Source organism: Lagopus leucura, unplaced genomic scaffold (assembly GCF_019238085.1).
Source record: "Lagopus leucura isolate 7727_CA_CO unplaced genomic scaffold, USGS_WTPT01 Super-Scaffold_100016, whole genome shotgun sequence".
In the NCBI taxonomy this organism is placed as follows: Eukaryota; Metazoa; Chordata; class Aves; order Galliformes; family Phasianidae; genus Lagopus; species Lagopus leucura.
The window spans coordinates 1,533,488-1,674,373 of record NW_024962270.1 but is presented as its reverse complement, the minus strand read 5'-3'; the positions used below and the strand labels follow the sequence as shown (position 1 = coordinate 1,674,373).

The 140,886-nt window shown below is 48.3% G+C and overlaps 3 protein-coding genes across 12 annotated transcripts in view; all 3 read left to right on the top strand.

Moving 5' to 3' along the window:
- Positions 1-11,262, top strand: part of HS6ST2 (heparan sulfate 6-O-sulfotransferase 2) — a 102,288-nt gene extending 91,026 nt beyond the window's left edge. Inside the window, exon 2 of the mRNA XM_042876615.1 lies at positions 8,606-11,262. Coding sequence (XP_042732549.1) covers positions 8,606-9,305 — 700 coding nt within the window. The 3' untranslated portion in view covers positions 9,306-11,262. The remainder of the gene's footprint in view (positions 1-8,605) is intronic.
- A 13,373-nt stretch (positions 11,263-24,635) lies between these two features.
- On the top strand, positions 24,636-114,314 carry MBNL3 (muscleblind like splicing regulator 3). Of its 10 annotated transcripts, none has more exons than XM_042876839.1 (10): positions 29,571-29,791; positions 49,881-50,029; positions 54,492-55,468; positions 79,760-79,924; positions 88,279-88,479; positions 89,877-90,113; positions 97,777-97,927; positions 102,483-102,577; positions 103,982-104,055; positions 106,457-114,314. In XM_042876839.1, exons 3-9 carry the CDS (start codon positions 55,295-55,297, stop codon positions 104,036-104,038), a joined length of 1,080 nt encoding a protein of 359 aa, XP_042732773.1. In that variant the 5' UTR covers positions 29,571-29,791; positions 49,881-50,029; positions 54,492-55,294; the 3' UTR covers positions 104,039-104,055; positions 106,457-114,314. The 10 variants fall into 10 exon arrangements, 9 of the variants coding, with proteins under 9 accessions (XP_042732777.1, XP_042732782.1, XP_042732776.1 ...); XM_042876840.1 differs by lacking the exon at positions 29,571-29,791 and adding an exon at positions 46,277-46,357; XM_042876843.1 differs by lacking the exons at positions 29,571-29,791; positions 49,881-50,029 and adding an exon at positions 24,636-24,707.
- Positions 114,315-124,146: 9,832 nt separating this feature from the next.
- Positions 124,147-133,032, top strand: RAP2C (RAP2C, member of RAS oncogene family). Its single transcript, XM_042876677.1, has 3 exons — positions 124,147-124,434; positions 126,080-126,399; positions 130,508-133,032. The coding sequence occupies exons 1-2, from the start codon at positions 124,162-124,164 to the stop codon at positions 126,356-126,358; spliced, it is 552 nt and encodes a 183-aa protein (XP_042732611.1). The 5' UTR covers positions 124,147-124,161; the 3' UTR covers positions 126,359-126,399; positions 130,508-133,032.
- Positions 133,033-140,886: the final 7,854 nt, after the last annotated feature.

Sequence of the window (140,886 nt, the reverse complement as noted above, 5' to 3'; positions counted from 1 at the left end):
GCTGCCAGCTCAGTCCTGGCATGCTGGTCTCCTGTGAGCACGATGGACACATCCCAGTGTTGGGTCAGGGCTGTGGGAGAGGCAGAAGTGTGGCACTGCTCAGGCTGAGTGATGTGCTCTTCAGCTGAGTGTATGTGGTGCAACGAGTGGATGTGGGAAACGGGGTGCTCTGCTCTTCTTGTAATACCTGCAAAGCCTTGATTGCTGAGCTGAAATAAAACCCCTCCCAGCTGAGCTCTGGCACAACAAATGCATTGGCAGAGCTTTAATAGAAATGCATTCTGCTATCTCCCAAACATTTTAAATCCAGTTATGTGAACTGTGGGTGAGTGAGATTGTTAAAATCCGAGTGTGCTGGGAGGTACACAGAGCTCACAGCTTTACGGTGCAGCGAGTTACAATTAGAGATGAAGGCAGCAGAGGAGCTGCTGGGAATGCTTCAGCAGCAAGCGAGTAAGGGAGGTGCCTTCTGGGCTCTCCTGGCTTAAATCAAAGGAGCTGATGACGTGCTGGCATTTGTGCAGGCTTCCTGAGCCTCTGCACGTGTCCTTGCAGGGTCGGGTTCTGTGCTTTTGCCAGGAGACTGCATTGTAATGTGCGAGGGAAGGCTTAAAGCACTCTAATCATCTCCTACGAAATTACAGTTTTGTTCCCTGGAGTAGGAAAGTGAGTTTAAATCATTAACGCCACAAGTCTCGCTGATGAGTAAGGAAATGTTTGCAAGTGACTTAATCAGTATAGTTTGTCTGAGTGGCCCATTTTAATATTACTGCGCTGATTAAGTTTTCTTAGCTAATGTGTGTCTCATTTCCAATTCAATTAAAGGAGAATCCCCTTCCACTCCACGATATTGCTGGAGTGCCCTGGTGGGACAGGAGCACACTTGGTGCTTTCCATTGATACAGATTTCTTCATTATTTGGTCTCAGGGCGCTAAATGAAATCAATGAAAGCCGAAATGAAAACTGCAGCAAGCTGCAGCTGCAGGCACGTTGTCCGTCCTCATCCCTTCCAGCAGTAGGAAAGAGAATATATTAGTGCCAGCTCGTTAATTACATTTTAGATGCATTTTCAATAGATGCTTTCCTTGGACTGTATTTTAGAAAGGCTGAGAGAGGTTTTCCTTGGGTTCCATCTGTCTGATAGTTACAACAAGCAATGTGTGAGTTGCATCTGCGTGCCTTCACTGCGCTGTGCATGTCCTTGGTTCAGCTGTTAAAAGCACTCTGGTGTAACCTGTGTTAGCTGGAAGGTATCTGCAGATGGAATTAGCGGCAGCCGTGTGTTTCCTCACAGGAGCCAAACCTCGTTCCTGCATGGATTATTGAAGAGAATTGGTTGAGGTTCATGATGAATACCTGTCCGGAGTTCATTCCCTGCTGTGGGATAAGTGAAGTTCTGGAAGTTAACGTGGGTGATCTCGAAAGCTCTGGGATCCCTCCAGCGGGGGGGGAGTGGTGTGGTAAAGCAGAGACTGACAGAACCACCGAGGCTGGGAAAGACAGTGAGCTCACACAGGGCGACCATCAGCCCATCACTGCTCACATGGCGCCTGGCTTTGTACCTGGAGGAGCTGCGAGGAGTGTTACTGCCGTTAGGAAGTCACAGCGTGGCGTAGCACACTGAGGGTGTAGCAAAGGTGCATACAAATGCAAGGATAAAGCCTTTTTCATTAATACAAAGTGCATGCTTTTTATACACAAGAATCTGGATTTAAAAAATTTTTTTTTTTTAGAATATGATAAATATTTAGCATCATTATCCTGGCTCCGTAGGTGCAATGAAAATGTTGGCCTTGGCACATCAGTCGTGCTTTACAGATGGCTGTAATTTCCTGAATGTCAAAACTCCAAATTTTTCTGCTAAGCAAACTTTTCAGTAGCAAAATAGATTGCCTCCATAATATATCACTGTGTGCAGGAAAAAATGAAATCTTTATGTACTGCATTATGAATCAATGAGGCATTAAGATTTTTGGAAGGGTGAGTGGACTCTGGAAAATGAAAAACTGCCACTATTCCATCTCTGTAAACCACCGCTTATGGAGTGTCGGCTTTGCAAACCTCTGCCTGCCACGCCACAGGAATATCAGTTACAAGCAGAAACCAATTCCTGCGACGGCGTTTAGACAGGGTGAGGAGAGTAGTAAATACCGTGGTTGTTCACCAGCTCCTTTTGGGAGGGCTGCCATGCTTTGCAGCAACAAGCCCAAAGAGAGAGCAGGGAGTGCTGGTTGTGGAGGGAGATGGGTGTTTGTGGGCACGTCATCCCTTTTTCTATGGGGTGGAGCAGTGGGTTTGGGGCCAGGCGCACCGCCGAGTCACCTTGTGTTGGCCGAGTCCGAAAACAACCACTGAGATATGTATCTATAAGCACAAACAAGAGGGCTGCTGTTCTTGCTGAATCAGTTGCGTGCTCGGGTGTCCTGCAGAGATCTTAATAATATAGGTAATTAGGAAATTAATAGCGCTCTGGCAGATCTGCAGGGCAGCTCTCCCCTGCGCAGGCGGTGCTGTGGGCGATGGGTTGGTGCGTGAGGGTGCCTGGGGGCACGGGCCTGTGTGAGGCTGCATATTTCTCACTTATTTAAAGCCTGATTGTCAGCACATTAGCATGCAGGTTCCATGCCCACACATACATGAACGCGCGTCTTCAGCTGAAAGATATGAAGACGCAGGCTTCCTCTGCCCCTAAAATGCTGCAAATCTTCCCCATTTGATGAATGCTGGGAGCCTTTCCCATTTGATAATTTCACAGGCGATGGGTGAGCTGGTGTAATTGCCACTCTTGCAATTTGCAGCTCGTTTTTATGGGTTCCTTTGGCACTTTCCTCCCGCGGCAGTTACCGTGGGCAGGCTGCTGGCTTCCTACCCCCACCATTAGTGTTTCTAGACAAAACATCTCTGTGAGTCATTGGGTGCTGATAGAAGTGAAAACATAATGATTACTTAGAGGAAATGTAAATTTACATTTGCTAAAGGCTTTAATTCACAGCTCTGAAATACTTATCTCGTTTCCTCATAGGCCCTTGTTCTGAGCTAATGCATGCTATGATTCTCCAGCGCCATGCTGACACCAGAGCAAAGGGATAGAAATCCCGGTGTGTATAGGTCTGCTGCTGCAGGGAAAAGTGGGGTTTGTTCCTCCTTCCCTGCCATCTCTGGGAGCACAGGGAAGCACTGTGGGATGCTTTTTGGCTGCTGCTGTCATCCAGCTCGCTGATGTGAAGCATCTGGGGCCAATCTGGAGCCGACGCTCTGTTGAGAGTGAGCTTAGCAAATATTTTGGGCTCACTGCTGCAGGGCGTCCAGCCTGGGCACCTCCCAGCCTGAAGAGCTGCTCCCTTTGGCTGTTTACCAATGGTGGGGCTTCCCAAGCACACTCAGTTGCAGCTCTCCCCCTACCTTACAGTTGTGTCCATAGGTGGTAAAGCCTCTGTGCGAGTTGCAGTGTTATATATCAACATTCTGCTTCTCTCTGGGCGACCTCTGAACAGATGCCTGCCTCCCTCAAATTAGCAGTACTTCTCTTTGAGGAGCAGTTTGAGGTATTAGCAAATCGAATTCTCTGTGAGCAGCTCTTTATGGGAATTAACCTCACCTAGTGGGAGCCGGGAGCGCTGGGCACCCGGCCTGGTGTAATTGAGTTTGACTTCTTTGGGAGACGTGCTAGGGATGATGGATGGATGAGGGAGACCCACATCGGCCTCGTGCCCCATCTACTGAAAATTAAAACCCACCGATGCAGGGGTCAGGTGGCTTTGGAGCTGCTGTGAAGCTGTGCAGAGGAAGGGAGCTGTATGCCTCTCTTCCCATGTGCTGCAGGAGAGGAAAAAGAAACCCAAACTCTTCTGCTTCAAAAGACAAAAATAATGTGCTCTGATCAATGAGCTCTGTTCTTTAACTCAAGAGTATGAGCAGCATATGGGGATGGTGGGGAGGACACTGGCCATCTATGTGCTGTTGGTCACTTCTTCTGATTGCGTGCTTCTGGGGCCGGGTCACCAACCACGCAAGTACTTCTCTTTTTTGAGTATCTCAGTCCTTCACTGTTAGTACCATATGCAGCATCCCTGCTGCAGGGTTTGATTTCATTTTATTTGCTTTCTCACTGGACACAATGCAGATCTCATCTGTCCCTCTGCCCTATTCAAAGGGAACTTCAGTAGAGTCATTAAGGTTGAAGAACACCACTGAGATCACTGAGTCCAACCATCAGCCCATCCCTGCCGTGCCCAATAACCACGTCCCTCAGTGCCACATCTGAATGTCTTTCAGAACGTCCATCCTCACCTGCAGTGTAAATGAGTTGCACACTCTGCTGTTAGCCACACAGTCCCCAGATGGGCCCCTCTGGGGAAGCAATCTCCCAGAAGAGGAATGTTCTCAAGTTTCCCCTCCTCCCCCATCTCCAGCCAACACATTGGAGACACCCGTGTGGAATTGCCTCCCATTCACTGTACAAGCCCATCTGTGTGTCCGACCGCCCTTGCCACCTGGCCGAGCCTGACCTAGATGCAAACTGATGTGCTTGAGCAAATTTCTAGGGTAGCTTTAGATTTGTTGGGAGAGTGGGGCTGTCCCAGCATGTCCCCTGGAAGTCACAGCTCTGTTTCCTCGGCTTTGTGTCAAAATGGTGTTATCTTCCACCACAGCAGGAGATTGGGCTGTCCCCAGGTTGTTTGCTCCCTGTGTGTAGGCTGCAGGTTTCTCCCTCTCTGTAGCCCCTTTTGCTTCAGCCTCATTTCTTAAGAGAAATGGGAAAAGGTTGCTTAGTCCCTCCCCCCCGTGACCCATCTGCTAATGGATGTAATGTTGAGTGAATGCTTGGCTTTCAGCTTGCATTGCGAGTCCCCCAGCTCAGAGCTCTATCGGGCCAGGCTCAGGTTTCCAGGCTGAAGGCATGGCAGCTGCCAGCACTGACCTCCACTCTTCCTCTGCCTCCACCAGCAATTAAACAGCCTCAGTCCTCCAGTGGGGATCGATACCGTTCTGCTTGGCACCAGCGGAGCTGAAGCTTGGTGTAGTCCTTGTGGAGGTGCTGTCTGCTGGGATCAAGCTTTTCTGTTGGAGTTAAGTCATCATTTCCTTTCCCAGGAGCAAGTATAATAGGTAGAGCTGCTGTGCTCAGGCCATGGTGGTTTTGCCAGGGCTCTCGTGGCACAGCAAAGCAGTAGTGAGGGAGCTGTGAGTTCCCCAGGATCTCTGGCTTTGTCAGTGCTGTCATCCCCCCAGGCTGTCACACCTCCTCTGTTTGGCTTCAGTTTGTTGTTTTGTTTTTTATGTTGTTTTAAGAAGCTTTAAAAAAAAAAAAATCGTTAGATTGGGGGGAAAAAAATTGTTATTCAGTCCCTGTGCTGAGCAGAGGTGTGGGAGGGGTGGCACAGATGCACCGTTGTGAGCACAAAGCCATCTTCCTGAGGGAGCATACAGCTGAATGCACAGGGAGCTGGGAAACAGCTGTGTGCAGGGGGGTACCGGGAGCAAAGGGCTGTCACACACCTCGGATTCCTGATGGCCAGCCTGCTTTCTGAGTTGCCTGCCAGCTTTTGTTCTGTGCTGCGTGGGCACCCAGCTCAGCTCTGTTAGAAAGCTGCACTTGCAGTGAGCACAGCTCTGTAAGGCAGAGGAGCGATGTGCAGCGAAGGCTGAGCTCTACCTGCAGTCTGGGGCTCTGAAGCAAGAGCTTCAAGGAATGGGCAGGAACTCCACACCCCCTCGTTAAGGCAGCAGAGGGAACAAGCCGTTACGCACAGAGCTAAAAATAATTGCCAGGCTTTGAATCTGCCTCCCAGCTGCAGCAGGAGGATGCTCTGGGCGCTGATGGCCAAATCCAGCCCTGGCTTGGTGACACATTAAAGCTTTCAGGACTTTTTGAAGCTCAGTTCAGATAAGTTCACAGCGGTAGAGCTGCTTTTTGGGATCTGCTGTGATGTCAAACTTGGATGAGCGTGGCTTGGGGCTGACCCAAAAGCCGGTGTTCCCAAATGGGACGCTGCTTCTTCCAGTAGAACTTAAACGGCGAAACTGAAGAAGAGGAGAAATGCTCAAAACATCTGAGATTGACCCCGTGTCTCAAAAGGGGGATTCAGCTGGGGAAAGTGGGAGTGTGGCACAAGGAAAAAGTACAGCCCTGACCTTGAGGATGCTGTGCTCAGGCCAAGCAAGGCAGGAGCCCTGTGTAGGACATCCCATAAGCACATGGTGCTGCAGGGAGCCCAGCCACTGCCACCTCTCTGCAGAGCCAAGTGAGCAGCTCTGTGCAGCTGCCTTCAGCTGCTCTCCTCTGACTTCTCTGACAGCTCCTGATGGAGAGACTTGCCTGGCTGAGGCCGTCAGCCCCCCAGAGTGACGGTGCTCCATTACAGCACGGTTTTTTCCACCAACATACGCATTTTATTTTTACAGCAGCAGCCAAGTGGGGCACTTTGTCACTGCCTGTGACCAAAGAGCACAAAAGGAGAGAAGTTGAGGAATAGGAGCTATGATAAGATGCTCGGTACATCAATCTTGGCTCAGGATTTGTTTCTCCTTGTGCTTGAACTCTGCATCGATTGCTGTGATGACCTCAGAGCATGGGTTTGTGGCCACCTCACTCTGCCAGCAGCACCCCATGGCTCCATCCAGAAGCACGATCTTTGTACAGAGGAGTGAGCAGAGCTTTGCTGTGGCCTCTTTTTTTGCAGTTTGTTGCTGTGTGTTACACAAAGGGCATGCCTCAGCTATGGCACCAATTTATCCTTGCTTAAGAATCGAGGCATTATTTTAGTGCAGGGTCCAACAAACTGGGTCCAATGGTGAGAAGTCCTGGCAGGTGTTAAAGAAGGGGTTTGGGTTTGCCTTTCCTCTGTATCCCCACACTTTGTAATGGCACTTTTGGGCCAGAAGTACCTTTCCTCTGGGCCATGGGCCGAGGCTTTGGCTCATCTGGTGTGTTTACATCCCCAGTCAAAGCTCTAGGAGCCAGGTAAGCCCACAGGCACGTGGCTGTGCTGATGGCTGTGTCCTCGCCCTCCAGACAGCAGGTGCCACCATGACCGGCCACTGATGCCTTCCTGGGCTTCTCGGCTTTATTTGGTTTGATGAGTTTATTGTGCTTCCTCCTTTATTTGTAAGCTCAGCGCCCTAGATGGGAAGAGGAATGGTGACTCTCTGCTTTTCCTTTTCCCTCGTGCTATTGCATGCGTTCGGTGCCTGTGATTCACTTTCGAGTCCATCCAGAGGCAATTTTCTGTAAAACATTGACATCTAGTGGCTTTTCTGCTGAAGGAAACGGCGCGGATCAGAGGCTGAGCTGCAGGGTGGCCACTTGTGATGTCACTCAGGGAGCAAACCAACACTTCACGTTTCCGCAGCACCGAGGACACGGCCATCACTGTGTTTGGCATCCCTGTCCTGGAGGAGTGGGCTTCCCAGGCAGGGCAGTTGTTTATTGAGCCACTCTAATTCAGTTTAATTAAGCAAATTGCCTTTATCCTGGTAGGGTCTCCCATATCACAGCAATGCATACAAGTTCCCCGTGTGCCGCCGTGCACCAAACAAAAGCCACCACTTCCCTTGGGCATTTCTGTTACAAAATGCTGCAACATATTTAATTTCCTGTTATTCACTTATCTTTCCTCTCTTGTCTTTGTATCAGATGAAAGCAGGTGGATGCATTGGAATTTGCCTGGGTTTTTCTGCGTGTCAGTGTAAGGAGGTTGGGGTATCTGCAGACACATCATTTATCTGGCTTGAGAAAGGAAATGTCCTGTAGGAAATGCCCTCCTTGCTGGTGTAGCACTGCTGTTAAGGCTTGTGCAGCTGCTCAGCACAAACATCAAACAAGCATCATTTTGCAGACAACATAAACTGGTCATGAAACCACAGCTTGTTGTCACGTGAAGCTCCCATGTAACTGGGGGGCAGCCTGAGCTTGCTCTCCTGGAGATGTGAGTGGTGTGGAGTGGCCATGGAATGGCCAGAACCAGTGCCCTGCATGGCCTGGGGCTTGCAACACAGGAACTATATTGGCAGTGCTTCTGAGGTCATTGTATCATAGAATTGTTTGAAGGGACCCTGAAAGGCCATCTGGTCCAACTCCCTGCACTGAGCAGGGGCACCCATAGCTCCATCAGTGCTCAGAGCCTCATCCAGCCCGACCTTGGGTGTTCACAGGGATGGGGCTCCCACCAGTTCTCTGGGCAACCTGTGCCACTGCCTCATCGCCCACATTGTAAAAAACTTCTTCCTTATGTCCAGTCCAAGTCTCCCAACTTTTAGTTTGAAACCATTTCCGCTTCTCCTATCAAGAGGTCATCTCCTGAAGCACCCAACATGGGCCTGTTGCCACACGGGCAGCCTCACAGGGAAATCTGGGGTTCCCTTCACGTCTCTATTGGTCAGGTTGGAAAAGATCTCCAAGATCCCCAAGTCCAACCCCCAGCCCACCCCCACCATACCCACAACATCCCTCAGGGCCACATTTCCACTGTTCTTGACCACCTTCAGGAACGGTGACTCCATCACCTCCCCTGGGCAGATTGCCCCGAGTTTCTGTCGATTTTGGGTGTTCACTTGTGCTCGAGAAGCACAGAACTCACCGCTCTGCCTCTCTCCCCTCTGCAGGAATTTCTACTACATCACCATCCTGCGTGACCCCGTCTCGCGGTACCTGAGCGAATGGCGGCACGTGCAGCGAGGAGCCACGTGGAAGGCATCCCTGCATGTCTGTGACGGGCGTTCGCCGACCACCGAGGAGCTGCCCAGCTGCTACACGGGGGACGACTGGTCGGGCTGCTCCCTGCAGGAGTTCATGGACTGCCCCTACAACCTCGCCAACAACCGCCAGGTCCGCATGTTGTCCGACCTCAGCCTGGTGGGATGCTACAACCTGTCGGTCATGCCGGAGGAGCAGAGAAACAAGGTTCTGCTGGACAGTGCCAAGGAGAACCTGAAACGCATGGCCTTCTTCGGCCTTACCGAATTTCAAAGGAAGACTCAGTATCTCTTTGAGAAGACTTTTAACATGAACTTCATCTCGCCGTTCACGCAGTACAATAGCACAAGGGCCTCCAGCGTGGAGATAGACGAGCAGACTCAGCAGCGCATCGAGGCCCTCAATTTTTTAGACATGGAATTGTACGATTATGCAAAAGACCTCTTTTTGCAGCGCTACCAGTACATGAGGCAGAAGGAGCACCAGGAGGCGCGGCGGAAACGCCAGGAGCAGCGCAAGATCCTGCGGGCAAAGCAGGCGCACCTGCGGGAGCAGGGAGAGAACAGCTCCAGCACGGACTATCTGGGGAACGTGGAGCGGTGGCGGTAGGGGAACGCTCTCAGGACACCGAAAGCAAAGAGGAACCCAGCGCCCACGTGGGAGGCGGCAGTGGTCCAGATGGAAGATGCTTGTGGAAGCAAAAAGAAGTGAAAACGTTGCCTTTGCAGTTGCCTTTGCAGTAAATGTCGTACTGTACGTGGAACACTTAATCCTAGTGTGTAATTAAATTGTCCTTTTTAGGTTTGTTGGATTATTTATGGGATACGGGAGCCAAGGAAGCTCATCGGAAATGGTTGCTTGGACGTTCATTTAAAACAAACAAAATCCTTAAATTAGTTATGAATACAAAACGGGATGCTGGCATATGTTTATGATGCTCTGCTGAAATCCATCTGGGAAGCAATCTCATTTCCTAACAGTGGGCATTTCGCATACTCTCACAATGCAGTATACGAGCCAAACCTTTTCCTTTTGGTTTTATCTTAATTTTCTTTAATGGGCTTTCGAAGGGCACCGACTGATTATGGTATTTACTGAGTTAATGAGTGGACAATGAAGGGAACATTAAAGGTCTGGGAAAAGATACCGACCAGTTTTTTGAACAATATTAGCTTTCAAAAAGGTATAGAAGTAATTTCTCTCATTATATAAATATTAAAAATTCTAAACTTTTTCTACCTACCACTGTTCAGAGTCTTCAGCTCTGTCTGTCTCATACTTATAACCCAAATCACGCTGTTCTGAGCTCAGTGCCAACACTGAAGACACAGCTTCCAGAGCCTGCAGGGCGCTGTGATTTTAGCCATTCTGGAGGAGTTACATCCTCGTGTTTCGTAAAGCCTTTTCCAAATTACAATCTTGTGACAGTATCTGACTGTAAGTCCTTCTTACCCATTAGAGTACATAATGCTGAGCTTATCATTCTTTAATAATTGGTGATATAAACTAGATGAGATCGTGTTGCGGCTCTTTGTATGGCGCCTATAAGAAGTCATAAAGCTCTCTAATCCCAGCAATATTATAAAGAGAATCGCTCGACTGAAGAAGTAGATTTAAACTTGAATTAGGATTTACTTCCAGTAAATCTTTGCTACACAGTGTAAAAATAGGGCTTTTTTTTCTACGCTCTCGAGCCCTTCTTAGTGCCGACAGGTTAGTGATGACTGGAACGATGGGAAGAAGTATTCCACAGCCATAGCTGCACGGGATGGCAAGGCGGGACGCGGGCACTGCTGGAGCAGGAGGTGAGGGGCTCCTGTAATCTCTATGCAAAAAAAACAAGCCAACAAAACAAAAAAAGAAACCCACCTCTGTGAGACTTTGGTCCTGGAGTCAGCGCGGTCGCAGGCTCTGCACGTGGGCTGCGGCGCTCTCAAGCTTCGCACCATCTCAGCCCCGGTGCGCGCGGTGCTTCTCGGCTCTCTTGCACTTTCTCCTGTAATAGTAGGTAAGCAAAGAGGGGCACAGAGTGAGGACAGAGGCTGTAGGAACGTGGCCCAGCTCTGTGCTCCGTGCCATGCCACAGCCTGGGCACAACCCAACCCTGCAGCAGCAGCGGGGAAAAGAGCGCCACGTCGCATACAGCAGTTCTTTGTGTTTGGTTTTTAATTGTTATTGTTTTAATGAGAACCACGGTTGCCAGTATGAAGTCTCGGCTGGATTTTGGTTTTGGCAGGGGGGAAATAAGTCGCTCTTTAAAATGAAAGGCGCTGCTGTAAACGGGGCTGAACCGGGGGCGAGCTGAGGGCCCATTGCAGAAGGTGCATTTTGTTATCCTGCTGTGGTGTGCATGGTTTACAGCGACTAGTTGCATTTCCTTTGTGTATACTGTCAGTTGTATATAGAGGATGTACCAATATAAGGATACCGTTTTGTCATAATCATATCAAATTCTGCTGATTCCCACTGTAGATGCTGTCTTACCGTGTAGATTTACAATCCACTGACTTTGATTGTGTAATTTAACAATAGAACCGATAAATAAAACTTAACTGCAGTCTTCTGATTTCCCTGTGATTATTTCCTTATCTGAAGATGTGCTGGGAACAGTGCGGTTCACAGCGAACGCTGATCTTGACACAAATGCAATAGCTGTTGACAGGCAAATATGTGAATTTATAATCGTGGCTTTTCTGAAGTGTGTCTGAACTGCAGCCTCTGAGGGCTGAACTCTCTCTGCTTCAGTGATAGGTTCAGTTTTTACTGCTTTTCTGAGCTGCTCAGGAGAACAGGCGGTGCTTTCTGCTGATTTAAATACTTCTGCCACTGATCTGTGCGGGAGGAGTGGTGCTGCACCAGCACAGCTGCACGGGGAGCGGTGGGTGCACCGACCCTTCGAGTGTTCAGAGCCGTGGGCATCTGGGGGACGTGGTTATGGGCATGGTGGGGTGGGCTGGGGTTGGACTGGATGATCTTAGAGGTCTTCTCCAAACTTAATGACTCTGTGATTCAACACAGGGGTTGTTGGGCTCTGCTGATGGATGTCAGTGAACTTTGCAATCTTTTCATATGACATCGCTGTGTATTTTAGCACAGCATAACATGTACTTGATTCCAGTCTTTTCTGAGTAAAAGTGAACTGGTCTCCTATTTCATGTAACCCCTGAAATGTTCGGGTTACCAAAACTGATGGGACATGAACAGGACCTGAAGGATGCAGTGCAGCAGATCACGAAATCACCAAGAAAATGAGAAGAAAAGCAATGCATCCATCCAACTGCAGGCAGAACCATGCGGGAACTGCAGGAGCCTGGTTCAGCCATGCATGGACCCGAACTGCCAAGGACCACTTCCAAGTGGGTGATGGACTTAAACTTCTCCTTGCAGTCAGTGGCCCTTCTCTGCTGAGCTGTGAGCTCCTTGCTTTTCCTCCCTTGTGGCACAGCACCCAAACTGCCCTGTGGAACTCAGCTCTGTGTTTCCTGAAGTGCTTCCCCCCTTCCAGCAGCTTCATCAGGAGAGAGCATCGTCTCTCTTAATCCATTTCTTGAGTTCAGAATCAACCTCGTTGCCTCAATGCTAACACCACTGCTCAGCCATCTCCAGGGACCCGAGTGATGAGTTCAGACCAAATTTGGCTCAAAGCTTTGAGAGCTTTGACCTGTGGGCTCCTGGAGCTGGACCTGGAGCTTTGTGTGCAGCACAGCTCCGCACGGTGCTGTGGGACAGACAGGTGAAGTTTGATGTCTGTGCAATGAAATGCTGCAACAAAATGCATGCAAAGCAAAGCGTGTATGGTGTGGACTGAAATTTCTGAATTTCTGTGGACTGAGACTTTCAAAATATGAAAGCTCGGCTCTCTGAACTCACATTTCCCTCACAGGACTGCAAATAAAGTCTTGTGAGGATGTCTGTGAGCAGTGGTGAGCCCCACAGCACGGATTTGGGGACCAGCAGCACGAGATCCATTCTGTCAGTGAGTAACAAGATTTCTGGTAATGAAGTTTAGAATTGACGAGAGCTGCAGTAAGGATGCGTTCAAGGGATGTTTAGAGCAAACAAAAGGAGATTTCAGAATGGCTTTTCATTTCCTTTTGCTCTCCATCCTGTAACGTGATGCTGTGCCATAGCTGCACCCCTGTGCTGTTACTTGCACAGAAAGCAAGTATAGAATTCAAACATAGAATATCTGAATTGGGATCTTGGAGTCCAGCATTCAGGCGCTCTGAACAGGTAGGTGGATGGTCCTAAACCATGCAGGAGATGTGTGCTCTGTAGGGGAAAACTGGGAATTTCCCCTCTGGGCATGGCAAGCTGGGAAGCGTATTAATAGACATCATTACATTAGAATAATTGCCATGGAATCAGCAAGCGTGTACATAATCTTTAATGCCTGGGAAATCTCACGCAGTTTCAAAATAATTAAAAGTGGGATTAATCTCGAAGCCAGACAATGCCTGCCTAATTACTAAAGGATAAAGCAGCCGGAATGGTCGCAGCACCCTCAGCTCTCTGCGCCCTCTGAAGCCAAACCTCTTTGAAGCAGCACAGGGTGCAGACCAGATCCTGCACCCCGGGGAGGTGCAGCTCTGTGTTGTGCTGTGCACAGGGCTCTGAGGCTCAGCATGGGGCTCCAGGCTCATCTCAGCTCATCCTGACCTCCTGCATAGCCATCCTCTTGTATAAACACAACATCAACGCAGCTTTGCTGTTGCAGGGCTGTGCCAGCACAGGTCATGGCAGCAGGGGTTGCTCTGCTGCAGGAGGAGGCAACAACCCTGCAGAGCTGAGCACCACACCGTGTGCCCTGCCTGCTATGCACACCACCAGGTCACATCCCATAATGGGGCAGGGACAAACCTACATCACTGGTGTCTTTTTGCCTTTTCCTGAGATCTGTTTTGGGTTGAAGGCTGATGTCAGAATCTCCCTTTCCCCGTTCCCAGCACAGTTGGTGCAGTCACACCGTGAGGATGACCTGTGCTGCTGCTGCTGCTCTGGACAGTGTGTTTGCTGCTGGCATCGCCCCATTTGATGTCATCCTCAGAGGATTTTATGGACATATTATTTTCATTCAGTAGAAAAATGTCTGAAACACTGCCCGTTTTAGGCATAAGGAATGGCAACAGCAGTGAAGAATCATAAATCTCACTCAGACCTGTGCACACAGATGTGCCACGGGCAGCTCTGTAGCTCTATTTCCAACTTGGGGAGGTTGTTGTCCTCCCCAGGATGGGAACCAACCGGGGCACAGCACAGCTGTGTGGGACCACAGACAGATCCAGATGGGACTGTGATACGCAGCCAAAGTGCCCATCTCCCCATTCTCCGTGGAGCAGGGGAGCAGGAGGGGCTCTGGGCCCCTATTTAACTCCTTTGGCTCCTTTCAGGCAAATGGCTCAAGTCATCGCTGAGTCCTTTCCCAGAACGGTTGGATCTTCCTCAACTCAGATGAAGAGTTTTGAAGAGACTCAGTTTTGAAGAGATGAAGGTGGGCAGAGGGGCGGATGGCTGCAAGCCGTGGTGCTCAGGGAAACAGGCAGAGGCCCTCTTGGTGTTTGCTGCAGAAAAGACACAGGTGAGTGAGCTCAAACCTCACACTGACAAGAGCACCGATAGAGATGCACTCAGTGCTGCAGTGCACACTGCCCCGCACCAGCCGGACACAACATTGCAATGCACTTTTTATTTTCCCTTTCTTCTTCTTCTTCTTTTTTTTTCTTTATGGCTGAGAGAATGCTGCGTGGCTCCTGAGTGCACAGAGTGCTGCTGCTGAGCTGTGACTGCTCCCGGGCTCTTTGGGGATGTCGCTGCCCATCTGGAAGGAGTCGCGCCGGCTCTGTGTCAAGCATCACATTGATCTGAAAATTACTTTGATGTCTCTTTGAGGCAGCACAATTTGTGGCTCTCTGCGTTTGTCAAAGCTCATCTCTCTCTCTCTCTCTCTTTCCCATCTCAGGGTGGAGGGCTGGCATTATCTGGTATTGCCGCATTGATTTGCTATAAGCAGAGAATTGCGTTACGGATGGGGGGAGAGGAAACCCGTAATGGAAGCATCAAACTCCCAAGTTGCCCCAGAAAGGCTGGAACTGTGCCCTGATCCTAACCCCAAAGGAGCCTGTTTGACCCTGCTGCTGTTCTGTCCCAAAGCTGCAGAGGCAACATTAGAAGTGAAGATGTAAAGGTGACTCATCCTGTCACCTTTGCAGGCTGCAGAACAGCCTTTCCTCGAGGATAACTGCCATCTCTGTGTCTGTACACTCAGCTGTTAAAACTGTAAATGAAGAACAATGTTTTCCAGCTTCCTGAATCATTGCTGTCAGTAAAACAAGCAGCCCCAGCGAGCTGCCAAGGATAGAGATGAAAGAAATCATTAATTTTACATTGCTGATTTGCACAGAGGGGAAAGGTTCACACCTGAACCTTAATGGAGCTATAGAACAGATGGGTTGGAGGGGACCTCAAAGCCCACCAGTCCCACCCCTGCTATGGGCTGGCTGCCTCCACAGCTCAGGCTGCCCAGGTCCCATCTATGGCCTCGGGCACCTGCAGATATGGGGCACCCACAGCTCTGGGCAGCAGTGCTGGGCCTCTCTGCCCTCAGAGCCCCTCTCCGTCTCCATCCTTCAGCTGCCAGCACTGGGTGCAGACTGGGAGCTGCTCCTTGCTCTTCATTTACCCAAAGGCTCTCTCCAGTATAGTCACACCTTTGGCTTTAGAATATATGCAAAGATTAAAAAAAAAAATGACAGGGAAAAAAAGCCAACAACATTCGTTGAAGAGATTTATTGTATTTGCTGGCCAAGTTCTGCTTAGTATTCAGAACTGGAGGAAAGCAGGGACCTTAATGTTTACATCCGTACTAATTTAGGCTTTAATTTAGGCAACATAATGCAATCTATCTTCTTCTGGATTTTAATAGCTTTTGCATTATTTTGCTCCACGGCTTCTTGGAAATGTGAGCTGCTTTGCTGTGTGACTCCTTAGACCAACAAAGGAGCTATTTACTTAACACACAGGTTCCAGGCCCCTTCCCTGAGCTTGACGAGGCTGTGTGTGTATGTGTGTCACACAAACTGTCATTTGCCACCCGTACATTCCTGAGTGTCTCCACTCTCCTTGACCGAGAAATGCCGTCTCTCCGAGCTCTAATGGAAAGTTCAGCCTTTTTAATTTATTTTCTTAGATTAGACTCAGAAAATAACCTTATTATAATAGTACGCAGATTAGTCCCTGAGGAAGATAGGAATAAATGAAAAAGTGATAGGTGAAAATTAGGCCAGAGCTGCTGTTACAGAGGAATCTTTCTGACCTCTGAATTTTTGGTTCCCAGCTGCAGGATGGTGAACATGCAGCACACAGCCGTCAGTTGTTCCATTTTCCAGCTCAAAAAATGATGGATTTTCTCCCGGAGCAGCGTTTTCTCTGGAAATACAAGCAAAGTGCCCGGGTACGTGGATCTATTTCGAGTTGCAACAAATCCATCCTTTGGACGGGAGCATCTCGCCACGTTCCGGGCTGCGCACGCTAGAGGGAGCCCCGGCAAAGCCAATGCAGCAGCAGCGCGTCCTGCGCCCTGCTCTCCGCTCCTTTTGGCACGCCAGGAATGCGCCCAAGTAGAGTGGCATGGGACTCTGCGGCAGCAGTTCTGTTGGAAGGGGCTATAGGGATATTTGTCACTGTCGGATGGGAAAAAGCTTTCTGTTTCCAAAATGCTGCATTTTGAGCACATCCAAGCTCCCTGCTCCGAGTTGTCTGTGCTCATACGGCAGGGAATGCTTTGATACAGCCGAGCAGGACGGACTGGCCCTGCTGCATGGTGCCCAGCATGCACTTAAAACCTTTGGGTCTGATGATGAAGCACTGGGACTGATTTTTGCCTCCTCCCCCCCAGCCCGGTCCTGGGTTCTCTCAGCTGTGTGTCACAGCCAAAGGGCGATGGCAGAAACACACACAGCTCTCTGAAGGAACACACATGCCTCTCTCATTAAGAAGTGATGGTAACATCACCGCTGCAGCCTCATGGAGGTCAAAGCACCGCTGCACCATGTACCTGGGTTTTCTCTCTGCAGTGTCAGCTTGCAGCTGTGTGAGCAGCACCGAGGTGTAGGAACGCAGTCTGTGCTGGTTATCCACAGTCATCACAGTGCTGTGTATGTGAGGCCTGAATGACAGCACTCGCAGGCTGTTTGCTGAGCTGTGCTCCGGCACAAGGGCAGCTTTGTTGCAGTTTGATGAGTTGTCTGTGCTGCAGCGCGGGGAAGGGCTGCCTTTTTGTCTGCAAGGAAGCAGCACTTCTGGTAAGGCAGAAACATTTCCCTCTGAACAGCATGAGAAGAAAAGCCGAGCAGTGGTCTTGTCAAGGGCTGTTCCACTGATAAAACAGAGAACAGGACGGAAGTTTTCTCTTGTCTAACACGATTATTCTCAGCAAAGAGTAGACATCTCCCATTTATTTATTTCCTCCTGCCTCCCAGCTGTGGCAGGCAATGGCTCTAAGTTGTGTCAGAGGAGGTTCAGGTTGGATATTAGGTAAAATTTCATCTTTGTAGGAGTGGCGATGCAGTGGCACAGGGCTGCCCAGGAAGTGGTGGGGTCACCATCCCTGGAGGTGTTCCAGAACTGTGGGGATGTGGCACTGAAGGATGTGGTTATGGGCATGGTGAGGTGGGCTGGGGTTGGATTTGGGGATCTTAGAGGACTTTTCCAACCCTTTTTGGGTTGGATTTTGTGATTCTATGAGGTTAGGAGCTCCAGCAATTGCCTGGGATTGAAATGGTGTGCAGGGTGTCCAGCTGCACCATGGCACAGTGGCTGTTGCAGGGCTCACCCAGTTGGGTGAGCACAAGGCTGCATTTCAGGGACAGGGGGATTGGAGCAGGAATGTGTAGCATTTCACAACCCTTCCCACCCCTTCTGTTCTCCCACAGGGATTAGTGCACCTTTTGTGAATCAGGAAAAAGATATTAGCTGAGTAATGCTTCAACAAAGCATCTCTGTGTGTCAGTACAGTGGGGAGCACACAGGTTGCTTTGCCCAGCAAGGGGTGGTTTTAGGGCAGCCGTCTGCTTCTGAGGGAGCCCAACATGTGCTTGTATGTGGGCCAGTGATGCCAGAGGAAGAAATGGGGATCTCTTTGGAAAAAGGAAGATCTTCTTCAGCATCAGCCATACTCTGAGCCCATCATTAAGCCAGTCCGGTCCCGCTCAGAGGCAATGCTGCAATCCAGAGGGATGCTCCAGGGATGGTGCTCATTGGAGATTCCCTGCACTCTGGGTACCATTGAGAAACAATTTTTTCTCCTTCTTGGATGCATTTCAGGCTCTCCAAAGCCACAGCTCAGTGTTGAGAGCCAGAGCAGTTTTCTGTGTGTTGTTCCCCATTGCCACAGTGGGTTTAGTTATGAAAAAAGGCGTTGAGGCAGGAGCTGCTCTGCAGCACAATGCAGCAACTGAAAGTAGGAGCTCTGCTTTTATGGCTCTCATACTGACATTTCCTGCTCAGCCGAGGAGCAGCAGCTGTTCTCCCGGTTTACAACACACCAACAGAGCACATTGTTTTCGGATTTGCCTTTTTTATTACAGCAGCTATTGGATGAGGAGCTATGGAAAAACAGCAGGGGAAGAGCAGCCCGGCTGGTTCATCCTTGGGACTTGGGGCACTGCATCTGCACCGCTCTGTGGGGTGTGGAAGGGGCTGCAGCACAGAGCCTTGGGGGCAGAACAGCCTTGGGATGAGGCATACAGGTGTATGGCAGACTGTGGGTCTTTGGGGAGGCTCCACGAGCCGGGCAGGGGCTTGCTCTGTGCAGCCGATGGGAGTGCAGCCATTCAAAGGGACTTTTTTCAGTACATTAGTGTGAGGGAGCAGGCAGTGGCCATCTTAACCAAGTGGTAACGCCTTTGTCTCTCTCTCTTTATTTTTTTAGCATACCTGCAAACGGCTGAACTGATTTCTCCCCCTGTGTGGCAGGTGCTCAGGGGGCAATGGCTTCTTCAGCCAATCCTCCTGCAGCACACGGAGGACTGTGCAAGAGCCTCCTCAAGGTCACACATCCCACCCATGTGCTCTCATGGCGTAGCAGAGCACAGGGGCTGCTCCCCAGGGCTGCTGTCTGCATTCTGGTGATCGAGAGCTGGTGGATGCAAGGAGGTTCTCAGCCCTCGCTGGGCTGTGCCAACACACTGCTTCATTCAGCTCTGCTCACAGCTCAATCCAGCCCTATGACACTGCTATTCCCATCCCAATCTCCCCTGGCAGCAGGATGGAACAGCAGGAACTCTCAGGTGGAAATTAGTGTCACTGCAGAGCCAGGGTTGGGTCTCTGCCATGTGTGTGCCCAGGCTGGCTGCAGGCTCTGGCCGTAGGGAGCAGCAGTGCCAGCAGGCAGTGAGTCATCCCACAGCCGTGGTATTTGCCAGGCCTGGGTGGGGTTTCTTCAGAAATGCCACTTCATTTCCAGAGAGCCATAAATCACTGCCTTCCCACAAGTCTCCATTCCGCAGATCCCTGTTTGACAGTCATGATGGGGTTCACAGTTAATTAAAGGAAGAAAATAAAAAGCGAAGAGAGCATGTGAAAGCAAAACCCAAATGTCTGGAGCAATTAGCCAAAGAGCAACAACTTTCACTCATCCTTCAGACGCTGACATGCAGTGCGTGGCTGCGGACTCTTGCCCTGCTGCTGCCCACTCTGGGGCTCTGCTTCCCTCACCAGACAGCACAGCAATGAGCCTGGGGGCCAGTGTGTTCCTCATGCAGTGCTGCCCGGCTGCTTGCACAGCCATGCCTTCCCCTGAGGAGTAGCTGTGTAGGAGAGGGGCACAGGTACAATGCAGCTCATTGCAGAGCCTCAATATCCAATGTTTTGTGATCTTGTCTGCTGCTTGTGCCTGGTTACCCACCGCCCTTGTTGCCCTCTGGTGTTTTTGCCTTCAGTGTGACGTGACTTCTCTTGCAAGTCCAAACAACAAAGCTGCCTTCCCCATGCACTAAGGCATTTCTTCTTTTCCTAACTCAGTTCTGCAGTGCAGATTTATTAATAAAAAATCACAATGTCATGTGCAGCCCCGTGCCATTGCATCTGTCAGCGTCACCGTGACATGAGATGGCGTTTTCGTTCCACCTCTTGGCATCTCTTTGCTACAGCCATCACTGGAGAGGAGAGCTGAGGTCTGTGCCCAGCTGCCAGAAGGAGTTTTGTTCGAGGTGTGGCACTCTGATATCTATCACATGTAGGATTGATATCCAACAATGACCAATTCAAAGCAACTGCTGCCTGAGTGGGGTTGGGTTTTGCAGAGCTTTTGCTGTAGCACAGCCACAGGAATAAGGTGTAGGAGCCTGGCACAGCAAAGCTGAGTGCCATCACCACAGCTGTGAGAGTTGTGCAAGGTGAAAGTGCACCTGGAACCCCTGTCCCCCAGGAACAGCCTTCTGCAGGAAGTCTGCAGCAAGGAAATGCAACACCTTGTTAGAGAGCAGAAGGCAGGGCAGGAGAGCAGGCAGGGCTTTGTGGGGATGTGAGGGTGGATATTCTCCTCTACATGCTTTCTTTCCATGGTTTTCTTGTGGTTTGTCACAGCCGTGATGGAAGCTGCAGTGGGCTTCCTCCCAGATGCTCCTTGTAATTGTGTTTATATATACATATCATCACTGCGACGCAGCTCTGAAGCCTTCGTTCTGCTCAGCACATGGATTTGTTTCTATGGGGAGCCACATGCATGCCAGCAGTGCTTCTGCAGGAGGCAGTGGGCCCTGAAGGGACATTAGGGACAAACAGGAGTGACGCTGCGGGTGTCCTTGTGTGCAGCCTCTGCTGCTGGCAGCTGTGCTGTGGGCACGGGCTCACAGTGCTCCCAGAATGGGACCCAAATGGGTTTGCTGGGATTGAGCCAACACTGAATTTAGAGCATGGCTGCTGTGTCAATGGAGAGGGTAGTGACAGCCCTGGACCTGCTAACTGTGCAGGCAAACAGCCGTCCAGGAGGGTGCTGCTGGGGATGGGGTGGTGGAGAGGGGGCTGTGGGGGGACTGGGGTCTCCTTCCAGTCTTCCTTCACTGGTTCATGCGGCATCACTTGAAGGGGTTTAAAAACTGCTGCTGTATAGATGGAGCTTGAGGGAGAAAGGGGAAGCTGTGCAGTGTGTTTCTGCCTCTGTCATCACAACTGCCTGACACGGCGTGATGCCTTCTGCTGGTTTATTTAGTAGTAAGGAGCAAAAGGTCCCTTGCTCTCTTCAGCCTGACGGGGTGAGTGCAGTAGGAAGGACAAAAGATCTACCTGCTTCTGCACAAAAACTCATCAACACCCCTCCTCTCCAGACTCATGTCAGAGCCACCAACCTCTCCCTCTCTGCAATTCCTGCACAGGAGGTTTGGGAACACAGATAAGATGTAGGCTGGGGGGCTGCTTTATGGCCCTTTCTGCTCTCCTGCCCTTTTCAGAAGCACAGAGGCCCAGTACATTCCCATCCTTTCTATCTGCAGCAGGATTTAAGGTGCACCCTCACATGCTTTTCCTGTTCACAGCACACACCCCTGCTACAAACCCGGCCTCCTGTAGAACCAGGAGCTAAGCAGCCTGCTGTGGTGCCACTGCTTTGTGCAAATCCCAGAGCGAGTTAGCTAGGAGTGGGCACTGCCAGCTGCCAAAAGTGGGTGCTCAGAGCAGATCACAGCCAGGAGCCCGCCCCCCAGCCTGCCCATACCAAATACGGGCTGTGGCATGAGTCAAAACGAGGAGCACCAGAAAATAATAGACCTCGCCTGAAGAAGAGCAATAATAAGCAGCCGTAAATCGCCTTTCATCTGCAGATCAGAGGCGTCCCAAGCGCTCGTTAACACGGCCTTGCAGCATCCCTGCCCCGTAAGCAGCGCAGGGCGATGGTTATTCTATCCTTTGGCATGTGGCCACGTGTCTTTGCAGGCACCTGCAGAGGGAACTGGCAACTTGTGAGTCTGGTCCTGTTCCACCCCTTGTGGCTGTGCTGCAGGGCACGGTGTCACTGAGCTGTGCCAAGGCGCAGCCGTGTGTCCCCAGTGTCAGCAGAGCTCCAGCGTCTGCTTGTCCAGCAGGCAGGGGGAGGTGGGCCAGGATGATGGGAGCAGAACTCGCTCAGGATGCAATCCACTGATGCCTTGGGGTTTTCTTTTGTTATTTTCTATGAGCAAATTGTTATTTAGTTGGGGAAAAAAATGTTAGCCAGGGTGGTGACGCACTGGAACAAGTTGCCCAAAGCAGGTTGTGGATGCACCATCCCTGGGGGCATTCAAGGCCAGGCTGAATGTGGCTCTGGGCAGCCTGATCTGGTTGTTGGTGACTGCACAAAGCAGATGATCGTTATGGTCCTTTTCAACCCATGCCATTCTGTGATTCTATGATTCTATGATTCTAAGATAAACCCTTCCAGAAGCAACAGCAAAGTTGCAATAAAGTACGGCAGTAAAGTTTCAAATCTCACCAAGATTTCTTAAATGTATGTGTCAATGTATCCCTATATGACATATACCTCTTTATAAAGACAGAAGTAAATTCTTGAGAGAGAATGATAAGAAGTGGCATCATCAGGAAGTTTCCCATTGAGCTGTGTGTACCAGACTGCTCTCCTGCTGGGCTGGGTACCTACAGCACACACCCTGCAGCACTCTGAAGGATGTACCTCCAGATTCTGCACTACAGAACTGTGTTTTAAGCTTTTAGTGAGTGCAGTGAAAAACAAATTACTGGCTTCCATGTGGGAATTGCAACAGCCTGTGCAATATGGGGGGAGTCAGGCTGAATAGTCTTCTCTCCATTCAAAACATCTATGAAAATCAGTGCAATGCTGTGTGGCTGTGTGATTGTTTTGCATTGCTGAAAATAGCTCTGCAAGGTGCTGGGTGATAGCAAATGCCCCTGGCATTGCACTGCTGCACTGCACACTAGCAACTCTGTTGTGCAAAGAAAGCACCACTGGAGCATCCTGCTTTGTCTCTGCTACACGCAGGTGAATTAAGGGCTGGGGAGATTGTCATCTGCTTCAGGACATGGGGAGCGTTGGAGGAGGAGTGGGACCTGAGAGCTGCAGATGACAATCCCTCACTCCGACTTCTGCATGCCAGAGACATTTCCTTCGTTATAAATAACCTTGTTTATAACCTCGGTGTCATGATTCAGCTTTTCTGCAGTCAACAGCCGATGGCCATCAGAGCAGGGCAGCATCAGATTTCAGGAGGAAGATGCAGCAGGGTGGTGTGGCTCAGGGATGCTCCAAGCAAAGGACAGTTTGGTTCAGGAAACGACGGATGCCCTCCAACGCACCACTTTTTTTAGAGAGTTCTCATTTCTGAGATCCCAAACTGCCTGGAGCTCCCTCTGTGCAAATCCCTACCCACTGCATGCCCAGCCAGAAACACCGGTGCCTCATCACGGTGAACGTGGCCCCGTCCAGGCCCAAAGGTACAGGCAAGCTTGGTTTTCCCAGTTCCTCTCCTCCTTCTTGCCTGTAGGTCAGAACATCAGACATGCGCTGCTCCTGGAGCCCTCCCAGCAGCACAACTACTGGTTTTACATCTACGGTGAGACTCGCTGCCAAGAAAAATCTCCTAGAAAGTCCTGCGTGCCCAGTTTTGTCCCTCACACTACTGGGTGATGTGTCCCGTGAGCAGCACAGCTCTCCTTGCTTTCAATGGCTGTGCTGCCAGTTTAGCTCTCAGCTGTACTCTCTTTCTGGCAAAAATCAGGCAGAAGCTGAACCCCCAACATACAGCCCTGTGCTGCCAACCTGAGCTCATCCTGTTTTTAAGGAGCTAATCCTTTGTCCTTGCAGCAGGAGTTTTCTATAAGTGTGATTTTTTTACACGATATCGCGTGTTTAATGTTTAACAGTGGGATCATTATGGTTTTATTAGCAGTACGCAATGCTTTTTCATCTTCAACTGACTTTGCAAACATTAACTAATTGGTTTCAGCTCTGTGTCAGTGTGGTGGCAGCTATGGGTAGTGGTCTGCTCCTGGGTGCAGGGCTGGGGCTGCAAACACAACTGATCTGATTTTCCTCAGCGATCCAGTGTGGTTGTTTTCAGCTTATCCTAACAAAATGGGTAATGAAAACGCAAGCATTTGTGGGAATTTGATGCAGAAGTCAGAAATCAGCTGGGTTATGTGTACGTGATGCTTATAAGAGCTGCTTTGGAGCAGGTCGGCCTGCAGCATCCTGTGCATCAGGGAATGAGCTCCTGCCTGGCAGGACACAGGGCGTGCACACAGCTCCCGATCGACTCCCTCGTCTGCCTCATCGCACATCATCCCCACACCACTGTCCTGCAGACTCGGTTTGCTGATGCAAAATAGGAGTGAAACGTGGGCTGCTTTGTGGGAGAGCCTCGACACCCCCCAGGTAAGGGCCTGGTGGGGGGAGTGACAGCAGAGCTGGGGACAGAAGGCTCCTGGGTGAGAGATGGGACCGCGGCTCTGAGGACAGAGGAGACACAGTGGGGAGATGTGACTGAGGTCTGGGCACAAGGGGGTCCGGGTGGGAGATGTGACGGTGGTTTGGGGAGAGAAGGGTGTGAGATGTGACGGCGGCTCTGGGAACAGAGGTGATGCAGCCCCTCAGCGCCGGGGTTCTGGGGGCACCGCGGGGGACGGAGCGGAGCTGTCGCGGGGACGGAGCCCCTCCCTGCGGGCAGGCTGTACTGACTTCGGGGGCGGCGGTCGGGGACGCTGCCCCTCGGCGGCGCTTCGGGGACGGAGCCGGGGGGCGTGACGGCGGCTTCGGGCCGGGTCCCTCCGTCCGCCGCCGGCGGGGGGTGCGGCGCTCGGCGGGCCGGTTGCCATGGCAGCAGCCAGGCGGCGCGGCGGCGCGCACGGTCGGCGGGGCGCGGCGCGGCGCGGCCCCGGAGCGTACCATGTGCGCCCGGCGGCGGGAGGCGGCGGAGGGGCCACGACGACGACGACGGCGGCGGCCGCTGCTGCTGCCCTGCTAGCTCCGCCACGGCGGGCCCGGCGACCAGGAACCGCTGCGTCAATGTAACGGCGGCGACGGCGGGAGGGGTGCGGGGGGCGCGGGGAGGGGGCGCTTCTGAGCGACGTTCCCACGCCGCGCGTGGCAGCCCGCCGCAGGGAGGGCGGGCGGGAGGGAGGTGTTAAAATGGCGGCGCGCAGCCGGCCCCCGTGCTAACCCGGCCCCCGTGGCTCGCCCCGCGCCGCCGCGCGAGGCACGGAGCGGCCGCCCGCTGAGCGCCGAGGTAAGGCCGCGCTGCCCCCCTGCCCCCCTGCCCCGGGGATCTGCTCGGGGCGGTGCGGGGGGTTGGAGCGTTGCGCCTTTATGCGGGGTTGGGCAGCCGGGAGGAGCGCGGCTGTTGCTTTTAGTTTTGGTCTTTTTTAAAAACAGAAGGGGGGAAAAAAAAAAAGCTGAACTAATTGCTGCCGTCATCGCCACCGCCGAAAGTCGTGCCGCGCCGTGCCGGCAGCGCGGATCTGCGTGCGGAGCGGCCGGGGCAGTTTGAGCTCCGGGCGCTGCGGGGAAGGTTCGGTTCTCCTACAGGTGGAGGGGGGGAATTTCTGTTTCTTTTTGCTTTCTTTCTTTCTTTCTTTCTTTTTTTTTTTTTTTTTTTTTTTTTTTTGGACTCTTATTAAGACATGCGCATTTGTTCCTCCTTGCCACCGCACTGGAGTCTGCCTAGAAACAAAGAGCACAGCCTGGCGAAGTTGGGGCTGCCTCGGGAAGTGGCTGCTTTTTTTTTTTCGTTCCTCTTTTTTTCTTTCTTTCTTTTTTTTTTTCTTCTTTCTCCTTTGCTTCGTTTACCCGTGCGGTGGATATTTCCACGTGTTATTCCCGTGCGGCTCCAGGCAGAACCCCCCCCCCCGACCCACTCCCCCCCCCCCCCCCCCCCCCCGCCCGGCGGGGCGCGGTGGGGAAAGTGCAGCCATGATAGATGGAGAACTTCTCCCGCTCCCACCCAGCCCCGTGGTGACACTTGGCGGGAGGTGTTGCCTTCCCTGGAGCCACCCCCATGCTGAATCATTGCGGAGCGATGGCTGGGCAGCTCGGGGAGCCGCAGTCCCGTCCCCCCTCCCCCCCACCAACCCCCGTGCAGCGAGAGGTGCTGCGAGGTGAAGGGACGGTCAGGGACCTGTTGGCAGCGAGTAGCTCCGAGCTGGCAGTGTGACTGCTGCTCAGTGCTCAACGCTGCCTTTGGGGGGGCTGTGAGGGGCTGATCTTGCTGTGAGAGCTGTGGGTGAGCGACGATGCTGGGGTGTGTTTGATCAGCAGCATCGAGTCTGTGCTGTTTGCCTAACCCACTCGTTTACCCTGAGCTCGATGCCTGCGTTACTTAAGGACTTTGCCTTTTGGGGGGACTCGGGGGCATGCGTGTGGTGCATATGAAGGTGGCTTTATTCAAAGGGTGCCTGGAAGTTTGGAAGCGAGAGGTGGGATGAGCGATTTGGAGCTGGAGTGTGTGGGGCAGGAGTAAATTGCAGCGGTTGTTGGACATGCAACGTGATCCTGTAATTAGAGAGAGGTAATAGTCTGTATGCCATGCTGGAGCTATCAAGTGTCTGCGCTGAGCAGTTGGAGTCGAGCTGGTTCTGCTGGGATTATGCAGTTGCAGAAGTAATGCTGTTTAACTTATCGTACAGCAGCTCCAGTGGGGTTGCAGGGATGTGTTCCCCTGTGGGTCCTCCTTGTTGGGTATTTTGCTTCTAGGGTGGTACATAGAGCTGCAATGGTGCTGCTCTCCTGGTTGGAGGAATACCTGACGTGGCCCAGTCCTGCTCCTCAGAGCTTTATTTACAAATGAAGGCTCAGATCGCACATCTCGGTCCTAGGAGAAAAAAGAAAAGCCTCCCAAAGGAACTGCTTGTGGGTTCAGCTTTGCACAGTTCACGCAGCTGAAGGGTTTAAAAGGCTCCATAATTTGGTCCTGAAGCTTCCCTGCCCCCGCCACACTCTACCCTGTATACATATCCCTGTATTCCTGTTCCCAGGAGGTGTGTGCTGGGGCTGTGGCTCTCTCTGCAGTGGGGTGGGATCCTGGGGAGCTGCTGGGATCCGGGGCAGTGCAGCACATGTGAGCCCAGAGCGGAGCTGTGTGGGCACCAACCCTTTCTGCAAGTGCTAATTTCCCCTGGTGTGCGTGTATGTATATATAGAGAGACATGGTTCATATTTAAATTAAGTCATTTTAAAGTAATGATGGCCCAGAAAAGTTTGAGAGCTATTTTGGCATTTGAGTGCTTCTATTTGAGAGACAATGGACTATACAGAAGCTTCTAGATATTGTGGGATGCACCTACAGCAGGAGGAGATGTAGCCTGATCTCTGACACAGTCTTTCTTCTCAGAAGCAGCTGTGTTTTACACATGTACCTTTCAGTCTGGATGCTGCTGTGCATCTCTAATGGCTCTGCACTGTGTTTTGGGTCTGTGATGTATCCCAGGGGGTTCAGAGCAGCTCTGGCAGTCACGAAGGAAGCTCCCCATGGTTGCTGTAATGTCCAGCAGTGCCTGGACAGCAGAAGGTCGTGGTGACACCACCTCCTCTACACTGAGGGGGAGTGAGGGCTCTCCAAGGAGCACTAGGCATTGGATCTGGTGATGGTCCTCTTTTCTCCAGCTGCCATGGGAAGGTTACTGAAAAGTAGGGATGCTGCGGTGTTGACGCTGCTGGAATGGATACAGTTTTACAACCATGTAGGTGGTTTTCATGGCCAGTTCTGCTTCGTAACCAACAGCAGCTTTCTTGGCCTCCTCCTTCTTTGTTGAGGAGTAACTTGTAAGAAGTCTGAGAGTTTTTTATTTTCCAAATCTTGTTCTGTGCACGTAAGGGAATGTGTAAGTGGGATTTAAACTTGTGACTGCAAACAAGGGGAGCTTGGATTTCTTACCTCTTGCTGTATAGCTTGCAAGTCAATTTTGAAGCTTATAATGCTGCAGAGAAAGAAATGGTCTTGCTTCCAGCCCTTTGCACCAGTCCCTTTACCATCCTCACGGTTTAAAAATAATCTTGCGGAGTAACAAGGAAGAGTGAGACTCATTTTAACTTGCTGCTTTCCTGATTTGCTTTTCCGCATGGCCATGCAGTTGTGCTGGCACAGAGGTCTGGGGTACACAAGCAGGACAGAGTGAGGGTTTTGTTATCGTCACTGATTTGTGCTGAGCTAAAGTGATGGTAAAATGCAGCGTTTGTGTCTTGCAAATGGCTTCTTTAGCACAAGGCAAAGCATGGCTTTCCTAGGCAGCAATGCCTTGAAGCTTGGTCAGGTGCCCAAAAGCAAATTGAGATTTTCTTTTGGTGAATGCAGACACAGGTGATGATTATGTATCTACAGACAGGATTTGGTTGCTGGTGCTTGCAGCAGGACACCTGCCACAGCAGCAGTGGGAGCTTGGCTTTGGCAAGGGAGCAAATCTTAGTGTGACTCAGATATGTTGGGAAGGAGCATGCAGCTTTTATGGGAGCAGGCTTTTCTGTCCATGAGCTTACTGGAAGTCACGTGTGGAAACTAAACTGAGGGCTAGAAACATAGTGCTGGTCGATGAGAGGGAGGCTGTGTGCTGGAAAGCAGACTTTGCTTATGTCTGTTTCCAGATGTGGTTATAGGAGCTGTGGCTCTCAGACTGTGCTCTACAAATGAGACTCAGTGTCCAAGCGAAGGAGATCCGCCACCTCAGGCAGACCTGGCACCCCACCTCGGGGTTCCCCAGGTCCACCTCCTGGCATCCAACAGGACAAAACAGCCTTTGAAACTGGATAGAAACACTTGGCTGGACAGCAGTTGTGGCTTGGGAGGGGAGAGAAGAGGATGGCTGTCTGTATTGAGCAGTGTGTATTTGCTCTTAAAATCCCTTGAAAGCTCTGAAGCTCGAACTTGCAGATCACTCCATGTACTGTTTGCCACGTGTAATACTTCAGTGAGAAGTTTCAGTTCTGTATGGATGAGTTAATGCAGGAATTGTTCCATTTTAAGTGTCAGGGAACCAGTTACTTGTGTGATGCTTTGTGGTGTGCTGTTTGCCCAATTATATTATGAATTGGCATATTTCAGCCTCCTGCATCCTTTTCTGCAATGCTCAGGTTTTAACTTGGTGTGTGTTTTGGGCGCAGGCTGAACCGCGTTCAATGCTGGAGCCCTTATGATACCAAAATATTTCGTAATTCTCTGTTCACCTTTAAGCAGCATCGTGGGTATGCCAGACTTTGTTGGTTTTTTTTTGTTTGTTTTATTTTTTTCCCTTTCTGGAACTGAATTCTTTGTGCCTGCTAAATGTAGAAACGGCGTAAACAGATCCATTTTCTTTGCTTTCTCCTGGTTCACGTGTGCATGCAGATTGCTGCTTCTAGGTAGATTGTTTGCTTCCATTTGTGCTGGTGGCATTTTGCAGCTGCGTGCCTCTTGCCTGCTAAGCCCCGGCAGCGTTATTCCCCTAGCTGTGCACCCTCCCATTTTTCCGTGCCATCTTCCAACAAGGGTAGGCGATGTTATCGTCCCCCATTTGAAGCGGTGTCAGCAGATAGTTGTTATTTCCCTTTCTCCCATCTCGATGCTAAGCACCTCCAGCAGGGATGAGTCTAAGGCATGGAGCAGATCCACGCCTTGGCCTCCAAACTGTGTGGCCCTGTGTGGTAGGAGCGAGGTGCTCAGCTGCCCCTCGTGTGCTTTTTGTCACAGCACGTACAGGGGAGGGAGCTGAAAACGAGTGGCCTTCAGAGCTCGGTGTTCGGCGTCGGAGGGCTTCTGGATGCATAAAATCAGAGAGAATGTGTCTGTGTAATCCGATCTGTTCTTGAAAGCCTTGCGGAGGGCCGCATGCTGCAGACATAAGCTGTGTCAATAAGAACTCTATTCACTCTCGGAAAACAGCCTCGTGACCGGGTTTGACTGGCAGGCTTCCGAAGGGAGGGCCTTTTTGGAGAAGGAGCTCTGATTTTGGCGGCACTTCTGACCACCTTCTCGGACTCCCGCTTATTGTTGAAATCCTTTCTTGTTAACTTGGATTTTGCTGGGCTGGGATTTGGCAAGGCACGATAACGGGAGCGACCTTCCTCACCGTGCAGCCCCACGGCAGCGCTTAGGAACGGGAAGGTGACGGATGTAAGAGAATATGAGGTAGGGCTGGGAGCTGTTGTGGGTGGGAGGGCGCGCTCGCGTGCGTGCTCAGGGTGCCTTATTGCAAAACAGCGGCACACAACGCCGCGTCCTTGTGAAAGTTGCAGATTGCAATGGATCAGGTGTGCGTTTGTGCACCTTTGTGTCGCCTGCATCGTTTTGGCAGATGTCTGTAATACCCAGAAGTGTTGTAGGGTGAAATTCGGCTTTCACTTAGACTGGCACAAATCTGCTCGGAAGCCTGTGTCGTACTAATGGCTGTCATTTGGCTGCTTGTCGTTATTAGAGGAGGAAAGAAAATCCCACCAAACAATATCCTTGTTTTGCTTTATGAAGTATTCTAGACCTGGCATATGTAGCCTTTTAAATCCTTGTAGGAAAAACCTGCTTGAGTTGATAAAAACGATGGCTACAAGATTTCCTGAAAGCGGAATCGAAATCAAAATAGCAGACTGAGCTGCTGCTTCACGTGTTGTGTTTGTGTAAATGGCATTTGGTTGCGTTACATGCATGATATTCAACATTTCTTCTGCTGAAGTCTCCAAGCCAATCTCTGCCTTTCCCTTCCTGCTGCTGACAGAAGAGATGCCAGGCTGTCAGTTTTGCACTGGTTTTTCCTTATGGGTCCCTCAGTCTACCTGGGACCTTTTTGCGAAGCTCCTGGACACAAGTTGTGATTTGGAAATAAGCTCATCTGTATGCCTTGCTGCGTAATTTCTGTCACTGCATAGGAAAGCTTGTGAGTATAATTGGGATGTAATAAATGCAAGGCTAAAAAAAAAAAAAAGAAAAAAGAAAAAAGCGTGGCACAGAGCTGTTATTTAAAAGAAACTCAATTATGTTTTAAGCCAATTGAGGCTTGACTTAATTTCTTAGCGTTTGCTGGTGACAATGCAGTAAAACCAGAAAAAATGCCTGCTCTGAACTAGGAATGTGCCTGCTGAAAGCTGCGAGAGCTCCAGAACGTGGCCAGGCAGCTGAGTGCTGGCCTTCTGCAAAGGCCTGATCCTGTCTGAGAGCTGCAGTAAGAGATGGGTCCTGGGCTGGGTGGGGTGATGATTAGGCCTTGGGAGAGCAGCGTGCAGTGGAGGGCTGTGACACAGGGGCAGGAAATGCTGCTCGCTGCTGCTTGTAACTCAGGGAGGCTGCAGCTGGGTAATTTGTTTTTACTTCCTGTTCCCGGTATGTTTGGGTCAAAAGTAGCAGTGTTTTTCCATATTAAGATGTTTGGCTTCATTCTGCGAGGCAGCAATAAATCTCACACTGTGCACAACGTGTTTCTTGTATTTTGGGGGCTCTATATTGCTGCCTTTGACTTTTAATTTGGATGGTGAAACCTTTATTAGGACCTCTCCTGTCACATAGACCTGCTTTTCAGGGGAAACAGAAAGCTTTTTTTTTCCTTGCTCTGTTTTGGAAAGAGGCTTTGCCCTAACTCAGGACCCTGCTCTGCTTATATTACAGTTTTTACCTAAAAGGTTTTTTTGAGGTAGGAAAAAGAAACAGTAGCACAGAGCTGTTAATGGGGTTACGTGGTTACACGGTCTGTCCTGGTCCCTGAAGCCTGCAGATGCTGGAGGTGATCTTCAAGCACACAGCAGCTGGCTGAGCATCCGTCTGTGCTCCTCCTGGTTCTAAAGGGAGGAGCAGGGCTGGTTCTGCGTGAGGTTTGGTTGGCACTGCTGGAAGGAGAGGCCTGCTGGGCTGGTGACTGCAGTTCTGGGCCTGTGTCGTAATATAACACATCAGGCAGCTTATGCTCGGGTGCCAGGGTTGAATTGAGGATGCTTCTGCTGCTGCTGCTGAAAGGCAAATTTGTTTTGTGTCCCATGCTAGGTGGAAGGTTATACTTCTAAAAACACCCTGAGATCCAGACATGAGGTACAGGGAAGTTTCTGGAGTGTCTAACAGTAGATTTTCTTATATTCTGTATGGTGCCACCATCTTGTCCCTGTAGTGATGGGTAAATGCAGCCCAGCTGTGCAGGCTGGCCCAAGCTCCCCCAGCTGGGTGGCCGCACTGCTTTGCATGCCAGTTGATGTTAGGAGCAGTTTCCCCCCCCAGGTCTTGGAGCTTCTCCACCTGCTCAGCCAACCTGGGGGGCTCATCCTTATCTTAGGGTCCCCACCCAGTTCCTTCCGCATTTCAGATGTAAATGACTTTCTGTGCAGGTAAGGAGAGAAGCAAATTTGGGTGGAGCTTGCTTATTTGGGAAATGGAAGCTGATTGAGAGAGGCACTGCTACAAGGCAGAACCTTTGGATGCTCTGAGTGTCCTTGTGGCCTCTGTCATCTCCGCAGAGCCTGCTGCTTACTGCCCTTCAAATGGGTTTTGGCACTGGAAGGTGCAGTCTCTTTCCTCTGCTGTTCTCCTTGTTCTTGTGCTTGGTCTTGTAAATGTTTGGCCTGGCCAAGAGAGGGGGCAGAACCACCCAGGCTGAGGGCAGCCAGAGCTCAGGGCCTCTGGGAGTGTTGGTGCAATGGAGCTTGGAGGGTGCTCAGGCCTGCAGGAGAGCATCTGCACAGGTGGGGCTGGGCTGGTCAGCAGCAGCCTTCTGCAATGTGCTGGGGTTTTTAACTCAATGCTAACTGTTACAGTTGCATGCTGATTAATATTAGAGTAATGCTTAATGTAGCTGTTGCATAAGGCTGTGAGCAAAGGCAGGTGCTTTTTACCGGTAGTAACTCCCTTTTTGAAACAAATGGCTGGACAATTGAATTGAGCTGATTCTGTGCTTCTGGAATTGGCCACAAACTACATTTCAAACAACTGCACGCAGATGCGTGCGCTGTAGGCTTGGAAATGCATTGCCTTGCAGGGACCAGATGAGTAAATGCTGTTCCTGAATAGAATTCACACCTTCAAGAGAAGCCATTTAAGTTTAAAATCTCATGTTGGTCACTGCTGGCAGCTGATTTTTTTTATTTTTCAGTCCCCTTCACCTCTGATACATGGGGATGTTGCTGCTCCCACTCCCCAGCTGAGCCTGTGGGAAGGTGCTCTCCTCTCCTGCCTCAGTGGTGTGCACTGGTGGGGCTTTCCTATCTCCTGGTGGCAAGGAAGCCATTAGAACTGCAGAACTTGTTCACAGAGTTATGCAGCAGTTACCTAAAAAAGAGAAGATAGGATGCTTGTTAAGTTAACACTACAAATGCTTTTTTAAGGCACCTAGTACAACAGGACTGCTGAGGGGGAGAAGTCCATTATAGTGATTATAGTCCAAGTATAGTGTCTTTCGTGATGGGCAGGAAGCGAAGCTGACTACAAATGGGAGCTATACTGGAAGGTAAAAAACCTTCTATATATTTTGAAAGGTAAAAGAATGAATTTAAATTCACTTAATGTCTGTAATCTTTGTATTATTAGCTATGATCTGCTGAGAAGCACTCAGTCCTGACTTTTTTTTTCCCCTCCCCTTCCACAGAACAGCATTAATAAGAACTGAATGTTTTTCCTGACCTCTGCCTTTAGACTGTGAGCTCCCAAGAGCACAAATTACTCTTCTGTATTTTTGGACAGCATCTGCAGGTATTGAAACCTGCCACACAGAATAACAGTGCAGCTCAAGATGTGCTACTGCAGTCCTGGGTCACTTAGCAAGGATCCAATCCTGTGCACTGCTTACAGGAGGAAGGCAGTAGGGCTGCAGCTGGGTGTGAGGTGCAGGGCTGCTTTTAAGGCCCTCTTAAACCAGAATGTTTCCAACGTGGTTCTCAGCAAGGTGCTAAGCTTGGAGAGTGAGAGGGATAACACTGCAGGATTTGCTGATAAATGCCTTCCTGGAGATGTACCAAAGGGGAAATACAGATGTAACGCTGTAGATGTGCCTGATGCGGTACTGTTAGCTGGACTGTGGAGATAAAAGAGGTGAGGCTGGCTTCAGGATTGTTGTTTGCAAAGATTGAGCTTTTAGGGTGAGGAGAGCAGAGCAGCCACATCTGCCACCTTTGGGTGGGAGGTTTTTGTGCTTGACTGCCTTTTCTGAAGGAGAGAGCTGGTGGCTGTCCTTGTGCAGGCAAGTTTGCTTAGATTTCTGCAAGAATGTGATGTTGTTCATCTTGGAGACTCAGGCAACCAAGACAGAATTAAAGCATGAAATCTGCTTGCTCATGACCCGAATCCCCTAATCACAGCCTCGTGTAAGTGAAGGTCTTAGGCTGGGTTGAGTAAAGGGCATCTCCATGCAAGAAAACGTTCATCTGTCCTCAGCCTTCCAGAGTTAGAGAGCTTACTGGTGTTGAAATGTAGTTGAAGGGCGCCCTTGCTTTGAGCCAGAGCAGCTGTGTGTGTCCCTGCTTTCCCCTGTGTCAGGCACAGCACCAGAGCCATGGTGAGGGCAGGTGCCTGGCCCCTGGGGTGAGCCCGTGCCTTTTGGAACCCTGCCTTAATTTGGTTGGGTTACAGCCTTAATTTAACCTCTGTTCAGCCGGTTTTTCTTCTTTAGATCTGGGAAGGAGCATTAATGTGGTTCATGCAGTAGTGTGGCTACTTTCACTGACCCTGTGATTTGCTTCTGACTGTCTCTGTTTTCTGTGGATGTTTTTCATAGGGTGCCTCGCTAATGCCAAGCCAGTGGTAATCCCACACTTTGAACTTTGTGTTCGACTAATTCCGGATTGTGAGGCTGCAGCCAGAAATGTAAGATTAGCTGTTTTTTTTTTTTTTCAAGTAGGTGGCTGAACAGAAAAAGGAATTAAAAAAAAAAAGGAAAGGAATTTCGTCCACTTTGGATGAACCGGTAAAGAAAGAAAAAAGCATTTGGCTTCAGTGATCAACTGGAAAAATGATCCCATTTTTGGCATGGAAGTGGAGAGAAGAGCATTTCAGTTGAAAAATGTAGAGTTTGTTTATTTATTAGATGAGATGTAGAGGTCTTGGCCTTGAAGCACAGTTTCAGCTTAGAGGTAGAGAAGAAAAATGGGAGGAGAAATGCTGCTGCTCCACCACTGCTCCCTTCTTGTGAAGAAGTGCTCCAGTTTTTCTTTTGAAACAAGCTGAGAATTCAGGTTAGTCACTGTAGAACTGAATAAATAATTTCTCTGAAAAACACTGCCTAGCTTGTGATTGTAGCAGATGTAAAGGCAGATGAAAATGTTGCTGTGAGAGTACTTTAAAAGCACAGTTGGCTCAGGCTGTTGTGTAAACCAGGGGAACATCTCTGATTTTCCTTACCTGAGGATCTGGCCTGCATCTTGTTTTTCATCTCCTTTCCTATCCCACCCCCGCCGCCTCCCATGATACAAAAGGTGAGTGTGTGCAGAGGATTTCTTGCAGCATGCATTCAAGGACGGTTTTAGAGCTCTGAATTTGATCAGGAGGCTCCTCCTGGCCTCACAGGGGTGTTGTTTGCAGCTCCTGTGCATCTCATGTGAGGCTGTGCTGCTGAGTGCTGAGAAAATAGCAGCTCAGCATCACGTTGGGTACAGATCTTTGGGTTTTTGCTAAAAATGGCAGAGATGTTCAGACACCGTGCAAATGCCCTTGAGAACCAAGGAACACCTGTGTTGTCACCTGAAGGTTGAATTTATAGCAAGCTGCCTTCTCAAATAAGCTGATAATGGGTTGGTTGCTGATATCTGACTGATGGGTTGATATTTGCACTGCTGCTGTTAGTACTTCACTGGGATCAAGGTCTTCTGGTCACGAGGTGGATGGAGCACGTCGGCCAGACCCTGCTCAGTGTGGGATCCCAGGTGGGGATGGGGTCCCAGCAGGCTGGGGTGAGGGCTCAGAGCCTCATGGGTTGCCTGAGTTTAGGAAGGAGGGAAGACAGGGAGATTGTATCAAGTGATGGATGGAGGAGATGCAGGGCTGGGACCTGGACCAGGAGAAAGGCCTTTGAATAGATGGCGGCATGTGAGGGAGCGGTGTCACAGGCACCAGCAGGAGCCTTGTTATATGTGGGATAGAAGCGTGGCTCCTGTGTACAGTATTGCTGTCTTGTCTTTCTGCTATAGGATGACTGACCTTTAGCTGAAGCTGGATGGTCAGACCTAACCTCTGTTTTTGTGTGAGGCTGGGACTCCGTCTGAGGAAAATTTAGTGTTTGTTCATTGAAGTTTTGTGTTGGGGTGGGGATTTACGTTGCAGAATGTGAAGCTGGTGTTTCATGTTGGCTTTCTAGCTACTGAACACGTGTGCTTTTAAAGAAAGTGTGGTTCTAAGGGAGGCTTTTGTCAATAAACTCTGGTGTTTGTGCAGCGTGATCGAGAGTCTCATGGCTCTGAAGGCTAAAGGGGGATGGAGTGCAGACAGGCCTGTGTTGGAGTCCCTGTGCGTTTGCTTTGCCCTTAAGGTAAAGGATTAGGCTTGAAGAAAAGGAACGAGGTCAGGTCTAGACCAAGGAATAGACTCTGGAATCCAGCCAGAAGCGTAAGTAAGGCTTTTCCTGTAACAGCATCCTAGATGTGGCAGTTGTGTTGACTTAGCCGAAATGAGACTGACATCTGTAGGTCAGGCCTGATTAAAAGCAAAGGAGGGTGGAGAATAGCTCCACGGAGTAAAGAGGATTTAAAGATAATGGCAGCGGGTGATGCACGGCCCTTACTTGCGGAATTTGACTTGGCCTTGGACTCTCACCCCGTGAGCAGGGAGCTCTGTCAACCTGCAGAGCACTGTGGCTGCTGCTCCCTCCTTCCCTTGTTTGCAGTGCATTTGGATTCATCCCTCCAAGCCTGTGACTCTTTGGATAGAAGTCTGACTTGAGCTTTTGCCTTCCACCATTCAAGGGAGGCCTTCCATGCAAACCTGTAAAACCTTTGTTCTACTAAAGGGTTGAATGTCTGGGTCTTTTGCTTGCTACTGATGAAAGACATGGCATTGCTGAGCATTGTGTACCAGAGGCTGCTTCAGAAAATATTTCTGTGTTCCTTTTGACCCCTGCATCTTTCTGCCTACCTTCAGTTGTGCTGGCTGCCCAGGATGCTGGAGGTTGTTTCTTTGCTAAGAGAGGAGGAAAGAAGAGAACAATTGCACTTCTGAAGCAATAACCCTCGTGCTTCACATTGTTTCCAAAACTGTGGTTCACTGCCACTAGTGGCTTCTTACATGCTGAATGTACTGCTCTCTGAAAGGCACGGAGGACTGCCATTATTTGAGATGGGTGAACTGAATCACAGGGAGGCCAAGTGACATACTGCAAACACAATGAAGGAGCTTACTGCTGCTGCAGTCAGAATACAGTAGGGTGCTTCCCTAGGAGGGGATGTGAGCCTGGGGGGAGCTTTGGGGAGTATATGTAGGGATGTCTGCAGTCTGCTGCCAGCCTTGCAAGAGGGAGGCAGTCTGTATCACGTCCAGCTGCTGTCAGCTTCCCACCTCAAACAGCTGTGGCTGGGCTGGCCTGTAGCCTGGCTCCAGAGAAGGGCTTGGATTTTCTCCCTGGGGGCAGCAGCACAGTTTCAGTGCAGCTCTCCAGGTACTCATGCTTATTTATTTGCTTGGAAGCATTCTGGGACTGGTCCAGTGTTCTGACTTTTCCCTGATTATTTCTGTCAGAGGAAAAATGTCTGATTTGATTAGGTGAAAATCTGTGTAGTAAAAATCTGAAAGGAAGGGGGTGCATGGTTTCTCCTTGAAGCAGAAGGTGAAGTTTCTAAATGAAAACCTTTTCTAAGCAAAATGAAAGTAGAGAATTACTTGATATGGAAAGTACTGACTTCCCTACCAGCCCTGAGTTGCCTTCAGTGGGGAGGAAGTGTGGAAATTGCCCTCGGCCTCTTTGGACCAGCTCTGCCTGGTGGTTTTACCGTGAAGTAAGAGTTGCACCAGAGCTGTGTTAGCCCCCTCTGAACTCAAGGGGCATGTGAATCCTGCCAGATGTTGCTCCCTTCTCTGTAGCTGTGGCACTATGAAGTGCCTACAGCATTTCTTGGAATTGCTCTTCGCATTCAGGCACTCAGTCCAGCCAGCCAGCTCTGGTTGTCGTGGCTGTTCACATCAGTCTGCTAATAACTCATACACTTGGGGAAATAACAGTGCAAGCACTGATACTGTTGCACAGAGTTCTGGGCCTCTCTGTCAGGAGACCAGCAGTTGTTTGATTTTGTGGAAAATGAATGATCTCAGCTCTCATTGTAGTCCCTAAATTCATTTTCAGCTGTGACAAGGGCCAGGATTTAAACTTGTGTCCCCCAAAGTAAAACGCAGTTAATTAGCCCACTCTATCATGCAGCCATTCTTGCTTTAACAAAGGCAGTGCATTCAGCCAGGCAGTTCTTGCTCATAAGCGATGCTGACCTTTTGAGCTGCATGTATGGCAGCGTGCTTGCTCAGAGCCTAAAGTCCATATGTTTGCATTCCCTTTTCAGCAGCGCTTCTTAACCCCTGTGTACTGCCTCATTATAATGCTGCTGCTCTCAGAAACTTCTGGCACCTGTGCGTGTGTTAAGCTTGAATGATGATTTGTGTTATGGCAGTGACTGTGGGTTCCTACCAAGATCAGTCTGCTACAGAATGAAAGGGGAGGGGGTTTACACCCTAAGGAGCCCCCAGAGTAACACACAGGATTATGTGACTTCAGTCAGTAACTGCCCCCTGTGAATGGGGTTCATGCAGTGATGGAGGGATAAGTGAGATGGCCCCAGGCAGCTCTTGGCTTCCGGGCTGGAGGAAGGATGTGGGAGCCCTCATCTTGAGTCCTTGGCTTCCTGTTCTTAGCTGAGCACATCTCTCAGGCTGCAAACGTGTTTGCGTCAGAGGCTGATAAGCAAGTGCTCAATTCCGAGTGCTGATGTGGGAGATCAGATGTGGAGAGGTACAACTCGCAGTAATCCAGCAGGAATGAAGAAGCCCTGTAGCAGGGGCTGTGCTGTTCCTGGTAGGTCAGGGAGGCAATGGGTGCTTTTGTTTGCTGTCTCCTTGTTGGTTTGGGTTTAGCTTGGAAAGTCTGGGGCAGGGCCATGAGCTTCACAAGCAGGTCAGGCTCTTGGGAAACTCTCCTACCTAGCTGTTGACCTCAGACGGGATGCTGAACTTGGTCCTGCAGCAGGACTGCTTGGATTAATGTTTGTTGAAGTTTGAATCCTTTGTACTACTGTGAGGCTGTACAGTCTTGAAATACTGTGTTTCTGCCTTGTGTAAATACCCGATTGTTTCCCTGATGGCATCTCAGCATTTAGCAAACTGGGGTCTCAACATGCAGTCAGCTGGGTTAAGGGAAAGGGCCCTAAGTCTGGGTATAACCATTGGCAGTGCTCCAGAAGGTGGCTGCCTTCAAAAAGCAGAGGGCCTTATTTTCAGACCACGGCATCTATTTAGATTCAGGCTGTTCAGCAAGTGCACGTACTTGGCTGCTTACTGAAACCTATACTTACTGATATTGTAATCCAGAGCTTGTGTTTGCAGGCGGTGCCACTGGGGTGAATGCAATCCTTGCACAAAAAATCATCTGTATGTAGATACTAGAATGTGAACAGTGATGGCTGTGTGAGTGGATAGCAGGTCAAGACCCTCTGAAAATAGAAACACATTGATGTTGTTAGCAAAAGCTGCAGAGCGTGTTTTCCTTGAAAATGGTTATTCAATATTGTCCTTGGTGCCTTTGAATTAAACATGCAGTAAGAAAGAGTTTGCTGGAATTCTGACTGTACTGGAGGATTGGATATTGGGTAGTCATTATCAGCCTCCAGAGACGGTGGTGTGACCTGCTGAACAGACAGCAAGATGCATAGGCACTACCAGGAGGGGAATCTAAGGCAGGAAAACGCATGGAAAAAAATGTATAAGTAAAAGTTGTGCAGCCAGCCCTTATGCAGCAAATAAAGCAAGGTCTTGCTGACCTTGGCAGCTGTACAGGGCAGCCTTTGCATAAGAATGACTTGTGCTTAATATACTAGAGAAATTATTCAGGGACAAATACTCTTGCTTCATGCAGCACTGGGGACACATCTTTTTATTCTGTTTGCAACATAGAAACGCAAATGCACTGCAGACAGGGTAGGAGGAGCACTGACTCCCCTCAAGCACTTTCAGCTCCACGTCCTGTGGTCTGGAGAAGGAAACTCAGTGCTGTCCTCCTGCCCAAGCTGAGCTCTCAGTGCTGTTAGCTGTCCCCTGCTCCTGCGGAGCTTGCAGTGGCTGGATGTGAAGGCAGCGTGATGGGTGCCTTCCTTAATTAGCCCATGTGGTTTGTGTCTGCTAACAAGAGATCTGCTGTACTGCAGGCACGCAGAGTAGTAACGAGAAGGATTGATAGGAAAATATTAGTGTGAAGGAGGGTGATGGCTTTGTTCCTCTATGAAAATGTATTTTTACTTGCAAATCTAGGCATCTGCAGCTCAGGGGGCGTAGGTGGGCTTGGGCTGTCTGGCACTTTGCTACTGCCCTGTAGCAGGGCTGGGTTGCTAAGTGCTGTGTGGCCATGGGAAGAGGAGCTGTGCCCAGGGCTGTGTCCTGCATAGCCCTGCTCCTGGGGCAGCTCAGCACCTCAGAGAAGTGCTTTGCTCTGTTGGCTGTGCTGCGGTGAAGCAAGCAGAGGGATCTCTACCTGCAGGCCAGCGTGCCAGCATACAGGCACGGTGCACATTACGTGGCAGGAGATGGGGACTGGCAAAGCTTTTTTTTTTTAATACTCCTAACCTCCCTGTCAGCATTTCCCATGCTCTGGTTCTTGTATGCAATTCTGAACCCAGCCAAGTACAGCTCACCTGCTATTCTGTGTGGGCAGGCATTGCCTGCAGAGCCTATCTGTGGTGGCTCCCCACATTGAAGCCTGGTCCCTCTCCATTTGAGCTGGGACAGATGGACCCCATGCTGGCTGCATGCTCAGTGTGCCCTGGGACCTGGCCAGTCCCCATGCTGCCATCAGCCTGGGCTCTGCATCTGCTCCACGTGGGCTGGCAATCTCTTCCCTGCTCAACAGCATCGGCATTTCGCCGAGCTCTGCAGGTAGTGCTGCTTGCAGATTCTTACTTCCACTGGTTTCTGTGAGGTTTTTCTCACCTGCTGAAGAGATCAGTGCTGTAACTGCCCCTCTTCAAGAGCAAATCCATCCTGTGAGTTCTGCCGGAGCAGTTTTGGAGGGCTGTTTTGGAGGGATATTGGGAGAGGACCAGAGATGATGTTTGTTAATATTGATCATGGGAAATGCAATTATTGTGGACATAAAGTGTTAAAAGTTAAATTAAAATGGGAGATTTTGAAGCAGTCAATAGATCAATTCAGAGGCTGGGATGAAATGCTCAGGCTTTCAAATAATAATCAGATTTCCAATGAAATCTCCACTGTGTGTAATTAAAGGGGTTGCAATATTAAATCAGGTGTTAAGGGAACGATATTTAGAGGGTGCTGGAAGAACCAAGATCCAGACAAAAAGAGGGCGAGCAGAGGCCCTAATGGGGCATAAATGATATGTGGAGTGTGGGAAATATATGAAACTAACAAATAAAACCACAAAAAGGGGAAAATGATGGCAAAAATCCCTGCTGCAGTGCCCAACACCTGCTTTGATGGGCAGGGGCCTGGTTTGTCCTGACAGCTCCTTCATATTCCAAGGTCATGGTCCACCTATATGCATGCATGTCTACAGCTGAGATGGTCTTGTTGGCAAGCCAGCCTTCCAGAGAAGTGAGGACAGCACATTAAAACCCATCAGCAGGAAGTACTGCCATGCAGAAGACTTCCAGGATATGTAAAAATAATTACCAATCGCCACCATGTTTCAGTTGATGCATGCAATTGGTGCTTTGTGAATAGGCAGAGGGAGCAATTAAAGAGAGAGGTGAATTAGGTTCAGCTCTATCCCCAGTAGGATATATGAGGTATCCAAGGGCATGTGGTATTTCCAGGACACTTCTTTGAAATTTGTGCTTTTTCCCTTGCCCTGCAATCCTTAAGTGTGCAGAAAAAGCAGCAGAGTAGTGACTCCCTAATTTAACCGGCCTGTGAGTAATGGCAGCAAACAAGATCTGCTCTGTCAGTGGATTTCATTTTCTGGTGCTGCAGACTGTGCAGGAGGAAGCACCAGTTTCCATTCCCCGAATACTTATTTTTGCTGTAATTCCTAAAAGAGATAACTCAGAATATGACCCAGACCTCGTGTTTACTGTGGGCTCTGCGCCTCTGAAGGTAATGTTGCCATGGAGGGGAAAGCACTTCTGTGCTAGATCAGATGGATGAACTTTCTAACCTGTGCCTGTGATCTGATTAGCAGTGAAGATGTAGCTGTGAAGCTCTCCAGAGCCTTGGAAGATGCATGTTTTCACAGTATGCTCTCACTTTGTTTTATAATCCTGGTGGCAGCCTCTGCTGGTTAGTTCTTGAGGTTTAAATGCTGATTAGGTTAATGGATTGTAATGTAACCCCACCCAGCCGGTCATCAGTCCCTTGGAAATGCCTTGTGATTGTGCTCAATATTGCTTAATTGCAAGCCCTGCCTTACCTGCAGACTTGGCGAGGCTGGAGCTTAGCCTGCTCTGTGAGCAGTGGGGTGAGAGCAGCTCTCCTGGGGCTCTTCTGTTAAGGCCTGTAACATTTCCACCTGGTGTAGTTGGGCAGAGGTAACTCAATCTTGTGCTGCAGCCTACGGAAGAGCTGCTTTGTTAACGAAGCCTGAATGCAGGATAGTTAAATTGTGGATCTTGTGTTCAAGATCACTGTTAATGTTTTTTTTAATTGCAAGGGTTGCAAATGGGGCTTGTTTGAGCTCCTGCAAAAGGTTGGGAATTGTGATGTTTCATCCCACAATTGCTCTGTCACTCTGACCCTCCCCTTTAAGGGAGAAATAAGCTTCACCAACTGCTGTACATAAATCTTTAACTTACTGCTGACACTGGAAGTCCCTAAAAAGAAGTGTCTGAGAAGAGACTGATGCTTGGCCTGCAGCATATCACAGTGCTGGGAGCAGGGAGATCTGAGCGTGATCGTGGCCAGAAGCTCCAAGGGAGCTTATCTTCATCCTTCACGTGGAGCTGTGAGGTCCTTGCCAGAGGATGCTGCGTGTGCGTGGAGCTCACACGAGTGCTGGAGAGACTGGACGAGGAGCAAGTGAGCAGCTGGTTGGGGAAAGCTCGTCAGGCAAACCGCAGCAGGCTCAGGAAATCCTCTGAGTTAAAAATAGTGGGAGGCTGGGAGAGTATCGGGCTGGGAGATAGCGCGCGTCTGCCTTGCTGTTGCTCTTGGGTGGCAGTGGGTGGCTGCTGGCTGCTCGTCTTGGCTGGGCTCCAGGGGAAGGAGGGCCATCCCTCCCGTCTGCTCCCTTTCTCAGAGGTGCTCAGAGCTGTGCTGTCCCATGGGGTGAAGAGGGGAATTTGAGGATACGGGTTCTGCTGAAAGGAAAAGAGCATCCAGCTCCGTGGGAGCGCGGGTGGGGTGGTCCTCTCCTCATACAGAGGGGTTGGGGTTAAGTGGGGCCTCAGCATAAGCCTGGTGGGGCGGCAGCATGCGTGCGCTGTGTCTGTGTCAAGTCCCAGTCCTGTTTTTCCTGACCTGAATGCATGGAACAGCTTGTTCTCTATTGTCTGTTAACCCTTACAAAGGCGCTTAATCTTGTTCTCTTTTGTTCTGCATTGGTTGTGCTCGGCGGGGTCGAGTCCCTGCCTTTGGTGCAGGGGCAGCGCTGCGCGCTCAATGGCTGTGTGCCGCCAGGGCTGAGCGGTGACGGAGTTAATTGCGGAGTGGTGATGGCCCTCCCCAGCCCAGGATCTGCTCCCATGAGCTATTTAAGCGTCTGTTTCTTGTATCTCCATGCCAATCAGATTAGCCAGTGCCAGGAAACAGACCACGGCCTGCTTACTCTTGAATGCACCCTTTTTCCTTCTTACCTGTTTATCCCAGTCAAGTCACTTCCTGCTCCACCTGTTTTTTTTTTTATTATTATTTTTTTATTTTTTTTATTTTTTTTATTTAGCTGTGTTCCTTCCTTTTCGTTTTGTCTCCTTCTGGCCCATCTCGTCCCTCCCTGAGGTGATCACACTGCATTCTGCCATCCAGCCCTGGCACTTGGAAATGAGCCGAGTCCGGCTCCAGCCGTGCTGCTTTGCAGTGTGTCACCTCTGCTCTGCTGTGCTGTGTTGTTCTTGCTCTTGCTTTCCTCCACAGTGCTCATCCTGCTGTAACTTGGATTCCCCTTAATGTGCAGCAGCAGAGAGACCTCAGTTCACCGGAGCAACTGAAAGTGCTCGTTTTTCCAGCAAAGAAAAGGAAATGTGGTCAGGGGGAGGTGAGTGTTCCCTGCTCATGTGGCTGAGAGCTGCCCTGCTGCAGCCGATCCCTGGGGCTTTTGCTGCTTCTCCAAACTGGACCCTTCTGCTTTCTTGCTGCTGATTTCACTGAGGGATTTGCTGCTGCAAAAATAAACTCAACACCCCCAGTCTCACAGGACATAGTGTTCCAGCCTGGCCAAGTGTGCCAAAACAGGCCCATCCCTTGCCTCTTACAAGGCTCCACCTTTATCCTCATTCTAAAAATAAAAGGCAAGGCTATTCATTCCTTCCTAGTCGCTCTGTTCTGTTGTTCTGACCTTATTAAACTTTCCCAATAGAAAATTTCATTGAACTCCTCTATTAGTGGTGAAAACAAACAAGACCATTAAACTTCCTCTGGAAAAAATGAATCTATATCACAGGGAATTGTAGGGAGCCAATTTTCCAGTGCTGAGTTTGTGCTGTATGCATATGTTCCCTTGTATGTATTTCATAAACAAAGTTGTCTTCACATTTAGAAGACTTTAAAACAATTTTTATCCTTTAGATCTGAACTGGCTTGCCTCCTCCGATGGAAATAAGTAGCTTCTGTACTGTTATAAGGAGCTGTTAGCTGGGGTTGCAAGAAGACCTTTTTTTTTTTTTTTTTTTTTTTTTTTTCAGACCTCCCAGGCTAAATATATTTTGAGGCTTCTGTATGTGCATGTACGTAGGAATGATAGCCAGGTGATAGATTGCTAAGCCACATCATAAATTCAGTTTGTTGGACACCTTTGATTACCTCCTCTGCACTCTGCCTGTAATCATTCTCCTTCAAACATCCTTCTAATGTTCTTAACAGCAGCCAATTAAAACAAAGACTCCACTTGCCATCTATCCCCTCTTTCCTCTGCCATCATCCAAGCTCTTTCCCTTGGGGGAAGGAATTAAGTGCACTGGTGTTTCCAAGAGCACACTCCAGATTTAGGAGAGCATATCCCTGTTTTGCTTTTGTCTGTTGATGTTAAAGTCAGCTTTGGCAGATACCCAACCAAGCAGAGATGGGTGCTTGTGTGTTTGGGGCTGCAGGGTGCTGGCAAGAGGGATACAGCACGTGGAGGGCACTGTTCATCCAGATGTGAGCCATGGCTAGCTAGAGCCTGTCTTCTCAGACCCCTGGTTTGATCCTGTGGCTTCACATTAAGCCAGATGTTTTCTGGAAGAAAAACACACCACAAGCATTAGGAGGGAAATCGAAAGTAATTCCTGTTGCTCAGACCTTCCATGGGGGAGAAGTTGTAGGTTGTTGTGTCACACAGATGCAGGAAGGTGGGGAGATGATTGAAGATCTCAGGACTTGTGTTGATGTCTGTGACTCAGACATCTTAGGGGGAATGGAGGATGTTCAGTCACTGCAGAGTTGATTCACCTACCTGGCAATGAGATGAAGAGCAATGAATAATAGATTCTGGGGGGTGTGGAAGGCAGGAGAGGCCAACACACTAATTTTAAGCAGCTTGGGAAGTGCCTTAAGGGTGACTTTGTCTTTTTCTTGCCTTTTCTTTCAGAGCTTAGCTCTGTTGGCTCCTCTGTGCGCAGATGCCCAACCCCTCTCTGTCCCATGGGCACACCAGGCACACAGTCCCTGGACACTCACCAGGCAGGTGGTACTGGGTGACAGAAGTACGCTTCCAGAATGGGTTCTTAATCCTTCTAGGTGCCTTCTGGCTCTGCTGTTCCCCCCACCCGTGTTCTGCTGCAGTGCTTCTGTGCTGGCAGGGTGTTTATTGCTGTGCAAGCAGGACTGGAGCAGTTGGACATGCTTTTCATCCTGTTGCAGCCTGCTGGAGTAATGGGGCAGATGTATGTGTATGTGCATGCTCCCCTCCTCCCTTTCTGTATCCTGTTTCATGCTGTAATGACTGTGGGGTCCAAGAGGTCGCATCATCTAATGCTTCAACAGCCTCTACCATAGACGTTTTATAATGCCTGACTGCCATTCTTGGGTTTTATCTGCAAAGCATCACCAAGAGAATGGTCCCCCTTGCAGAGGGACCGAGCAGGAGCAGCTTGTCCAGTGTTACTGGTGCTGCCCACAGCTGAGGCAAGATTTGAGCCCCTGCCTGCAGAGCCTGGCATCTGCAGACTAGAGCATCCTGTGTAAGTAGTGGCCTATGGGGACTACCTGTATGAGAGCAGTGCTGGAGGCTGGGCTACCCTAGGTTTTCTGGTATATGGAATGGAAAATAATCTCTCAATTGTTGGTATGTTTGCTTTTCCTGATTTCCTGCTTTTTTTTTCTTAATGCTGAAAGAAATTATCCTAAATATGTTGGATGCTTTTGTTGACTCTTCCCATCTCTTTCAGTCATCACATTTGATTTGCAACCAGAGGATGCTGTAACAGGGCTGAGTTGAGGAATAAATCAAGGCTACCTTCTTCCCAGGTCTGAAGTCATTTCACAAATGATTCCTCGGTGCCTTTGTGTGCGTTGTGCCCTTCTGTGTAGCCCTGCAGTGATAGGTGTTTTCATTACTGTGCATGACTCCTCATTTTGTAACACATCATGTAATTCAGATGGATTTGAATGTAGTAGCATAAAGGCTTTGGAGGCCTGCCCTGTGCAAAGGGGAAAATTACTGTCTGGCCCAGAGTGATGGCTTTGTGATGACTCCATTGTGTTCTGGTGCTCTGTGTTTGCACCAAACTGGTTCGCTGCCAAGTTACTTGTGGTTTATCCAAGCACTCAATACAAAGAATGTTGAAAGAAAAACTATTTCTGTTTTCTGCGAGTTCCTCCAGCTCAGAGAATTCAAGCTGCTGTCCAAGTGGCTGTCTCCTCTTCCTGCAGGCCAGTTTTCACCTGGCTGTGCAGCTAATGTTACCGTGTGAATCTGCAGTGTGTTTGTGTGTGTGTGTGTGTGTGTATGGGCAGGGATGTACTTGAAGGAGATGGACTGTGAGACCTGAAAGGAAAATGCCTTCTTGTTACTTGCCCTGGAGGCAGTGCTGGAGAAGTTTCCTGGAGCGCTGGGGTTACATGATGGGGAAGTCCAGGGCTCCTTGTAGCCACAGCTGTTCTGAGCCTGCAGCATTTCTCTTCAGCTCCTTGTGAGCAGGCTTCACCTTGCTCCTCAGAGCTCGTCACACCTCGGCGTGCAGGATGGGCACTGCAGCCTGCCTTCAGCTCTGAGCCTGGGGATGCCTTCCCAAAGTCCTTGGTCTTTGTGCACCGCTCAGTGGCTGAACTGACCTCATACTGCGCTCATTCTGCAGCTTCATGGCACACGTTGTCTGGCTTGAAGGCTAAGACTGTGCTGGAAGCTTAGGAAAGGCTGATTGTCAGTGCTGCCAGCAGCATCCTGCAAAGGGCAGGTCAGTGACAGGGTTCCTCGCTGTTGGCTGTGTCCCCATTGGCCTGCCCAAATGCGTGGACACTTGGTTGATTGTCAGGGACCTTGGGGGTTTCTTGAGCACTGAGCAGGATAATCAGGTAGATTGTGGGATACATCTGCTTGATCCTATTTCTTATGATTACGTGGTGAGGAACAAGCCTTAATGAGCCTTGGCCTTTCCTGTCTCCTCTGTAAATCTGTTTGACTCAATTGAGCTCTCTTTGTGCCAGACATCTCTCTTTGTGCTTGGAGATGGAAGCATCCACCTCTGAAGCTGGCTGTGCTTTGAGCAGGGCTGTGGATTAGCTGACCTCTAGAGATCCCTGCCAATGCTTTTTCCCCTTTCTTTGTGAGTGTTTGTAGCTGGTGTAATTGTGGTCCTAACCCCTCTGTAGTGGTGCTGGCAGTGGAGGGGATTTTAGCGCTGGTTCACAGAAGCATCGTAGCTGTTTCTGCACCACAGAGAAAATGCTGCCTTTGAGTTAACCACTGTGCTCTAACTTGCTTTCTGGCCTCTGGTCCCAGGGAACTGCCTCATATGTGAGGCCAGAAGAGATCTGACAGGTGGGTTCCTTCCCTGTGTGTCTGTGTCTGGGGAGGGATGTGCTCAGAATGCCCGTATCTCACAGGTGGGCAGGATCTGCAGGTGGTCTCCATCACTCCTAGTGGAAAGCCAAAGGAGGAAAGGTTTTATCCTGTGCCTCGTCTCAAATAAATTGGTGGTAGGAAATCAAAAGCCCAGATGAATGAAGGTGTAGTAGGGGTTGTTACTTTTAGCAATGAATGTTTTTGGTGAAGCTGGGGGAAGTTCTGTGTGAAGCAGTGTGTACTGCCCTGGAGCATCCTATGGGAACGTATTCATTCTGCTGGGCATGTGTGGGGCTTCAGCACTTGTAGCTTTCTGACTTTGTTCAGAGACAGATGATTACACAAAAAACCTCCTTAAATTGCAGTACTCCTATACCAGGTTTTTGGGTTAGAATTCCCCAGCAGACAGTGGCAAATAGCTGTCAGCCTTTTGCCTGTGGAAGTGTTTTGGAGAAGAGCCAGTCTCACAGGAGCAAAGGGGAGAGGTGTGCTTTGCGTGTTGCTGGGCAGGAGGTTGATGATGAAGAAAAGCAGATTGTGAAGATTTCAGGCAGCTGAGGGAGTAGGAGCACCATGGGCTGCAGTGAAGAATGATAGAGTTCAGAAATGGATTTTTTAAAAATATTTTCTTAGATACTGCACTTATTTTTCCCCGTAGTTGTTTATTGCAAGATGCAAATGTGAGGAAACGCGTTGTAATGGAGGGAGAAGCTCACCAAGGTTTTTTCTTTCTTTCTTTGTGCTGAAAGGTTTCCTTCTCACACTTCTTTATCTGTTGTTTGCTTTAGCTTTCTGATTCCTCAGCTGCCACTTTTCCAGGTAAGGAGCCCATGTCAGGCTAGGTCATGGCAGTACCATTATGAACAGAGCAGTGCTTGTGGAGGTGGCTGGTGGACAGCCTGTTTCTCAAGGACAGCAGCATGCAGCACTTCTGTCCCTGCAGAGCACTGCGTCTGTTTTCTGGGGTGCTGTAAATCCAGCAGCTTTAGCAAGGTGCTTCTTGGCAAGCTTTTTATGGTATGTGGTGCAGTAATGCATCCTCAGCCACCTAGAATTCAGTTTGTGCTGCTCATTCCATAGAGGTCATGACCAGTAACCCACGGTCCATAACGTGACTCCAAGACAGAGATGTGAGTGAGTGGGGGAAGGAGAATGAGTGACAGTGGCTTCTTGAGCACAGAGGTGTGTGGTATTTGCATGCACAAACATCCAGCTCTTGCACACAGCCATTTCTGTAGCTGGTTTGCATCCTGTCAGTAGAGCTTTTCCATTGCAGCAGTGCTGGGGGTGTTTTATTTGTGTGTGGTTTCTGGGTTTGTCCTTTCTGAACAGACAGCAGTCAGGGCTGAGGTTGGACTCTTGGGTGTGCAGTGTGATCCTTGGTGACTCATGGCCCTCAACAACTGCAGTCAGATCTCAAACAGAAACTTTCCAGGCATGGCTGTGGTAGAAAATCTGCTGTTTTTCTGTTCATCTGGTAGGAGAACAAAGGCCTTACTACTTTACTGTTGTAAAAGTCTACCTCACATTAAGTAAACTGTTCCCTGAGGGAGAAAGTGTCCAGGTACAGACTGTTCACAAAGGAAATATTCAGAGTGCCTACCGAGTTCCCTAAGTGTTTGCTTAATATAAGGGCTGGAGCAAAAAATAGAATATTTTCTAATTTGAGAGCAAAAAATACCTCTTGCAGGTGGTAGAAAATTCACTGACCTTCTTCAGCTTGGATCCTGCAGCAGTAAGTGCACGGGCGAGGGGAAAGAGCTGCTGGGAGGCCGCAGTGTGTGCAGATCCCTCTGTTCCAAGCACGCAGCGTGTGCCCGCTGCCTACACGCTGCTGGCACTGTCGCAGGAATTTGAGTCCGCAGCCATTTGAGAGGTTTTTGTGTGATGCAGGGTAAGAGCCTTGCTAATCTGGACTTGAGCAGCAGAGGATCCATGTATTGATCTCATGAGGGTTATTTCTGTGGTTTCTTTTGCTGTTTACAGCCGTGCCAGCTTTGCTTCTGAAGCACTCATAAGCCCAGCGGAGCTGCTCTGTGATGCAGTCATGGCAGTACCTTCCTTGCCGCGTGCTCTTGGAGCCCCAAATGAGCTTCTCGGATGTCACACAAGGAAGTGAATGTCACTGTGGCTTGGTAGGTCCTGGCTGAAGATGCTTGCTTTCCCCTCACTGGCTGTGAAAGCTCTCTGCAGTAGTGCTTTTCCTTTTCTTGTGCCTCACTGCCAATACGTGTACCAGTATGGCACCTCCCAGCAGAATCTTGTTGCTGACTCTTTGGCACCTTTGAAGAGCAACGATGAAGCTTCCCGTGTCCTTAATTTCTGCTGTGAAATTGGAGAAGAAACAACTTGGGATGATGCTCTGGCTTTGCTTTCCATGAGGATGTGAAAATGCTGTTGGATTGCTGTAGTGCTCTAAAGGCTTTTGTTTCTCTTTCAGAACAAAATAGTTCAATGTGCTGTTTTTATTGTTCCCATCTCTCTTTGCTATGCAGTATTCCAGGAACACAGCATTTATTTGGAAGCTGGGTTTTTTTGGTCACTGAAGCAGTCTTGGTTCTGTCTGTGAATGAGAGGCTTCACATCCTGGCATATCATGGGAGGGACAGCGGATGCACTAAGTTGTTCTGCACTCATTTGGGTGCAACAAAAAGTTGGAGCTTGGCCTTGAGAAAGCCCAGTGCCCCCTCACTGTCTGCCTTCTTGCAGCAGGTGAAGGCAAGTATCTTCCCTTCTGCCTCACCAGTGCTGTCAGTTAAGATGAAAGCACTTTGGCCTCTCATCTGAGCAGCCACGACCTAGAAATTGTTGAGGAACAGTAAATATAGAACCATACCTTGCTGCTTTTACTGAGTCACTTTTTTTTTTTCTTTTTTCTTTTTTTTTTTTTTGGGGGGGAAAAATTTAAAAAAAAAAAAAAAAAAAAAAAAAAAGGAAAAAAAAAAAACTTCAACTCTTTAAATAGCATCATTTACACGTGGGAGCTGCTCGAATCCACCCTGTCACACAAATTACCAGCTCTGAACTTGGCTGTCAGGAAGCGTGCTCAGGAGCTGCCATCCGCAGGGGGTGTCAGTGCAAGAGATCGGTTTCATGCAAGCAAGAGGCATCCAACCACTGTGCCAAGACGTTTGTCCTCACGTTACCTCGAGCAGCGGGGGCATCTCAGTCCCGCCGGCAGCAAGCGCCCGTATGCCCTTCGCTTGTCGTGCTGCTCTTGTCCCCATTCCCTTCCTTAGCTGCAGGGCTGGCTCTGACATCTGGGGCAAGCCCCCATCCTGCTGCATTTCAAGCAATTAGCGCTTGGCCCAGCAAGCGGCCTTGGAGCAGGGGCTTGAGCCTCATTGTTTCCTTAAAGGGATAAACCACAGCCTTTTCTCTCTTTTACTGCTTTTTTTGCAGCTTTGATGCTGCAGTTGCAGCTCGATTGGCCCATCTGATCACGCAGAGCTGAGCTGCGCAGCAGGCCTGGCTCGCTGGGAAGGGTTTCAAAAGGCAGCACCTTGCCTTTGTTGTATTTCCTGCAAGCTAACGAAACCTGTGTTTTGCAGAGCTACTTTGTAACCTCGTTAGGTGTTGGTTTTGGCATGGACGCTTTTATTCCTCCCCATTTGAAACAAGCAGGAGAACAAAGTGAATGAAATGCCAGTTCCCAAGAAGGGTACAGCACGGAGCTGTAAGGATGTATCGTGGTGAGAGTGGCTGTGATTGTTTGCTGCCAGGAGCTGAAACGGGGAGAAGTGAAACTTCAGTGCCAGGGGTGGGTTTCTGTCAACTGTTTTTATCTTCTGGCTGTCTGCAGGGAGTCTGACTGCAGCACATGAGCGCTCTGTGTGATGTCAGCCCAGAAAGCACACATTTTAGGCTTTCCCTGTGGCTGCATGGAGAGGGAATTTGCAACAATCCAAACATTGACAGAACTGTATTTGTTGACTCGCAGAAAATCCTAGCTCGTGCTCCTCTGGGCTGCAATCACTTAAGCCTGAACATGATGACTTCTGTCTGTGCTTGCTGCTCTCCCGGCCTCAATAAACCTGGGAACCAGAGGCATTTCTTCTGATTCAGCAAAGCACTCAAGTACAGCTCCAGCTGTACTTGTCCTCCCTGCAGTTACTGCCACTGTGCTCGGGATGAAGCGGTGCTTGAGCCTTCTGTGTGTGCAATGAGGGATTTGGGCAGTGTGTGCAGAGGGATGCTCTGCTGCTTGGCAGGCAGGTAGCAAAGATGCACTGGCACTATAAGATCTTATTTGGTTAGCTCCCCCAGTGTGGGAGCAGCCATGTGATGTTGTTGGCCTGCAGGGAGGAGGGTGCATGGTTCCAATGACAGAATATTACTTGTATCTGCTCATGACTGCTGATCAAACCTGTGGCTTAATGACTTCTAGGATTCACGTGACTTGTCTTCCATCTTGAGGACCCAGAACAGTTTACTGCATATGTGTGTGCCTGTGAAGTCTGTGCACATGGTGTGCTCCTGAATTACGTGGGTGAGGGAAAGACGAATGCTTGTGTTGTTACAGACTTTAGGATTTCTCATGGAAATAGTGGTCACAGCTAAGCTGCTTGCACAATGTGCTGTGGTTATGTGAAGTTCAGAGCCTTGCTTTCCCTGGAGCCTGAAACTGTGCAGTAGGCACCTAATGCACAAGATGGTTGTACTTCAGTCTGCTCAGAGCAGCTCCTTGGAGCATTCCTTCTAATCCCCACCCATATTTGACCTGTTGTAGCTCGTTTTGGAGAGCTGCGCCCAGCCTGTCCCTAGCTGGCTGCAGGGAGGCTTCTGTACATCTTTTCCTGCTCGCTGAGCTCACTCAGTCTGGGAGCCCACGTATGAGTGAATGGGATTTGTGTATGGATCTGCTCCTTTCACAAAATCGGAGTTAACTGTGAGCATCCCCATTCCTTAAAATCACGAAAGACATGAGCGTGGCTCGATGTGCTTTTTATTACTTTCTTTTGAAGTTTAAAACACATCCAGCAAATCTGATTTTGCTGTTCCCCACCTGATATCTAAAAACGCAGTGGTCTTCCCAGAAGCATGGCTTAGCAGAACTTCTGCACCGTTGCAGCTGTCCTGCATTCAACAATCCGGGCGCTTTGTTAGACTCCAATTAGCCTAGAGCAGACTTGTAGTGTAGGTTTAGCAAATGTTGTTTTCCGTGTGAAATAACTCAGCCCATGAATCAAACAGGCTCCCTGCCCCACCCCCTGCAGCCGATGACAGCAGCTTCCCACACGCCTTCCTCGCAGCATTGTGTGGCTGCTCCAGCAGGTCTCGGTTAGCAATCGGGGTAATTGCAAGTAACACCAGTAATAAAAAGAGGAATGAAAGCTTCCTGCTCTTGTAGTTGAAGGCTCTTCTGCAGAGGTTTGATGCCTTAGCAGCAGTCACATGGGCAGCGTGCTGCACTCCCCAAGTGCTTGCCAGAGTGGATGGCAGTGCTTTAGGAGATTAGAAGATGGAATCATAGAATCACAGAATGGCCTGGGTTGGAAAGGACCATAATAATCGTCTAGTTTCAACCCCTACTATGTGCAGGGTCACCAACCAGCAGACCAGGGTGTCCACAGCCACATCCAGCCTGCTTTGAATGCCTCCAGGGATGGGGCATCCACAACCTCCCTGGGCAACCTGTTCCAGTGTGTCACCACCCTGTGCATGAAAAACTTCCTCCTTATTAGGAACCTAATAACCTCCAACCTAAACCTCCACAACCATCAGTAATATTTGATGTACAGCGTTGGTAAATCAGATATTACAGTGGAACTCCCAAGGATGGCTGCTATAGTGGATACCAACGGCACCTGGGATGGAGTGTGTTGGGAGCTGCTTGTGTGGCATGAGGCGCTGGAGTCGGAACGACTTGAGCAGTGTTCATTCTCACGGAGAAGTGGGGCTGTGAACAGGGGGTTAATCTGTTTCCTTTATGCATGGCTCACGTTTCCCTGCCAGGTTTGCTTTTCACTTCATAGGCTCCCAATGTGTCGATGCACTGCCGCGTGTCCTCGCGTCACACCGCCGGCATGGCAGCGGGTTAAACCCACCTCGGAGCAGGCGGAGGGCTGAGCTGCGGCGCTTCCTTCTGCTTTGTGCGCAGGGAACCACGGCTGCTCTTCCTGCCGTGCTCCTGCGGAAGAAGGAAGGAGGTGGGGGAGATGAATGGAAAAAATACACCATTCCTAAAGCCCCTGCAGTGGGGTATTGCTGCTCCGTGTGGAAGGGTCCTGCTGACAGAGCTACCCCTGCCCCAGAGGCACCCGGCCGGGGCCTGGGCCGGGCACAGCCTCAGGCCGAGGCATTCTGTGTGTAGTGGGCACGAAAATGAACGTCTGCCAGAAGAGATCGATCTGAAACAATCTCTTTTATTGGGCGGCTGCCCAGAGCTTCTGCTGCAACAGCCGATCTAATTGGTTGCTTCCTCCTCCCATGCGCAGCTTCGTGTGGGAAATGCCCTTTTTATCTACAATGGCTGACTGCACTGTGCCGCACTGTCAGCGTCTGGGGAGCCCCGCGCGTGCGGCTGCCGCTTAACGCTGAGTTTGGAGAGGGGCGATTGTCTGGTTGGAGCTGATTCTATTTCTCTTTTCCCTGCAGGTTGCTGAAAAGTGCCTTTCCTGAAGCCACCGCTGCTTGGATTTCTGTCTAGGGCTGCCTCTCTCTTCCCCTCACCCCTTTCTTTTTAATTTGGCGTTGCTTGCAGTCCATACCTTGACGGCAACTCATCCATCCTCTTTTTCTTTTTTTTTCTTTTTTGTGCTCCCTGTTTGCACGCAGTTTGCTCAGCCATTTTTTCTTCCCCCGACTATGTAGCAAATATTAAAAGAAAAAAAAAAAGGAAAGAAAGAAAAACCTGACATCCTTTTGCTCGTTTTGATGCTCGTGAACAGTAATTTTAAGAAGCAAGAAAAAGAAGGAAAAAAAAAAAAAAGTTTTCCCCCCAAGGACTGAGACCATTCCACAAACTGAAGTGCTGCCAGCAGCATATGCTTTTTGCAAGAATAATTGAAACCATTAACCGGAGAGCACAGAATTCTTTTGAAAGTCTGCCAGTTATTTTCAAGTAACTTCGGCAGTGGCACAAAATATAACACTTATATTTTAACTTCTACAATTGCACTTTTAGGAGCTGGCCTCTAATTTGATTTTCAGTTACTCTGATAAGATTTCTATTTTATGATTGGCTTTATGTTTGATTCTTGTTTAAACAAACACGATTTGACTTAAATGAAAACCTAAGTGCTGATGAATAGGAGTTCTACCAAAGCAACAAGTTAGTTATTTCTTCACGTTTCACTTGAATTCACTTTTTTACCCTTTTTTTTAAATAAAGAAGATCGGCAGTAAATATTGCCCTGAAGAAGGGTGCGATTGCTTGCATTTTAATTTTTGTTTTTAATATGGCTGTGAACGTTTCCCTGGTTCGTGATACAAAATGGCTGACGTTAGAAGTGTGTCGAGAGTTTCAGAGAGGAACTTGTTCTCGGTCTGATGCAGAGTGCAAGTTCGCCCATCCGTCACGGAGTTGCCATGTGGAAAATGGTCGAGTTATTGCCTGCTTTGACTCCCTAAAGGTGAGGACGTCTAACACATGCGTTACCTAAGCTCATTTGCTTTCCTTCTCTTCAGAATCGCTTGGCTATGAGTGTTACAGGACTGTTTTTTGCTCTCTTTCTGCCGAGATGTTGGTGTGGGATGTGGCTCCTGAAATCTGGGTTAGCCGGGAGCCTGCCTCTCCTTTGTTTGGTCTCATTCAAAAAATGGGAAGTTCCAGATTGCTTTTTGCTTAGAGATCACGGCCAGAATGGAAATAAGTGACGAGGGGAGAACTCTGCTACAGTGCTGTGTTGGTTGGGTCTGACATCACGTGTAACTGCATCGTGTCGCATCACGGAGAGAAAGAAGACAATTTTGTCCAGAACGTTTCCTAACTGTAGCTCGGGTCTGATGCAGCTCTCCTGGAAATGAGGAATGCATGTTGTGGGCAGTAAATGAAACCAAAATGAGAAAAGTAGAGAACTGAAACCCAGTGCTTCATTTGTGTCCGGAGCACATTGGCCGTGTATTCAGCACAGAGATCTGAAATGTGCTTTTAATGAGCAGAAATGAAAGCAGCATTTTAAGATAATGAATCAGCTTTATGTCTACTTCCTGGAGACAGAGCTGCAGATGTACTCTACCACTGTCCTGTAGATGAGGAACAGGCAAAATATTTGGAGAGCAGTGCTCACAGGGAAAAAAGGGTGTTGGGAAAATGCGTTCTGCAAGGGATGTGAGAGCACCACAGATCTGCTGAGCTTGTCCAGGATCAAGCTGAGCCTTTTGGCCAGCAGTTGTCTCTGTATGGTCAGTTTTGCAGGAAGCAAATGTTCTCGATTCCTTATCACTGTCAGAGTTCTGGAGTAACTTTCAGAACTTCGGGAAATATTCCCTTTCTGAGCTGAGGGGTTTTTTCTGCTTGTGTGTTTTTCTTTTTTAAGTGAAATCTCTCAAGGGTGGTTTAACTGAGCTGATAAAAACCATGAGACGTCATGCGTGATTGCTTTTGAGAGCTCTTCACATTGTGTCTGATGTTTTGATTTGAATAATTAACCTGTTTGAATTTCTAAAAGGAATCTGGTGAATTTTACAGGCTTGAAAGTTTTCCCTTCAACTGTTGATTGAAAACCTTGGGGTTTATTTTTATGAACACAATGACTAACAGAACTGGTGGAGTTCTGTGTATACAGGTTCAGACCGGGGCTGGATCTGGTCTAACATGGCTTTATCCATTTTATTACCATTTGTGGCTTTTTATATTTTCACTTCTGTTCCCTTTCACCAAGAAGTTCAAGCTTCCTATTTGCATTTGGTTTTGCTCGTTTTAATCTGAATATATGCAGCGACTCGAGTTGCGCAGTGACTTTCAAATGTTTATTTACCGTGCTGGCCTTATGATGGTGAGGGACAAAAATATTCTTTATCAGATGGGGAGGGGGGGAAAGTCACGTCCTTTGTGCCCTTGAAACTTTCTGAATTGTCACCAGAGGCAGTGCAGATACCTTTGAAGAGATGAATATGTTTGTTTTATAGCATTCATTTGTGAACTGAAAGGAGTGCTGTAATGCCACGTAAGATATTTCCATGTGCCTTGCAACAAAGGCATGCTTCAGCAGTGGGGGGATGTGATGGGAAATACCGTGTAGAGAAAGGAGAAGAAAAAAGAGTTGGGTACGATCTTCTACAGCTCGGCTTCTTCCCTCTGCATCTGGTTGTTAAATATTGTTTTCATTGCAGTTGTCTCCTGACACAGTAGTATATGCCCTGTGTGTGCTGGTTAACCGATCCCAGTGTTCATGGGAGCAGGTTCTTAGACTCCATAGGGCTGTCCTCAGCCTGAGGGCAGTGGACAGGTCTGCACACCTGGAGGAGAAAGAGCGCACAGCTTGATGGTGGGGGCAATTTCTGCACCCTGCTGCTCCCACAGGGAGTGGGTCTGAGGCCTTCTTTCCTCCACAGAGATCCTCTGGGTGGATCTGGGTGCTCTCTCTGGGAGTGCCTGGTGCTGCTGCCCCACTGCAGGGTGCAGCTCCAGAACCACAGCCTGCTTTAACAACCGGCTGGTTAGCCAGGGTGGGTGGATGTGTGTGTGTGCACCACAGTTTCCCAGAGGAGATAACAGCCCTGGTGACTAACCATTCAAACAATAGTCCTTCTGTTCTGGGGCTGGAGCTGGGCTTGCAAGGCCCTGTTTGCAGCAGTATCGAGGGACTTGTGGTCATAACAGTGGCCTCCCTTACCGGTTGCAAGGGCAATGCTATGCACACATGTGGAGCTGTGTGAGTGTGCAGCTGTTCTCTCACTAGTGGCTCTGGGGCGCTGAGTTCACCTTTGTCTTTCACAATGCTGCTGCCTGCCAGGGGGGTCAGCCCTCTGCACAGCATTGGGTTGAGGCCCCACCCTTAACACTAACCTGTTATGGGGAGGTTTTGTTTGCCCATCCTATGGACGTCTCTGTGCTCAGCCTCTTCCCCTCTGACAGCTGCTGAACGCTGATCCATCCTTTCCTCCCTAATGAGAGCTCCATCGCTGCTCAGTGCTCTTTTCATCTTTTTACGCCCTGCATTAGCACAACATCTGTGTTGCTTTATTGGAGACAGGATATAGGATGCTTGCAGCTAATAAGTTTTCCCGTTGTCTCGCAGTCAACCAGGGCTTTGTTCAGAGGTTGCTTATCTGCATCCATTGTGTAGTGCCGTTGCTTGTTTTTTCTCACAGACCTCTTAAGCCTGAACAATGCGTTCATACAGGAACTTTGATAACCCAGCATACAATGGTTTCACCTCGCTGGTCAGGTCACGCACAGCATCTATATGCTTACTGCGTTTTTTTTCCTTCCCCAATCTCACGCTGCAGTTCTCCTTCTGTGATTCCAGAAGTCAGATGCTTCAGTGTGTGTGGGTTCACATGAGCGTGCACTACCTGAAAGCCTGTTAGGAAGATAGAAGGGCTCTTGGTGAAGTGATGCAGGGGCTTTACTGATGCTAGGAGGGATCTGCCTGTGTGCTCTGTGGGTGTTGTGTGGCGTGTTGTGAAGAGCTTCAGTCGTCAAATGTTTGGGTCTCAATTAGGTTGCGAGTTCAGGACTGCTGCCCTGGAACTGTGGTTCTTTGAAGGGAGAGCTTGCACATTTGTAGGCAACAGAAGGAACCTTTCTCAAGCAGATTGATATGAAATTTAAAAATAGTTCCTGTGAGAAGCTGTTCACGGATTTGAATCGGGTGCCAACAGACTTCTCGCTCTTTACTTGTGCTTCCCCCACCTCGTTATTCTTTAAGAACTGTGCTATTTGAATTAATTTGTATGAATGGAAGGGCAAGTGGGCCCTGCTTGGTGAAGGGCAACGCAGGGTCCCTAGGCCAGCCGTGGCCATGCCACCCCTGATCTAGAAGTGCCCTGAGCAGTGACCATCTGGCCAGGTGCCGTGGGGACACGTGGCCATTGCTCAGTACTATGGCCTTCACGAGGTCCCCTTCACTTGCAGGGTGCTGGGATAGAGAACAGCTGATGGCCTTGTTCTGAAACATTCTTATTGCTTTTCTAGAGGGGACACCTTGCCTACTGCAAGCTGCTCACTGCTGGGTGGTGTGCAGTCTGTTGGGTTTCACTGAGGATCATTTGTTTAAGAAAGCAGAAGTAGGAAATAACATTTGAGCAAAGAAGGCTCTACTGTCATCACTGTAAACCGAGATGGCTGTAGTGTTCATTCCCCAGCTTTTGTTCTGGGTTTGGCACATCCCATCCCATGGGTAGCTGATGCCTTTTGCAGGGGTCAGGACACGGCTCGCTGGCGCGTGGCACTGCTCACAAAGGCTCTGGTGGCCCTGTGGTGGGCTGTCTGCAAGCACTCATCAACTCATTAACCTTTCCTTTCAGGCGGGATCAGGCAGCCGCAGCATGAGATGTCTGAGTCCTGATTCACTAGCCAGCAAATCCTTCGTTGGCTTCTCCAGTTTGTAAAGATGTCAGGGAAGGAGAACCACCAAACTTTCTTCAGAAGAAGCACGGGTTAACGAGCAATAAGTGGAGAGAAGGAACGTTAGTAGAACGTGAAGCATTATGTAAAAATACGTAGGCGATGGGTGCCAGGTGCTCAAAGAGGCTCTCGCTCATACTGCTCACAGTTTGCACAGTGGCCTTGTGGTTAAAAAGCACAAGCCCAGCTTCCTGGGGTGTCTTTTTGTTTTAACTCGCTTGGAGTGTGGGTGTTCTCATGTGCAGAGGAATTCTGAAGAGCACCTTGAGAGACAAAAGGGCAGCGCGGCGGAAACTTCAGGGTAATGGATTTTGACTTTAGGAGATAACTTGTTAAGCACGTCATGAAGCTGCTATGTGTTTCGTAGCATTTCTGTATAGAATCATCTGTAAACAGGCAGAAAACCAGTAGTTAAATGTACAAGTTGTACTCGATGGTATGTTTTCTAAAAGTTATCATTATCTGGTAATAGTTTTCCAACTCGCACGGCATCCTGAAGGCTGGCTGTGCTCACGTTTGGCACTGCTGTACCCGAGGCTGTTGTACAGTTGTCATGCTAATTTGTACTTGTTTTGTGCTGACTTCACTGGAACTACATCTGATTGTTACTGATTTGCAACCAAATCTCTTTTTTTTTTTTTTTTTTTTTCAAACTGCAAACTAGGAAACAACTGAAAACACCCACTAAACTTAGCATATGGTTACGCTCTTGCAGAGGAAGAAGAAAGAAAAGAAAGCCATAGAGATATTTATGGAGAGACCCTGGCTGTATCTCTGCTCAGTGTAATGGAAAGGCAGATAACGCAGATGAACGCTTTTGAGCCAAGTCACCTTTGAGAGAAACCTTTACTTCCCATCAGTTTAAGTCATTTACCTGCGTAGTGGTAAGTGACTTAAAGCATTTGATGGCAAGGAATAGATTTGCAGCAGCGTGTTGTTGACATTCATTGTCTTGTCTGGATGCTTGCATGTCTCATGGCATATTTTAGATGCTTTCTTTTAAGCTACTGAGTGCAGTAGCTGAAAGTGGTTGGGGGAATGGTTGTTTAGACTGCACTGTATTTGTAAGAGCTGTTCTTAATGCGTTTCTCTTAAAGCAGTCACTTCTACTTGAAGGACTCTGCTTCTGACAGAGGGACATGACTGATGTGTGTTGTGGAACCACGCTGTGATGGCTGGAAGGCTGTGGTCCTGAGCTGTGCCCTTGCCTCAGGGTTACTGCCTCTGCGTGGAGGCTAGGAGGAGAGCAGTGTCCCTTAGGGGCTGAATTTAAGCTTGGCATCTGAGCAGGTCTGAGTGGGGCAGCCCTGGTTTTGTAGAAATGTTCTAAAAGATCACATTGGAAAGCAAATCAGTGGCCACAAACTCGTCCACAGACCATGCAGCTTTCTGAGGGGAGACAGGCCAAGCAGATTCAGCAGTGGGATCTCCCTGCCAAGCTCTCCTCTCCTTGTCCAGCAGCCCTGGCAACGCAGAGCTTGTGTGCTTGTCTGCAGTTTGGATTGCCCTGCTTGTGTCCCCATGGTGTGAGCAAACCGCCATCCCAAAAGGCAAATCTAACAGCATTTACATTATTAATATCAGCCAAGAGTAACCTTGGTTTTCTGGTTGGGAAGATGATGGTAAAGTGCTGACTGCTGCTCAGTTGCCTAAAAAAGCAGGAGAGAAATTCTTTTGGGATGTGATCCTAAACCCTTCTGAGTTAACTGCGTCCACTTAAGGAGATACATTTTGAAACCTTTTATGGGCATATTGCAATGTTGCACGGGCCGAGGCATGCCAGCTCCTGCTCCCAGGGCTTGCTTCCCCTTTTCAAGGGCAAAGCCCTCTGGACTGAGGTTCCAGTTCTGTGAAATAGCAAATCTGGCAAGAAGCTCCGTAGAATGAATGTGGAAAGCGAAGAACTTGTGCTGAAGTGTGAGCTGTTAGTCAGGTTTTGGGAGAGGGAATTGGTCGTCCCTGCCTTTCTCCAGGAGGAAGAGCTGTCTGCAGTTCCGTCTGTCACCTCTGGCTTTCCAGTTGGGGAGAGCTGCTCTCCTCACACATGCTCAACACACGCACCTGGAGCTCGTGGTACTGCCAAGTCTGCTTGGATGTGCAGGTACAAGCTCGGTGCCTGTGACCCAGTGCAAATGCAATGCTGTGTTCTGCAAGCCCCAGGGGTTTCCTGTGCACCAGAAGCCTGGCTGGCAAGCTCTGGCAGCTCTAAAGCTTATTACTCTTGTGTGGCTGTGAGTCAGAGCCGGGAGTTGGCCAAGGGAGTACGGTGGGGTGTGTTGGTATGGTGAGCTCTGACATCTCTATGTGTTCTGTGCTGCAAGCTGTGGCACTGCCAGATCCACAGTGGGCCTTACCCAGAACTCAAGCTTTGCTTCTTCCAGCCCTGATCCATACCACTGACACGGGGATTGCAATAAAGGCCCCATACCTGCGAGTTCCTGTCCCCATAGAGAGGCAGGAGCCTCGTCAGCATGGAGACAAGCTGGAGCACTGTCTCCTCCCTCCTTGCTGCATCAGCAAAGCTGCCTCGCCACCTCTCTCGCTCTTGATTGCATTAACCTGGTGAGGTTGGCTGGGGAGAAGAGGATGGAAGGTTCTTCAAGGAGAATGACTCCATGAGCTTGCACAGAGTCACCGATTTCTTCAGTAGCGTAGCATCAGCTTGGTGTAATCCCTTTGCTGAGAATAGCGTTCTGCTGCTTGGTTCACCCATCTGAAAGGGTGCAGTAATGTGCATTTATGTAATTGAGCCGTTTGGGAGATATGAAACAAATATAAACAAGATGTGCCAGGTTTTCTGGAGAGCCCATCGTCTGACATCTCCCACAGAATATTTAAATAAGCGGTTAGGTTTCCAAGTGAGGAGCTGAGCTCTTTGAAAATCTGCCCCTATAAATATTGTTATGCTGGCATTAAAATAAATGCTTTGAGACATTTGGATGAATGTTTCTCCACGCGAGCAGTCTTACGTTTATTAATGTTGTTTATTGCTGTTCATAAAGCAGTGAGACCAGGCAGTGACCTTTTCCTGTCCCGTTCAGTCTCTCCTACAATCTCTAAGGATGGTCTTTCGGTCAGAGGAAAAGCCAGGGATTTGGAAAACCAGCATTCAGGCTGCTTTAAAGTGTCGCAGTGCCAGTCTGTGCCTACTTGCACTTCTTGAGCCCTTGGGAGCAATGCAAAGAAAAAGACTTCGAAGACTGACTGGAGCTGAGCGACTGTAGTAACAGGACTCTGCATCTTAGGCAGATGTCCGAACTGAGGAAGCTTGTCAAAACCTGGCTCCTTCTGAATGAATAGCTATCAAACATGGATAATTCTTCTGCAAGCAAACCTGGCTGCTGTGAAAGCCACCTCTCTTTTGATAGAAGGCAAAAAGTACTCTGACTATAGCTAATATGCTCATGTGGTAAAACCTTGTTACTGTCCACACAAAAGAGAGTACATGGCAATAGGAATGATGAATTCTGCTCTCAAAAGCCTTAACGCTTGTCATCTGGCTCAGAACATTGCTCGGTGTTTGGCTCATGTTGGGTTTTGGTGTCCCCTCATCACCAGAAGAGCTTAAGGCTGTGATTCTGGGCTGGTGAGTTTTAACCTCTGCCTGCATCTTTACTCCTGCCTGGAGCTGGCACTGTGGCATGTCTGCGCTGGTCCCTGCAGTGCGCTTGAGCTCTGAGCTGGAAAGCTGTGATCTAGAGGTGCCTTTCTGCAACATTTAGCTTAAAGCCGTGGGGAAGGTGTGCTCTTGAGGGGGAAAATTGGCTTACTGAAAAGTGAGTGTACTCCAACCAAGCACGCTTGCAATTCCTGAAGTTTGTAGTGAAATGTTACAGCAGATGGTCTGCTTACAATGTGGGATATTATTAGAACCATGATCAGTGCTAATAAGGTCATTGGCAGTGGGGGAGGAGATCGGTGCCTGACCTTGTTTGAGAGGTGGCAGTCTGTGTGCTAGGGGAGAAGCTTTTCTCTTGCAGTAGTGGAATGCGTGTGTTTAAAGAAAGGCTACTTCTGCATGTGTTCGTATGTCTGCACAGCAGAGAGAAGCACCCAGCGCCCAGCCTGACACATCTGCAGGGAAGCTGTTGACCCCAGTGCTAAATCCACAGTGCACCGCTGAGTGGTGGAGAACAAATTCCGCTTGCAGTACCAGTCCCAAGATTGGGAACACAGGACCAGGTTAGCTAGCCCTACAGGAAGGCTGTAATACCAGAGGCATTGCCAAGTTGTTTGGTGACCCATTAGTGATGTTCACTGGGTTTTGTCAGGCAGGAATGTGATGATCATCTGGGTTGCATTAGTGGTGTCCACACCTCTGCCCATCAATACCTACACCTGGCTGCAGTGGAGGGTTTATGCCATTAGACCAGATGGTGATGCTTTAACTTTGTCTGCTTTCTCCTGCTTTAAATGAGAAAGCAGCTCTCTGTGATCTGCATGGCCCAGCTGTATTGAGGAGCATTAGGGAAAGTATGTGGAGAACTGCTTTCACTGGGAGGAGATGGCCAGGGCAATGTGGCCACAGGAAGCAGCAGCCAGTCTGCCTGGGTGCACGGCCTTGAGACCTTCATTCCAGACATTATCCTTAGGGCTGGTGCTGGGAACGATCACACGGAGATTAAGCCCTTAAAGAGCCCCTACTGCAGCGGAGCAGAGCTTGAAAACAAAACCCCAGGATGTAATCCTGACTGCGCTGCCCAATACTGCTGACCAGCATCTTCCTCCTGCTGTCTGTTTCTGCAGGATCAGAGTATCCTGCAGGATCAGAGTTTTGTTTTTATAATTAAGTTCCACCTGATCCTGTGTGGTCCTGGCTTCTCTTCCCTGTGGCACTGCGGGTACCCAGCGCTGGCAGGGCTGAAGAAGTCTGGCAGGATGAAGCAGAAGCCTTGCTGGGTTGGACATCTTTGGATGTGGTGTTACTTCTTCCCAAGGCAGGTGTGAAAAATGCACCTGGCACTTTTTGCAGGAGTTCTTCCCAATCTTGCTCCTGTGTCACGAGACCTTCGCAGCCTTGTTCCAAAGCTCTGTTTCTCCATCTACTTTCTGCTCTGTTTCCTCCATCCCTCTGGACTTGTCGGTCCCCAAACCATCCATGTCTACCAGGGCGTGGTTTTATCAATAGGGACTGAACAAAGCAGCTTGATAAGTCTCTTCTGCCTCTCTCTTTCTGTTGCATCTGTGGTTGCTTCTGTTTCTCAGAGCATTCGGTACACTTGGAGATAAGCAGCGATCATCACGGTTAGCTCCCTGCAGACCTCGGTTCCCTGCTCTGTCAGTCGCGTTGCCTGTATGGTCCCTGTAGCACTCAGTGTGGGAGCTGGAGCAAGGCGAGCAGGCGGTGTGACTCAGAGGTGCTTGGAGCCAGGGAGTTGTCAGGGCTGATGGAAGGAGAACAGGGATGGCTGAAGTGTGCTGGGAGGGAGGGTGGTGGGGGCTGCTTCAGGGAGGAGGGGCAGCCCCTCGGGGCTCCCACGCATCCCAGTGGGATTGGGAAGGTCGGGTATGGGCATGCCAGTGGGGCCAGAATGAGCTGGTGGGGGGAGGAAATGATCCCACAGCACCAGCACTGCTTCACCACCAGTTCCCTGTCACGTTGCTGTCACCGGAGCCCACTCAAACGGCTTGTGAGAGCTCAGGGAAAAAGTGCCTTGGGGGCTGAGAGGCATGTAGGGATGCGGTTGCTTTCAGCTGGTGATGCAGAGATGGGAAGAGAAATCTGTCTGCTGTGGAGAGGCAGGAGCTCAGGAAGTACAGCTCTGCAGCAATTCAGCAAGGAGGAGCTCAGCTGGAGACAGGCAGATTGTGCCTGAGTTAGCAAGTCTTTGAGGGGTAAGGAAAGTGCAGAAGTGGTCTCCTGCAGAGCCTGTGTGTGTAACCCGCAGGCTGAATTCAATTGCTTGTATAGAAAATGCAGTCGAATTGGTCCCCCTGAACGATCAGAACTGGATGCTTTCCCCCCACGCTCTCACAGCCTTGTGGTTGTGGAGGATCAGTAATCTGGAGAAGAGGACTTACAAAGAATGGTAGCAAGCAGCTCCATGCTGTACTTTCCTACATGCAGTGAGACGTGGTGGAGAAGGGGGACTCTTCATGTGGCAGAGCTGCAGGGCGATGAAGGCTTCCCCCAGCCGCATGGATTTTGGTTTTCATCAATTTTTATGTATTTAGAGTGAAAACTTCAGGCATCTTATTCTGTCTCTAGGTAGTGCTTGGAGCAGGGCCCTGAGCTGTGCCATCACCGCATGTACTAATGCCAAAGCTCCCTGCTGTAGCCCTGTGTGATGGAGCACAGATTGAATTAAGGGGATTTTCATTGCTTTGTTTCTTTGTGTGATAATGTAAAATCTTTAGAAGTACTCACACAGAAGAGAGCTTACATTAGCTAGGATGGAAACACCGATGAAAATGATTTTTGGTGTCTTGATAGTGCTAATTCTGGGAGTATGGTTTTTAAGCATCCTTTTAGGAGGTAACCTGCCAGGAGCAGCTCAAAGAGAGGGGGAAAGTTTTAGTACTTTTTAAATATTCATTCTTTCAATCAGAGAAGCTTACCCAAGCTTGTATGGGATTTCTGCCTAGGCTCCATCAAAGCCCATCTATCAGTGTAAGGAGCGAGAGTTTTTTCCAGCCGGTTGTTCGCTGACGTAGGCACCGGCTGTGCTGCATTCCAGACTCGCTAATGACACTGGAGCTTCTTTGCAGCTACTCCTCCCACGTGGCCAGAGAAGCTGCAGATGTCCTCAGGAAAGGTCATGCTTCCTTGCAGAAAAATCTCTCCTTGCCAGATCCGGAATGGACCCATCTTGCTTCAACGCAGATGGATGTTTGCCTCAGAGCTGACTGTCATCCTGGCTGTTCCTGATCAGGGCGGTGAAAGGGCTTTTTCTTGCTGCCCTTTTAAGAAAGGATTGTGCTGTGTCTGAAGGTCTCTCTTGTTGGTGGCAGAAGCAGAATGCATGAGGTCGGGTGTCTGCCAGCGTCATATTGTCAAGACAGCTTTTAAAGGCTGGTTTCTATTAGAAAGCAAATCCTTGCATTCCTCCGTGTCTGCACAAGTCTGAGCATCAGGCAGCCTGCATTGTGTGGGTGACTGGGACAAGGCTAAGCGGCTCAGAGTGGAAACTGAGGGCAAGAGTTTGGAGAGCAGGTCAGTAATATGGAAAGGGCAGAAAAACCCCACAGTACTTTGAGCAGTTTGATTTTAGTGACTGAAGCCTGAATAAGCAGGTGTCTGTGTGTGCTTTCGTTATTTCTACCTCCCTTGGCTTTTCTTAGTATTCTGAACCTAAAGACATGAGTCTTAACAGCTATTAAAAACAAAAACTCCAAATACCAAAACAAACCAAATGAAAGCCCTGATCTGTTCCTTTCCTGTTGTTCTGCTGGAACGCGCAGACACACGCACATATCTGCAGCATATTTCCCTCTTAGCTGCTCTGTTACTGAGCAGTGTTATTCCAGGCTTGTACCAGTGCCACTCAGAGGAGAATTTAGGTCAGAATTTTTGGCAGGGCAGAAGTTGCATCCTGCAGGAAAAAAGTGGCTGCATGTCCAGAATGAGATTGAATCTCTGTGTCCTGTCCTGCAGCACTCCTTACAGGGTGGGGAATGGAGCTAATTAGCAGCTACGTGGAATTAACCTTTCAGTGCCTGAAATAATGCATTTTGGAGAAACCACCATTTGTTAGTCCCTATTCCTGGCACTGCTTGGCAGAAACAAACGTTAGTAGATTTTGCCATCAGTTCATTCCCAGAGCTGTCCTGGGTCTGTGGGTCTGTGTGCAGTACAGGTGGAGGACAGCTCTGGAGCGGGCTGCTGTTTGCTCTGTGCTGCTGGGAAGGGTCTGTCAGATGCTCAGTGGGGAAACAGAGCACAGATCTGCTTTGTCTGAGCAAGGTGGGGAGTACAGATCTGCACAGACCCTCATCAGGCTCCGGATAACAGGCTGGGGTGGAATGAGAGTCTGCAATTAGGACAGATCATTAAGATGTGTTTTTTTTTTCTGGCTGAGGCTGTTCTGATGAATTCATCATAAATTAACAAGTTTTCAGATGTTGGCACTGAATTTGGCATGCTATCCCTTAAGACTGACTGCCTGGGTGGTGCCTGTGACTAGCGCACGTGTCCTGCACTTAAATATGTCCCATAGTTTGCAGTGTGCTGCTGCTAAATTCTTTCTTTGCCCGCAGAAATGGCCTGGCGTTGTCTTTGGCACTGTGAGCCCTTTGCTCCTAACCTTCATGGGCAAATTGGTGCCTGTGAAAGACCTGTCCTTCTGTTGCTGCAGCCTGCGTGCTCCGCTGCTGCTGTGGGCCCTGCCCTGCACTCTTAGCAAATATTTACACTGCCTTTACCTTCCTTTCACTTGAGATTTGAGCAGAGATTGGTTATGTACCTGCTTTCTAGTGCGAGGCACTTCTTAAAGAGTGCATCTAAAGGGGTTTCCTTAAGAGAAAAATCCCTTGCGACTGAAATGTGCATACGTTACTGGCTGTAATAAAGGATAAAGAACACACTAAAAGAACATGCTAGCCAAGGTGAAATATTTGCCTGGGGCAAGGCAGGTTTTATTTTTCATTCTCTTGGTTATTTTTCTTTTTTTTTCCCCCCTTCCTTTCCTTTCAAGCCTTGCTGCTTCCTGGTTAGGGGAGGGCAGTGCGGTCCTTGCCTGCCCAGCTGAGCAGGTTGGAGGAGCAGTCCTGAAGGTGCATTTTGGCAACAGCGCCTTTAGTCCCGTGCCCAGCAGCGAGTTTGTTACATCAAGGGTGTGAAATCGGAAGTTTGGCATGCTTTTTATTTGTTTGTCTGTTTGCTTTATCCAGAGGCTCTAATACCCAGAAGGTTGACAGCCTTCTGCCGTGTCTATCCGCTCCCCTGCAGCCACCCTAGGCAGCCCCTGGCAGCCCCTCTTCAGCTGAGGCTGAGCCCATCCTGCCGAGCTGTTTTTCCAGGCTGAGGAATCTCCCTGTGAATTGTCAGCCCAGATGGAGTTAATTTTTTTTCATTATTACTTTTCTTTTTTTTTTTAAACCAGGAATCTGTTTATGCCCATTAAGCTTTTGCTTGCAGCAACACAAACAGAAATTGAGCTAGTACTCAGATGGTAAGTTTGTTTTCTGCCAAGTTCTTGCAAATAAACTCTTTGTTTTGTTTTTCTTAGTTTCATTTTTTTAAATATCTAAGGCACAGGGGAAGCCAGGCCTTCTGAGCATCACTTTGCCCTCCAGACTGGAGAAAGCATTGGGCTTTGGCCTTGCGGCTGTCAGTCTCTGTGCTCCTGTGTTTGCCTTTTCCCTTGTGCAAACGCCAGGAGTGAGGCAGCCAGGGGTGGTCACACAGCCCATATTTGTATTCATGAGCACAGTGCTTTAACATTTATTCTCCTGGGCTTTAATGTACTTTGCTTAGTCCTGTCTACGTGTGGTTTGACTGCTTCAATTGTAATATTTAACAGATGCTGTAGGTAAAGGAAGGTCAGAAGCATCAAGTTTCCATATGACCTTGACGGATTCAATCAGCCAGTGAAAGTTGTAGAATTGGATTATGGGATTTGCAATGAAAAAGTGGTTTAAGGCACAGGAGAAACTACACCTGGTATTTTCAAAAGCTGCCCCGGTTTAGAGACAATCTGAAGTGACAGAGCGGGAGACAAAAGGTGGGAGACTATTAGAAGGATTTGGGGGTTTGTATGTGTGTGTGTATGGGGAGGAGGTTGTTTTTAATGCCGTAGTTGTGTTATCCCAGAGACTGGTATAGCTTCTGTAAATCAATGGAATGCCATCTTGCAGTAGAATTGATTTCTTTGGTTTTGAATAAACCCCTCACAGAAACATTGGCCTCTAGGAACATTAACACTGCAGGATGTCACCTGCTTTGTGCCCTGAACTAAATGCATGCAGCCATCCTAGGGCTAAACATGCTTCTAAACTTGTTCTCTTTACTGGCTGCTAAGTGCCTTCTTTCATAATTGCTATTGATCAGTTGTTTGGACTGTTCTAGGATAAGGGATGTCTGTAAAAGCTTGTTTTGCCTGGAGAAAGCCCTGTTTGGTACTGTGTTAAAGAAGTGTACTTCATTATGCTTTTAACATTCCTGAACCTGAGCAGAACACCTGGAAGAGGTTAGAATTGGTCAGGTCAGAACGTTGAGCTGATGGTGCTTCTCTGTGTTAGCCTCATTCCAAGTGTGTGGTGGTGCAGATTGCTGCTGCTCACAAAATACAACCTAATCAAAATGTACGGGCGGATGCATTAAAAAAAGAACAGAACAAACTCTTTATTCCTCTTTTGAGGAATGAGCTTATTGTGCAATGCAAATAGTAATCTCTCCGATAAACTTGGTGGTTGTTTTGCTCTTTGGCTCTGCAGTTCATAAAATATATACTTTGCCAGCGCTGTGCTTTCTCAGTATATATTTTTTGGACTTAGTGAGTGCTGTCCATTGCTTGGAGGGAGCAAAAATGTTCCACAAACCAAGAACCATAAAATCAATACACGTTTTTCATTGAGCATAGCAGAGCATGCCATTGGCCCGAATGGGGAGAGCTTGGCAGGAGAACAGTGCTGGAAAGAGTTGTCAAGATGTAAAAATATAATGAAGGAGCTACAGGGCTTTTCCTCAACAAAATAACTTGAAGTTCTTACAAACTCAGAACAGGAGAACAAACAGCTTGGAATGAAAATCCTGCATGAAAGCAGGACAGCCATGACCTCTTTGTGCTGTCCTGGGGAAATGCAGCAGAACATTGCTGTATTCAGCAATGTGCAAAAGTAAACTTCACTCACAGCAGCTCTCAGCTTTCCTAATAGGCAGGTGAATGGGAGCTCAGCTGGTGCCTGTGGCTGCTTGGGGTCTGACACAACACAGTGAAGGCATGTCGCTCTGTTTCTAATTAAAATCTTAAACAATTGCCAGGGTGATGGTACCCAGTGAAATACACGGGCTCCATGCTAACAAGCTTGTCTGCATGGAGCTGGGTTTGCCTGTAGAGCTCGCTGGCTCAAAGAAGAGCTTGGCGATAACGCTGAGTACCTGTCAGTGGTTAAGGTGATGCTAAAAAGGGTACGATGAGGCAGAAATGTTGCTGTATTTGCTTTTTCCTCTTGTGTACTGCTTTGAGCTGTGTAGCAAAAACAAGCTTGACAAACGTTTTGAGGCTGCAGATTTGTTGAGGAGTCCTAGATATTCATGTCTGCATCCCAGCAGAATGCCTCTGCTCTGGAGGAGCCCCAGGTCCAGGTGCCCTGTAGTTTCAAGCACGCTGTTTGAAAGGGCCAGAGTTAGAATAGGATTTGACCACACCATGCAGCCAATTGCTTGCGCTGTTTTAATTCTAATGTTTGGCTCTTAACGTGGTTTTACTCACAAAAAGCTTTGTGCCTCGCTTCAGAAATAAAATGGACTGGTGAAATCGTTTAGCTACCACGCTGTTTCTGCTGCAGGGTGGGAAGTATGTTCCCTGTTGGAGCAAAGTGCTGCTATTTGTCACACAGTCCCTGATGATGGAGCCTGCCCAGCTGTACTCTCAAGTGCTCGACCACAGCCCCATCAGCTCAGTTGTGTGTCAGGCTGTTAGAGGCAACTTGCTTGCCAGTGTCAGGCTGGAGAATGCACTGCAGTGTTGGTCCCCTGAGCTGTCCCCTTGATGGCTTTTGTTTGGACTCGGATGTACGTGTAAAAAACGATGCTAATGTTTTTGTTCCTCCTGGCCTTCCTTCCATCTCTCTGCAAAGCAAAAATAACCCAGCAGAGCAGTCACAAGGGTGAGACAGGGAGGCTAATGAATGGTGCCAATGTGCTAGAGCCAGGGATTTTTGTCTGCTTCCCATTCCTTCTGCATTTTTCTTATTCACTGGACAAGAAGAGCCTCACTGGACTGAAGTGATTGTATTTGCTTGATCTGCCTTGTTTTTTCTTTTTCTTTCTTTCTTTCTTTTTTTTTTTTTTAATGGCTTCAGAGGATCAGAATTGTTATGAAGCTCAAATCCTATTCACCTCCTGGTGGGCCCTCAGCGCTCTGCTCGCAGCTGTAAGGAGAGAACTGGGCAGAGCAGGGCTGGCATCATTTTGCTGTGGAAAGCACTGCGTGGCTCCTGGGTTTGCCTGGAGGGCCTTCTAGCTCCCTTCTGCTTGCTCATGCCACTGAGCTTTGCTTTGAGGTTTTGTTTCAAAAAGACCCACGGCTCTTGTCAGAGCTGCCAGGTGTCCCCTGCTTTCATTTGAAATCATGCAGAGCGTCAGGGTTCACTCGCTTCAGTCAAAATCAAACCTAGGCTTTGTCTGGAAGGGCTCGACCTGGTGTTCACTGAAGCCAGTGGAATTCAGTCGCTGTTTCAGTGACAAGCTGGGCTGTCTTGGTAACGCAGGGAGCTTGTGACAGATCTACAGGCTTTTCCACTGCAGCTGTGGGGATGTATGAGGGAATTAGAGAGCTCTCACTCCTCGGTAGGTAATGCCTCTTCAAACAGCAGGTAGGAAAGGCAGCATTCCTTTCTGCAGGGAGACCAGGCTGAGGGCAGCCCTGGCCAGCCCTCTGGGACCCAGCAGAAGCCACAGCCCTCTTCATCGGAGCAGTGTCTGTGCTGGTGACTGCTGCAGAGCTCTGAGCTACAGCTGCAGTGTGCTTAGACACCCTGGCACCAGCTTTGTGAGGCCGAAGTGAGTAATGTGGTGATGCACAGCATCAGCTCTCCTGTTTGTAGCACTCTTCTGAGCTATACGAGGGCAGGAGCTTGAGAAGCGTTTGGCTTGGGTCTGATTATTTAGTGTAAAATCTGAAAGGGTTTGTCTGACTGCTGCAGGTGGAGCTGAGTTAGGACAGAACACCACTTGGGTGGTTTTAGCAGTTTTCTTCTAAACTGCTTGCACAAGCTCAGGGAGATGGCTTGTTGAGCCCAAGTGGTGGGAAGTTCAGAGAATTCAGGCGAAGCTCGTCCTATAGGCGCTGCAGAACAGTGGTTTATGTTTCTTAGGCCTACTTGAATTATATTTCCAGCAAATTATGTGTGTATGAACTGCACTAATTTGTATTTAGGGTATGCATTTCACAAGGCCTCTATCATCTGTACCTGGGAGTTACCAGCTCAACCACAACTCCAGCATTTTTATCCATATGCATTGAAACTTCTGTACATTATGAAATCCACGTTGCTCCCCTTCCTATAGCTGATTGCCATCTGGTAGTTCTGACTAAAAGATGTATTGTGCTTTTTCAGCTATGTTCTGTTCACAACAGAGATCCGCCTCTAGACGGTAGTCTTGGGGCTGTCTGTAAATGGATGTCATACCCACGTTTGGAAAATGTCAAGGTTATACCAGCATGTGGAAAAGAAAAGGAAGGAGTGGGAAGCAACAACTTCCCACTACAACTACAGGTGCAATTGTCTACTGAACTGTACTGCAAGTTATGTCAGACCACTGGCTCCTGTGTACCAAACATTCCATACAAGTGTCTGGTTGAGCCCTGACCCTGGAGGGATGCAAATCACTGACATTCCAGCATCCATCCCTGCAATGATGACCAGAGGAGCAGAGATAGCAGTAGAACTGGAAAGTCTCTGAGATGGATTATTTTAAAGAGGCATGGAAGAATGAGTGCTGGTGTTCATCTGAAAGTCTTTGGTGTGGCACAGATTGTTTCCGAACAAGACAGGGAACAAAAGCATAGGAGAGACTTGTGTGACAGCCCACGGCTCTTTGGAAGACTGCACAAGGTTCAGTGGCAGTCTGGAAGGATGCTCTTGGCAAAATGCTTCAGTTTGTGTGTCACTTCTTTTTTTTTTAAATATAATTTTTAACTGATTGCCTGAAAGATGGAATAGACAGCATGCTTCTTAAATTTGTAGGGTGCTCTGAGCTTGGGAGGAAGTACAGGCACTCTAGGGAACCGGGTATGGAGTGGTAGATAATCTCAACAAGTTGGAAGAATCATCTTGAGGGGTTGAAGTTTCAAGTTCAATCAAAACAGTACAAAATTATAAGCAAAACCATTAGCTGCGTGACAGAAGCTTGTTGAACATCAGTCAAAAATGTTAGGCTGCCACAGGTAAAGAAAATGTCATGCAGGGATGTATGAATGGCAATGTCATCTGCTGAGTATGTGGGAAAAATCTTCCTATCTGCCCAGTGGTAGCAAGGACTGAGCTGGAATTCTGTTCCCTGTACTTGCACACACGTCAGGGTGGCTGGAGAAGCTCCTAATGAGAGGATGAAATCATGCTCACAGAGTTGAAAGAGCATGGTTTGCATCACCTGGAGCAGAGAGGTTTGAGGGAGTAAATGGGGCTGCAGCCTTTAAGCATGAGCACTTCCTCCAAGAGGAGGGGAGTAATTGCTGTTCTGGCCCTCTAAGGTGAGCTAAGAAGTTTGGAACTTCACTTGCAAGAGGAGAAATGCTGGAATTGGGAATCGGGAGCAGCTGTACAGCTGCAAGGGGACCAACGTGCTGGAGTCCCTTGCCTGGGGAATAGTAGGTTTGGGGGAAATAGGTGAAGCTGATCTGTGTGGGCCTGAGGACTTCTCTAAGTCCTCTTCACCCGCTTTTTAGGATCCTTGTAAGTGGGCTAACAGCCCTCCATGGGAATGCATGAGTGAGGAGCAGTGTTTTGTAGATAATATCTCAAAACCTGTTTCAGAAAAGTGAGCTGCTCCAGCACTACGAGCAAAAATGCATCGTGGTTAAGCAGAAGTTTTGTGATGTACTGTGCCAGGGTCAATATTCTGGGAAGGTGGCAAGGTTGTACTTTACACTGACTCGGTTGGCAGCGTAACTTTAACATTTCATTAGTCAGTAGAAAGGAGTTGCAGGTAAGGTGTGTACAGAGCTCGTCTTTAAACTGCAGAGAGTGACAGCTTGGCTGCATGAACACCTATCTGGGAGATGGCAGTCGCTAATGATCATGCTGACTTGTCTGCTACAGCCTGCTTTGTTCTCCATTTGTGCTGGGGAACAGTTGCCTACTACAGGGAACTTGCTCTTTCCATTCTACTTGATGTTTGCTGGGCATTTTGCTCTGGCAGTGAGATGGACAGACTTCTTCAAGCACAGCTCTGTGCCTGTTTTGGGAGGAGTAATGTGGCACAGCACTGAAGGCAGCAACATGAGGTTGCAACACAGGGTGCAGCAGGCATGTCAAGTGCTGGCTCTTGGGACCAGTTACTTAGGGATAAGTTGTAGAGGCACTTGAGTTGGGGGTGGTAGATGGGCAGTATTCCAAATGCCCTCGACATTTGCTTTCTTGGGAGGGTAACTTCGAAGCCACAACTCCTTAAGGATGGGCAGAAGACTTGAAGCTTGGACAGAGCACCGTGTCCCTGTCCTCTTAAAGAGCAGAGACCAGTAAGGACGGACCTAGAGCAGAGTGTGTTGCATGGGCATAGGGGCTGAAGCTGTGAGCTCCCTTATGCTGGCTCCCACCACCCCCTGATAACTTACGCACTGTGGCCAGTTGTGTTGCCTGGTTCTTGTCTGCCTTCAGCATGCAGCAGCACACACTAGATGGCTGAGGCCATGTTGCACGTAATGTATGACAGCTGTGCTGGGCTCTCCAGCCAGGAGAAGGCTCTGTGCACGTGTGGAGTGGGTGAGGGCAGTGCTTCGTGCTGCAGCCAGAGCTCTGAGTAAGCAGCACCGCACATCTCTGTGTGCCTCCTCACTGAGCTCCTCTGGGGAGGAAAATCTGCTGCTTCATGCAGAGAGAAGTTATGTAGTCAAGCTGTGTTTTGGTGCCTGGTTTTGTGCAAAACATGGAAATCCTTTCCTGCCTCATCTCTTTTCATTCTTTTTGCTGTCAGTCATTGCACATGTCATCAGTGTCTGTGGAGAAGACAGCACAGTCAGGGCCCAGGACTGCTACAGCCTCTAGTGTGTGAAAAGCAGCATTAACTTAAAGGTTTTCACATGAGAATTGCTGGTGATTGACAGGACATGCAATGCAGTCATTAAAACCAGAGACGGATGTGCTCTGGAACCCCTCACTGGCATCCTTGATTAAAGGCTGTAACAAACTGCCTTATGGCATGGGTGTGAATGTGAGTGCAGCCTTGGGTTAGTGCTGAAAGTTCTGTTTTTGCAGCATGGTTTGGCTCATTTCAGCAGCCAGCAAGGGGAGAACTTGTGCAGCGTGCTTAGGTGTGGCTCAGCCAGCCCTGCGCAGGCACGCAGTGCACGTGGGGATGCAGACACCAAGGTGCAGCCTACTGCACTCCAAACCCTAGGTGTACCACAGGTATTGTTACTGCATTTAAGTGTGCTGCCATGGCTGCTATGCTTCAACAGCTGCCTTTGTTGCTTACATCGCAAGCTGTTGTCACGTTAACTCGTGTTGGATGCCAACCATTTACAGTATGCGCCATCGCAGCATGACTTCAGTTGGCAGCACAGAGCCGGTCACATGCCAGCAGCCTACTGTCAGGGTGGGGGAGCATGTGGGAAGGAAGGAGAGAAGATACTCTCAGAAAATGCTTTAATGATTTATTTTTAATATCCATCTTTCGAGCCTGGGGAATTGCAGTCCATATGCCTTTCCCTCCTGGCTCTAGTTGGCAAAGAAGCTGATGAATGTGGTTCTTCATACTCCTTCCATTTTGTGAGGAGCCAGAAAAGATGGCTATATTTAGCATGTTCCCAGGGCCAGCAGCAGTCTGTTGCTGGGTGGTGATTCCTTGGATGGAGGCTCGTGTGCCACCCTGGGGCAGGGTGGCAATGTGTACTCCTTGGAATCAATAATCATGCTAAAATAACAGCACCAGAACAAACTCCTCCAATTACACGGAGCAGCAGCTCAGTTTGCAGCAGCTCAGCACACTGCTTCGTGTCAAGGGTCAGGCTCTGAGGGCTTTGCCTTTCCCAATGCACGTAGCCAGTCTGGCTGCTGCTGAGACTATCTTTGTGCTGGAGCTGCAGCTTCTTGCCTCATCCAAACAGTGAGCACCTTGTAGTGGTAAAAACATTCCTCTGAGGCTTTGGAGCCTGACTCGTACTGTATTCCTAGGTCACCCTAGGTATGAAATGGAGTTGTCCTTGTTTGTCCCCAGCCCAGTCTCCGCACAGCAGATTTGCCACCAGTTCCCCATTGCTTTCCCTGCTGTGGTGCAGTTGGTACTGAGAAGCAAATAATGGCAGTTCCTTCGTCCTTCTGGCTGCTTTCATTGGGCTGAAATCAGTGTGGTTAAGCTCGTGTTGCTGAGAAGTACTGGGAACTATGGACATAGTGATGGAAATGTAGAGGAGGGGATTACTTCTATTAATATGGGTGTTCAGAAATGCCCATTGCTCTAGATGAGGCATTTTCAACGTTGTTTAGCTAGAGGTCTAAACTGAGGTCACCAGGACAGGAGTATTTTGTGTTGTTCTATGTTGCTCCTAATGTTTGTTGTCAAATGGAGAATCTGCACTGGTGCAGGAGAGTGAAACCCATCTCACTGGTGGCTTCTAAGCAGTCTTGGTGGAATGCAGCAATTGATGATGCATGAAACCAAAATGACAGCAAATAGGAGCTGGGCTAAAGATGTGATTTCTGAATTTACATGGTGATTCATTGAGTCTTCCTGAAGCCATAGGAGGCCCAAATGACAGCAGTGCCTGCACTTTACAGTTTTTGCTCTGCAGCAGCATCTTTGCAGCTCTTAGTTCCTTGCAAATACATATTCCCTATCTTCCCTGGAACCAGCAGCACTCAGTGGGCACTGCTTTCTGCTCACAGCTCAGCAGACCAGGCCTTATCAAGGATGTTGCATCAATATTAGTACCCCAATGGAATTAAACTGTTTTGAGGGGAAGAATGAAGTAGAACAATGTTTCACACTGACTGTGGTGTATGGTATCATTGATGTGCCAAATTTCAGTTGGAATGGCAAAGCCCTCTCAAGCTGAGGTCAGCCCTAAATGTATTGCTCACTAAAATGGCAGCTATTTTTCATTTCCTCCATTCCTGCAGCATAAGAACAACCTCACAGATCCATTCCAAATCTGGTAGATATGTTTGCATTCTCCCAACCCAAGGCACTCTGTGCCAGGTTCCAACCAGGAAGAATTAATGTGTAAGCCCTGGAAGGCTGCAGTCCAGAACAGAGTAGATGTGCTCTGAGCCTGAGTGCTGGGCTCCTGTTTGCTGTAGAGATGCCACCTTCCTCCTCAATGCGTGTGTGGGTCAGTGGGGAGAAAGCCACGTGTGGAATCACAGTGGAATCACAACAGCTTGGCTTGGAAAACTGAATTCAAGATGTTGTGTGACATCACCTTGAAGCAGTGTGCTTGCCTTTGCTGTTCCACCTGTCTTTGAGCAAGGTGAGCAGGATTGGTCAGGGAAGCAGGAAGGACGACCCAAACCAGCTGAATCCCAAAGGAGTCTCCTTCTCCTTCAGGTTTAATGCACTTGTTTGCCTCGAAGCAGTGCTGGCTGTCTGGGCACCAGCAAGCTGTGTAGTGCCATTTTACCTTCTCTTCAAGCAATGTCTGTCAATGAAGATTCATGTCCTCAGGGCCTCTGAGCAATTAACTCGCTGCTAGGGATCTGGTGCTGTTGGGTTGCAGAGAAGCCAAAAACAATAGCATGAAAAAGCCTCTTCTTTTGCAGTTTGGTTGTCAGAAGCCGCTCAGCACTCTCTAGCAGCAAGGCAGAATCTCACTGAGCAAATGCAGGCTTCTGAACCTCGGGAGGGTTTAGCCCATCACTTCTTACACTTGATTATTTGCCTTTAAAAAATAACAGCGGAGAGCCAGGAGTTTTGTTTAACTGCCTGATCCCCAAGGAGCAGATACAGGAGCTCGTCTCCAGTGATGCTCTTGCACACAGCCTCTCCCACACTCTGCAGCCCTCTTCCCCTGCAGCAGCTGCCACCCCTGGTATGCTGAGGTGGTCCAAAGGCAGCTCCTGCACTGGTGCACAGCGTTGGCACTGAGCGGTGTTACTCAGCCCTGTGCAGTGACTCCACCTGTCCTGGCAGAGACAGATGTTAAAAATCCCCAGGGGAGCGTCCTCAGTTTGGATGAGGGCCATCCCAGAGGGGCTGTGCCCTGTCTGGTGCTTTGTGACAGGGTGCCCTCGTGGATCTGGTTATGGGGTTGCTGCTCTGCTGCCAGCAGGCAGGAACATGAGGTTACCTCGTTTGCCCTTTTGTTTGTTGGGGTTGTGTTTTTTTTGCTTGTTTTGAAGGCACACTTAATTATATTGAGGCTGAGAACTCAGTGTCCATCCCTTGGAGAGGATGCTTGGGACAAGGGCTGGGTAATGGATGATCCTGTTCTTTGCTGTCTGCAGTAACAATTATTAGTTATCCATCATGTAGCAGTTCTGTGTCCCTCAGTTCTGGCCCCATTTTGTGGGGCTCTGAATAGCTATGGAAGAATTACTGTCACAAAAAACCCTCACCATTTTTGCATGAAAGTTATTTATAAAACTTATGCATAAATTGCACAAGATATCTCTTGTATTCTGTACATCTTTTGAGAAGATGAAATACATAGAGAAAGGTTTTAAAAATCCCACAACAACCTAAGCATTAATTATTCTTAAATATATTACCATTTTTTGTACTCAGTCGACTATTTGCATTTTTCTTGGTTTGCCTGCAAACGCTATTTATGCAAAGCACAATTTTCATATGGTTTTGAAAGGGGTGGTTTCAGGTGGTCTGTAATGTGAGCAGACCTCTGCTTTTTGGGAGTCCCTGGCTTCACTTGTAGTTCTGTTTATTTAGGGGAAGGAAAGAAAGAAGTCAGTGATGCAAGGTACTGTGCTTTTAATGAATAGAAGCATGAAGGGGGAATTGTCTGAACTCTTGCTCTTGTTGCTCCCAGTTCTCAGCATCTCAGTCCACATGCATGCTGAAGGTCAGTGGTGCTTCTCTTACAGAGATGTTGCCTTGCATTTTACCCAGAGCAGCTGGGATAGTGGTAGGGACTTGTTCCTCTGTCTGGTTGTTAGGGCCAATGAAGGGGTCTAGTGTTGGGAGGGAGAGGAAAAACAACCCACACAAGAAAAAGGGAGATGTTTGATGTTGCTTCTGGACCTGTTGTTAGTAGCTTCTGGAAATAGTGATGTTTATGTTAGACTTTGGGTTTTTTTTTCTTTCTCTTCCATCATGTTAATTAATGTTAGGAAGCTTCACTTTTGGATTGACTTTGACAGTGCTCTGTTAGTGTCAGAGCAGCAGAAGTCGTGTTGTTCTTCTCTTCACCTAAGTGTTGTTCTGCTAAAGGAAAAGCACAGAAGTAGTGCAGTAGCCACTAAAATGCCTCTGCCTGATTGTATCGTTACAGTAACCCAAGCAACCCATCGTTAAATTTCTCTGGCTGCCACAAGCCTTGCACTCACTGCAATGGTGTTCTGTTATGTTTTTCAGGGCCGGTGTACCCGAGAGAACTGCAAATATCTCCACCCTCCCCCACACTTAAAAACACAACTTGAAATAAATGGACGCAACAACCTGATCCAGCAAAAGACGGCCGCAGCCATGTTTGCTCAGCAGATGCAGTTCATGCTACCAGGCACGCAGCTACAGCCAATCGTAAGTCACTGCGAGTTGGGTTTCACACTCATCCTGCTTTCTTTCCTATTTATTTCTGGAGCTGTGGCTCTCCTTTCCTCTGATAACTGAGTACTGCGAGTTCAAGGCGTCAGGTGGAAGCATCTTAGCACCAGGTGGAGTCTGACCAGTTGGTTCATGTACATCCCTGAAACTGCGTGGCTTGATTCGAGTGCATTCTGTTTATTCTGAATAGCTGTTTTACACTGGGCTGAGACTGCTGGAGGTCTTTGCCCTGTGGCAGGAAGCCAGTAGGTACGTTGCATTGGTGGGCTGAAGCTGGGAAAGATGGATTCCATCCAGGCATTTGTGTCTGAGGGACCAATTTCATTCCAGCTGTCCCAACAGAGAGCTGTTAATGCCACAGCTCTGTCACTCTTTCTCTTGGTGATATTGTTTTATATTAACAATAGGAAGGACTTATTTCTCTTCCAGAAGAAGGGAAACCTGTGGGAAATAGCTGTTTGCAGAGCAGTTTGGAGAAGCCTTCACTGCCTGTCCCTACTGTGGACACGTTGGTTAAAGCAGGTTTTCAGGCCGGAGAACCACGTTATGCCAGGGAGAGGATGGCTTATGTCTGCTGAGTGTTGGTCTGTCAGTATATCTTAAGAAAATGCCAGAGGTTTTGAAGTAGCTCTTCATCACTGACATCAATAAGCTGTACGTTTTTAACTGTGAGCCTAATTAGGAATTTTCCATTTCAGTCACGGGTGAATGTCTTTCCTGGGGCAATGTGTGCTTGATGTGCCGTTGCTGGGTGAGGCTCCTTGGGCTGTGCCATGCAGGAGGTCTGACTAGATCCTGAGATACACTCTTCTAGCCTCTCAGTCTATGAAGCAGTGCTTGGCTTCCTGGTGCCTCACCTCCAAAGCCCCCGGATGGGGGCAGTGCTGATAATTCTTCCCGTTTCAAAGATGGGAAAGTGAGGCGGAAGAGAAAATGAGCTGTTTGTTGGTTGCTCTGGGTCCTGAATCTGCCGTCTTTGCACCTCTTCTAGTGGAGTTTGCTTTTCACTGAAGTAAGTGTGCATAGGAAGGAAATCCTGGATTGCCACAAAATGGTAGCGCTGGTTTCCTAGCCCTGTATCGAAAGCAAACCTTTCCTGTTTGGGGTTTTCCTCTGTGGGGAATTCACAGTGGTTCTTTGGCTGGCTATTCAAAATACCTTTGGGATTTCCTCTTTGGAAAGTTCCCATCTTCCCACTTTGCAATCTTGCAGATCCAGTTCTCTCCTACTACAGTTTCACTGCTGCTTTTTAAATTGCCTCTGAGACTGAATCTGTTGGTTTGTCTGGTTAGTGCTCTCATTTCAGAGGTAACCTTATCTGATGAGAAAGGCCCCTGGTTTCTAAATTGTGCCATGAGGGAGACATGGGGAAAGAAGAAAAATAAGAATTGGTTCTGCGATGACTGTTCGCTTCCTGCTTTCCCAGAGCTCGGAGTAAATGAGCTCTCGTTGTAATGCCTGCTGCCTGGCTTGTTCCACACCAATTTCAGGACAGACAAGAGATGGCCCTTTCACCTGCTCTTGATTTCCCAAAGATGCTGCCGGCAGAAGCAGTCTGAGAGTGTTTTTTCTCTTTAAATGGGAGGGTGGAGCCTCCTCTCAGCTCCACGTGAAATTCTTCAAAGCAGAAAGCATTATCTCAGATGCAGCAGTGGAACAAATTCCATGTGATCAGAAAGCTGATCAACGGTACGCCTGCTTAATTGGGATACCTGCCGGAGATGAGATTTGGAGCAGCATGTTTAATAGCTCCAAACAAAAGCTGAATGCCCTGACTTTTTAAAGCGCATTTTCACCAGAAAAAATATGTGTAAAATAGTGCTTAATGTTGCAACTTCTCATCATTCTTCCTGAAATGGCATTGGATGTGTCCATTTATGAGCATATATCTTAACTTGCACCACTGCTGACATCCAGCAAGAGCTAATCTCCCTGCTGAACTAATAGCCAGGACCCTGATAATGCCAGCTTAATGAAGGCTTGCTCTGAGAAGAATTGTCCCAGGTGTGCTGCCTGCTGCTCACAGAAACCTACCAGGTGTGAATTAATGCTAGCTTGAAGCTGTTTCACTGAAGTCTCAGGTTTGCCCTGTGATGTTGCTGTTAACCATCTGTGCAAAGCTGAGAATCACGCAAATGTTTGATGCCCATCATGCAGTTTTAAACAGAATGCTTCATACAGCACTTCAAAACAAGTCAGGCAGGGGACACAGAACAGTGTTTGCTCTGTTTTTGTCTTAAGGGAGCCTTGAGGAGATCGTGTAGGTCCCAAAAAGGAGAGCTCTGTAGTAAAATGTCAACTTTCAGAAGGCCAAATTCACCTTAGCTGCTGGCTTGGGCTGAGCTGTGCTGGAGGCTTTCCAGGATGATTTTTCTTTTTTTCTGTCTCTGTTGAAGACCAAGTAGAAATCTTAAAGATGAATAGAGCTGGGCTCTGGCATCGGTTTGGAAAGCCACTTGAGTCAGTGTTGAGTTTTGTTTCCCAGACAGTCACTTTGAGTCCTTTGTGCACCAAAGCAAGCCTCCCAAAAAGCGATGCGCCCTGGGCCTGATTCCCCACCCTCTGCTTTGTGTTTTACCCCTTTGCAGCAATATGAGGCTGGTTTTTGGTGCTGGCCACGGAGCTGCTTGGCACTGACTGCTGTGTGGACCCAGCAGTGCTCTGCTGTGGTTGCAAGGCACTGCTGTGCTGGCACTGTGTGAGCAGGTGGCTGGGTGAAGCACTGCAGTGCTGACACACCTGCCTCCACCACTGGGAAGCTGTTTCTCTGAATTCTCTTTGCTTTCAAGCCCTTCATCTTTTCTTTCCTGTCCAGCACTTTGCTCAGTCACCTGTGCTCCTGAACACAACTAGGCCAGCACTTAATCCATCCTGGTGCTGCAGGTCTCTGCTGCTGCCCCACGGTGCTGAGGAAGGAGATAAAGCACAGTGACAAGGTTGGAATAAGTGAAGGAGACTGGAGCTGGTATTTTGGGTGCATGCTTGTTCCATGCAGCAAAAATCTGATCCTTTGGATCCGTAGTCACATTAGGAATGGGTAAACACAGGTATCTTTGCCCACCTGGGAGCTGGTATCCCTCAGCAGTCTCTGCTGTAAGGTGTTCACACCAGACTTCTATGCAGCAGCAACTCAAAAAGGAGATGCTTTTTGAGCCAGGAGTGTCTTGGCGGTCTGACTGGTGCTAACAGGTATCTGGGCTTTGGCCAGTGGGGTTCACTGCAACGTGCTCAGCCTTCATGCTAAAGGGATTGTCTTGCAGCAAGTCTCATGCAGTTGCACTGCATGGGAACACAAGCTTTTGCTTTTTCTGAGCAGTACCACTTGTGACTGATATTGATCAGTCCTCAGCCTTGTCAGTACAAGATCCTTATCTTCTATATTTCTATCACTAGACTGTAATAAAAGCTACTGCTGTATTTTGTGTGTTTCCTTGTGCAGCTTCTTAGCCGCCCCTGTCCTCCAGGCCAACAGCACCTCTGTATCCACACCATCTCTCATTTTCAGGCTTTCTCTTTTTAGGGTCTGAGGTAACTCAGCATCAACGCTTCCTGCCTGAGGCAGCGCTTGGGCTGTGCTCAACAAAACACAGCCGCTCCCCTCTTTCCTCTGCACACCCACTCTGTGTTTCTGCTGCAGCTTCAGCATGATTTCTGTTAGGCAAATTGAATGCAACTTCTGGTTTGTTAACAAAATCAGCTGTTCCAGGTAACGTGTCACGGTGGTGACAAATGGCTCTGCCTTGGACAGCCCCTTCTCTGTGCTCACACTGTCACCCAGCCATCTCTGTGCTCTGGGAAATGCCCACATCTGATAAATGTCTGCTGCGGACAGAGCTGCCTAAGTCCTTGGCAGGCATTCCTCCTTGAGATATGGTCTTACAAAAAGCCATTTGGGCTTTTTACATTCTTGCAAACATTTTAATAATCAGTAAACCAGTCTTGTGAGCTGCTGCTGGTTTGAGCCCCTCTGCCTCTATGCTGTGAGCTGTTTCCCTCTTGCTCAGAAGTTAGTGGTAGTATTTGCATATGTTAAGATGATTAAAAAACAGTCCGTGAGGAAACCTGTCCCTGCATTTGCTGAATATACAAGATCTCTAAGGGGTGCAGCAAGTGAAAGTGATGTTTTCCATTAGGTTGTTTTGCCCCAGAGCATACCAGTCCAGGTTCCTAAGTCTGACATGCTTGAAGTTTCCAGGGAAAAGTATCATCCAGGTTTCCAGAGATAGATCTGGTAGTGATCCCTAATTCTGCTGCACCTGGCCCGTGTGCTCCTAGGGGCTTCCCTCTGTCCTCAGCCAGCCTGGGGACCTGTAGTTTGCACACCTGCCTGCTCTGAAGGTGATCATCTGTGCTTCCAGTGATTAAAAGCAGCCTATTACGCAGGTCTCTTTGAACCTTCTTAATACTGTCCAAGCTGGCTGCTGCCTGTATTGTAGCAATGTGGTTCAGACCTCGCAGTGCTCCAGCAGCAGGCAGGCTGGTGGCTGTGCTGGTGGTGCCTGGCAGCTCAAGGAGCCTGGGGCTGTCCCAGCATTCCATCCTCCTCCATTGCACATGTGTTTGTGGCTGTCTGTCCCAGTCTCTTTACTCCTCCAAGGTGATCTGCTCAATTTAAACTGAGTATGAAATGAGGGTGGCAGTTTGCACCTTCTGATAATCCTTAAGGCAAGCCACATGTTTTTGCTGTTCCCGCAGAGGCAGAGCTTTTGTCCTGCTGTTCAAGAGCTTGGCCACAGTGCTTCGTTAGCAGTAACGACTTCAGTGATTTGGAATTGCATTGTTGGGTTTTGCATCAAAACTTGACCTTACCAGCCCTCTGTCCAGAGCCCACAGCATGTTTGCCTGTCCACTGATAAGAAGGCTTTTTGTTAGAGCATGCAGTCAAAATATTGATCTCTCCAACGAATCTTCTGGCCAAATGCAATCACAAGAGGTGGTTGGGAGGCACCCTGAGGAAAGTGCTGTTTGGAGTAGAAATTACAGTTGTGTTCTGGCTGCGAGGAAGAAACTTGCTTGTATTCCCTTGGGACAGGCCTGGCAAGGGGGACCTGCACAGATGTAAAGGGAGGGAAGATTTGGCTGGCACTGTCTTTATTACTGGTACTGATGCATAAGCCAGACTGGATTTCCCAAACCAAGACAGACAGTCAGGGTTGGCAGTGAGCACAGCCCATCTTTTTCCCTCATCAGCCTCAGTAAATACAGATCTCCCCGATGCCAACTTGCAAAGGAGTCGTTCTCAGTGCATTTGATATGCTTCAAACTTGAAAACAGCGCTTTGAGGTTTAATGCATTGAGTGAGGTCTGCTTGTTCTTCAGTTGTTTGTCTGGGTTTTCGTACAGCCGTCCTCCAGCTAAGCTTTGCCTCCGCTCTCATGAGTTTCCTGGAAGCAGGAGCCTTGGACTGGATTCAGGCTCTTCTGTGAATCCAAGGTTTCTGGGAAGAGCTGCTGGCAGCTGTGGCCTGATGAGGTCTGGGATGGAGCATGTGGGTCTCTGGGTGGCGGTGCCTGCATGAACCCTGGGTTTCTAATTGCTGCCCCTGGGCAGGGTGTGGAGCAGAGCTGTAGCTTTCAGTCAGCAGCATCAGGTACTGCTGTTCAGGCAGAAGGAATAAATGGTTATGAAACCTTGGGAATGCTGCAGCAGATGCCAGGCAGGGCATGGAGATTGGTGGATGACTAGTGCCAGCTAGAAAGCAAAAGCCATCCTGCTCCTTCATGCATCCCTCTGCAGGTCCCAGAGCCAAGAAGAGATTGAACTCCAACTCCTCTTCAGGGACATCTTTCCTTCATTTGCTTTAGATCAGGCTCCTGTTCATTAGCTTGTGCTACTTGCTCCCACTGAGAAACTACTCTTGGTAGTATGGCCTTTAAGACAGGGACAGTGTTTCACAGTGCAGGACCTGTTTCCCAGTTGTATGCTGACATATAATCTCTTCAGGAACATTTCAAATACACTCCTACAGGTTTCTGGTGAGTTCATCCAGTGTGAGGGGTTGCAAACCCCCAGCCTTTCTCCACAAGTTCTCCAGCATCTTCTACTGGGGCAGTGGGAGGAGTGCCTCTCCAACCATCCATGCTGTTCTGCTGGGATAACTGGGATTCCTGCTGTACTGGGTGCTGGAAATGCAATGGCTAGATTTGCCCATGTATTTGTGCGTGGCACACATACTGCAATGTTGGAACTATTGTGGATGCATAAAAGAAGTGCTGGCAACATGTGTCAGGCACAGCCCTGCAAAGACTGTCCAGGCTGAAGAGGATCCTCAAAATAGAATTAACAGTTTGAACGATGGCAGAAGTTCAGCAGATGTCACTGTAATTACTAGTACTCATACAAAAGAAAATAGTCTTAATGGATGCTGCCTTCTCACTGAAGTGTTCAGGGAGTCACAGTGTTTGAAGATCCTTAAAGAGCTTTTCTAGCTGCAGAAGGTGTAACGTGTCCGTGAGCCAACGAATACCGAAAGAGAGAACAAAATGATTTAATAGAGGGCTATGGACTGAAGGATCTCTGGGTTTAATAGTCAAAATCTCCTATCAGCTGAAGCAGGGTTTGGATCAGGCTCAAAAGAAGGAAAATTGGAAATCCCTCTTAGAGGATTATTTGGTTCACTGCACTTAAAGCACCAAAGTCCACTGATTCAGCAGGCAGCGTCTTGTCATTGTGGAGGAGAAAGTGTACGCTGGATGTGGCCTGTCGTCCCCTTTCCCATCAGCTCAGGTGCTGTTACTATCCCTCTGACCCTAAGAAGAGGGCATCATTAAGCTGGAGATAGGTTAGGACAGCTTAGCTGTTGTTGCTGTGGGCTGCTTTATTCCACATCACAGCTAACAAGGTGTTTCCTAGTGTATCAAATTACTGGGGTGAGGATGCTGTCAAGAAACAAACTATTCATGTGCAGTTTCCTACAGAAAGCCGTGAGATTCGAAGTACAAAAATAAAAGCTAGGAAGGGGTGATGTGAGTGGCCAAAGCTGCCTAAGGGCTCTTTGTAAGCACACTTGTGTTTCTTGCTGAGCAGAGGCTCTAGCTGCTGAGGGCAGTGTCATATGTGCCAGCGAATGTGAGCAAGCTTTAACTGTAACCCAGAGTTTCCAGCGGAACAGGTGACAGAAGGAAAAATAAAAAGGGCTGCGAGTCACAGGTTACTTTCCCTGAGGGCTTGTCAAGCTACTGTTACAGGAGTAGAACTGCTTCCTTGCAGGCTTTGGCCATCTGGGAGGAAAGGAGGGTGTTTTATGTCACCTGGTGCTTCAAGGTTTCACAGGCTCTTTGATTAGGGGCTGTTCTTAGGCTTAACATTCTGTCGCTACTTAGGAGTTCAGTTTAGGAGTTTGCTTATCCAGAAAGAATGAAATTCTAATAAACTGTAGCTGCTGAAGAAGTTCAGGCAGGGGAAGCTGGTCGGCCCACCTGTGTTCTTCACTGCTCTTCCTGCAGGGCCTGCCTAAGGCAATTCAAGTTTCAAAAGCAGTCCGGGTCTTCGTGGTCTGCTCTTCTGTCCCTCCTGGGAACATCACTCCTCACAGGATGGATGGGGTCCTGAGTGTGGTACTGACCCACCTGAACATCGTCTGGCACACTCTGTCCATGTCTCTTTCAAGCCAGAGAACAGTCTGCTCTTGCAAATCTGTGAGGTCTAGCATATTGTGTTACTGGGTGTTCTCTTGTCTCCATTCCCATGGAAAACAGGCTCAGGGTGTTTCTGCAAAATGGCTTCTGCCTGGAGGACGTTGACAGTCCTGAACAAATTCCTCAGTGTGCAGGATGCTAGACCTTGAAGGGCACCAGAGCAGAAATGCTTCTCATGACTCTAAATCATCCAATTTGTCTACCCGAGCCAGACTGTCCATGGTAACATGAAGCACAGTGCAAGTTGGTAGTAAATTCAACCATGAAGCTAACTGTGGTACATGCTTCTAGATCCTGAAGCTTCCATTTACCTTGAGGTCTCTGTACAGCATTGCAGTGTAGACATGCAAAAGCTGAGGCGTTTCTTTGGGAGTGAGAAGCCTGTTTAATTTGAACCTGCCTTAATTGCTGGCATGAAATCCTTAATTGTGTCATTAAACTATAAAGATCATCAATATACTTTGATCTGACAAATAAAGATGCCTTATGTTCAGGATGAGTCATGAATTTGTGACTCAGGAGAAACGAATGGATCGCAAGTAAATGGCAATAAATGAATAGATTGAAGAGCACAGAGTTTTAATGTTGCTTATCGATTTGCTTAAAAGGATTGAAGTGCTGTAAGGCTTTGACTGGGTAATCCAAGACAGGGCTCTTTGACTAATATTTTGTTTCTCCTTTTTCCATGCACAGACAACATTTCCTGTGACTCCATCGCTTGCAACAAGCCCCACAATGGCTTTTAGTCCCTACCTGAGTCACGTTTCTCCTGGGATGGGCTTGGTTCCTGCGGAGCTTTTACCAAATACTCCTGTCCTGGTTTCTGGAAATCCAACTGTTACGGTACCAGGAAGCTCTGCTGGGCAGAAACTGATGCGTACGGACAAACTGGAGGTATTTGGATGTCTGTTTTCATACTGCTAAAGGGAATGAACAGGGTGCATTGGCCCAACTGCTGCACTCTGCCACAATGAGCTGATGCAGCGCAGTGCAGAGTTGCAGTTCTGTCACAGGGCTGCTGCTCTCCACTGGAGCAGACTCATGTGGGGACTGATCCCAAGTGCTTCGAAATCACTGGAAATACAAAATAAATAAAAGCAAGCAGATAGTCTGCCCTTTCACCGAGTTGAGTGGGAGATGTTTTGGAATGAGAACAGTAGGGTGGAAGGAACAGACACTTCTGTTGTCTTGAGATAAGCTTGCTAAGTTCTTACAGAAGGCAGCAAGCCTTGGACTGTTGGGGCTGCTGAGTGTGAGGCACTGGAAGCACATTCCCCCACCAGGATTGCTATGGCACTTTGATTTGCTATGGCATTCAAGGAGTGTAAATGTCTTTCAGACCCTTGGTAGAAGCTCTGCAGGAAATAAGGGCTGAGGACTTGAATTCAGAGACTCCTGCAGGTGTAAATTATAACACTGGAAGACAGTGGAAAAAGGGTATAATTTGAAACCAGATTGTTTTGTGTTACGTGCTTCTTACTGCTTTGCTGATTGCTTCCATTCTCACGTGATGTCTTACCTTTCCCTGCACAGTCTGGTGGTGTATGTGATTTACACCACTGGCTGTGGGCATAATAATTTTTCTTAGTTCCTTCATACATTCAGACAAGGAAGCTCCATTTTGTGAAACTTTTTTTCTCTGCTTTTGATGCTTCAGTGCTTGTAATGTATGAGGAGCTGCAAGATATTTTTAAAGCCAGCAGTTTGGGCAGCACCTTAGAATGGATGGCAGTGTAATTAAATGCACTGTCATGTAACCCTAAGGTCAGAGGTTTATTATGGAGGGCAGTGAGACTATTTGCATGAAAGAGGCTCCTCATTTAAGAATAAGTACCTGTTGTGAATACAGCAGCTTGCAGCATGGAGAATTAAAAGTCCTACCCAAGAGTGTGCTCTGTAAAAGAGGCATAATCCCCCTGAGACACAAATGGCAAAATTATTAAGATCTGAGCTTTAGAGACAGGGGAAGGATACTGAGATCTGTACATACTGGCAAAATACCATTGACTTACCAGATTTGGGATTCAGGTCACTTTCCATTTCACGCAGATTCTGTGCTTTCCTTGCACTTGCATTACTTTGGTAATTGACCTTGGTAACACTGGGTTTCCCTCATCCTGAGCCAGTTGTGAGTGGCACCAGTCGCCCTGTGACTGCGTAAGTGGTGCCCAAATTCAGCCTGGATCTAGAATATGCGCATCACTTAATGCAGCCACCCAAACTCATATGCAGTGCTGAGAACACTGAAGAGTAGCACGATGTCTTTTTCAACAACGTGACTTTCTTCTAAGGTTTGTCGAGAGTTTCAGCGTGGAAATTGCACACGTGGTGAGAACGACTGCCGCTACGCTCACCCTATAGATATTGCGATGATAGACACAAATGAAAACACTGTTACAGTTTGCATGGATTACATCAAAGGTCGATGCTCTAGGGAGAAATGCAAGTACTTTCATCCCCCTGCACACCTGCAAGCCAAAATCAAGGCAGCTCAACATCAGGTGAACCAGACAGCTGCAGCTGCAATGGTAAGTAGAGCTCTTATCAAGCTGTATTTCAATTGCTAAGAGATTTTATTTGTGTCATGTGTGTCATTTGTGGAAAAGTAGATTATTTTGTAAATGGCTGATTGGAGAGCTGAGAGCATGTGCAGTGTGAATCCCACCTCTCCATCCTTTGTATGCACGTGCTGTAGCATGAAGCACTGAGTGATGCAGCGCAGCTCAGCAGTTAGGGACGCAGTGGCAAACCTTGTTACTTTCTGACACTACATCATGAGGTGACATGCGTCATGAAAGCAAGCTCAGCTGCACACAAAACAGACACCTTCCTAGCTAAGTCACAGGTGTCAGTTCAGCTTCTTAAGCACTTGATGAAAGGACAGAATGCTCATCTCGTAATTTATCCTTTACAGAGAAAACCTGGCTCCTTGAAGTCAGTAGCAAAATTTCCACTTACTTCAGAGCAAACAAGACATCAGTTGTTCTAGTCTAGCAAACAGAGGAAACTCATGCCTGTTACCTTTGTCAAGGCTTAGTGAAATGACAATTCTCTAGCCAAGGAGGGCTTCTGACCCTTTTGATTCTCTGGTAAGGATGGTCCCACTTGCACTTCAATTTGCAGTGTGATTTCTAATGCCTAGAATTATGAAAACAACTCACGGGAAACTTAGCAGGATGGATCAGATTCCTAGATGGAGTAAATGTTTGTTGTTCTATTGGCTGCACTTTAATGGCATCTATGTATTCTAGTTGGAAATTTGCATCCGACATTGTGTTATGAAAATCTAATTGTAGTGTTTAAATTGTCCAGAGTGGGGACAGTATTGTCATGATAAATGTTTCTTGTGCCCTCGTGGCAAAGATGGCCAACAGCATCCTGGGCTGCGTTAGGAAGAGCAGTGTCAGCAAATCAAGGGAGGTGGATCCTTCTCTTCTGAATTCTGCTGAGGCCACAGCTGGAGTGCTGTGTCATTGCTGGGCTCCCCAGTGCCAGACAGACGTGGATGTACTGGAGTGAGTCCAGCAAAGGGCTGTTTAGATGATGAAGAGCTTGGAGCATCTGACACACACGGTGAAATTGAGGCTGAGAGAGCTGGGACTGTTCAGCCTAAGGAAGAAGAGACCCAGAGGGATTGTACCCATATGTAAGATGTATAAATTCCTGATGGGGAAGTAAAGAAGATAGAGGCAGACAGCGCTCAGTGAAAGGACAAGAGGCAATGGGCACAAACTGAAGTACAGGGAAAAAACCAACTTCAACTGTGAGGGGTTTTCAATGACCAGAATAGGTCACTCTGTCCTTGGAGATACTCAAACCTGTGTGGATGCAGTCCTGAGCGAGGCACCCTGGCTGCCCCTGCTTTGAGCTGGTGGTTGGACCTCCCAGCCTCTTCCGTTCTGTGATTACTTGAATAACTAATCTGAAGAAGGTTCGTGCCCCCTATATGATTTAGCAGTAAGGCTACTAAAAGTGTTCTGAATAAGACAGTAAATGAGGTTGGGTTTCATTCATGGCAAAACAGAACACAAAAAAAGGGAAGGATTACAGAAATTAAACAGCTGCCTTCCTGGCAACTTCAGTATTACCTGGAATGTAATTTGAAGAACCATTTTATGCTGCAATATTTGTCTGTCCTGCATGGTTTATGTGCTGTATTTCTTACTGTTTCTGGTATGTTGAAACAACAGGCAAGGTCTGTTGAAAAAGGACCTTCTGACATGAAACCCTTGTGTTTTTTGCAATTGCCATTTTGCTTTTTCACTAATTATCCAGGACACTGCTACTTAACCAAAGCCAATACATGTTTTATTCATGCTGCTGGCTTCTCTTAAAAACGTAATTAACCTTATTTGTATGCTGTTAACTAGAACCTTTAAAATATTTATTGATGGCTTGTTGCATCACCCTTGCCACCAAAACAGCTTACATTATTCATCAACTTTTCAAGGTTTGATGCATTTGCTATACCTGTTGAGGAATAAGATCTTATTCAAGGGAAAACTGGTACCCAGTCTCCTTAGATAAAAACAAAGAAAGAAAAGAAACCATGCCAGACAAATGGGTGTAATAAGTCCTCCTAAAACAGATCTGGACTGATTTCAAATCCAGATTCAGCAGACGTTTCTGAAGGACGCAGTCCTGTGGTGACTTGACACGCGAGCAGTAGCTTCACTCACAGCTGCTTGGCTGCAGTCTGTGCAGCGCAGCTGAATGAATTGGGTCAGGCTCAGTCCCTGCTTTGGGATCACACTTCTGTAGTGCCTGAGCATGCTTTACCTCTTCTTGCCACAGCCCTCGTGCTGACCTCTGTGCAGAGCTGCAGGGTTGGAACTGGTCCCCGTGCCCATCTGCCTGCAGCTAATCCCTGAGCTGCAGTGACGGTACTCTAGTGCACACACTGCTGATACTTCTGTAGTTTTGAGGTGTACTGAGGCTAAAAGCTGACTAGCCACTAGGCCAGGTAGTCACCTAGGCACCCCATGTTGTGCATGCCTCGTCTTTTTAATATATTGTGTAATGCATTCATTTTATTTTTTTTTTTCTCTTCGCCTCCCCAAACTCTTCTCTCTTGACACACCTCTGCTCGCTGTTTTGTTACTGTGCTTGACCCCCCCCCCCCCTCCCTGGCCCATTGCCATCATGTGCTCGCTGCCTGCTAATTAAGACTCAACCAGCTGTCAGATCACTGAAGCGACCGCTGGAGGCAACCTTTGACCTGGTACTTGGACCTTCCACCTTCTCGCTTTGCACGTAACCATTTGCATGAAAGCCTTCCTCGCTTATCTGTCGTGGTAGTGCCTGGGAGACTGCCCATCCCACCAGAAATGTTGGTGTCCCTTCAGACATGCCGTCCTGCATCCCCACGCCACCCGTTAACCTACTGAGCTTTTCCTCTTGAAGCTGCCTTTTGGAAGTGCTCAGTATTCCTGGGGGCTTTTCTGTTGCAGCTTGGGGTTTTCAGGTGGTTTTCCAACTGCAGCAGCAGTCTGCCTCTTTGTGATACACTAGGTCAGAAGCCTGCTAAGACAATTCCCTCCCATTCACCACCATGCGAGGGATTGACTACGTCCTGAAAGTATCTCGTGTCCCTCAGATGTAAGGAGAAGGGGAACAGTGAACACAGAGGATCGTTGCTCTCCATTCCCAGTGTTGGGAAGCAGAAGTGTCAGTGGGATGAATGCTCCCTCCAGTGCCAGTGAATGTATGGTCAGGCCAGAGAGGCTGCTTTCCCCAGAATGAGGATGTTTCTTTAAGCTCTTGGGGCAAATTTAAATGAAAAAAGATAATTGCATTGAGTTTGGCCAGAGGCAAAGCCCCTGGGGCAACTCAGCAAGACTGGTGTTGTGTGTTGTTTGTTGTTGTTGTTTTTTAAGTAGTCCACAGGCTTTCCTGTTGGAGCTTTAGACAGCAGCATGAGGAAGTCTTGTTAGGGGCCAGCTTCCGCCAGCAGGCTGGAATTATACCCTGCCTGACACCAAATGACTGACATAACAGTGCCTGACACAATAGCCTCCCGTGCTCACTGCTGGTACAGCACAGCCCCAAAGCCCACAGGCAGTGACCCATGCGGTGCCTGGCTGCCCTCTGGGGAGCCACCCCTCCAACAGGATTCCATCTGGCTGATGTTGGGAAAATTCTGTAGCTCTCCTGCCCTTCTGACCTTCTCGATGAACAAAACCTGATCAGATAAGTGATTTTTAATAGTCTTCCTGCCTTGGAACATCTGAATGCTTTCAGCCACATTGTTGGAATATGTCACCTCCTCTGAACCTTTTGTGGAGGCTGTGCTGGAGAACAATTTATGGTACTGATAAGAGCATACGTAGTCTTCAGAGGAAACTGCTTGGATTGACTCTGCTGCTTGCCAGGGAATGGGTGCAACCTCTGCCCTCTTTCAGAGCATTCTGTGTGTTGTGACTTGGGCTGAAACAGCAAGTCAGGTACAGACCCAGCCTTCCCGGCTAAGTGCAGAGGAGGGAAAGTGTGAGGGAAAGCAGTATCTGCTCCCAGGAGATACTGATCAGAAGGGAACTTGGAGGAGCAACTAAATTGTTTGTTGCAAAGATTTAATCCAGTTCCTGCCTTGCAAAAAGTATGTTATTAACCTGCACGTGGGAAATCTTGACTTAGGCATGCATTGCATTTTTGTCTGTCATTCATGGCAAAGGATTTATTTCTATGCCATGCAGAGAAGGAACTGAAATCTTCATGTTCAGATGCTCCAATTCCAGCAGGAATGTCGCTTTCCCAGCCCAAAAATAAGGGACTGCCCGGCATTTTTTTAGTGGGAATTGTTCACTGGGATCAGTGTGGGCTATCACATGGGTACCAAGCAGAAGAAATTAACCCTTTCACCAGAGCACATGGTATGATCATGTTGCAAGGGTTGCTTACCCCTGTGCACACAGAAGAGTCAGAAAAGGCTACTGTCCACTCTCAAAGGTTACTGCTACTTCTGTCATGACTGAAGTTTGTCCAGGGTGAAAAGGCAGGCAGCAGGATGAGGTAAAGTTATGAAGTACTGCACTGATCTAGCTCCTGTCCTGCAGGAGGAAGGCACTGCTACAGAATTCAGCAAGGTCAAAAACTGTTGAGGAGCCTCCTATTGCCTTTTGTAGGTTCCACAGGACGCATCTGGGGAATTCCTTTGGAACCAGGACATGGTGCCAGGCAGAAATGTATCCCCACAAGCTGTTAGTTTTCTGCATAATGGTCCCGAGACCATTAAAGAAATGCTGTCCCGTTTCACATGCAACACAGTTGTTTGCTGCAGTGTCTAGATGTGGTTAGAATTTCTCTTTGCATCCAAGCAGCATTGCTTTGTGCTGTACTTCATCCGTAGAGACTGCCACATTTTGCTTGGAAGCCAAAAGTAATTCCTAACCCCAAGCACTCTGGCTTTGTAGCAAACCTGGGGAATGTGTCAAACAGCAGGGCAGGTGCAGAGCCATCTCTCGCCCATCCTCAGCAATCACAGTGCTGGCCAAGCCAAGGATTAGGTAGGTGGATATCAAGGATGTGACAGTTTGGTGGCTGGAGTTTGTGTGCAGGGCGTGCTGTGGTACAGATACTGCCCCAGCACCAAGAATGGGAACAGGTGAGCAGAAGGCTGTGTCCAGAGCCGGACCGAGATGGGCACTGCCCCCTGTTCTACGAAGCTGGCCTCCAGGCTGCTTGCTTCTCTAGAAGACTGTGGAAATGTTGCATATACTGGGGCTTCTCCAATCCAGCTCATGCGTTTGCATTTCCCAGAGGTGCTGTTCAGGCAAAAGAAATGGGATTGCCATAGCTCTTTTCTTTCCCATGCCCCCGAGGGCTTTAAAGTTAGGAGGAATGGTGATGTTAGAGGTTTAGAGGTTGGACCGTTGTGCTTTGACACCCCTTGGGCATGTTGGTGTTTGTATGCTCCCTCTGACTGCAACAGTGGGCTCAGGAATTGTCCCTTGTGTAGAGAGCCAAGACATCATAGTGAAGTCCCAAAGCCTTCATCTGTTCTGCTTTTGGCACTGCCATTATGGGGTGAAGGACTTTCTGGGGAAGTGACAGCCTTTGGCCAAGAAGTAAAGAGTCAGAAGTCCATTACATGCTTGGCGCAGTTGCTTTGCTATGATTAGCTATTTTTATTTTTTTCTGAGGCAGATTTTGGAAGCATCTGAAAAAGCATGCTTTGCAATCAGGCACAGTAAGGAGCATGAATTTAAGCAGCAAGTTATTTACTGTAGGTCTGTAAAACACCTCTGATGTGAGCAGAGCTACTCCAGTCTCTACAAGCTACAAATCTGTTCTGCGCCGGAGGAACATTTATGGAACTATCATTAAATAGTAGATACAGATTTAGCATAGATACCAGTGGAGGCTGCCCTAAAAATGGAAACACATCTTCACCTGAAAGACCTCATCCTGAAATGGAGATCTTAAGCAAGAGATTTTGGTGTCTGAGAGTGTTGGCTCATGTTTGACTGCTGTCTCTTGGTACTAGCCAGAAGAAATCTGGAAAGATACCATGAAGTCCTAATGCTGGCACTGGCTGTCTGCTGACATTAGCAGAGGACGTGTGCATGTCTGAGGGCAGTTTTGCAAATGCAATTTCTTCTTTTATTTTTTGTGTTTTTTTTAATAATACTAAAGCCATCCAAAAGCCACTATGTGAATAGCAATGGGTTGGAGTAATATTTTGCCTGAAAGTGTCTTGCTTAACATTTCTCAGATGAGCAGTCTCCTATAGCAAATTAAGTTTGAAGTGAAACCCATTTCTAAATGGTGACAAACTGTTGCAAGCTTTAGGCTGTATTCTGTTGTGCGTTGATTTTCATGACACTTTCAATTCTCTTTTCTTGTGTCCTTTCTTACAAGTACTGTGTGTTTGTAGCCTTAACCCTTCATTAGCTAAGCTTTCTCCATTACCCATTCTTCACTGTCATTTATTCGAACAAACAAAAGTACTCAGCCTGTTTTTCAGCCATTGCTTTGCTGCATGATATGGAACACAACTAGGCAGAAATGACCTGATTCTGCGTGACTTCCACGTGCATGAAGCTCGCTGACGTCAATGGCAGTGTTACGTGCAAAAGGACTGCAGGGCATAATTAAAAAGGACCCTTTTCTATCACAGCGTGGAAAAAAATGTGGTTTCTGCTTGGGTACAAGGCAAAGCTGTAAATGATTAGACACATTCCTGTTTCTTAAGAACCTGACATACAACTTTGCTGTTGAGACATGCTTTGTAAATGATGAGTACCTTACTGAGAGAAGTTTCTGATTCCAGTTAATGCTTTTTACCAGGTCTTGTCATGAAACAGGTTTGACGGGCTGGAAGAAGCACTGTGGTGTGATAGAACAAAAAGAGCGGATTTGCCTGATAGCAAGACCCACCCAAATCTTGTTCGAACAGCAGATTTGTCAATGGCTTTTTCCACTGCTAATAATGAGCAGGAGGTATTTAACTGTTGGAGGCCTTCTAGCACTGCACTACTAGAAATTGGGAGCAAGCCCAAATCTGCTGTTTGTGAGCTGTGCAGCTGTTGCAAGCAGTGGAGAATCAGTCCTCGTTTTCACCGTGTTGTTGCTCAGCCTCTCTGAAAATGAGGGAAAGTGCATTTTACTACGAATGTGATATTGTGTGTGCCACCCACAGCTACCATTTTAACCACTGGAACAAGTGGGACATCTGCATACAAGTGTAGGCAGCCACAACCGTACACATAGGTGCATGTAGTCAGGTGTTGAAATAGGCAGAGGCAAGCATCCCTTATTTTTCCACGGCACTTGCAGCTTATACTAATCTTTCCATCTTTAAATAGTCACCAGTGCTTCTCTCAGCTGCTGTGTTCTTGTTTAAATGCCCATTGCCTGCTTTGTGGTATCCTGTCCTGATCAGCTCTCCCCTTCCTCCTCCCCAAGCTTTTCCTCCTGTGTGCTCAACTGAATCCTACTGAACATCTCCCATAGTGTTTCCTCTTTCTGCACTCTGCCCCTTTCTCCTGCTGTGTTTACTAACTGCTTTCCTAGAGAAGCTGTAAGCTCACCTACAACTGTCACTATGATACAGCTGCTCTTCTGCTTCCTGTCTGTTGTGTTGACACGGTTTCAGGTAACTTGCAGGCAAGACCCCTGTTATTTCTTGCATGTTTTACCAACTTTGGGTCCCTTTTTTATTCCACTTGTCTTTAATGACTCCCTTATCCACAGGCCCTGCCGCCTGGTGCACTTCAACCTTTACCAAAGAGGCCAGCACTTGAAAAAAACAATGGTGCCACCACAGTCTTTAACCCAAGCGTTTTCCACTACCAACAGGCTCTAGCCAACATGCAGTTGCAACAGCCTACGTTCATCCCCACAGGTAAGCGTCTCCTTGCTTTCTCCATCGTGGTTTTCTTTGTGTGACCTAGACATTGAGCTAATAAGCAGATCTGTAAGAGTCCTTAGCAAAAGAATATTAGTGTATAAAGTTTCGTGTTAAAAATCGATGGAATGTTAATGTATGTTGTTTGACTTTTTTTTCCTTCACCTAATGCAATCCAGAGCTTTTCACTTAAAAGAGCCCTTCTTAGCCTTTCCTTTCTTTTAAGCAGACCAACTAAGAAAACTGTCTGCATGTTTCTTGAATTCATACTTCCTGGTTTTCCTTCTTATGGTTCAACTGGATAATCCCAAATTAATTCTTTGACTCTTGTGTAGCTATATTAAAGGCTCATGTTAAAATATCTGGTGGACCTGTATTTAGAGCTGCCTGCTCACTCCAAGCTGCAGGTTTCCTTCTAACCTTCTATCTCAGTGACCTACATATTCCAGCAGCCGTTTTGTTTGCAGAGGGAATGGCTCATCTTCAGTAAACACAAATTACGTAATTGCCTTTAAAGGCATATTTTTCCCTTTTGCTTGTCTTTTGACCGGTATGATAGCCTGAGATTTTTTAAAAGCAATTTTAACTCCCAGCTTTTATTGTACCTTTAAGGTCTCAGAGTAAAATTGAAAGATGCAGCTCAGTAATTCATACAGAAATCGAAACATTGACGTGGCAGATGTGACTGCTGCCTCGCCAATTAACCTCTGTTCGCTGCAGCCAAATGGAAAACAAAACCTGCTTAGAGTAGTAAGTACTGCAAGTGGCTGAATTGGGAACGTTTCAAGAGTTGGTAGCTTAGTTTTAGTATCATTATTTTCATTGCAGAGCATTATATGGAAACAAATGCCTGAAGCTTTTAACGTTTAACACTGTATTCATTTGCCAAGTGATATTTATAAAAATATACAAAGCTTTTCCACGAGTAGACTTAAGCGTGCAGTGGACCTGGACCTCAGCCATGCCATTCTTTGGAGTCAGGAAAAGCTTTAAGAGAGCCTAGTATTGAGACTAAACTGTGTCTCAGCTGTGAACGTGATCCAGAGAGTCGAGACCTAAATTTTGTTTTCTCGTGGTCTTCATGAGAGTATTGGAGATGCTCAGAATTCAGCAGTTGCCAGGATGTTTTCCCAGGGAAGGAGTGTCTTATATGGAGAGGAAGGGAGGGACTAAGGAGGAGTCTTGTGGCCTGCACAGTGCTTCTGGAGGGGATGGGCTGAGCTGACCTTACTGCAGCTCTTTCAGATGCCAAGTGAAATACAACTTCAGGAAACATTCACACTTTCTAGAATGCCAGGTCTGTGAGCCAGCTACACGCTTTCCTTCCCTGAGTTTGCAGTCTCCAAAGCTGACATAAAGATACATATTTCTGATGCAAGCACTGTAAATTAGCTTTCATCCAGAACTCTCATGATACTGCTGTGCACTGTCTCTCAGCGATGGGACTGCGCACAGGCTGATGCATAACAGATCTGTTTGCTGACACAGGCTCTTGTCTGAAGACATTAATGCTGATCAGAGAAGTAAATTTCCAGTCAGAGAATGAATCTCTGATGAGTTTACACATCCACATGTTTCGTTACTCATGCATCAGGCTGTAAATTTGATCTAAGCCATTGCAGTGCTCTTGGCAGCAGAGAAGAGAGGTGGCATGTAGCAGCTTACATCCTTTTGAGTGGTAGAGTTACTTTTGTTAGCGTCTCCTATTGAGTCCTTGAAGTGCCAGTTTTCCCTCTGTGATAAGCCATGATCTCTCAGCATCATGGTTTGCCATGGAGATGGGGAGATCAGGATGAACGCTGAAAATAATGTCGTCACTGCAGCTGTTTCAAGTCTAAAAGAACTGCCTCTTTCAGCTTTAAACTAGAGACCTTGAATCCCAATCCCTGCTTACAGGAGTAAATTGCTTTTAGAAAGCTGGTTTTAACATGAGTGTGATGTTCCTATAAGGCAGTCTTGTCTGCTTCTGTGATTGGAAAGAAATCAATACACCTGATAATAAAAAAAAAACAACAAAGCAACCGATCAGTAGAATAGATCACATCATTTAATACCAGGGTGGAAAAAGAAATTACATTTTCTACTACCCAAGAATGCAAGAATTAATTTGTTTTGCTACTGTCTCTTAAAACTGAGTTTAAACTACTTATGTATCAATATGCAGAATGTTTTGCATGTGCTTAAATACTGAATGCTGCAAAGAGAATACCTGCTTTTTAGTTAAAGTGATTTCTAACACTGAAGCTTCACTAATGAAATATCCCTTTTGTTCATCTTTCCACGCTTCAATGCATGGTGCGCAGGGTCAGTTCTGTGCATGACACCCACTGCAAGCGTTGGTAGGTTTTTCTACACAAACTTCTCAACTTTTTCCTAATCTGAAAGAGACAGCAAGTCAGTATGCATCAGTGAGAACCTGGGTGGCTGAGTGGTGTGACTGTCTATCCGCTGTCTTCTTTGAGGCTTAAATGGTTGTATCCCTTTTAATTTCTGTGCAGTGCAGTGTTTCGTGTGACTAATACGAGAATCCAAGGCAATGTGTTCCCACCCCTATTTAGTTCTGCTGCAGAAAGAAAAATTTGTCAACCTGAATGTCTTTACAACCCATTTAAGTTGTCCAACAAAAGGAATAGCAGTGGGAGAATCCTGTTGGTTTGCTATTTTTGTATCAGGTATATTAGAGTTCAGGTTTTTGGTTGTCCTGAGGACATTTTAAGAGACTGGTTTAATAAAGGCTCTGAGAAGGAACGGATCTAGAGGCAGGCCCTTTGCCAGAGCAGGGTGCCAATGGTACAGTGAGTGAAGCAGGGCTAATACTGTGGACCAGTTGAAGATTCATCTCGTTAGGGACTTTTTAGCAGCGCAGGCTCAAGGAACTGTGAACAGGGGACCAGGGATGCAATCAGGCAGCAGGGCTGAGAAGACGCTCTCTGCTTCTGTGGGGATCCAGAATGCTCAGTCTCAGGATCTGGGTCACGCTTGGAGCTTGTGTGGGTCTTTGAGGGACCCCCACCTCTATGTACAGCTGCTGGGCACAGCAGCGTGAGCGAAATCTGAGCCTTCAACCGCCAGCCGAGGTTATGCAAGTCAACAGCCATCCTGGATAGGAGTGTGCCTGCTTCGGGCAGAGTGAGAGGGGGGAGCAGGAGCCCTGGGGAGCAGTTTGGGGAAGTCTGAAAGCCAGCAGCTTTGGCAGAAACAGCTAAGCGCTCTGCTCTTGAAGCTCCCCGTCCTACAGGCTGCTTCTTCCACCTGAAGGCAACCCACTGGAGCAGGGGGCCCTGTGGGCACACGGTTACCCTGCTGCTGAACCCTGAGAGCGCTCCTGCAGGCTCCAGCTTCCAGCTCTGCTGGACTTTGCTGAATCCCACGCGTGTGCTGAGATGGGCCGGGGGGGAGCACACACACAGACAGCCGGGGCTGTGGGTATCCCCGGTTGACACCCTAGGTGTGGCTCCTGGCATTCAGGCTGCCCACAGATTCACCCAGCCCCTTGGAGAAGGAGTTGCCAAGGGCTGCTGGCTCCTCCGTGCTGCCTGCTGCTCCGCTCCCAGCTCCTGCCTGGCCAGAAAGAGTTGTCTCCAGGTTGGAGCGGTCCAGGGCAGCATCCTTCCCCTGCTTCCTAGATCTGCGGGTGCCCCAGAGCATCCCCTCCGGCTCCTCGCAGCTTGGAGAGGCTGCTGAGCTCCCCGCTGCCGCACTGCCCTTCTGGATGCTCTCCCGCCAGTTGTGAGCGTCGGATGCACTCTTGTGTTTCTCCTTCTTGGCCTCCTCCCCTTTCCATCCCCTCCTATCTTGCAAGGAGGGAATCCCATCAAATCCTCTAGAATTAGCACAGTGAGGAAGCACGCTGGAATCATGGGGAGAGAGCTCGGGCTGCCAGCCATCTCCTGCAGTGCCCTCACCCCGTACTGTGCCGAAACGTCCCTGCAGCAGAGACAACAAAACATGGCAAAGGGCTGCTGCAGCTGCGGCCTAGCAGGATGGTGGCCAGACTGCAGCTGTGCCACAGGCCCCAGCCGTGCAACGCGCTGCCATGGCTCGCAGAGTTCCCCTGAGTTCCCCTGGTTCCTGGCGGGGACGGGGAGGGGAGGGAAGGGGATGAGCTTCCCAAGGCGGGCGGGAGGGTGCGCTTGCCAAAATGTCCCCAGCCAAAGGAACGTGCACTGGCTGCGTCTAACTCCCCAGGGGTGCGAGCTGACGGGGGCTTTTGCTAGCACACCCTCCCTCCCCCCCTTTGGAAATTTGGCCTTTGGAGTCTAATACATCATTGTTCTGCTTATAAATGTACTAAGTGTTGAGAATGTTTTGGTTTTTTCCTTAATTATAATTGTAATTGGCTTTTCCCCTTCTCTCTTGTTTATTTTTTTTCCCAACGCTGTCTTGCTTTGCACTGTGATTGCATGCCGCGCCCCGATGTGTCCTTCATGACGATGTCACATGGCTTGTTGCTGTGATTCCTGCCACGCCCCCAAATCCACCACATGTTGCCATGGTTACATAAAAACGCTCCACCCTCCCGTATGTCGCTTCCATGGTTCCCTTCCGAAAGTGCCCATGATGCACGGTGCTACGCCCACCACTGTGTCTGCAGCAACAACTCCTGCCACCAGCGTCCCCTTCGCTGCAACAGCTACCGCCAATCAGGTTTGGCCCTTTCAATGGCTTTCTTTCACGTGTGTTCAGATCTCGAGGACCGGGGCGAGGGCTCCCAGTCCCGCCCGGCTCGGTGCAGGCTCGGGCGCGCAGAGGCAGCGCAGTTTGTCTGGGGATCGGTGAGGGGGCACCGGCTGGAACCGCTGCGGCGGCAGCGTAGGGATGGGCGACTGGCAGGGCACGGCCCCGCAGCTCTGGGTGCTTCGCTGCCTTCTCCAAAGTGCCCCGGGACTCAGAACTCGGGCTGCAAAACTCCTCTGTTGCACTTGGACTTGCAGCACTTCTGCTTTCAGTCTCAAGCAGAAATACCACCCCGAGCATCCTTCCCTGTGGTATTTTGGCATGTCCTCTCCCGGCTGGAAAGTGGAAGTGGAAACACAAAGCGGCCTCCCCCCATATTGCGAAATTGGACTCTAAAAACAGCTCAAAAAACCAACCAACCAAAAAAAAAACAGGGTTGAGGCGATGAAGTCTGAAGCTTATTTACACCAGTAATGTCACCCATCCCTACAGAAATGACTCTGGATGTGCAGTACGTGCCGTTGCAGCACTGCCATAAGTGTCCAGGACTCCATGCATGTCTGCCGAGCCATAACTCTTTCCAAAACTTTCCTCTGAAGATACTGAGTTGTGATGGCTGCTTCCGCACCCGTCCCGAACTGTATACGCACAACCTGTCCTAGTGATGCTTCCTGACAATTTGGTGTGCCACAACTTTTTCCACTGAGGCCAGAGAAATGTCAAGTGCTTTCCCCCGACTCCCCAAAACAAGTTGTAGCTTTCTTAGTTCTTCGTCGTGCTCAGGTTTAGAGCTATTGCAGAGAAAATGGGGCATCGCTTTGTTCAGTAGGATGCTGTTAGCCATGCTGAATGTCGTTACGATCTCAGGGGGTTTCCTGCAGTCTTTTGTTAGGTTATAAAGCTTTCAGGAGAAGTTTTACCCGTGTTAAGTCCTCGGCAGTGCTTTGCTGCTTGCAGTAGGTATTGCTGTTCTTTCTCCGTGCTGTGTTGTAGTTGTCAGGTAGAGAAGGTCTTACTCATACTCGTATTGGTCATGAGAAGAAAGCAGAAATTTCTGTGCAGTGTTGCTCTGTGGCTGTATGAGTCTGGACAAAGCTATGCTCCTTATGTCTCAGCCAGCTAATTTCAGAGCATTTGTCTTACTTGTAGTCCATGGAGCTAAAATCCCAGTACGATCACCTCATAGTCCACGAGGCATCAGTAGTGATGCAGCTATGTCGTACTTAATGTGTGGCGAAGTAAAGACAACTTGGGAGTGGATCCTGTTTTATAAGACGCTGATGTATTTGCTAACCTGAAACTGAAGACAGAATGAAGAGACGGATTTCAAAGCAATGTTTTAATGTGTTGTGTTCTTTGTTTTCTTTGCTGTAGATATCCCAGTTATCAGTAGATGAACTGAGTAGCAGCATGTTTGTTTCACAGATGTAGAAGTTCCCGATAGAACAGTAAGTTGCTTTTCAGTATTTCTCTTTACAGTGGATTGCTTTGTTACAAGGGCGCTGCGTCCCCCAAAAGGGGCTGCTTTGGGCAGTGGGTCTCAGCCTGCGGGACCCCGGTGGCTCTGCTCTCTACCAAGTTAACAGCAATTCAGCAGCTGCAGCACAGATACAGACCAGCCCTGTGGCTTACAACAAGCAGTGTTCTGTTGTGTCTAAAATAGCTGTTTTGTGTGGTTTGCAGCCTCCCTTTCTTGCATCCCCCTGAGTCTGACGGTTATGTTTGCAAGTTACTCTTGCTCTGCACAGCTCCCAGCAGCCTGCAGGTGCCTCAGGGGTTCATGCTATTGCTGGTAAAGACTGCTCTGGTAATGAGTCAGCTGAAAAGGTGAAACTCGTGTTTTGCTGTTAGTGGTGTATTCCTTTTCCTGAGGTAAGCAGGACTGGGTCATCCTCAGCTGCTGTGCATCAGCAGGACAGGCTGGGGTTGGGCAGAGATCTGTTAACCACAGTGGGGCATGGCCCGTGGTACTTTTCTTCACAGGTCCACGAGCAGCATAGCCTTCATGACACGTGCAGATCCTGGGCTGCTGGGCTTTTATGACTGAGAATAATGAAGTTTATCCTTTCCTTTGAATTACAGAGCATTTTGCAGCCTTAGCAGCAGTGTTATTTTTTCCATTTCTTCTATTTGTAAGAGTTAGCTAATATTCATGAGAGAGAATCCCTTGAGGATTTTAGTTCATCACTTTATTTTTCACCCCAGGAGATGAACGAGCAGTTCAGCCCCTTCAACAAGAATTCACCAGATTTTCCCAACGCGGGCCGCAGATATGCAACCCATTTCTTCTTTAGATCCTGTATTACAAGCAAGTACTTTAAATGCTGGAAATTAATTTGGCAAGCCATTCTCTAATTATATCTTTAGCAGCTGACAGAAGTCACTCGTGTCAGTGGTGTCCCTTATCTCTGGTGACCTACATAAGCTGTCGTACGTATAAACTGCCTGCTCACGGTGGCCGTGGAGCCCAGTTAGTGTAGGTGAGCAATGAGGTATCTGTGTCAGTGAAAACATTCTGTGCTGTGCAGTACATTGCTCTCCTAAACAACAGACAGACGTGACACCTGACATGTTCCATGATTTCCATAACACATGCAAAACAGTCTGTTCCACCCGATAAGGAGATCATTTGCATTGGAAGAACCTCATTACTGAACTCTTTGAGATTGATTTCTCTATTTATTTCAGGAAATTTCTTTTTTTTCTGGATTCTTTTCGCTTCTGTGTGTGTGCTTAAACTCACACTGACAGTTACTAATGATTTCAGAGTAGGAAAGGAAATTCCATGAAATAGCTTCATTTAGCAAGGATGGTGCAGTCTGTCGAGTCAGCCATGCTTTTAAGGACAGTGAAAACCCTTGCCTGAAAGAAGTAGGGTCAAACACTTTATATTGGGTTGGATCTCCTGTGGACCAGCCTACTGGGCTTGCACCAGACAAGCAGCCTGTTCTTCACCAGGGAGCTGTGACCACATGCCTGACCAGATGCACTCTGCCAGATGTGCTTGTCCTCTCACCACCGTGCAGCTATGGGACATAGCTCTTTTCTACCAGTCTGTAAACGTGATTGATTTCTTCCAGTGTCCCCAGTGCTCGCAGGCCCACTAGTGACCATTCCCACACAGGAGCCTTTGTATTTGGATCCTGTTTCATGCAGCCACCCAAGCATGTGAAGTTGTCCGTGTGCTCCTGGTTTTTTGCCAGATAAGGATCTTAGTTGGCATTCTGCAGTGCCAGAAGGTGAATTCCCAAAGCTGCTGTGAGTGGGAGTTTGGTAATAGAATCTGCTGTGGCAGATGTTTTTCTCCATGGTTGACCAGGTCCTGGTAGCCAGGCTGGCTGGCCTAGCTCTTTGCAGGGAGGATTTTCACAAGTACATCCCAGGACAGGAGATTTTCTCCCAGAGGAGGGCTGCCTGAGTACAAGGTTTTTGTGTCTGATTCACCTCTGGCTCTCTGGGATTAGATTTTAATGTATCTTCACAGTGAACAGGAGGCAGCAGCAGTCAGGGATTCCTCTGGCCCTCTCATCAGTCGCTCTCTACCTGCCATCTTGTCTCACCAACAAGATCGTTATTCTCCCACCTTCCCATTCCACAAATTGTTTTGTCAGCATGTGTGAAGCATGCTGGAAATGGAAAGCCTTAAGTGCTGATTAAAGAGGATGCCAAGTGTGTTATTAGCAATTTCACCCTATGTCAGAAAATTAAGGGAATAAACCATTTTCTCTCCACGACGTGCTAATAGCAACCTCAGAGGCAATGCGGTGAGGATGCAGATGCATCTTAATAGAATGACTTCTACAGAAGAAAATATCTGACGTCTCACTCTGTTTTCTCTTTCCCTTGCAGCAGACCATGTTGAAATTCTGAACCATAAAATTATGGAGCACCAGGACTTCTTGGTGGGAAGCTGCGCATGGCCTTTCTGTATATATCCCCTCTTCCCTTCTATCGTTCTTTACCACCTCTACAGTAAGCCTGTTGCAGCCTACATGTTAACCAAAAACTGATCAATGGGAATGTCAAAAAAAAGAAAAAAAAAAGAAAAAAAAGAAAAAAAAAAAGCACTATAGAAACAATTAACAAACAGCGCTCTGTTATATGAGATATACAAGTAGAAAATTATAATAGACTTTTATAACACATTACTTTAACACACTTAATCATTTTATGACTACCATCCTGATAAGTGCATCTGCACAGCGGACTGTTGGTTTACTGTATACTATCGATGGATAAATGTTTGTCTTGTTTTTAAAGTGTTATCTTACTGTTTTGTTTACATCATAGTCTATTGATTTGTTTTAAAGTGTACATCATTATCAAGTATACTCAATACCATTTTTTCATTATTGTTATGTCTTAAGTTTTCATATACTGTAGGTTTTATGGAGTTTTGTTTGTTTTTCACTAAAAATGTTATCGTGGGAAACAGGAATTATGTGCTTGAAAAACACGACGCAGGAATGTTCTGCCCTTGTCTGGATATTGCTGTTCATGTCAGCTGTTTGTGTTAAAGGCTCCTTTTATCATTTAAAATTTGCCTTCAGATAGTCTCCAAATTTTTAGTACCAATGATGTGCAAGGCCAGCTGTGATTTCAGTCCACTTCAGAGTATTTCTTTAAATGGAGTGAGCTGATTCTGGAAACTGGAGGGGAAAAAAAAAAGAGAAAGACAAAAACCCACTCTCATTTAAGGGGATAGGAAAGATTTGGTCAGAATTTCTGCAGTTCTGTTGTATGTTGAAGTGCATTCTCAGCTGCAAATGGCGCACAATCTTTCTTGATGTTCTCGTGGTGCAGTGGAAAGCAATAGGTGGATGAGTGAGATGTTTTCCTTTGGGCATTTGCATTGGAGAGGAACAACTGCCAACTGTTAGCTACAAAGCACGTGGCTGGATTAGGCCCACCATCGTGGCTTGGCCCAAGCTGGGTAGTACTGTGCCCATGAGCATCTCTTCACTGAGCCTGCTGAAACATCTCAGCCTGAAATCTGGTGACCCTTCTTGAAGTTCTGTCAGCGTGCACCAGTTCTTTAATCACATTGACCACGACTTGGTGATTTTTCCCCTAATTTCTGGCCCTATAAAGCAAACACAGCATAATAAACCAGGAAAAATTCTACCGTACATAAACATCCATTTTTATGATGTTCCTGGAGGTTGGTGGATGTGGTCTGGCACCTTCTACTTGATGAAGACCAAGGTTTGTCACACAACAAGGGCTAGTTCTCAATATCTCCTTGTCATGCGCATGAATAAAGCAGCTCCTTGCCCACACACGCACCCTGGGCAGCACTGCCTGGTGTTGTGCTGCCTTGCTGAACAATCTGGCTACACAGAATATGTTTTAATTTGAGAATGCAGCTAAATTTGTTCCTGTCACAGCTCTGTACTATTGCTGGCATCATGGAAGAGATGAATTTGATCCCTCGACTTCATAGAAGTATGAAGTGCTAGGAGAAAGAGAATCATTTTTAAAGCCAGGGGATGGGCGAATTGTTAGTGTCCTGCTGCCCTGAGCTTGCAGTGATTTTGTGGGGTGCCAAGAAGATTCCTTTTATTTTTTTTTCCTTAATCTTGGGTAGAGAATGTCCTTCTGTGGGTGCAGGTGTACTGATAGCCATGCATCTGCGTGGACCACAAGGGACAAAGGGGCAGGCTGGGCACAACAGGTATGGCCCAGGACAGGCTGCAACCACCTGTGTGTGGAGATGCATTCATAGCAAGCACCTTTGAAGAGTCCGGTTCAGAAAAGCCTCAAGCCAGAAGGAATCTTCCCATTCATTTCAGCAGGCTTTGAACCTAACCCTAAAAGAGGGGAGAAACCCACGCAGCCCCAACCCTCAGCCATGCACCTCGTGTTCTGGCAGTCCCTCGTGTCCATGAATGCTTCCCAGCCATCAGCATTCAAAAGCAGGCAGTGTTGCCTGCAATTAGTGGCTGTCATTTATGTTGGCTACCGCCTACCTGTTCTTTTAACCACTGAGTTTCTGTTTCCCAAAACCATAACATTGTTAGTGGAAAAAGTGGATTTGAGTACTTCCTGTTTGAAATTATTTGTGTATCAAAATGGGTTTTGCACAACCTGTGCCAGTGCCTCAACAAAGAACAGAGCTGATCTTCTTAAGCCAGAAAGGATGCATTCAAGCTTGTATGGCTTTATGAGTTAAAGGAGGTTGGAACTTTTTCAGTGCTAAATGGATTTTTGTATATCTTGACACTTTGATGTAACCTCCTATTTTATTTATCTACTTAAACATCTGGCATAGATGTGCATAGAATGTAAACCTAGAATACAGCTGTTTTCACGTCACATTTAAAGCACTGAAAAAAGAAAAGCGTTTAAGGATTATTTTTTATTAAAGAGGTCCGATGAGGGATGTTCAGGGTAGTTATATTAGGTGCCACAACAGTTTTTATATTGCTGGCAAATTTAGCGTTAATTTGTAAATGAGTTTAAGGAAAGAAAAGCTTGAAGCACTAAACTTCACCAAATTCAAAACAATCTCGGCAAAAATGCCATTTGAGGTAGCACTATTGAAACTAGTTGTGCAATGACTTGCTCTAATTTTCTTTGTTCAAGAAAGAAAAAAAAATGAAAAAAGAAAAAAAAAAAACCAGTCGCCAGACTATAAATTTCCTAAATAGACTCTTACAAAGTCACCGAGCTAGTTAGTGACTCTAAACAAATGTCATAAAAGCATGAATATCATCCTTTATTTGACAAGAGATGTATGTAAGTTTGTTTAAATCAATATAATTTTAGTGACATTTTTATAAGCTTCCCACTTTCCATGAACCTATATTTTTTATTTATCCAAAGTGATTTCTCTTTGTCCATTTCTCTCAGCCTTATGCAAACAATATGCAAGAAATGCTGAAACTTGGATAAAACGGGTCATGCAGAGGGAAAATGAAAGCTGAGATTGATCATTTTCACGCAAAAGGTTGTTAGTAGTTTCAATAAAAGTACTACTACTAAACTGTAACATAAGCAGACAATAAAAGAGGGATTTAAAATAAAACGGATTCATAAAACTATTAAGATTATTTTTGTTAAATGCAGTGTTGTTAGTAATTCGGAACACGATTTCACAATCAATGTTGTTGGTTTGGTTTTTTTTTTTTGGTTTCTTTCTGTTTTTTGGGGTTTTTTTTTAGTTGCAAGTTTCTAGCTGATGATGTTTTTGACTTTGTATTTTTGCATCGTGATGTCCTACAAACCATTCCCTCCCAGGGCAGCCCACGCCGGCCCCCCGCTCCTGGATGCTGTGCGGAGCGGCCTGGCTGTGCTCCCAGCATCCCGAAGGCACGGCCGCACAGCCGCTCAGCCCCGCTGCCGGCGCCTCCCGGCCCGCTGGGCAGCCGCAGCTGCGGGAGGAGCATCGGGGCGGCAGCGGAGCTGGCTGTGAGGCTGCGCTGGGTGCCGGCGGGACGAGGAGCCGCGTGTGTCGGATGAGGAATGTGCTCCAGCCTCGTGGGCCCCTTGCTGGCGCCGCAGGGCAGCTCTGGGACACGCAGTGAGTGAGAAACTGGATCCTCGTTGGGTTTTGGTTCTGATCCCTTGTACATTTCACACGCGCGAGAACGGAAGAAGGTGAAATCTATGAGGAAAATCTAATTTCCCATTCCTGTTGAATGGATTTAGTTTGATATTGACCTGATTTTACCACGTGCCTGTTGAAGGCCTTAGAGTATATACTGTATGTTAAAGACTGTAATAACTTTCATAGTTGCTAGCCTAATCCCAATGTAAATACAGCTCCAACACATTGTTACTGGGCTACAACGCATTAACCCGCGTCATGTATTTCCATTTCTTTACCATTAGTTCGTAAGGTTTTTCACTATTGCTTTTTTGATACCTTTAGTAACGAATGAATTTAATTTTGAAGGAGAGCTAGAGAAAGTTGAAAGCTTTTCATACATCCGTTCAGCCCGTTTAGTTCTCTTCTAAACCAACACTGAAGCATGGTAAGGTGTAGAACGCAGTCCATAACTTGTCTGTATAGTTTACAGTTTAAGAACAAAATTAACTTTGTATGTAACTCCTACAATGATAGATTCATTGTTAACTAATTATATTAAGTTGTTGTTGCTATGGCAACAAAACTACAACATGGCTACCTTTGTATACGTTATTTGTGAGATTTTCACATGTAAATTAAAAGTGATGTGTAACAGTATGAGCTTGTGAAAGGTACAGTTCGATACTGTCAGATAAAGAGATGACTGAATATTTTTAAAATCCCAAAGTCCCATGTGAACGCTGAATCGGTGTCTCTACGTCACTTTTTCAGTCGAGAAGTTTACAACACATGGATTTAGAGTCAGGTTTTATAGCTTGTAGAAAATTGTTGTGTGGCAAGGGTTATTCCACAGTATTTTAACTCCGACAGCACGACGGGCTGCGTGGGGACGTAGTGATGGTCGTTCCTTCATTTCACACTCACCGCCATTGTGGGAATTCCGAACCCATCCCTCTCAGTACTGTAGCTCTGCTTGCAGTTTTCTGTTGGGTTTGCTTTTTTTTTTTTTTTTTATTCTTTTTTTTTTTCTTTTATTTTTCCTGAAATTGAACACTCGTGTGATTATGTTACGATCAGGGCTAAATGATGAAAAAACGTGTAACTATTTTAATACTAATTTATATCAGCAAAAACTGTACATAAGAAAAAGAAAAATATTGTGGAATGACCCCGTAACAGTGTTGAAGATACCAATATGCTGCAGTTAAACTGATTCAGTTAGTGTACGAATGTGTGAGACACACCTTTTTTGCACTTATGTACATAGTCCACGAAAGAAATCCTTGGAACTTATTTTGAATATAAAAAAAAAAAAGTCTGTAATAATACAGGAAAAGTTTGTAAAAGAGATAGGTATTACTAAGGCTTTGAAAAGGAGGAGTTTTTTGCTATAAAACTTATCTGAAAGCATGATGTTGCTTTGCTGTTGTAAAAGCTTTGTAGTTTGCCATAGCTTATTATACAGCAGACTGATACCAGGTCAGCTCCAACCTGCAGCACGGAGAAATGGGAAACAGTGCTTAATGAATTAGTAAGGTCACTAGCAAAGATTTTGTTTTGAATCAGCCTGCATTTTCACACACAGTCGAGGTCATGTTTGTGGTGCTTTGTGAGTCCCATTGGGGCCGATATGGCGGCGGTGGCACACAGCCATTTTGCCCAGCGCCTCGTCCCTGTTTCTGTCTGGAAGTGTTTCTCTGTTGTAGGTGACTGTCGTTGAGGTGCTTGAAATCCCAGAGAGGGTTTGAACCGTTGCCGTTTGCTGGGTTTTGTGTGGTTTTGTGTTTTCTCACCGTTACGGGCCAAGCCAACTAAACGGAGCGGCTGAAAAGCAGTGGAGGGCTGGGAGTTGTTTCAGATGGGCTTGGGATGACTTTCCCCTCCGGTGCCACTGTTTTAGTGCTCTTCTGAGAGAGTGAGAGGGCCTGGCAGCAGAGCGTGGTGCAGCTGTGGGCTGGGTGCTGGGCAGGGAAGGCGGTGCTGCTGTGCCGGGTGGCAGCACGGTGCCTCTGGCTGGGTGCAGCCCTGCTGCCCTGCCATGCAAAGGGAGCACGGCCCTGTCCCCAGCCAGGGAGGCACCGTGCTTCCAGGAGCTGCTGGCCATGTGCTCCCACACAGCCCCGGCTTCCCCTGCTTCTCCAGGGCTGCCAGGCTGCACGGAGGTGGTGGGAATCCTGGGCAAAGCCCTGTGCCCATGCGGGACCAGGAGATGCTCTCGTACGCAAGCTAGGTTGTCTTCATGTTGCTTTCCCAAATGGAATGTTAGCTGTGACAGAGAAAACAGAAGATGAATGATGTAAAATACCCATTCTCTGCAGCAGATTGCTGATTCCCAGCAATCTGGGTCCCCAGGCTCTTGATTCCCTTCCCACTCCTGCTCTGTTGCTTGCACTGCAATGCTCTGCAGCACTGAGGGAGGTGTGGGGAAGCTGGGAGGGCTGCATCGAGCTGCTTATTTTTTGATCAGAACTAGTTCTTTTGTTGCAACCTCACCCCTCAGATTCGCTTTGGTAAGGCCCCCATGTCCCTCTATCCCTCCCCTGCCCATCCTAGTGCTCTGGGCACTGCTGCTGGCCTCCCAGAGATTGCTCCCTTCATGTTGTCCATGAATGTCCCCTGTCCAGCCCATAATTCACCACGTGATCCATTGAAACGCACGCTTTGCTGAATCAGAGCCTTAGCATCATGTGGTCCCAGTGTCTGTAAGGGGAAAAAAAAAATCAGATGTTGTCTCTTTCCGTGTGCGTTACAATAATGTCGATTTTAACATGAAATAATCAGCAAATTCTGGCCACTGTGCTCTTAAAGCTTCCCTTTACTGTAACCAATTTTTGTAATCAAGCTCCTCATTTCTAGGATTACAAGAAAAAAACTGTTTTGCACTATGTGAAATGAATCCGAGACGGTGAACTTCTTTTGCTTGGGGATACGAAAACGATCACAACAACAACACTGCTAAAATCTTTGCTAGTGATCTCTACTGACATCTCTATATCAAAAATAACTCTGCCTCTCAGACGAGATAATTAAACATGCAAAAATAACACAACTGTTAAATAACACAAAGTTCTTTTTCCAAACACACAACAGAGAGAATTACCTGACACTGAATTACAAGGTTCCAGTTCCTTATTACTGTACACAGATGCTATTTGATAGTGGTGGAAGCCAAATGATTTTGTTGCCATGGCTTTTGTATCCTAGCAGATGAGGGGATGATAAGACCATTCTTAGATTGGGTTATGGGATTTATTCGCTTTGTTTTGTTTTTCCTTTTCCGATTAGCTTTCTTTTAATTCTGTTTTTATTTTACATCATGAAAATGAGACGAAACTCCCCGTGCTCCTGATCATGTCACCTGACAGCAGGTCGCTTTCTTCTTCCGTAGAAGTAGAGAATTGTACTGTAGGCAATCACAGAAATCAGAGAATGTTCTCCAAAATGGTCGACTTCTAATTTAGGTCTATACAAACACTTATACCGTACTGTGTGAAGTAGATATTTGAAGCAATTCTTCTTTTCATAGGCATTTCTGGTACAAGAGAAACATTAGGTATCAGTTTAATGGTATAGTTTAGCATATATACAAACAACTACAGTTAGCCCTGTGGCATTGTAAGAAACAACATACCATCAGATTCAGGCAGGCATAGGCTAATGCAGTGGTTCAGTTCCATAACACGATAGTTCATTCCCTCAACTGCTACCAACAGGGTGTACGCTTGGAAGTTCTTTTTCTTTTTGCCACGTTATATTGCTGTAGTGCCTGTATGTGCTTTAGAGATGTGCATAATGCTACTCATTTTAGTATGTTACTTCTATATTGTTATTGTTTATTTTTTTGATCTTTTAATAAAGTGTATAAAATTCTTGGTTATGTTTTTTATGGATCCATATCTACGCATTAATAGGAGTTGAAGAACTTTTCGAGTTCTGGTTTATTAGTCCCGATCTTTAAAGGTTCCGATGTAAAAAATAATGACGAATGGATTTGATTCAATGTTATATCTTAAAGTGTAGAACAACAGAATAAATTTCTTTCCAGAAAATACCTTCAGTATTTTGAATTCTGTAGTCGGTGCCTCCTCTTTACTGGATGCATCGGGCCTGTCCTATTGAAGTTACTAACGCAAGAAAGAAGTTTGTATTTTAGAAAAATAAAAGCAAAACTTTGCAGATGCTGCCTGCTGGTTTCTCTTGTGCCTCAGCCCCTCTGAGCCACGTGTGGTGTGCTGTGTTTGCTTCGTGTTTGCCCACGCTTCCCTTCTAACCCTCTCTGCCTGAGATCAGGGAGATCACAGCTGCGTGTTTGAAGGTAACCGGGAAGAAGGAACTGAATGTAATCCTTTTGTGCAGCTCTTGTAGCACAGTGATCTGTGTCCATTTTTCTCTTTCAGCAGTTGTGTCAGGTACCATTTTGAACATCCCAGTGCAGTAACGCAGCAGTCATCTCCCTTTGGGTTCCCAGAGTCTCCTCCAAGTGCTCTGCTGGGTGCTGTGCTGCCTGTGGGGCAGTCTGGCCGTTCTCTTGGCAGAGGTGCTGCTTGCTGACCCCCTCTGCTTGTTTGTCCCTTCTGAACGCTGAGCAGAGCTCAAGGTGAGAGCGTTGTTCGGTGGTGCCTTTGCTCTGTGGTCACCACCTGCCTGCTGGCAGCACTGCTGGAAGGGAGCTTTTAGCCCAGCCCTGGCTCCGTGACACCACGTGCTTCCTGGAAATATTAATCTCCGTGTGCCTGGGGTCCCCTCTGCAAGCTCGGTGTCACTGGGGTCATGTCCTCCTGTGCTGCTCAGCAGGAGCTGCTCCGCACCCACTGCAAGGGCCTCTTCCTCAGCCACCACCCAACGCAGCCTCAGCCTTGGCCAGGGATGGCACCAGGTGTGGGACGGGGCTGCAGGGCTGCTCTGTGGCTGTGAGCTCTGCCCTGCACCAGCAGGTTTCACACACGCTGGTTGGGCCTGGCTGGAGGCACCGAGCCCTGCAGAGAGGCTTTGGCAGGATGGGTGCTCAGCAGCAGCAGGAGGTGTCAGGAATTCCCTGAGGATGCAGAAAACATCTTTCAAATCTGTCCTGTTTTGGCCTCAGCACCCAGGCTGCTGCAAGACCCGAAATTATGGCAGTCAAGATGTGTGCAACGGGAGGTTGCAGTGCCAACACGAGGGAGTGCAGCCATGGATTGTTGGCCATTTGGTTCCTTGGCTGACTGAATGAGATCCAAAGCAGGTTTGTTGCAGCTCCTGGGCAGCGTGTGTGTGCAGGCCCAGCCTGGGACAGCATCTGGTGTCCTGCATCATAGCATGGGAGAGCAAAGCGTTCCTGCATTTCACATGCAACATGCATGCTGCCTGGACAACAAGGATCTCCATTCCCAAAGGTGTTCAAGAATCCAGGGAAAGGTAGGAGCTTCCAAACGAACATTAGGCTCCTGGTCTGCTGGGGCAGTGCTCCCCATTGCCTTTAGTAGGACATGCTGTTGACTTTGAGAGAAGGCACACTGAGACTGGGACAAATTATATAACTGTTCCTTTTTCATCAGCCTGTTTCCCTGTCTTCTCTTTGCAGGTTAATTGAGACTATTTGTGTGTCAGGGCCTCGCAGGTTTTTTTCTATAAATGCCTCCTTCCTAAACTGATGGCACAGTTAAATGTCTGAATTGTTTCTGAAAGCAAAGAAGAAGGGGGAAAACCGAAATGTCTAAGCAGTGATTGTTTTGGTGTTCCAGTAATGGTGTGGGACCCTTTCCTAATGTTTTCTGTTTTCATTCCCAACTTTCCTCTGCTTTTCTTTCGCTGCTTGCCAACACTTTCCAGTCGGAGAAGCTCAAGACTTCGGGCTGAAAAACCTTGCTGGGTGTAAGTGTATGGTCCCATCTGTCAGAGAGGGTGATGCATCCACAGCTCTTCAAGGAGCCCAAACATCTCATCTCAGGGCTCCCAGCCCTGCAGGAGGGAGCTGCACTGCTGCACTGCAGCCTGGCTGGGGAAGGCACATCGTGCGCATTGTGCCTCCTGCTGACAGCAGCCCAGCACAGCTCGTCCCTGCCAGCTCAGGTACAGCAGCGCTGGGATTTGGGATGGGAAGGAGGGAAAAGGAGGCCAGGAGAAGAGAGCAGGCGGTGCTCCTTGCTGGTGAGCCCCGGCTGCTCAAGATTGTCTTCAGCTAGGACAGTGCTTTATGGATGGAGTTGGATTAAAGAACACAAGCACATCATCCATGATGCTGTATTTATGGCAGATGTCATTTGGAAATATAGCAGCACCCAGCCTATCTGTCTTCCTCTCCGCTGGGGCATGTTTGTGTGGGAAAGCCAAGTTTAATAAAAATCTCCATTTAGTTCTTTGGCTGTCAAAGCTTCAGTGGGAAACATGGGGAAAATAGTTATTTGTCAGGGTTTGCTCCATATTCAGATGAGCCTCTGTGGTCCAAAGGCAGACAGTTCTTACTCAATCTGGACTTAGTGCTGGATAAATAGATCACTTTGATCTGTTTGTTAGAAGGAAGAGGAGGACGGAGAAAGAAACATTTGGCTAATCCCCAGTGAGTTGTGGATTTAAAATATCCTCTCCAGTAAAAGCAGCCAGTTAACCCTTCCACTCAGAGCAAGCAGCAGCCCAACAAACAGCCCCATGCTCTCAATTTTACGCTGATTTTATGCAGTGATTGCTGTCACTGAACCAGTTTGTCCCTTCTAGCCCACGTGGGTTCCTCCCTGGAGAGCATCTCCCCAAAAGCCAATCCTTGTGAAAGGTCCAGAAAGGCCCTGGGCTGTGTGAGGGCAGGGGGACATTCCTGGAGAAAGAAAGAGGTCCAAAGGCCGTGTGGATGGGCTTGGATAAGCGGGTGCTCCTTCAGGCTGGGCAGGATTGGGCTGGGAGATCTTTGCTGCAAATACCTTTGCCCTTTTCTCCTCGCTGTGCCTTTTGCAGGGTGTTTTCTGCTGGTCGGTGCAGCAACAGCAGCTGTCCTCTCCCTGCCGTTGCTGCTGCCCTTGTCCAGGATCTGGAGGTGTAAATCCAGCCCGGAGTGATGGCACAGTGGCTGCCGCAGCGAGGAGCACTGCTGCCATGCAGGAGGGTACAGTGCTGCACCGAGGATTTCTTCAGAGCCACACCTGGGTTGCGCAGAGGTATTTCTGCTTCGCTCCATGGTGCATGTGAATTATTTGCTCGTAAATGTTGTCTGCGCCGTCCCAAAGGAGCTGCTCCTGCCTTCCTGTCCTCTGTAGCCACCGTGTTCTTGAATCCTGTGTTTATAATCAATGCAGCTACTGCTTTAATGCTGTATGCCACCATAATTCAGCTGATCTCAGTGGTGTGGTTTCTGCTGCAGCGCCTTTGTGCAGGCAGCGGCTCTGGCTGGCCCAGGCTCCCCTGCTATGTGCCATGTCCCTGCAGCTGCCCTCTTTCTGCCCCACATCTGCAGTGCCTGGAAGGGCTCCCATTGTGAGCAGCTCCTGGCAAAAGCCCTGAGATGCAGGGAGGGATCAGCATTTGTGTCCCCCCTCGCCCAGGGCAGCAGTTGGACCCTTCCCTCAGCCAGACCAGGGCTCAGGGGCTTGCTTTGTGCCAGGGCATTTGCCACTGCCCCACTGGCCCCAGGCCCTGCTCCATCACCTCTTCTACTTTCTTCCCTCTGTTTGATAGGAAGCATCTCTGTTTCCTCTGTGACCTCAGGTTGTGAGGTCTGTACCTCTGCCCTCTGTACCAATGCCAAAGCAGCACAGCTCCCTCCTCAGGGAGAATGGGGCAGGCTGGGGGACTTGGAGTGGCAAGGGAATGGCAATGACAGCTCAGGACTCAGGGCTCATCCAGGAAAGACCAGCCCTGCTCACACCATATTAGCGCATCCCAGCTGCCAAGGGCGCTCCTGCTCCACGCAGCTGCAGAGGCTGCTGTGAGTATTTAATTGATTGCATCATTCAAACGGGGTCACCCAGCTTGTGTCAAAGCCTGGAGTGGGGAATTTAAGAGCCTGCCTAGAGCAGGGCAGCTAATTGCAGGGGCTGACCCCTTGTAAAGCAGCGGGCCCCGTGCACATCACTCTGTGCCCTTGTTCCTGCTCAGCTAAGCTGAACAAGAGGCAGCAGCCCCCACCTGGCCATGCTTCAGGCTGCCTCTCACGGTGAGGATGAGTCCTTGGAAGATTTTTTCATTCCCACTCTCAGGGTGGGGCTGTGGCTGGGTTTGGACAGCATGGGCAGTGCTGGGGGGAAAGTGGACTGCAATCACCCTCCCATGCTCTTGCCCCTCTGCCAGCTTTGCTCAATTATGGGAAATCCTTTAAGCTTTTGCATTAGTGCTGTATTTAGGTCTGAACTGTATTAAGACTTGGTACAGGGGAAGCAGAGTCAGATTTCTCACTTAATATAGAATGTTTTAAAGGTGTTTGTCATTATGGCCCCACTGCAGCCAGCCCGGTGGCTGGGGCACAGTGGGTACTGCAGGAGGAGAAGGTGCTTGCTGCCTCCCTGGCTGACTGTGTCTGGCTCTGGCAGAGCCAGCCTTCCTCTCTCCCTCCCTTCTGCAAGGCTGGCGGGCTGGCAGGAGGCCCATCCTGCTGGCAATAAATGTGTCATCAGGATGCAAGCAGAGATAATGAGTCACGAACACCCACCACTAGGCAGCCCAGTCCTGGCACAGGGCTGCAAGGCAGGAGCAGAGGGAACAGGGCTGCTCCAGCCCACACTGCCTCTTCCAACCTTTGTGCTGCGGTGATCAGGCAGGAAGGATTTCCTCTTTGCAGCATTATAGATCTGCACCACGACGACACAAAACGAGGGCCTGCTGTGAGGCTCCTGGCAGTGCTGTCCTGGGGCTGGGGAGGCAGCTCTACTTCCCTTGTGCAGTGTGGAGACGAGGCAGTTCCCCAGTATCCTTCCTGCAGGTGCCACCTCAGCCCTACCTGCTGTGAGTGGACAGCCAGGCAAGGATGGGACCATGTGTCCCACATGTGCAAGTGGCTGGGTCAGCTCAGGGCATGATGGCAGCAGCAGGAGAAGCCTCCCAGGCTCCCATGCTCACTAGGCTGGGCTTTTTTGCAAGAAGAGCAGGCAACAAGTTGTGCCTGCAAAAGCAACCTCAGCATGCTCCCAAAACTTCCCCAGACTCCTCAGAGATGGACCAAGCCCAGGGCAGAGAAGCTTTGATGGAAGCTTGATGGAAGCTTTGGTTTTCCATCCACTTAGGAGGCACACAGGGACAAACTCCCTTCACCCCATCTCACTGACCACCAACTTCAGCCAGGTTGCAGAGTTTGGGCAACAAGGCATGGGTGGATAATGGCACCAAACTCAAAGCAAAGCTGCTAACTGCCTTTTATCCGCCTCTAATCACTACTGGAGCTGCTGCTGCTCTTGGTGTGATGTCCATTCCCACTGGCTGCAAAGTACTGGACAATAGAGGATAATTTTCTTCCCAGGGAACATGCAAGAATTTATGTCAAACAGGTGTAATGTGCAAAGAACTCATGTTTAAATAATCAGAGCATGGTGGCAGAGCAAGGTATGAAGTCATGAGACAGAGAGATTAGAAAACCTTCACAGAAAGAAAAAAAAAGAGAGAGAGGGACTTGCAAAATTTTAAGAGAATGAGGAAGAATTTAACATGGGATTAACTGGGGAAAAAAAATAGGGAAATGAAAAGCAGGAGATAAGAAAAGAGTTGGCGATGAGGCAGGTGCCACATCAAGGAGAGCTTTCAGTCCATGGACAAGGATGAGCCTCAGTGCTCTCCCCCAGCATCTCAGATCTGCATCCCCAAACCACTTGGGGCACAGGGCTGGACTAGCAGATGGACCCCACAGGGACAAGGGAAATGCGAGTGTTTTGGGGCAGGAGTGGGGGCTCAGACTCATCAGGGACAGGGGTTCAAGATCTGCACCTGCTTCCAGGTCTGCTGCAACACAAGGCAGAGATAAGAGCATCCTTTCCCTGGTTCCTGGGCTCACCTGGGGGCTGCCTACAGCACACTGCCCATGGGCCCCTGGCCACAGCTGTTTTCCTACAGGGCTTTGTGTGTCCACCTGAAGGGCCAGACAGGGTCAGACTGCTGGCTTTTATCCCCAAAATGAACTTGAGCAAGTTCACAAAGCACAGAACACAAGACTCATGACCATGGGTGACTACCACAGAGACCCAGCGAGCCCTCAGCTGCACAGCTTTTCCCATTGAGCCTATCGATGGTCCCTGCTGCTCTTCAGCCCTGGCTGACAAATATTAACTCCATTTTTTAAGTCAAGAAATGAATTGTTTTGCAACTCCATCCCATTTGAATTCTCCAATGAGGCTTCAAGGAGCTTCCTCGTTTTCGAGCCCAGGGCTCCAGGCCAGGCTCTGATAGCAGCAGGGCTCTGAGGCCGGGGCTCCCAACCCCACGCCTGGTGCCACCAGCTCTCCAGCAATTGCTGTCAAGGCATTGTACAGCTCCTGGATGTTGCCTGGCTTGTCTCCAGGCAGGCAGGTGCAGCTTCCAGGGGAGCTGACAGTTTTGGCAAGGAGGAGCTCTGCGCCATCGCCCTCCCATGGCAGGAAGGCTGATAAAGTGTCTCATAATGAGATTGCCGTGTTCTCACTTTGCAGGCAGTTTTGTTAGCTTTTGCAAATGCAGTCTGGGGAGAATCTCTGTCTGTCCAGACATTGCTTGCAGCTCTGCCAATACACTTAGAATTGTAGAATCATATTAGCCTGAGTTGGAAGGGACCCACAAGGATTATCTAGCCCTGTGTCTGGCCCCACAAAGGCCACCCAAAATTCAAGCCCCACATCTGAGAGCATTGTGCAAACACTTCTCAAATTCCAGCAACTCAGTGCCACAACCACTTCCTTTGGGAGCCTGTTCCACGCCTGACCATCCTCTCACCAAAGAATACCCAACCTGAACCTCCTCCCTCTCTTGGGATTGCATGAAGAAGAAATGCTGCTTCTTCACGAGGACGGGAGGATGGGAAAGAAGAGCTTACATCCCAGCCCATTACCTGCCTCCTCCCTCCAGAGAGCCACATGCAGTGTGCTGACCCAGAGACACGCACAAGAACTCTCTGCTCACTTTGTTGCACGTGCACATCCTCAGCTGTGGCTGCAAAAAGTGGTGAGTGTGAAGAAGAGTGCACAGGGATGGGGCATGGCATGCAGTGCTTTCACAGATCCCCATTTGGGTTGAATTTTAGGTTTTATTCTCCCCCTGAAATGGGAATAAACTGGAGAGTATCACTCTAATTGATTGTTAGCTGCTTCATTCTGCTATTGCATTTCATGCACAAGTTTGCACACGGCTGCAGCATTTGAATTGTAATTGCTGAGGGAATATGATTAAAAAGGGAAACCCGTGGAATTTTGAAAGAACTCTTCTCTTAGGTGTCAGTTTTAAATTGCCTTATTTTCACAAGTCTTCAGTATATCTTGACAGCATGTTTACCTTCCTCCACCTTTCTTTTCAGTTAGGGTTTAAAACAACAGGTTTGGTTTATTTGTTCGTTGTTACCTTCAGGCTTTTGAGCCTTAGAGAGGCATATTTTCAGCTTTACTCCATGACAGCACTGGCTGGAAGCCTCTATGTATGCAGAAAGAGAGAGGCTGTCACATGCGTTGGTGATTTGCCATGGGAAAGTTTGAGGCCATTTCCATCCCATCAGGTTTGGGGCCGTTGGTGGAAGCTGGTGTCAGTGAGAGCGAGCTGTGCTGGTATCACAAGATATGCGAGGTTCTGGGGAGGTGAGCAGCACTGGGATTGTCCTCCCCAGAAATTCCAGTTACCTTCTTGTACCAGCTGTAACTCAGTGCATCCCCAGAATCAGTAACTGCTTCGGAGGAATCTTTTTAGGTGCAAGCAAAGTAATAGGCTTGAGCACCCCAGCAGAAACAAGAAATTTCAGAGAAAAGTCCTCAGAACTTGCCTTTGAGTCATCTCCACGTTGGCAGGAGAAACTGGCAAAGAACAAAAGTGTCTCTGCAGGTAGTGCTGCTGCAAAGGCCCAGAATTAAGAAGCTCAGCCAGGTGAACACCTCCAGCCCCCAAGACAGACCTCACTGCACTCTGAAGGAGCTGAAACAGAAAGCTGTTTTTATGATTATGGGGTTGGTGAAGAAATAACACAAAGTCTTAAGCTTGTCTATATTCACACATGCTATGTACTCGGCTAGTGTGTAACTTAGGTGAAATCCTGGCTATCCCTGCTGGAGCAGCCTCCACTCAGTCATCTGCTGCAGACTCTCTGGCAATGGCCTGCTGCAGAGCTTGGGCAGAGGCAATGAGTCACAGCCACCTCTGCTCGGTAACTGCAGCCTGCAGAGGCAGCAGCAGCAGTCGGTGCACTGCTCACGCTTTGTCTGGTGAGGAAGTAGCTGTACCCCTACCAGCAGAGCTGCTCCCTCCCTCCAGAGCCTGGGCTGCTCCTCTCTGGGCTTCAGGACAGGGCAGGGCTCTTCAGCACTGCACAGGAGCCGCCTCTCACCTTCGTGAGATGGGGATTGCAATTAGTCCTGGCCCTTTGCTTGTGCCATCTGTCTGCTCCCCGAACATCCCTGCAGGATCTGTGTCTTAGCAGGTTAATTTAATAACTGCCTGCTTTATTGTTGCTGGCTGCGGGCACGGCACGGAGCAGCTGAGTACATCAACAGCACAGACCAGGAATCAAACGCTGCCCAGATGCTCATTTAGGAGGTTTGTTTTGCCGAGGGAGCACAAACCCTCCCATGGGATGAGCACTGCATCGTTCTCCTTGGCAAGAGATGGGTAAAAAACAGCAATGGAGATGAAACCAGGTCACAGACCCAGGGCGTGCTACACCTCAGAGGTACGGCGAGGTGAGGACAGCATGGGGGCAGCTGAAAGGTGTTGTTGGCTGGAGGTGAGCGCGTGGCACGGGGCTTGGCCATTGACAGAAGCAGCAGCCGTTCTCATCTGGAGCATCAGCAGCAATTTCTGTGGCTGCAGACCACGGCAGCACACAGCCCAGTGAGACAGCCGTGTGCTGATGTAGGGAACGACTGCCCTGTGACCTCCACCTCCTGCACAGACACCATAAAGCACCAAGTGCTGGGAGCTGGGAAGGAAATCTGACAGACCCCAAACTGATCTCCATTAACAGGACCTGGAGGAAGAACCCAAGCCGTGCCGGCCGTCGCTTTGTGCCGGCTGTCGCTTTGTGCCGCCCAGCTGCGCTCTTTGCCCCAGCCCCGCTTCCTGCTCATTCCTCCACCCATCGCACAAAGGCCCGGCAGCGCCACAAAGCCGCGCGCACAAGGAACCAAAGCGGCCGTGTAATCTCATTATTGTAACCCTCATCCTCCCTTTCCCCTTTTCTCCCTCCCCCATTTGTCGCCGATTAGAACCGGCCGGCAGCTTTCAGCCGGTGAACAAATAACGCTATTTATGCACACGGCCGGGCTGCCTCCCGGGCTGGGCGCGAAGCTCCCCCGCTGACCCCCGGCGCCCGCAGCCCAGCGGGAGCCGCAGCCGGGCACAGAACGCAGCTCGCACGCCGAAAAGCTCCGCGCTGCGGCCGAGGGGCGACGCGGCGCCACACCGACCGCGCGCGCGGCCCCGGGCGGCCCCGCCCACGAGGCGAAGCCCGGCCCCGAGCGCCCCGCCGCCATCTTGGGGCGGTGCCGCGGTGCCGCACGCGAAGCGGTCCCCCGGGCGGAGAGCGAGGCGCCTCGGTGCCGCACCCAAACCCGTCCCCTTCGGCGCGGTGACGTCAGACGCAGAAGGGCGGTACGCGCGCGGCCGGAAGTGACCCGCACAGAGCGGCGGGGAGGGGCGCGCTTCCGGTGCCGCAGCGTAACCCTTCCGGGCGGGGCTGGCCACTGCCGGGCGGTTCCCGCGGCGCGATGGAGTGAGGCGCGGCGGTAAGCGGCGGGCCCTGGCCGCAGCGCGCAGCACCGGGCCCTAACGGCCGTCTCTCCTCCTCGGGCCGGCGCGGGAGCGACGGGGCCTCGCCCTTCTCCTCAGGCGGGCCGGGGCTATGCGAGGGCCGCGCTGCCGCCTGCCCTAGGCCCGGGCCCGGCGGGGGAGCGGCGAGCGGGGCCCGATGCGGGAGTACAAGGTGGTGGTGCTGGGCAGCGGGGGGGTGGGGAAGTCCGCCCTGACGGTGCAGTTCGTCACCGGGACCTTCATCGAGAAGTACGACCCGACCATCGAGGACTTCTACCGCAAAGAGATCGAGGTGGACTCGTCCCCCTCGGTGCTGGAGATCCTGGACACGGCGGGCACCGAGCAGTTCGCCTCCATGCGCGACCTCTATATCAAAAACGGGCAGGGCTTCATCCTCGTCTACAGCCTGGTCAATCAGCAGTCCTTTCAGGTAAGCGGGCCGGGGCTCTGCAGGAAGCGTGGGCTCGGCCTTCCTCTGAGGGCCGAAGTGAGCACGGCCGGGGCCCCGCGCTGTGCGGGTGCCGGTCGGGGTGCCTGCGTTGTGGAGGCCCACGCAGCGCTGGAGAACAATGACCCGCTCCCACTTCCCTGTTAGAAACGTTGGCAATCCCCTTTTGCGAGAAGATCACTCGATATTAAAACCAACGCTTCCTCTTTTTCTTTTTTTTTCCCCTCTTCTTAAAAGGAGTTTTTTTTTCGGTTGCTTTTGAAGAGAAAATTATTGCTTTTCGGTTAAGACTTGCTAAATCAGCTGCTGTTTTCCGCCCCCTCCCCCCAGAATCACGTTCCTGTCCAGCATGAGCTCGGTGCTCTGGAACACTGCCTGCTGAAGAGAGGCCGTATGGGATACTGTGTGGCTCTGGATCGCTTTCCTACTACTAAAACTCTCTAGAAATGGAAGCGTCTCAGCCAGCACCTGGGCTAAGCTGCCTGGAGGATCGAGGCTTTATTTGAAGGGAAGCATGCGTTTAGCAGCGCTGCCTACAATGCAGGGATTTGCATCTGCTGTGTTGGCTTTGGGTTTGGAACTGGGCGTTTTCCAGCTGCTTGGAGAAACCTCGCACACCCCCACTGAAGCAGAACGTCTGCTTCTACTGGGGGCTCAGTTTTACCTTAGCAGAGGGTTCCGTGTAGCTGAATACAAGCTGCAGATGTGCTCCCTTTAGAAAACAAGGGCGTTGGGATGCTTCTCCCTTTATTTTCACATATTTTGGGGACTGCTGACTCCCCATTATTCAAGCAATGGCCATACAGTTAGCAATCCACCCTGTTAATAATTAGTTATTCTTATCTGTTTACAGCATGTTTGCTGCAAAGCCTGTAGGTGTAAACCACTCTGCAGGTCTTTTACACAGTACTGACTTCAGACACTTAATTGCTTTGTCTCAGAACTATGCAAGAATTTGCAGAACTTAGTGGCTGGCACTGATAGTGACTTAAAACAGTCAGGGGACAGGGGAGGCTGCCTCAGACTTGAAAGTGTAAACTCCTGATGTTAGCTCAGGCTTGAATAAATGCATCTCTAGGTAATGCAGTCTTCTTGCAGCATCTAATTTGGTTACTTACAAGTGATTAAGCGTGTTCACAATGAATTATTTTAAGCCTTCCACAAGTGAGAAGGCTATTTAAATTATTGGCTTTCTCGAGCTGCAAACTGAACACAAACAGCCTCATGGGTTGTGTGGTGGTGTGATATTGCTCGTGTTACAGGTTTGCTGTCATCAGACCTGAGACCATTTGTTTTAGAAAACTGAAATCAACCTTTCCAAAGCAGCTGCACTGTGTCTTCCTCCAGCTGAACTGAAAGGCTGTCTGAGATTTATGTTTGTATGGTTATGTTTGATAAAATGTAAGAATAGCTGGTGTGTAAAATTAGAAAAAAACCAAACATTATTAAAGGTGGGTGTAGAACTTGTTGCGAGTTCTAGTTCCACATGGTTGTGAGTGTAATAAAGCTTTGAAACGTTTTCAGTGTTCAGCAGCATGTGATGTTGGTTAAATGTGCTCCTGTAGTGGTTATACAGTGATTTCATGTGATTGCTTGCACTCACTAACTGCTTGGATTGTTTGATCAGGACATCAAGCCGATGAGGGACCAGATTGTCCGGGTGAAGAGATACGAGAAAGTCCCTCTGATCCTAGTGGGGAATAAAGTGGATCTGGAGTCGGAGAGAGAGGTCTTGTCTGCAGAAGGCAGAGCTCTGGCTCAGGAGTGGGGCTGTCCCTTCATGGAGACGTCAGCCAAGAGCAAAACAATGGTGGATGAACTGTTTGCTGAGATCGTCAGGCAAATGAACTATGCCTCCCTGCCTGAAAAACAAGATCAGTGTTGTACAACTTGCATCGTCCAGTGAGAGAAGTTAAGGAAAACCTCAGTCATGGCCATACAGAGCAGGTTGGTTCAACAGCTGTAACTAACTGAAGCGTAGAAGCATACTGTTTAAATGTGATAAAATGTGCCAAGGAGTCCGAAACCAAGTAGTGTAGCTTTGGAGGTAGTTTTCCTCTGGAAGAGCTGGAGGTTCATGGGTTCCGTTGCACGTAATTACTTGAGTCACACAGACTTCTTGCCTTACTGCACTACTGGTGGTTCAGAGAACGCTGCCTTTGCTTGTAGCAATTTTGTAGTGCAGCAGAGTTCATCATCTCACCTCCACCTGCTTTGACTGTCAGCACTGTATTGGACATTACTGTATCCTTAATGATGTTTTTGTGATGTTTCACTGTGTTTGGTATCGGAATTATTTTCAAGTTAATGTGAGTTACCTTGGACTTGAATAGCATTATATTTGCCAAGCTTCCCACTAATTGTACTGAGAAGACTTGGAGCTTGCTTTTAAAAAAAAAAAAAAAGCTGTACAGAAACTGAATGTACTTAGAGGACATTTCTGTCTTATCAGTGGAATAAGTTTAAGAGAGCTACCCTGAGCTGTGAGGAGTGGCTAGAAGCCCACATGTACTTGTCAAGGACATGTACAAAGTGTTCTTCATCTAAAGACTCCTGAGCAGAGAATACTGTTGATAAAATGGCCTCCCAAGGCCTGACTCTGCTTTCCCAGTGACTCATAAGAGGTGTGGCAAGAGTGCAGTGTTCAGAAGGGACCCTGAAGTCAGGCTTCACTGGTCTTGGGTATTGCTTCCAGTCTGATGCAAGGCCCTTTGCCCCCAAGGTCATCTTCCTGTACCACACCTTGCCTTTCACCCAGCTGTGTAAGAGGCTCTGCACCTCCCATGCAAGCAGCAGCAGTGTCATTCCTGCACAAGGTGCTTCTGTGACCCCCTCCTGTTTTCCTCGTTGCTGCTATAGGTGTGGTTTCAGTACCAGCTCAAACGCCTGCTTTTGGAAGAGGCCCTTTCTGTGCAGCCAGCTGGTCTGTGACAGACCCACAGTTATTGTTTGCAGAGTCAGATGCGACAGACTTGATGTAATCTGTAAGGGCAAGTGCAGAGATGAAGGAGGACTTGAAAACGCAGGGGAAAGAACTGCCTCACTTGACAGCTACACTGATTAAAGCTTAAATTCTGACTGCCGTGTTAGTAACTCGAGTCAAAGGAGCTTCTTATGTCTGAGTGACAGGAGTGAAAACAGGTTATTACTGGAGGCTTTGGACTATGTATCCTCTTTAATCTTGAGCGTAAGGTCAGAGAGTGAAGTCTCAAAGCTTGTCTTTGAGATTGTTATCAAGTGCTTTGTGGATGTAAAATTTTAGGTACTCATGGCCCTGGTAGTGTCATACTAAAGATAGCATGGTATTTTATCTCCAGTGCTGTGGAGTAAGGAAGGGCTGCTGTCACCATGTGAGACGTGTTCAGGTTCAAGGTTTGCTTGGCTGAAAGGTGAGCAGACTGTACTGGAGCAGAGAAAAATACAAATGAATGCTGCAGGGTTAATATCTTGGACCGCTCGTAGTAATGCAGTTTCAGCAGGTTCTAGGACAGTTTCACAAATAAAGGCATCTCTTATGATACTGGGCCAGAAGTTACAGCAATCTGTTGAGTTACCGGTGGTTCACCTTGTGCAGATTGCTGTCTTCAGCCCTGACAGAACAAGGCCTGTCATCCATGAAATTTGTACTGCCAGAATTGGTTACTTCTAAGAGAAGCCTCTGAGTAATCCAGCCAGTTTGGAACATGACTTCAGATATGAAGTTTAGGCTTTAAGGTGGGAGGGAACAGAGCCGTGTGTGATCCCTTTGAATCCTTCTAAGTTATGCCGAATCAGGATGAGTTTTCTAAGCAGAGCATGCTCTTGCTTCAGAAGAAACATCTGGGTTCTTATGTCTTTGTGGTCTCCTGAAGCACAAGATTCTGAGTTTCAGTGGTATGGCTTGCTTCTGCATTCTGCCATGCTCAAGGAGTCACGTAAAACCTTGAGCATCAAAATACTTCCTTGCTTCTGGGAGATGCTGCTCCTGTCCAATATCTCTCACTTCAGCCTCACACTTTTTGGATGTTTTCTTATTCCTGGCTCCCATTCGATCCCTTCCCTTTGATTGAATTAGGGGTAGGACCTCGTTAGCTCTGCTGCCTGGTAATAAAGGTCTCGTGTGCTCTGGTGGAGGAGAGCTGCTGATGGGGTTTTCTGATAGCTGTAATCTGCTCTCTAGGGGAAAATGTTCTTATCTGTGATCCAAGGGACAAGTACTGCTTCTCAAACATCTGCTTGAGCAGTGGCCCCTCCTCAGTAAAGTGAAACCAGGGCAGTTAAAAGTGCTGTCTTAAAAAAACAACAAACCATGCGTGTGTGAAATGGAGTTGAGCTGTAGCTCCGTCCTGTCATCACCGCTGCAGTGTGTGAGCTGTCTGTGTCTGGGAGCTGCCTTTGGTGTGGACCAGTTAGTCAGCTTGGGGTGAAGTGCACAGAGACTGGAGGTGCTTCTACATTTTTGAGAAGCTTAAGGGAGGGCTGAGAGTGTGTGTGTTGCTCCTGGTCACATCTAAGGCTGTTTCAGAATCAGTTTTAAGTAGCGGTTATCGCTTACGTCTTTCTGGTTGGTAGCTCAACCTATCTGCTGAGGTATCCACAGGACATTGTGTCGGTTCTTTAACAATATTTCTGGAGTAACACATCTTTGAGTTACTGTTCCAGGCAGCCTTTGGTGAGATGAAGGCTGGAACATGTGCATAATCAGAATAACCCACACTTCCTTTTAAAATATGTTTCCCTCCCTGTCCTGCTTCTGCAGTGGTCTTCTGTCAGCTCATTCTTGCATTCAGAGATGTGAGATTCCCAGTAGCTGCTCCCCATTGCTCAGTCCAGCCTTTCTCTTGTATTTTCAGTGTGGTAGTGTTTCATCTTTTACATCTTTGAAATACAGTGCCTGTTGTTGAAGGTCTTCTTTAGAGGCACTGAACAGGTTGAGAACACTTTTGACTGGCCCTGGTTGGTGATTTCTGCTCCCTCCATTCATGGCTAACTGACATCAGCAAGTGCTGAAGGAAAAGTTCTCCTTAGGGATTGAACCTGAACGTATGCTGTCTTCTGTGTGTGACTGTGACGCAGACAAATTTGTCTTACCAGGTTTTCTAACATCCCCCACCCCCCTTCAGCCTGCTTACAGGAGGGTAGGAATGTCCAGGGTGGGGAAGGCCGGCCTGGTGGTGCTCACTGTAGTAAATAAAGTCAAATGGCAAAATCAGAAATCTACACTGGGTGTTCCCTGATATGCAAACACATGGATGCTGAAAGAGCATTTTGAGGAAGCTGTTGCTTCTGTGATTACTGTGCCATGTGACTCTGTGCTGACCACAGCTCTGGGTGCTGCGTTTAGGTGAAGTTTTGGGATGGATCAAATCTGGTAGGATGAAGAGCTGCCCTGTAAATGGTTTGCCTCCTGTGCTCCAAGCAAAGATGGAAGGTGTATTAAGTAGGTCTAATGCATCACTACTGAAAGCTAAGTGCTGTTGGCTTTGTTTTGGTTTGAATTCTTTTCCAACAGTGCAGGGACCTTTCACATCCGTAACCCATGAACATCAGAGATACAGAAATGTCCTGGGCAGTGCTGATAAAGGTTACATTTTTGTGCATGATGAAGAACAGCAGCACACGATGCTGCCCTGCTGTGAAGCTGAGAAACATTAAGGGCTTTTTTGGTGGTAACGCAGGGGATCAGAGTGCTGAGAACTCAGATGTCAAAGCACCTTGGTTGGCTCACCTGCCTGTTCCCAGGGCTTGTGTTCTGTGCCTTTGCTTTGCTCAGTGGTGAAGGGCCTCCGTGCCACCAATGTGAAGCCCATCATCACTCCAGAGGAGCACTGAAGTTCCCTCAGCTGTCGGACATCCTCAGAAACAGTTGAGTGTCCCTTAGGGGCAGCTGTTAGGAGGTGAATGGTTGTTACCTATTTGCCTCTTACAGTACCAGGATTAGAGGAAAAGAGCTTCAAGTGTGCCACTGTGTTTAAAGTCCTGCTTTGGAGCTTAGTTCCACGCTGTGGAAGCAGCTGAGTTTGCTTTGAATATGTATTGCATGTGATTTTCATTGCTTATTTTGTTTACATTTCAGATAAAACTCAGAGGAAACTTGCACAGATGCTGCTTTGGAGAACTTTCAGCCCAGGTTGCAGAGCTGAGCCTTGGTAAACCTGTCTCTATTACAGCACATTGCCATACATCTAAGTGCATAAGGTTGGTGGCCTCCAGGATCCACACACCTTAATCAGAATGCTTAGCATGTTTACCATAAGTTTAAAATCTGTTCTTTATCTATCAGTCCTTTTATAGCTTTCTAAGTTCATATAATGGCTAATATGCAAGAGTTCATTTTTAATATTTTAATTGATTTCTTTAATCAATTTCTGAACTTGTATTTATTAAATACTTAAACTCAGTATTACCTACTCAATGCCTTTTAAAAGAGAGTTTTAATGGAGAATAAATTGAGCCTTAAACAAATGGTTACTTCTGTATATTACCTCGCATCAGTGCTTCTTTCTCTTGGCAAAGTTTTCTCCTCCGATGCAGCCGGTCGTTCTTTGAGACTTTCTGTTTATGTGTGCCAGTGTCATGGAGAGATACTGAAGGCACCTCTGTTGTGTGGATGCAGTATCCCTTTTCTTGGCAAGTGCAGCTGTGGTGCTGCTTGTAACTGGTCTGATTGGGCAGCAGGGATCTGTTAGAACGGGGCCTGAAGTCTCCAGCTGATGTTTTTTGGGCAATCGTGGGTTTCTTAAACTCCTTTAATCAGAAAACAACCATTGTAGCATTGAAAAATGGCAGCGTTCTGTTCTGTCTACTGAGTTTCTCAACTTGCTTGTTTACATGCAGCTTCTCAATGCCTCTGGAAAGGGATAATGTATCCTTCAGAATGGGCTGTGTGCCTGGTCGGGGCAGCTCAGCTTTGCCTGGCACAGCAAGCGACATCTGGTAGACCTCTGCACATGTAAATCTAATGCAAATAAGATCACTTTACATTTTGTAGTTCCTAATATTTGTCTTTCTGAATAATATTTTAAAGCAATATTTGTTAAAAGTTTTTCTTGCACTGTCACAAATTGCTTTTTAGGTTTGTTTGTTTGTTTTTTTTTCCCAATAAACAAGTTTTAATTTTAGAGACAAGTTGGTGTAACAAGGGGAAGAGCACCAGGTTTCAGTGATACTAACTGCAAGCGTGCTTTAAACAGCCATTGCCTTCCATATTGTTTACCTGATCAACATTTTCTCTGAATACTTGAAAATCTTAACAATAACACAGGTATAAAGAGCAGAATGGAAATGTACAAAGGACAGATGAAATCGTTTTGTTCAGTTTTAGTCACACATTGCATCCATGAGAGCTTTTTTTTTTTAGCAGTGGTTTAAAATGTGTGATTTTTTTTCTTTGCAGAAGTTTAATAACTGCAGCTCACCTACTGCACCAAAGTTCTAGGTTTTTAGGAGCCCAGCTTTAGTCATTTGAACATGCTTCTAGAAATGTACATTCTTGCCCTGTAATAGCTAAATACCTTGGAGAAAAGCTCCAGTGAAAGCAGTGATGGATATGTGAGGTTAAGCAGTTTCGAACTCACGAAATGTATTGTGGATGATGGCATTTGAAACAATAAAGGATCACCAGTATCTCAACATTAATGTGTTTCATTGGTAATAACAAGCTGACTTCAGCGTGTAGCAGAAATACAGATTCTGAGTCTACATTCAGCACTGAGTTTGAATCCTGATGAGAAGAGAAGAGCAGGTTTCCTGCTTGGGTATCAAAACACCTGATATTTTCTTGTGGGGTTACTTGAAATGTTGTCTGTTTGTTTGTTTGTTTTTCCCCTGTTTGTACAAACTTTATCAACAGGCTGAGGCTAATATTTAGGTTTGCACTTTAATATCAAAATTAAACCAAACCTTGTACTCAGAGTAGGGTTTTGTTTTTGTTTTTTTTTTAAGTGGTGGTTGTTGATCTTTTTTGTAGGTTGTAAGGAAGTAATAGGAAATAAAAGTCATTCCTGAAGATCTTAGTTTTCCTTTGTCTGAGGGTGGAAAAAGTTGGTTGGTATTAATCAGTGGTTCATTCCTATGGGTAGTTATCAAAGCAGTGTTCATTTTCATGGTCCTCAGCCAAAAAAAAAAGAAAAAAAAAAGAAAAAAAAAAAAAAGAGAAACTTAAAACTTGAACTAGCTTAGAGTGACAGGACTGGGAGAACGAGACATGGTTGCTTCAGCACACTTTGGGGGGAAAAAGGGACCAAAAGTTATTTTAGGCTTCCTCAATAGATTGCATGTGAAGTTGCTTATTAGATTAAGAGGCTAATAAATGAGATATGTATCGTCTTTACTATGGCATCTGTTTAGGAGTTGTTCAAATCACTGCAGTAGGGCTCTACAAATACAAATGTAACCTAACATCATGTATCTAATGTACTGTATCTTTATCAGTGATAGGTGAAATCTGGAATAACAAGTGCAAAAAAACGGAACAATTACCTATAATGCTTTGTAAAAGAGTTTTTTCCAGTAGAAATCATACTTGTCATTTTGTAAGACAACCCTACAGCCCACCTGTTTGTAACTTTTTTTAATAAAATAGATACCTGTATTACCAAACTGGCCTCAGCTGGTCTGTGTTCCATTTCTTCTGCAGTGGGCCAAACAAGCAAGTCTCTTACTTAAGTATATATATATATATTTATACATAGAATTATTTTTTCTGGTTTGAGCATTTATGTTTGCCTTGTCCAAATCTGTAATGGCCTTATTTTTCCACGCAGGCATTTGTGTGTGTGCAGGTGGCAGTGGGGGCAGGTCCTGCTGCTGTCATCTTGCTGTGTCTCCTGGTAACCCTGTGCTGGGCTCTCCACCTCCTCCAGACGAGCACATGTGGGCCCTGCTTCAGAGAGGCAGATTTCTCTAGGAAACCTTTCAGCTGTTTGCTGGCTGTTATCTTAAATGCTCAGTGAAAGCTTTACATTTGCTATGTGATTGAGTCATCTGGGCCCTGTAACAAGAACTGCTTCTTCCTCAGAGCTTACGGCTTGGTGCTCGACCTTCTGTATTGCTTTTGTAACTAAAGATGTGTGCTAATGTGAGGTGTGTTCGGAACTTTCAAAAACAGCCTTGCTGTCTCAGCAGCACTTCTGGTTGGGTAGGCAGGCTGTCACCTCCCAGACTTAATGCCCCTCCTCCTGTAGAACAGCGTGAGCCTTATCTTGTTGGTAGGCTTCCGCTTCCTCTCTGAGATGGGGAAATCATTTCCATCTCAAAGGAGGATGGCAGGGAGGAAGGGCAGGCGCCCATCCTCAGTCAGCCTGCAGTAAATGAGTGCTTGCTCCGGGCTGTTGTGACCGGCAACGATGTGTCAGCGGGTGCATCTGCTGACAGAGACCGCTGTGCTTTGAGATGGACTTGGCTGCTTCTCGTCTGTCTGATTTCTCTTGCAGTTAAAAAACAATCATTGAACAGTAATGTTCCTGCTCTGTGTGGCACTGAGCTGCTGCGTTCCTGCTCAGACCTGGAGCTGTGTGTGAGTGCAGCCAGGAGGTCCCGGTGCCCTCACCTCCAGTTCGTGCAGTCGTCAGGGTTGGGGGCTTTATGGAACCAGGTAAGATTTGTGTGCAGGGCCGTTCTATCTCTAAGGTCTTGGTGCTGAGATTCAGCTCAGCTGCTGCTGCACAAAGTGTCTTTGGCAAAATAGGCCTGACAGCTTTGTGCTGCTGTTAGCTGGGTTAGAGGGCACGCAGGTGGGGCTTCCCAGGCAGCTTCGCCTTGGTTTTCACAGTTCCTGCTACCAAAGCGCCGTGCAGAAAGCTCCCCGGCCTGCTTCTCGCACAGGTTTGACCCCCGCTGTGTGTGAACGGCACTCACCCAAACCTGGAGGACAATTCTTTGCCGTCCTGCACAGCCCTGTGACACGTCAATGAATTGCTAACGAGGGCAGAGCTGGCCTTGCAGCTCCGTGTGAAGGGAGGAAGTGCCGCAAATAGCGGCGTGGGTGGGGTGCGATGCGGCCGCCGCACCTCCTGGCGGGTGTGAGCTGTTATCTGCCGTCGGCTCTGCTGTAATTACAGCTGTGAGCGAGGTGCGAGTGTCTGGTCTTCATTAAAATGAGATACGGCTTCTAAAACAATGCGCTTTCATCGGTTTGAGTTCTCCCTGCTGGCCAGTCAGCAGTCCTGCAGTGCAGAGGTGGGCATTTTGGCTGTGCACTGGGGTGGCAGCTGAGGTGGCCATGGGCAGACAGGGTTGCCCCCCTGTGCTCCACGTGGTGCGAAAGTGAAATCATTGGCTTTTATTTTACAAGTAGCCGTTTTTGGCTCTGCCCGGTCCGTAGAGCTGCAAGGAGCAGAGGAGGTGAACTTTCAGCTGCGTATCAGCAACAGCAGCGCTGTGGTTAAATCCCGCTGTAGTTATTTGTTGGCTCTGTTGAGGGCAGCCTTGAGCTTATAATAGCTTTGCTGGCAGCGATGATGCAGTTTAATTACGGGATTGTAGAGAGTGAAGTGCATTGCTCTTTTCAGGACGTGTACATTTAGTATGGAATCAACGCTTGAAATTTGCCTCTGGTCCTCTCTCAAAGCTGTGGTTCTCTTCGTGCTCTGCAAAAATCTGGAGCTATCTGCAGTAATTGGTGGGGGAGGGTCTCTTTTGATGCAGGAACCTGAACTAATCCTCACTGAAGGGACATGTGTGCTTTTAATGTTTGGTTTGTGATACGCCTGTGCTCCTTGGTGTTTGTGGCGTTCCTTAAGGGCTACCTGTCTTTTTGGGAACTGCCAGGCAGGATCATTGTCAGCCTGGGATTCATCCTGCCACTGTAAGAGACCTTAGACATTTATTCTTAAATGCAAATTAGCAATGGCTGTGGTCACTGCGGAAAAGCAAGAAGCAATAAACTGAATTTTGGGCGAAACTGTTGGAAGTGAGAGAAAGCTGTCAGAATGGCTGAAGTGCTGGGGTGATGTGTGTTTGGAGGTGATGGGGCATTTTTGAAGATAACAGTGGATGAGCATTGGCTGGATGAAGGAGCATGTGTGGTGTGCCCAGCCCTGCCTGCCTGTGCTGGGTTGCTGTGCAGGGTCTCTCCAAGTCCCCTGAGGCCCTGTGTCCCTACGACCCCAGTCACCATACTGATCCTGGCACTGGTTTCCATTGGATGGAATTAGCACGGACAAGCCAAATGCACTGTGCTTAAGCTCAGAAATGCAAATGTAGCTTTAAAATAGGTTTGAATAAAGATTTTAGCTTCAGGGCTTTTCCTTGTGGTCAGGCTGTTTGGAAGTGTATTGCAGTCCGCCTTTGAGTGGCTCCTTTTGGGGAAACATCTGTTAGTTACCTCTCCAAACAAGTGTTTTAACTACGTCAGCTGTTTGTCACCCATCAGAACACTGAATTGTTTTTATGAAGCCAAAAAGACAAACTTAGAATGGTTTTATGAACATCCCGTTGGAACCTTTTGCCAGTCATGGTGTGTGAATGTTTCCTGTTCTTTAAATCGTGTCTGCCTTGCAGCTAGCACGCTCTGCTGGAAGGCCCTGGAAGAGGAACCGTGGGATAGAGGTTGCTTTGGATCACTACAAAAGCAGCAAGCTCCCAGCTTCAGGTGGATGCTGCTCTGCTGTCTTCTTCCTGCTGTAAAGAATGACTTCCACTCAACTGCAGCTCTGAACTGAGCTGTATGCTTGGAATTTGGTGGGTCTTGATAAAGCTAGTAGAGGTCTTTAAAGGAAGGGAGCTGTAGATGAGAGGCTACCAGGGCGGAAAACATTACCAAGATGCAAGGTCGATGTCTGTGTGGTGGAGGTGGGTCTGATCCCTTAGCCTGGAGGCTCCTTGTCAACACGTGTGTTTCTTTGTCTAGATGTAATCAAGGCTTACTCAACTAGAGATGATTGTCTCAAGCCAAGAGGGAAACCACATCTGTCATGAAAGTAAGCAGTATAGTTCCTTAGAAGTCCGTATTTGCTTCTAGCACTCATTTTCTTCTTCAACTGTTGGAGTCAATTTGACAGCTTCCTCAGCATCAGGCTTTGGCCATAGGATCATTCTTGACGATGCTCAGCAGAGGCTTCCACCATCCTGGCCTTTAATTCCCTGCTGAGCAGTTGCTGCTGCTTACGATCTCGTAACTCTATTGCCAGAGCTATGTGAGCAGAGAGCAGGCGCTGCCCAGCTGTCATTCAGGTTTCTGCAGTGTAGCTCCTGCATAGTGAAACCAATATGAGTTCCTAGCTGGCATCTGATGCTTTCTGCCTTGGAGCATAAGGTGAGAAGCTCTGCACGTGACTCAGAGAGCTGTACCGAAGGGATTGATGGCTTCATCTGACAGCACTGAGGAGGACAGAGCGTGGGCACCGTGACCTCATGGCAGTACTGACTGCAGGTAAACCTGCACTGCTTTGCCTTGTTGGGGTGGGGCTGTGTTGGGTGGGCCTGGAAGAGTTCGGTCTTGGTGCAAACTGAGGACAGCCAAGCCAAGTCCTGGGGTTTTTCTGCTGCTACAAAAGATGTAGGGAGCTGCATCCCCCTATAGAAATGACTGAATGTCGAACAATGCCTGAGTAACAGTGCCTGAGTCTATAGAAGCATCTGTGTTCCTCTGGCTTGAGAGGCTTTGATTTTTCTGTATAAATTGCTTTCTTGTGTCTTGGAAGTGATCTATCAAAATTAAACCTCACCGAGCACAACTGTCCTATTAAAAATGAGATCCTGTCGTATTCTGAATAACAGCTGAGTAGGGCTATTTAGGATTCTTATATACCATCTGCATTTGCTTAAAGCAAATTCTGCTTTGCTTCCTGATAGTACTTCATAGAATTGCAAGGTTGGAAAGGACCTGCAAGATCATCTAGTCCAACCATCCTTCTTCTGTGACACGTGAAATCTGGAGGGAAAAAACCAACAAAGAGCTGGCAGTGCTTCAGTGCATGGTGGGTGGTGGTACTGCTGTGCTCGAGTGTTCAGCCCTGCAGGCACCAAGTTTGGGAATGGGGCTCTGAGCACCTGGTGGAGCTGCGGATGCCCCTGCTCAGTGCGGGGAGTTGGGACCAGATGGCCTTTAAGGTCCCTTCCAACTCCATCGATTTTCATTTAAGCCTTATTGCTACCTGCACCATCTTGTTGTCAGCCACAGCCACGAGAGGGAGCCTGGCTGCAAGCACAGCTCTGTAGGGATAGAGAACAAAAGATAAACGGAGAGACGCTGGTTTTTCAGCGTGGTCGCAGCGTGTCTTACGAAGTGTTCCCAGGAAGTTCTGTGTTTGCAGTTAATTTCTCTATCAGCCATCTGGGATTGCAGGTGACACTGGGAGGCTTTCTGTGGGAGATCAGGGGTTGTCGCTCCTCCAGGTGACTGTCATTGTGTCACGGTGTCATTGCTGTGCTGGCACCGCCCGGGGTGACGCTGGGGTCAGCTCTCCCTTACGCTCAGCACGGCACCTTCTGGGGAGAACTGGGGCAAACTGGAGCGAGAAGTGTTGCTGCAGTGTCACCTTCTGGTGGCAAAGCGCAGGTGGCTCATAGCTGATGATCCTGCACCTAAAGCACAGAGTTAACAGTGCGACCACTTCTATTTCCCAGCAATGACTTCTGAGAATAACATCAAACTATTTTGCTGATGCTGAGCTAGCGAAGTTTGATGGAAATGCAAACACATCATTATTGTGCTCAATCCATAGGGTGGTTCTGGGTCAGAAGTTTCAGGAAGGGCAGATCTTTTGGCTGAGTCGATTGAGATGTGCTCAAACCAAAATGACTTGTGGCATCAGTGAGAAAGAATTGTCCTTGTTAAAGAGTTAAGGAGCTTCTCTTAGTCAGGGCCAGTTGTTGGTGCTTTTCAGCCCTGTCAGATGACTGTACTCTTCTCCCACCAACAAATAGATGAGGTGTTTGTGTATAACAGCACTCACTGGCAGCCACCTGCTGAGTTAGCCTGGAGGAAAGCCTTTCCTTTTGCTTCCTCTTTCTTCCCCTGCCCACAGGGGTCCCCAGCTGCCACCAGCAGCAATCCAGGAACTGGCAGTCCAGGAATCCTTCCCTGGAGCTGAGAAGGTCCTTGCTGGCAGGAGGTGGCTGTGCTCGCACACAGAGTCAGCACAGCAGCAGGAGGGGGGTTGCCTGGACCTCCTGTCCCAGTATTTCTCTGTCTTGCAGTTATAGGGTCATGGCTCCTGTGCCTGGGACACAACTCAGAGCTTTCAGATGGTACTGGGGATAAGGTCCAAGCTCTGCTCTGCACCCCCAAGAAGGGCTCCACAGGGTTTGGTTCAGCACGAAGCATTTTGGGGGCTCAGGTGAGCTCCCCCAGTGCTGCTGGCCGGCTGGTTGCTTGCAGTGAGGCAGAGCAAAGCACAGTGCTGCTCAGCCACTTTTGCAGCAGAACCCTTTCTCCTGACCCAGCTGTGTGACTCCTGCCCTCGCTTCGCCTTCCCATTTCTCACCAGTATCTGTAAAACTCTGTGTTACCGACCTCTGTGCCAGCCCCATCAGCACGCAGCGTCGGCGCTCAGCCTTCTCCCATAGCAAGAGACGCACAGTTCACAGGGGGAAGAATCCTCCAGCACAGCAATGCCATTCAGCCCTCTCTCAGGCATTCCGTGCCCTTGCTGCAGCCTCCCCTGCCCATCTGTGCGTGCAGCCCTGCACCCAGCTGTGGGGAGGATGCAGTGTGAGCGAGCAGAGGGGGCTCTCTGCCCTGCACGCCGCTCGCAGCAATAGGGCTCTGCGCCTGCCTGGCTCCAGGATGCTGCATCTGAAGGTCCAGTTCCTGGATGACTCCCAGAAGATCTTTGTAGTGGACGTAAGTGTGTCTTATAGAGTCTTATAGAGAAAGAGGAATGGCTTTTGCTTCTCTGGTGTTATCCTTTGGATACTGGGGAAGGTGAGGTGATGCTCTGGGCGGGGGTGGGGTGCTCTCGTTTCTCTGGCTGCTGTGTTAGCATCCAACAAGCAAAAATAAGTCTGAGAACAGCATGAAAATTGCAGCTTGAACCACACAACCTGTGGTGAGAAACGTCTGTGTGCATCTCTCCTTAGGCATCGGGATGAAAAAGACAAGTATGTGGTTTTGGGAATAGCTAAGGAACAAGCTGACTGTATCTTGTTTTTACATGGCAGTGTCCCAAGGCACACTGTCACTGATAATTCACAGGTAACGAGTATCAGCTCTGAACATCCACTGCTGAAATACTTTTCGTATGTCAGACATTGATCTCAGAGGTGTTGGATTGGGGTGTGTGTGTACATGGATGACTGAAACTGAAGGTGATCGATGCCCTGTCTGTGTGCTGGAAGTGGGACTGAGCTGTTGGTTGGGCTTTGTTAATCACAGCAGCTGATTGAATGAGATAATCCAAGTGAATCTGTTCTAACCTTTACCTGCGTCCATTATGGGACTGCTGTGTTTAATATAAAAGTCATTTTTTAATGTTCTGTTGCAGTTCTTAGGCTCTTGTGTTCTCTTTATAGACCACTGCTCAGTCTGGATGCGCTGTTCGGTTGCTTTGTGACAGCGATTCTGCACAAAGAGGGTTGCAAAGTAATTCCATCATTTGGGATGCCACGGAGGTCGTCTGATTTGGTTTCTTTGATGCATTTTAGACCTGAGTTTTTCTTATAAATGAGAGTGGTCATTTACAGATGTTTGCCAGGGGTTCGTATTGATTAGATCAGGGCACCGTGAGAGACCATTGGAAAGATGCTGCTGTTACAATATTGCTGCATTTTATCCATCTCTGCTCTCTTCTTTGCTCAAAACAGTCCTGTGCCTCTGCTCACTATAGTGCAACAAATAGGTTCCATTAGAGGGACTCGGAGCCATTTCCTTTTTTAGCGTGGTAGGGTCCTGGAAATCCCTTTGGGGCCCTTTGTGTGTTTCATGCTGTGTGGTTCAGATGAATGAGAACTGGATTAAGAGACTTCTCCATTAGAAAGGGACCGCTTTGGGCTAAGTCTTGAGCATGCATTTGGAGACACTCATCCTAAGCCCTTCCCGAGTTTGGAAAGCTTTTTTCAATGGAGAGCACTTCAGTATAATGGAAGGAGAAGGACAGCAGAGAAAAAACATGGCAGGGCTGGTTACAAATCAGCGTAACACAGCGCTCCGGGGCAGGGGAAGGTATCAGTGAGTGGGTGCCTGGCTCTGGGTGGGCACAGGGCTGCTCTGCTGCTTGCAACGCTGCGAAGGAGGGCGAGCACAGCCTCTCCTTCCCACCATCCCCACCGCTGTGCCCTGCAGCAGCCCCACAGGCAGCACCGAGGGCACATTTAGGGGACGTGGGCTGCAGCCCAGCCCTGTGCAGCAGCTGTGTGCAATGCACGCAGCCCAGCCAGCAGCTCGCTGCCCACACACGGGTGGGGAGCAACCCGCTGGGACGTGCCCGCCTTCCCCGCACGCCTGACAAAGGCCAAGGCCTTTCATGCTGGAAAATTCTAGCTTAGAAATCAACCATTATAATTGTTTTTAAT

Coding starts and splice junctions, on each gene's coding strand:
- RAP2C (XM_042876677.1), top strand. CDS start 124,162: ATGCGGGAGTACAAGGTGGTGGTGCTGGGCAGCGGGGGGGTGGGGAAG. Junction 124,435..126,079: donor TCAATCAGCAGTCCTTTCAG/GTAAGCGGGCCG, acceptor TTGTTTGATCAG/GACATCAAGCCGATGAGGGA.
- MBNL3 (XM_042876843.1), top strand. CDS start 55,295: ATGGCTGTGAACGTTTCCCTGGTTCGTGATACAAAATGGCTGACGTTA. Junction 79,925..88,278: donor GCACGCAGCTACAGCCAATC/GTAAGTCACTGC, acceptor TTCCATGCACAG/ACAACATTTCCTGTGACTCC. Junction 90,114..97,776: donor AGACAGCTGCAGCTGCAATG/GTAAGTAGAGCT, acceptor CCTTATCCACAG/GCCCTGCCGCCTGGTGCACT.